The sequence below is a fragment of the Acipenser ruthenus genome, chromosome 4 (assembly GCF_902713425.1).
Source record: "Acipenser ruthenus chromosome 4, fAciRut3.2 maternal haplotype, whole genome shotgun sequence".
Lineage (NCBI taxonomy): Eukaryota > Metazoa > Chordata > Actinopteri > Acipenseriformes > Acipenseridae > Acipenser > Acipenser ruthenus.
This window is the reverse complement of record NC_081192.1, coordinates 5,175,185-5,319,363: the sequence shown is the minus strand read 5'-3', so window position 1 is coordinate 5,319,363 and position 144,179 is coordinate 5,175,185. Positions and strand designations below refer to the sequence as shown.

At 37.7% G+C, this 144,179-nt stretch overlaps 1 protein-coding gene across 2 annotated transcripts; it reads left to right on the top strand.

Moving 5' to 3' along the window:
* The first annotated feature begins 36,307 nt into the window (after positions 1 to 36,307).
* LOC117399756 (potassium voltage-gated channel subfamily H member 8-like) lies at positions 36,308 to 139,255 on the top strand. Of its 2 annotated transcripts, XM_033999124.3 has the most exons (16): positions 36,308 to 36,511; positions 60,260 to 60,493; positions 69,961 to 70,092; positions 73,259 to 73,389; positions 75,808 to 76,042; positions 80,145 to 80,302; positions 84,084 to 84,291; positions 85,698 to 85,895; positions 92,339 to 92,538; positions 94,439 to 94,688; positions 96,739 to 96,953; positions 109,717 to 109,755; positions 121,897 to 122,213; positions 124,726 to 124,829; positions 125,062 to 125,141; positions 137,352 to 139,255. In XM_033999124.3, the coding sequence occupies exons 1-16, from the start codon at positions 36,436 to 36,438 to the stop codon at positions 138,018 to 138,020; spliced, it is 3,246 nt and encodes a 1,081-aa protein (XP_033855015.2). In that variant the 5' UTR covers positions 36,308 to 36,435; the 3' UTR covers positions 138,021 to 139,255. The 2 variants fall into 2 exon arrangements, with proteins under 2 accessions (XP_033855015.2, XP_058877525.1); XM_059021542.1 differs by lacking the exon at positions 109,717 to 109,755.
* Positions 139,256 to 144,179: the final 4,924 nt, after the last annotated feature.

Genomic DNA, 144,179 nt, shown 5'->3' with positions numbered 1-144,179 from the left:
GGTATAGCTAGGGTGGGAGAACACACACACACAGGTGTATATAAATACAGAATACAAAAAGCTAAAACAAAACACTTTTCAAAAACAACTAACAAAACAAAAGCTGGCCAAACATGGTTCCACTGCAGGAACCTTCTTCCCACGCACATCAAAATAAACAGGTGGGATTAAAACCCCTAAATTAAACCCTATTCTAACGTTGAAGTTTTCCCAGTTTACACCCTGTGATAACCTGTAGCTCACCCTGGTTCCACACACAGGCATGAGGATTCTTGCCAGTCACCTCCAGGCTTGAAAAAGAAAGAGCAAAGGACTGGCTTTCTGGCCCCCTTTTAATAGCATTGATTCTAAATCAGCCAATTAACACCTGGCCACATCAAGTTTCAAAGTTAGGCAGGGAGGGAAGTCTAACCTCCCAGCCATGCCATATCTAGCACAAACGTAATGTTTCCAACACTTTCAGATGACGTGTTTTATTTACAAACAAAACATAAACAAATTATTTACAGGTGCAGGGCCTGAGCCCTGCCACATATACATACCGGTATATTTATTTACATGTAATTTGACAGATTGAAAATATTTATAAAATAAATGTTAGTCAAAGGGAGTCATTTAAAATACGAACAGTTTTTAATTGCTGTTTGTAGTGTTTTGTGGGTTGGGAGGTGTGAAAGGATGGCCTTGCGTGTGGGCGGTGAAGTCAGACCAGGAAATGAAACATAAAAACAGATTGTACGGGGCAAAACAGCGCTCCTGCGCTCGTATTTAATAAATAACAAAAATAAACAGTTTAAACAAAACCACACAAAGAAATGGTCACACTGGCCAAAACAAAACAAACAATAAACAGTGATGCACGTTTACTTTAGAACGAGTATCTTTTACTCTCTGGCCGGTAGCATTCGCTCTTGCTACGATTCTCCTACTCTCCAACCACCATGAGCGGGTCTGTTATATCTGTGGTTGGAGCCATCAATAAATTACCTCATTAAGACTCCAGCCACATTCCCACAGGTTTTATTGGGATGGGGAATTTACCCCCATCCATGCTCGCTACACTTTACGAGACCGGCTTTTAATAAATAATAATGTTGAACAGCTTTCGTCCATCCGCACATAAACACAATACACAATAATAACACTAATAATAATACAAATGAAAGCAATAATCATACATAAAGCATACACAAGGGGTGGGCACCCTGTCACAGGAGGGCTTAAAGTTGGTATACTTTCATATTGTGAGAAGAGGGTACCATAAGAACTCTAGAATTAAGAACAAAAGACAAGCGAGGAATTAAAATGTTAAAACAAGCTACTATAATAAACCAGTTTGATCTGTATGAATGACATTCTCCATCATGCACTAACTTCCACATACTGGAGTACTGTATTTAAAAAGGTTTAGAATGCCACTGAATGCAAAGTGAAGCAATACCAACATGGATATAAATACAGCCATTGGCTTTCTGACAGCATCTACAAAAACTGTCTTCAGGTTTATTAGCAATAGAGCAGAATCAAGTCTTCAAGGTTTATTATCGTGTACATTACTTATAATCAATGAAAATGGTAACTACATTTTAATACCGTTAACACAATTATTCAATTTTGCTGATGTAATTGCACATTTGGGGTTTGATAAGACCCAAGGTCAGAGACCGAGCACATGTGTAAGATAATTATTACGAAGCAGAGGTTATAATCAAATGCAATAGTATAGAAATGGTTTTGTGTTCACTTAGATTAACTATACAAGAAGAGCATGACAAAATAATTCCTCTCAAGTAAAGATGTACAACAGGAGAACACTGCAGATGGTTTTATCAAAGCACAGACAGATGATGTTCCGTTTTTGCTTGTTTTGTGTTTGCAGAGGACAAGTGAACGAGAGCTGCAGACACGGAGCCAGCACACATCCCTGAGCACAACCCTCACAGCACAGCACAGACAAGCACCACCATCCCAGGTTTTAGAGAGCACAGTTTCGTGCCCCGGGATTATAACGTGTGGTTTTTGAATGTTCTGTTTGGGACTGTAAACCCGTCTTGCACCTCCCGATATCATTGCAGGTAGAGGGGCGGCTTTGTTATTTGAAATTAAATAAACACTGACCTTTTTTTTGAATAACAAGTACTGTCTGGACATTTCATGTATGACCCACACCACTCACCACCTGACAAGCATGTATACCTAGCATGTACGCTAAAGACTATTCGTTAATCCAAAATGCTGTCAGGTTGACCATGCTAGTCAAAGCCTAACACCAACCACAGTTTTTATACGACCTACTGCACTGTTTGAAAACCTCTCCAGAAAAATGTGCCTGATAGGTGTCTCAGATTATATATATATATATATATACACTTTTACATTTATGTAATGATGGTGCTGCTAAACATTTGAAATATTTACTTCTACCACATTTTTACTTCAACCCATCTACTGATACAATTGCAAGACCTACTGTGCTTGACTCAAGCCAAATCTTTATAAATTTGGTTTAACAATGGGAAAAAACATATCCTTTGATCTAACTAAATTTAAACCTGCAATACGATAGTGGTTGAAGCACAATGACATTCTCGCTGTGAGTTCTAAATGTGCACTTTTATTGACCTTTTCCTTAATTACGCTTTCAGTTTAAACAAATACCACCAGCAAACACAAACAATGTCTGTGGCAGCATCCTGGCAGCAAAGACTTAATAACCCTGTGCAGAGAACACCATCCATGTTATCGTGTTCATGCACGTGTACCGAGTGAAGATTAAGCTGTTTTCAGCCACAGCTGCATTGAGATCTGCCTCAATCCATCAAGATATGGCACTGTTTCAGCAATAAAGCAGGAGGGAGGTTGAGATTCTAAAGCAAACTGGTTGCACACAAGCAAGTCAGAGTAATTTTACAAAAACCAAGATGAGACTTTATTAAGTTTCCCACGGGATAACCATGTGTAAATTCCACCCTGAATAATGGAATTATGGCCATATATACAAAAGGGACCAAAAGCAACCAAAAAAACCCCCCAAAAAACCTGATTCATTGAAAATGTGCAAGAAAAAAAAATCATTCAAATTATTCGTCCCATGCAGGCACCCCGACAGACCGGGAATTTGCATCTGTGTCCGCGTGGCAGGAATTAACAAACCCGGATGCCCCAATGTCTGGTTTTAAGTGAAATGCATAAGAGACACCAACCTTCCTTTAATATTTTCTTTGACATATCGTATAATGGGACATTTTGAAGTGGAATTTATTTTGGGTTTATTGGCGGTTTGGATTGGATCACCAGTAATACTTCCACCAATCACAGTGAGGCATACAGTGTGCAATCCCACCCTCTGACATCCTGGTGGTATGCAGCACAGGTTAAAGAAGCGCACGCTGGTCAAGGGGAAGAATGTCAAAGTAAATATGAGAATGGCAGTGAGGGGAGTATGTGCACCAAGTTTCAGATCTCTGCTGTAAACGGTTCCGGAGAAGAAGATTTTCCCAAAGGCTTCTACCACTCTACCAAGTTTCGTGAGTTTTCGTGCAATGGTTCTCATTTTATGCAACTTTTAAGTTTTCTTGGCGGAAGGAAAAAAAAAAAGAAAGTTGCAAGCAACTTTACGGCTTCCTAGTTTGTATCATGAAATTTACGCATATCGATTGGTCACCATACATGTGACCAATCATCTTCATTCAATTGTGGGTATTGCTTCACATAGGGTACTACTATACAGCAAGTTTCACAGGTTTTTGTGCAATGGTGTTATCTAAACTTTCTAAAGTTATAAGGTAGCTTTTCATTAGACCTTAAGGAGAGGTCACGGCCAACGACATTTTTTATAGAGCATATATGTGTTCCTATATGTGTTCCATAACAACCATTACCCTAGCTGCACTCTGTAAGGAGTTATAAGCTAGTTTTGCATTTGACCTTAAGGAGAGGTCAAAGGTCACACTGAATTCAATTTTTGAATAGAGCATATGTGGGTTCCTATATGTGTTCTATAGTAACCGTGACACTATCTGCACTCTGTAAGGAGTTCTAAACAAGCTTTGCATTTGACCTTAAGGAGAGGTCAAAGGTCACAGTCAAGGTATTTCTGAATAGAGCATATGTGGGTTCCTATATGTGTTCCATAGTAACCATTACCCTAGTTGCACTCTGTAAGGAGTTACAAGCTAGTTTTGCATTTGACCTTAAGGAGAGGTCAAAGATCATGGTCAAGGCAATTTTGGAATAGAGCATATATGGGTTCCTGTTTGTGTATCATAGTAACCATTACCTTATATGCACTCTGTAAGGAGATATAAGCTAGTTTTGCATTTGACCTCAAGGAGAGGTCAAAGGTCACGGTCAAGGCAATTTTTGAATAGAGCACATATGGGTTAATTTGTGTATTCTATAGTAATTATGACACTGTCTAAACTCTCAAAGGAGTTCTAAACAAGTTTTGCATTTGAGCTTTAGCAAGGTAACGTGTGCAAATACGTGCAATTTGACCATAGCTGAAATTTGATTGGCTCACGGCGGCCATGTTTTTTTATGTAGTGACTTGCTTTGCACAAACTTAGACAACCTTGCCAAGGCTATGTATGCAAAGTTTCGCGTCAATCGGCATAACGGTTTCAAAGAAAATGACGTTTTAATATTTTTGTCAAATCCAATAGGGCAGCTGAACCATGTGACCAATCGACTTCTCTTGAAAAACCGTAAATGTAGGGCATGAGGGTAGTCTATTGCACCAAGTTTCACATCTCTGTGATAAGCAGTGTCGGAGAAGAAGATTTTTTTAAATTGTCCAAAATTCTCAAAAAATCCAATATGGCCACCAAACCATGTGACCTACGTCCTTCATTTTTTATCTGACACAACTTCCCAAAGGCCTCTACCACCATACCAAGTTTTGTATTTTTTCGGTGTTGATTTTACAGACATACGAAATCCAATATGGTTGCCAAATCATGTGACCAATCAACTTCATTCTTTCATTGACATTAGTTTCCCATAGGCCTCTACTACTGTATGAAGTTTCATCACTCTACCGCATTATACCATAGAGAAACACTGCAATATATGCAAATTGACCATAGCTGAAATTTGATTAGCTCGCGGTGGCCATGTTTTTTTATTAGCGACTTGCTTTAAACAAACTTAATAGACAACCTTGCCAAGGCTATGTATGCAAAGTTTTGATTCAATCGGCATAACGCTTTCAGAGAAGGAGTCATTTGAATATTTTTGACAAATCCAATATGGCCGCCAAACAATGTGACCGATCGACTTCTCTTGAACAACCGTAAATCTAGGCCATGATGGGTGTACAGTAAATTTCAGAACTCGGCTGATTGCGATTTTGGAGAAGATCTTTGAAAATTGGCCAATTTTTGCGAAAAATCCATTCTCTGCCACACCATGTGACCTATGACCTTTGTTTGCACTCTGACACAAATTCTCATAGGCCACTTCTCATAGGCCTCTACCACCGTACCAAGTTTCGTGACTTTTTGTGCAACCATGTTGATTTTACAAAAATCTGTACAAAATTTCGGTGGAATAATAATAATAATAATAAAAACTAAAATAAATAAGTAAATAAATAAATAAATAATAATCCTAACAATTACAATAGGGATCCAGCAACTTCGTTGCTTGGACCCCTAATAATAATAATAATCCCAGCAATAACAAAAAAAAAACAGGTGGACGGATCTTTGCTTCAGAAATTGCATTGATTTGCCACACCGTTAATCACCACTGTAGTTACTTGTCTCGGGTAAGATTAGCCTCAAAGTACTATAGCTACTATTATTCTGGTTTGCAAGTTCGATTGCTAGAAATATCCAGAGCACAATACTGTGTATACTGCATGATTATTGATTTGTACTGAGATCTGGTGGTATTGTGTTAAACTGTATAACAGTATCTCCTAATATGGTAATCTACCAGAAATATACAAGTATGACCTTGTTTTAAAGCTCAGAATCTCCTCTTTCCAATGATGTATAGTGTGTCTGAGTAAATAAGGTTTAAAGGGCCAGGTCACTAGTGGCATATTTAACATTGTGCAGACCCTAAACAAACAATCTTTATATATAAAAAAAACACTGTACTGCTTTTTTAATTTATTTTATTTTTGCATTGGCTGCGGTCTGGTCTGGAACCACTGACCCTCGGCACTAAAGGCAGATACGCCACAGGTTCGCTAAAGGGGAATCCCCCCTAGCAGGGTTTGTAGTCATGTCTTTTATGCACACATACAATGTGCCTATTCGGCCAGTAGGGGTCATTCATTACAGCACTTAAGTAATTTCAAGTATTTGTTCATGACAAAAGTATTGGCACCCCTGCTTTAGTATTGCATGTGTCCTCCTTTTGCTTTTATTATGGCTTTCAGACATTTATGAGAGCCAGTATGTTACTGTACACAATGTTTACACAATGCTTACACAATGTTTGGCTACAGTATTTTTCAGATCAGTCCAAAGCATTTCTATTGGATTGGAGTTTTATTTTCGACTTATCCATCGGATCAGAGCATTTAGTTGAAGAATGCTCCAGATTCCTGTTTATATTTGTTGGCTTATTTAAGATGGCTGATTGTTATTACATTTTCTTTCAAATGGTTTGCAGAGAGGTTTACGTGTATACAACACTTCTGTGTTCTGTGTCCTTTGTAAGCATTTCACTTGAATTTGTTCTGTGGTATGTCTTTTTTTTCCATATTTCTTTGATATTGTTCTGTAGCTATGTCCTTTGTTGTAGTTTGCTATGAGTGCTTTTCTTACAGATACACACTTACATCACTAGCATGTTAATATCACAGAAAACAATACAGGTAAATCCAAAAGTGCATATTGAACAGAACTTGTGCATCTATAGAACTAGTGATTCACAAGAAGAAAATACTGGCCAACAAATACTATCTTGTTAACTCAAGTATATCAATATAGCCCTCATAATAACAACCAAATAAAGCTAATCCAGAAAAGGGGATGTTGGGGCTACAGAAACCCATGCTGTTAGCCACACATGGCCACTAAGAGAAAAAAATGTATTATGGAATGTATTTATTTATCAATGCCACATTAATGTATGTATTTATTACAATGTATGCATTTATGTATTTTACTACGTTCACTCAGCTATCACTCAACTCTACTTGAGAGTAATAGTCAGTGTTTAATGGAAAGAAGAGGATTTCACAGATAGGCAGTGTTTAACTGTCAAAAAGACAGCAAATTCAAGTCACATTTATATTTGTGATACAAATGCAGCACAGTAATAATTAGCACCTTTATGTATTCAAATAGATATCGAGTGAGCAAGGCCTCTATGGGATTCACAAAATAGGTAGGATGAGAAAATGTGTTAATAAATTAAAAATGCAATGTTTTTTTTCTGTAATAAATGAAACCATATGTTATTAAAACTTTTTTGTTTGAGCTAAAAAAAAAATGATATTAGGGAATCTTTAAGTTATAACACATGGTTATCCAGGCATGAACGAGGCAATAACCCATATGTATTGTCAAGGTGAGGCAGAGTCGTTTATTAGTGGTTTGTCTTGTTTTTGCCAAGGGCACGCTCCAGTAAATACAGATTAGTGCTATTATGCTGCAACGGTGATTCAAGAGTGTTTTCTCTGTGTCAATAATTTTTATTTTAAACAAATCACTGGTGCAGGATATTAGCTATAATTTATGTTTATCATCTCTTGTACCCCAAGTAGACTTTAACAAACCGTTTAACACTTAAACTTGGGCATATGGCCTCCTTAATAGCTATTCTGCTAGAAGCAGCGCTTTTCAAATTCAAATCATTTCATTGGGCAAACATTAATTAATTATGTCACTAGTGCTGCAATTCAAAAGCGCTTGCAAACCAATGCCAGGTATCAATGGAAATCAACTATGTGGGGAACTCTAGAGCATATTATGTATGCTTATTGATATCCTAAAGAGAAATGTGAGAAGCCACTGCACTGTATACTGTGGGTAAAGGTTTGCAAGATAGATTAACATTGCAGGTGTTTTTCAGAGACGTGAAATCTGATATGGTATATTTTAGAGTTATAGGATAGTGAACATCTGTGAATGAAGGAATATGGTATTAGTGACCAGACTAACACTAGGAGTGTCAATATAAACCATATACAGACATCCACTGTCCTATAACTCTATTATATATTGGTTATTGTTAATGTTTTCATTGAAAAGAGGGGGAAGGTTGGTGAAGAGGATAACATTAAGTGGCTGATACTGTATATACATGGTTAATTGTGATGTCACAGTTTTGAACTGGCTTTAGTACTGAAGAGAATTCCAAGAGGTGCAGGAATTTTTTAAGCAGGTGATATCAACTGTACCAATATTGAGGATACAGCATGGTAGAAACTCAATAAGGTCTGATTAATGTCAAGAACTGGGTTTGTTTGTAAAGTGCTGTGGCAAACAACTGGCACACTGATAGTTAGTTGTCTGTAATCTCAACCGGTAAAAGCTCAGCCGTGTAGTGTGCTGGGCGAGTCAGTGCAGGTTCACATCCTGGCTGTTCGTTGGGTATTAGCGGGGTATTCCGAAGGGAGCGTCGTATTGGCTAAGGGTGGGTTTGAATACTCGAGTACTCAAAATAATTATAATTACTCGAGCACTCATTTAGTACTCGAAATAATGTAAATAATATTTCTTCATGAATGTAAGTCCAATATATTGTAGCGACCGGTCAGTTCAGGTTGGTAGACTTTTGTTTCATGTGGTCCTGTGCATTCACGCTATCTGTATTGTTCCGTAGTGGGACCATACCACTAGAAAGATTTATTGTGTTTGTGGTGTGGTCCTGACCCAAACACGGATCCTGTTTAATTAATAAAGTAGTTTTGTTAGCGCCTGAATCCCGTCTCCGTCTCCTGCTCTGAGCCTCAAGACCAGCGGTCGTTACAATATTTTATTCACGTATACCACCTTAACACTAGTCACGGAAGTCATTTTGATGGTTTGCGTTTTCAAATTTAAATTACTCCACGTAAAAGTTATGTGGTTGTCTGTTTATGACTTTTCCTAAATAAATACCCCGACGGCGTCTAAGGCAGGATCACGAAAATAAGGAAGTTATAAGCACGTCCAACTAGCAACAAAGCCGTCAATTTTTATTTATTTATTTATTTATTTTTATTTTATTTTTTTTGCTGATGTTCTCCCCGATTTGAAATGCCCAATTATTTTTATTTCAACCCGGCCCACAGCTGCCACCCAAAACGTGCGCCGTCATGAGTGTTTTCATTCGGCTGGGCTGCCATGCAGCCACCTCAGAGCTACAGCGTCGGAGGACCACGCAGCTCTCCCCCACCTGGGCCGCGCTCGGCCAATTGTGCGCCGCCACCTGGGAGCTCCCGTCCAGAGGACATATACGTACATGTACAATCCTGTTGTCATCTCTGTACTGGACCTGGCAGCCATCAATTCATTCGTTTTGTACAAGGAATGCACCAGGGAAAATATGAGTCAGAGAGATTTCATCTTGAAGCTTGCCACAGCGCTTCAGCAGAAACATTTCACAAAACTGCAAAGCTGCAGCAGCTCAACCTGGATTCTGTGCTGCACCGAATGACACACGCAAGAGCTAACACGTTTTACCTTCGTGTTAAATTAAAAACTACTCTCGTTTTTACAGATTTGCATGTACATATATACCTGTTTACACACTAGTTATATATCTTTTTGAAGTAGTGCTTTATATGTGGTAAGTTAGAAAATAAACCTTTTTATGTTTAAGTGTTCATTTAAATACGGCGTTTCGGCTGTGCAGATGTTTGATATGATGTGCTTGAATAAAACTTTTGAGTTGTATCGGATAGTTGTCTTTCATTTTAATATTGATGTTGTTTAAAATGTACCGTCATAATGACTGCCGGCGACGGTTTTATTTTAGGTATGTGTATAACCGCGGCGGTTCTAGTGTTAACATGGTAATTTTTGAGGCGCATATGTAGAATAATACTGTGGCATTATGTCTGAGTACTCAAAATTTTTAACTCTCAAGTACTCGAACACTAAATTACTCGAAATTCCCGCTCCTAGTATTGGCTGTGGTGCTCCTGTGGGGTAGGGAGGCAAAACCGGTAGGGACTGTTTCTCCTCATTGAGCCACAGCCAATCCTGCTGGCCAGGCGCCCAGTGAGCTCAGAGTGGACACCTGCAGGCCTGGCCTTTGTCCTCCACACTTTTATAAACCACAGTAAATTTTAAAAAAAATAAAATAAAAAGTAAGGTTAGAGGTTTGTTTGTTTATGTGCAAGTTCTGCACAAATGAAGGCTGATTTAAACTAAAGCATCAGTTTTGTGAACAACAGAATATTTATTTTTTTACTTTTCATTTTAAAAAAGTGTTTGCCGCTACAAATTCAACGTTTTGTTTTTAACTGCTTAAAAAGAATGCGGTTGAGTTTTTAAATTGCTTTGTGAAATAAATTAGATGTCATCGTTCAATGGGGGATATTATAGGCTTACAGTCGTGCCACAAACAGCAAAGTTCAAATGAGCAGTACAGTAAAGAAAAAAAATGGAATTTTTTGAGTGATTTGAAACTAAATGAGTGTTAATTTTTTTATTGTTATGTTTATAAGTATAAACTGTTCCTCAAAAGTTCCTCATACAGATGGGAAAAGATGATAAAACGTCACTAGTATACCTACTGTTGTGTTAAGAACTAGTACTGTAGTTTTAAAAAAAAAGATTAATGTTTTATTAAATGGCCTGGAGATACTGTAATTGTATGACTGAAACATTAAAATGTTTGAATTTATTGCAAACATAGAAGGTTGTGTGTGTGTTTTTTTTTTGTTTTTTTTAACCCTCACTATAACGCCACCCTCGCTTTGCCCGTTTTTGCCCATGGCCCTCACCTGGCAGTATAAAGAGGGTTGACTGCATATATATATCATAATTTCCAATAATAAAGAGTTTAAACCGATCTCAAGAGGAAATATAAGTGCCTTTCTCATCCAATCAATTTAAAGCTATGTTGCAAGATGTAAGGTTGAAATTACTTGAAAGGCAACCAAGAGACCAATACAATAGTATTTTTCAGAACTCATACCAGGTAGACACATCTCTATCTGTGTCTTATTATAGTATTAAAGCAATCACAAAATTACCATAATTACCCTTTCAAACCTTGCTTTTGGCCAGCAAGGGGCTATGGGCAAGTTGGATACTCTAGGTCTTTCCATTGCTTGTAACATGTTTGCTGCAGTTCAGTTCTTCAGTCTATGTATTATGTATCAATGCATATGTGCTTTTCATTGTTCCAAAGGCTTTCTCAGTTGTCTCAGTGCCACTTTTTACAAGATTATTTCAAGCCTTATGGATATTATCCACATTAGTGTCCTACATTGAGCATAGGCCACACTGCATAGAGGGGGTGTTGAGGTTAATTCTAAAGTGGTTCCTTGTTGAAAGGCTATATTTAATCCTTTAATCCAGTGTGTTTATGGATTAGGTTTCAATCTTCTCTTTGTAAATGTGATACTATTGTGCAGCAGAACTCCTATCAGGTTTATGGGTCCATTGTTGACCAGCATGTTGAGGGGATGTGCTCAATTAGGCTCTTACCATTGTCGTGAGTCACAACATGTTGAGAGGATGTGCTCAATTAGGCTTTTACCATTGTCGTGAGTCACAACATGTTGAGAGGATGTGCTCAATTAGGCTCTTACCATTGTCGTGAGTCACAACATGTTGAGAGGATGTGCTCAGTTAGGCTCTTACCATTGTCGTGAGTCACATGTTGAGAGGATGTGCTCAATTAGGCTCTTACCATTATCGTGAGTCACAACATGTTGAGAGGATGTGCTCAGTTAGGCTCTTACCATTGTCGTGAGTCACAACATGTTGAGAGGATGTGCTCAGTTAGGCTCTTACCATTGTCGTGAGTCACAACATGTTGAGAGGATGTGCTCAGTTAGGCTCTTACCATTGTCGTGAGTCACAACATGTTGAGGATGTGCTCAGTTAGGCTCTTACCATTGTCGTGAGTCAGAACATGTTGAGAGGATGTGCTCAGTTAGGCTTTTACCATTGTCGTGAGTCACAACATGTTGAGAGGATGTGCTCAATTAGGCTCTTACCATTGTCGTGAGTCACAACATGTTGAGAGGATGTGCTCAGTTAGGCTTTTACCATTGTCGTGAGTCACAACATGTTGAGAGGATGTGCTCAATTAGGCTCTTACCATTGTCGTGAGTCACAACATGTTGAGAGGATGTGCTCAGTTAGGCTCTTACCATTGTCGTGAGTCACAACATGTTGAGAGGATGTGCTCAGTTAGGCTCTTACCATTGTCGTGAGTCACAACATGGTAGCAGCAAGTGGCAAAAACACATGAGTTTGTTACATGGCTGCCCTGTCAAATGTCTGTACTGATGCCTGTTGCCGTGAACGTTTGTGGCTTAAAACATCTGGCACTCATGATTGCCAACATTTTTTGCCAACAAAGGTCCTTGCAGTTTCCCTCTACCATTTCATTTTCTTCAAGTGACTCAAGGGCTGGTGACCAATGGAGTGATTAAGAATATTGTTGTGTGCATGTGTCTTTCTAGATCTGACTCACAGCGTGGGTGATTGAATCTTTGTAAGGGCTGCATGGCAGGCACCCTTCTCCTTGAGGAAGTCATTGACCTAATGGGGTCAGTCAAGCTTTAGAAAAGGTTGCAGCTGCAGCAACCAGATCCATATCTTCTGCTGAGTCACGGAAGGGAACAAGTATTAGCAGCGGCTGTCTTCATCATATTCATTGATTTAAGTTAAGTTTGCCATACTCTTGTTATAGGTTCCCTTGTTTTACAGTAACTCAAATATCCCTGTTCTCATTGATACACATAAGTCAAAGTCATTTGCTGAAGTGTATCACTGGCATTTACTGTCTACATTCGTATTTGTCTTCATCGCTGACTGCAGTATATCATGCAGAAATGTGTGAGAAACATTGAGTTAATCACTTACCAACCACAGTCTGTGTTGTAGGTTACATCACTTTGCTGTTGAAAAAAACACAAACAGAGGCCGATGTGAGAGAGAGAGAGAGAGAGAGAGAGAGAGAGAGAGAGAGAGAGAGAGAGAGAGAGATCTATAACTGACTTAAGTGGCACAGGATACATTGATAAATTACATGCAGTAAAACAACATAACTGTCAAAGCCAGCATTTTATCTGTTTGTATTTAGTTTCCCCTCAGAGTCCACGGGCCGCATTTTTAAACATGTGAGAAGGCAAAGGCAATTGTATTGGTATGAAAAACAAGAAACGACTTAGAGGAGTTGCAGGAAGGAGCTGTTAAATTATTTTTCAGAGTAGGATTTGGCTAGTTTTATACTATAAGTTAACAGATTGTGTGTAGGGTCTCTTATTGTATGAGACATGCCATTTCGTGCAGTTTGGGTGATAAATACTTCTTGAAGGCAATTCCGATTAACAAGTTTTTGCACACCCCTGATCTGTACACAAGATAAGATGCACTGGAATTGTTGGCAAATACCTCACTGTGATTGGTAGATCTCAGATGTGTGATTTATAATGTAAATATGATTTTGATTTGTATGACTTGATGACTTTGTACTTAATACCAAAACAGGGACAAAAATATAGTGAGCGAGAGAGGGCCACTGATAAAATGATTGCTTGTTCAGCCCAGCACAGGAAGTTTCATTAACTTTTTTCATTCACAGTTTCATTACCCCGTGCTGTACCTGTCTTCTCTTTAGAATGCCATTGGGAACCCGCCAAAGATCCAGCAAGTGGCAAAACTGTGAAACTGACAAATGTACAATAAAACCTTACTATTAAGCGTTGATGAGACCCAGAAAATATGGACACATTGGGTGGTGAAAGGTTTGTTTCCTTTAAAAACAAGTTCCTTCTTCAAAATGGAAGTCCTGACACAAAATGCTTTCAAACTTAAAAAAACGTTATTGTATATTCCAGGATCAACAAGGTCAGTTGGCAGGTTACTTTACTGGAGAGGACTGTTCCCTCTCCAGGACTTGAATGCTGGTTCTGAGTAACTGGGGCCACGGGGTAATATGATGACTGTACACTTTCATTATCATGCCAGTGCTATTCCTCGTAAGGAAGGTTGCGTGCGTAATCGTCATCACTGTCTATCAGACTCAGTATTACTACCAACATCGTCCTCCCCGTACTTGGGAGGTGCCCCTACTGCTGCAATATGTCCTTTATACATTGTGAGTTTCTCTTTTAACTGCCTAATCAAACTCTTATTTCCTGGTGAACCCGTTCTCTTGCCTGCCTTTACGTTTAAACATCTTGAGTCAAACAATCATACCTACCCTGTACGTACTCCATTCTCCGTTTCAAACCCTCATTGTCTTTTCGCAATCTATCTTTCTTACTCTCACCGTCCTTAAATATAATACATGGGGCTTAATATCAGCTTGCTACAAGACTTCTAGAACGAAAGTTACAAAAAATGCTTGGTTGGATTAGCATCCACTGAGGAATTTGTTAAACTCGTATACTGGATCCACAGTAACAAAAAATATAACAACATTCTACTGGCAAAAGCCTTGCACCATCACTGTGGAATTTGGATGCAGCATTTATTATTATTATTATTATTATTATTATTATTATTATTATTATTATTATTATTATTATTGGTAACACTTTATTGCTAGCAAAATGACATATAACACAATGGTATCACATAATGATACTTTGGAACACTGGGACAGGCAGTGTTTCATTTGCAAACACTACAGTGTAAACCACATTTATACAGTCAATTACACTCAAGTGCATGGCCTATTTACTTTATAATTTCATCAACTTGCCTGCAATTTAAATAAAACAGTTCCATTAAATTATCATATCATGTGGTATAGAAATATTGCTATGTATATTAAACCTTGCATGTTCTGTCAGAATTAATTAAATACTATTACATTTTCCTTATTAACACTTTGCTCCTAACCTGCCTACTTGCTCCTTAATATAAAACCTATTTATTTAACGTATAAACTTGTAGGGCAAAGTTTAAACAGTTCCCTTCAGGAGTTCCCTAGAATAATTGTTATATATTTAAAGAGGTAGTCTATACTACCACTTTCACACACACAAACACCACTACTGACCCGTCTCAGAGACATTAAAAACATTTTTTAAAATACCCATTCACACAGCACGGAATTGGTTTTACACTGCGCAATCTATGCCGCGGTGTAATACCATCAACCCTTTCACACATCCAAAGGGATCCTGTGAGTACAACTTTCAAACCTGTCAGTCAACAGATCGTTTTCATGGCAACGGAAACAAAACAAATACGTAAATACGCAGAATAACGTGGTTAAGCTACTTTAAAAAAGGCATGTTATATATCAATTTCTTATTTTTTAATGAATGGCGTGGAGAACTGTAGTGTACTGTAAACTTCCCTGTGCTCTTTTTGTCCTCTATTAATAATATATATGTATATATGTGGAAAACTGAAATAAAAATATTTAAGTGGGGACGCATTATTAATATTATTTTCCATTTTTAAAAGTCGCTCAACGCTCTCATGGAGCAGAGCGTGAAGTCATTTAAATCTGCTCTGTGTGCTTTCTGAGCGTCCTCACTCTGAGCGGCTCACTTACTTAATGCGCCCATTGCCTTTCACACCGCTGTTATGAGGCTTCAGTAACGGCTCTGTGACGGTAAAGGCAATTCACAGAACAAAATGCCGCATCAGTGCCGGTGTCGTAACCAATAGTGCCTTCCCGTATGATAGTGTCTTTTTGATAACTTTGAAGACATGCGCAGAGCGGAAGAACAGGGGAGGCAGTATTGTGGTGTTTCTCGGGAAAATTAATAGATCTGTGTTGATTTAGCATTTTTTAAAATGTACATTAAGTTGGAAGGTTTTTATTTCTTTAAAAAAAATACAAAAAGAAAAACAGACTACCTCTAATTTTCTCCGAGAGACCTTCTTCCTCTCCTTCGTGTCGAGTTCCACACACCTTACTTAGGGCTTCTGGTTTTCTGTGTTTTTGTCCGACTTTTCACCTCTCCTTTACAAATTAATTTCACAATTAACACATTTCTCAGTTTTAATTCAGAAACCAAAACACATTAAACAGTGCTCAGTCCTTTTAAAAGGAAAGTAGTTAAACATGACGAAAACACAGAAAACCAGACGCCCTTAATATGTATTATTCAGTGCTAACTAGCAGGTTGAAGCCTATTCGTTTGTCAGATTACATTTTGAAATGAAAACAGATTTTGAAGCGCTTTGATAGTTAAGACTAAATCAAAGTAGCTATTTTAGAGGTATAAAACTAGCTTAGCAACATATAGGCAGGTTTATGGTACACCTCTCGACTTACGGCAGCAGCACTATCATACAGAGAGGCACGATCAGATGGGTTTATTCTATTTTATAAAGCCTCCGGGAGGCACTATCATACAGGGAGGCCGTATCAGATGGGTTTATTCCATCTTATAATGCCTCCTGACCTGAGCCGTCTGTGTGAAACGGATATACAAAAGGAGCTAAAATCCATCACTTTTAGGTTAATGATATAAAAATGATTCAGTCTTGCCCACATTTCCCACTACAGTATATACTATTCTTATAATACTACTACTACGACTACTACTACTACTACTAATAATAATAATAATAATAATAATAATAATAATAATAATAATAATGTAACAAAATAATGGCTGCAAATTCTGGCTGAATATATATGTTAAATAAATAGGTTTTTATATTAAGGAGCAAGTAGGCAGGTTAGGAGCAAAGTGTTAATAAGGAAAATGTTATAATATTTAATTAATTCTGACTGAACATGCAAATTTTAATATACATAGCAATATTTCTATACCACATGATATGATCATTTAATGGAACTTTTTTTATTTAAATTGCAGGCAAGTTGATGAAATTATAAAGTAAATAGGCCATGCACTTGAGTGTAATTGACTGTATAAATGTGGTTTACACTGTAGTGTTTGCAAATGTTTCCAAAGTATCATTATGTGGTGCCATTGTGTTATACGTCATTTGGCTGGCAATCATATCAAGGATGCTGAATCACAAATGATTTTCTATTTGAAACTACCAAAATATAGGACAAAAGAGCAAAAATAAATAAACGTGTCCAAAAACGAAGATATTAATACATTTCTCTTTTGCTTTTTACATTTCGTTGTTGCAAAGACACACGTGTCAAACAAAGCCACAAAAGTCAAGAAATTCCTTACAAAAATAAGGGGCAATTAACTTCAATGGTGCATCCAGGTTAGGCTTTTAGCATAGATACTGAGATGTGATGGGCAGGGTAGCATTCAATGATAAGGGGAGCAGTGAAAATGGCAGAGGTAAGAAAATGCATTTTAATAAGGAAAGGTTCCTCTAAACAATGATAAGGGTAGCAGTGAAAATACATTTTAAATGACATTTTCACTGCTCTCCTGATCAGCTATTGAACATTCACACATGAGTTTGTTCTCTGTCAATAATTCAAGTGTAAACTTTATGATAGTTTTCTATTTCCAGCTGGAAGATCACTTCCAAGACAAAGACTTTGATTAAAACAGAGGCACTGATCGAACTATGCAGTACATTGTGAGTGAAAAAATGCAGTACATACATTTCCATACGATTCTGAGTTCATAATAAATGAACAGAAAGTGTTAACTAGGATTTATCTCATCAATGTGTGTTGAATTAAGAATTCTAATATGATTTTGATGCTAATAGATAAGAATCAAAGAGAGTCACGGCTCTGAACAGTGTTAAATAATAACAATTGCTGAAGTTTTTTAAATGGCTTTTTTTGCTGTTTGCCAATCTCTTAATAGATACACCTACTGGTGTATTAATCATTATTTGATTAACAAACTATTTCTAATGGAAGGCCTTGATTTCCTGTCTCCATATATTATCTATGTGAGGAGGTATCACAAATTGAACTCTGTAATCCCTGTAATCACTGAAAAGAATAATATGTTGGTATATGCAATGTATTTAACTGTAATCTAAAAATAACAGTATCATTACACTGTGCCCTTTTTTAAAGAGCATGTACAATGATGCTTGTGGCCTACATTTCTATGTCTCTATGTTCCTGAGATACAATCTTAAAATAAAGGGTGCAATGTCTTCATCCCGCACATTAAGCATGTGGTGTGAAGTATGATAAGGGTGCATAGTGTGCAATACCTGCTAAGCGGAGATGGTATATAAAGACATATATACTGCAGACCACATTGAACCTCAAACAGCGCGAGGATTCAAACCCATGTTTAACTCAAGTCTATAACCTGCGCACACCCACAGTTTGCACACACCTACGCACACTGTACAAGGCTTTAAACCTACTGTCTAGGTTTGGAACTGACAACATTGTGACGGAAGGTTTCTTGGACTTTTGCAACCACACTGCAACACAATACCTCAGAGTAATATTCTCTGGCTACCCATGGCTGACATATCAGTGGATCACATGTGCACAAACATTAAAGACTCACACAGACCACCTACACACACCTACACAACCAGCATTGACCTACATAACCTGCAACTGTGACATGCAGCTGGGATTGGAATATTGTTCAAGTGCTGTAGGGCTGAGGAAGTTATTTGCTAAAACAGTTAAGAAGCATGCATTAAGTTGTTTGTTACATTGAGTTTGATTTAAATTGACTTTGAAATATGTTATTATTATTATTATTATTATTATTATTATTATTATTATTATTATTGAGCTTTTATCCAAAGTTTACAGAAATTAAACAAAATATAACAATATACAAAGTACAGTCTTAAATTGAAAAACAAAATAGAAAAAGTAAAATAAAGATACGAGAGAAATGGCAGATGGAAAGATATAGCAGACATATGAATCAAATTAAGAATTATAAATATTTAAAAAACACAACAACACAGAAACATCCCAGAACTGCCCCAGAGCAGCCAGTGTCCTTTGCCGATGTCCCTCCACAACTGCCACACACGCGGATGCAGTGAATAAACAACAGCGATACCCTTTATTAAAAAATAAACAAAGATAAAACACATTACTTCTTACACAAACAGAAAACATACAGTGATGCCACTTGTATCGTGTAATATACAATGTTTTAGATTCACTTGACAGAGTGGATTGAACTTTTATGTCATACTTTTGTAACAAACTTTTAGATCAAGTCAATTTACTATTTCTTATAATTAGGGCTTCTGGTTTTCGGTTTTAACCGATAAAACCTGATAAACACCCCAGATACAAAAAAAATTAAATCGGTGGGTAGCCAATAAACACCGGAAAATACAGTAAAAACTGTGGAAATGGTTAATCTCTTCACGTTGACTTTACCCTTTTCACATTTAAAAAAAATAAAACCTACTACAAAAATAATAATAAATACATTTCCCTGTGCTGCTGGGCAATGTCCTGAGTTGTATCTATCATTGATTTGTTCTGAATACTTTAAACCCACCCCAACTACTGAGTGGCAGCACATTCCTACATTTCTATTGGAGACTCCGCTTTCGAGATTTAAAACGAGATTACCATCAGGATGGAGGCTTGTTCGCGGGATTTAAAGATGTATTACAATTAAAACACGGAGGATTTGAAACAGAATTGTGGCGAAATGTACAAAAATCATGCCTACACACAAAAACCCCAGAAGAATGTGCCCGTGACCATAGGGATTCCGTTGTGGAAGACAGCAAAGGAAAGAAGGTGCAACTTAAGTGTGCAAGTACTGTCGAGTTACTATACATATTTTGACACACACTCACACAAACAAAAACCGCTCAAGCATTTTGGAAAGTTTTTCCACAAAGGCCTTAAACTTAATAAACAATAAATTAAAAAATAACGTAGTTCAGACTTGCTGTTTGCAGAAAAGGCTAATATAGGTTTACTGTTTTCCTTTTTTCTCGCTGCTGTATCACTGATTTTTTGTTATTTTTAGAAAGCAATGCAGAATTTCTTGACACACACACATAATTGACTCGCTTTCAATATTAAGATCTACCTACTATATAGTACCCCTTTCAACTGAGGAAACTGGGTCAAGTTTTATTCTAATGCGCCGCCTATTAACTATTAACAACCAGCTAATAAACATGCTAATATACACCATTTATTTTTCTGTTAATTGTTTTATATATATATATATATATATATATATATATATATATATATATATATATATATATGTAATAGGCCAGCTAAGCCCTATGTATTATCAATTCAGTTGATCATATATTTGAAATCGGTTCAAATTGTTACTGTAATAATGTCTAGCAAATTAAATCAGGTTTTTATTAGCAGGCGTCTTAACCACAATGCAGAAGAGCCGACCTCATCTGCATTCATGGTTATAGAGCTTTTAAACTCATAGAACAGAATCCGTAATGACAATGCATAGCACAACACTGCCCATTACATTAGTGTAGAAAGATCTCAATGTAGAACCCTGAGCTCAAAATGAACAATGTTTGTTAACAGTTAATAAACTAAAAAAGTGGCCCTTAAAATAAAGTGTGATCGGAACCTGTATTTATTCCATATGTACATATAGATGCATTTTGGTGAAACTGTAGGTTTTAGTAAACACTTTTAGGTGTCCCCTAAGTGTTAATGCACCACATTATACATTTGCCTAGGATAACTAACATATACCACATCATTTGCACGTCTGCAACTACACTTGAGTAACTGTAATTACACGTGACACCAATTACTCTGTTACTTTGTATTAAATTATAATGGAAAATTCCACTAGAGAATTGGAGCCTAATTGTATCTTAATTTGCATAATTTTGCATATTAATTACATCTCGGATGAATAATAAATTTCAGCAGCTTTTTAATTTATGCATAGCTACAAAAACAAGTTGAAAAATAATTTGCAGAAAAAAAATCAGAAACTATTACTTCGAGCATTTGCACTAATTCTACTGATTATACTGGAACAAAGTTACAGCACACAGAGATGCATCTCTGTGCAGGGATCGGATAATCAAGCACTTAGTTAGTCTTGCGAGAAAATTAAATATACACTATTTATTTTTTAAATGATAAAAAAAAAACTTAGCTTAGCTTATTTATAGCTTAAATACCCATTTTATTGCTGAAGTCCTATCGATTCTCTGAGCTAGCAAGACATAAATATGAGGTGCCAGCTGGCTGTGAGATAAGCATGACCGTTTTAACAAAATTAATACAAAAAATAATACATTAAATACACATACACTGTTTGACTGGGTAACCACTCACACATGCAAGTGGAAATGTACTAGTCCCTGCTGGGATAAGACATGGCTGGATTTGTATTTTTAGGTTATCCCAGGATCCCCCCTAAATTAAGTGCTTGATGCAATCCAGGTCGATTCAATGGTACTGTAAATGCTGTAAAATGGGTCACAAATGAAAAGAATATAGCATTGCAGTTCAATTAGGTAAACAGAGAATTGTGAGGGTCTGGAACCAACTCCCCAGTAATGTTGTTGAATCTGTCACCCTGGGATCCTTCAAGAAGCTGCTTGATGAGATTCTGGGATCAATAAGCTACTAACAACCAAACGAGCAAGATGGGCTGAATGGCCTCCTCTCGTTTGTAAACTTTCTTATGTTCTTATGTTTTTATGTAAACTTGGGCAACTGCATTAATAACTATAACAGAAAACTACTGAATAGCGGCAGAAATTTGCTATTTAGAACATTGGTATTTGAAATAGACAGAGTGAATGGTTGTTTCTCATCCACTATATTTATATTCACTTGAAATAAACATTTGCCATATTTTAAAGTAACAAAATAAACATTTTGGAAACATTACATTTCTGTGCAAGATTTCAGTGTAACAATAGAAATACAGAAGAATTTTGGGAAAACCAGAATCCATTCTGGCATTGTTAAACCAATTTGAATAGCTCAGGTTGTTACTGCTGTTAGGGCTTCTCAAAACCAGTAAGAAGTCAAACTTCTTATTAAAGTCCCAAGTAAAATTAAAACACATAAGTAGCAGATCACTGCTCCAGTTTATTTAATGATTTAGATGCTGACCTTACTACACAAACAATCCACTGCCACTTCTAAAGAAACACATACCTGTGAAACCATGAGATGAACAGCTCAATTAACAGACACATTAGTGACTGCCCATCAAAACTACTGTTCTATTATTATTGTCATTTAGAAATAGTGTAGTGGTAGTTGTTGTATTAAATAATGATTCAGTCTGTAGGATTTTCTAAATTAAATCTACAGTACATTGTTTGTAATTGATTGGATTTCTAAAATAGCAATATGTTCGCTGATGATAATGGCAAACATGGCCTCAAAATCATAAAAAATGTGTACAAATAAAACTATAGTTACAAAATAGTGTTACTATAGACAGCCTAATCACAAACATAGTTTGTATATAAAGAACCACAAAGGTATATAGTACACATCCAATTGTTTGTTTGTATTAATATTTGTTTAAAATGTACTCAATATATTGAAAAAAGTAGCCTTTTAAGAACTTTATATAATTAATCCCTATTGTTCTATCAGTGTTGTTTTTTGTGTATATTCTACAATGAATATGATTATTACTGTATTTATTTTTCTCTTCCATTATTTCTCTGTAATTAATAGAATTTAACGTACCAGCTGACTCAGGAACCAAGCTTTTACTGCTCATTAAACAAATAGAGAGAGTGTCCACAAGTATCCATGCCTCTCCTGAGGCTGGGTATTCCATAATGCAGATAAAGGTGGTTTATAAACCTGAACTTTAAGAATTAAAGTTGGGTACACTATACTGTGGACAACAGCTTCGCTTAGTGTCCAAACCAGGAATTGACAGGAATGTTAAAAAATATATATAAAAAAGCAAATACTGCACTTTAAAATATACACGTTTAAAAATGAAAAGGAGAAAACATGTACATTTAGGATCCTTAAAAGTCTTTAGACACAGCTGTCACAGAAAGGTGTTTGTTAATTTGGAAATCTTTTTGTTGTTATAGAACGTGTTCCTCTAGTAGCTTATTAAACTGTATGACTACATAACGTTTACAATATTTTATATGCACAATCCATACAAATAATTGAATCCTATTCATTTTGTAATGTATCGCCTACAATATGTCAATGGATCCCAACTGGAATAAACTTAGTAACCTGGATCACACCCTATCACTAAGAAAGCAAACACACTCAAATAGAACTGTAATGCCTTTCATTTTTTATTTCAGTGTGTTAAATGTGGAAATGGGTTTTGATTCATATACTTGTATATCACTCAATATACCGTACTTAGATGTCTCTGTAGCTCTCATTACCCCCGCTGGGAATACAAGGATCTATCATTACAGACTAGCATTTTACTTTCACCTGCAATCCTTATGCAACTGTGATACAACTTCAGCTCAAGTTATTGAGGGCATCAGAACATGGGGAGATACCAAGTCCTTCTGTACCTTCAACTGCATCCCCCCGAATCATCAGATTTGATACCCCTAATTATGGTCCTAAAAAATCAGATGAAAATCCCATCAAATTTAGAAAGCATTATATTGAACCCTCATTTTTTCAGCACAATATATTAAAAGTTAAACAAAATAAGGATTCTGAAGGAACCAAATCATTCTGGTAGAATGCCCCATGAAAACACAAGCTAATACAAATAATACAGGTAGCTGAAAAAAGTGCCATCCATTAGGTATCCATACAATATGAATGGTTTGTATGTGAATAAAAACAAAAAGTATTTTAAAAATATTTCCTTTTCTTTTTATTATTGTTAAATAAGGCTGACAGAGATTGTATTTGTATTTTTTTTTGTTATATAGCTTGATAACCCAACCCAGTTGCCTTTTGCAAGTATTTATATGCTTAAAACAACTAAATGAATACTTCTCCAGGATCAGTACTGTAATAGAAATTATCTTTATGCTTCATGCATTCATTCATTCTCTGCAGATGTAAATGTGTTTAAAACTGACAGTAGTAATTACTATTATACATCTTAAAACGGTTTCCATATCTGAAAGCAATTTCAATAATCAAGTGCAGTGGTAGCAATTATTTATCAATAAAATGAGTTACTGAACAGAGTAGGAGGGGATTAGTGCAGGTGTTTCTGCTCATTGTTTGTTATGCATGCAAAGTATATCTCAAAATGGAATAAATTATCATTATTATTCCAAAAGATAATAAAAATAACATGCAAACAAAATGTTTTTGACCTGTAATCAGTGAAAACAGCGTGAGTGTAATAGTGTTTTGGTCTGCTGATCAAATGTATGCTTTAGAAATGATGCTTTTGCACCTGTGCTGCCAATTAAAAAAAAAAAAAAAAACTCTTTCGCACACAAAGCTGTTTGGAAAAACACTAAGTAACTACAATGGAATGATTGAATATCTATTTAGTTTTGTTTTTTTAAAAGTTTAGTCATGACTTTAATATGGTGTTTACTGACAAAAAGTTACTACATTCGATATGACTAAACTTTGTTTCTTTCTACTTCAGTTTTCTTGTGCAAATCAAATACATTTAAGAATAGAGGGACACTGGGTGTCCCCGAGTGGCTCCCCTGGTAAAAGCACAGCAGGGTGAGTCACAGTCAGGGAGCGCAGGTTTGTGTCCTGGCTGGTTGACGATCTTCGTGGGGATTCCGGAAGGAGTGTTGCGTTGTCTCTGGCGTTCCTGTGGGTTAGGGAGGCAAAACCTTCAGGGACTGTTTCTCATCTCGCTACAGCCTCCACAGGCTGGTAGCTCGCTGACATCTGCTCTCGAGTTCCTGGGTGTAGAAGAGGAAGCTGGCTCGGTCGTGGGATCGGAGGACGCCCGCTGTACCTTCAGTTTTCCTGAGCTGGGTGGGGAATCGCTGCAGTAACGTGAAAAAATAATTGAACATTCTAAATTGGGTAGAAAATCAGGGTAAGATGATTGGGCACACTAAAAATAAAAAATAAAATAAAATATGAATAGAGGGACATTGGTACAGTTCATTTAATACAATTGATTTATTTTTTATTTAAAACATTACAAGGAGTGCCAATTTACCAATGTAGTGACAATATCTTAAATAACCACATAAGTAAGTAATAATGAAAATGCTAACTGAAACACTGACATGAAGAGAATTCACTTCGACAAGGAACAGTTCATACAGAACTCTGCCTGCAGCAATCAAGCAAGAAAAACAATACGATGGATTTAACAGTTTACAGTTAAACAACTGGAATATGCATTTGTTTAAGAATTTCAATTTTGAATATGAATATTATTCTCTATGCATTTCATTATTTTAATAAAACTGATCACATGGAAGCAGCTGCAGACAGAATGGAATCTCCACCACATGGTATGTTTCTGTTTTTGGGACCTTTCTTATTTATGGAGCAGCCTATGAAATTATTATTTTTTAAATAAGAGATATTCCAAAGTAGTATCAAGAATGCCAAAGTATACTTAAGATCGTCACACCAGGAGACGGCACCAAATTGCACGTTCGGTCAGTTTGTGTCAGAGTAATATCATTTTTTAATTTTACAGAATTACTAACAAGTAAGTAAGGGAATTTATTTAATGGCTCAAAATTGTTTGTTATACACCAACTACCATGTCATCTGAAAACAAACATAAAGCAAATGTTTGTACAGTATATGTTTTACATGAGTCTTGCCATCTGTTGTACTTTGTTTCCCTCTTGTGGACCATCTTGGCCTTTATCTCTCCCAAGCATCTACTGTACATTGTTCAAATTTCATTTTTCAGATACCAAGTGTGGGTACTAGGTATTGAAGTTGCATAAGGTTGCCGAAAGTCCAGTTGTATCCTCCTTCTACCATGTTTAGGACATGGGCAAGTCAAATAAAGTAACTACTGAAACTGGGCAGCTTTTATATAATATGGCTTTTCAAATGTAACTAAACACATCCTGCGTATTTGTAATTCCAAAGCGCAAGTCATGTCATTGGAATATCAGCAGCTTCAAAAAAATACCCCATATCCTTGGCCGTGCCCCCTAATATGAAGCTGCTATAAGCATTGTGGTGAAGGACATGCAAATTGGATTTGCATTTTTACCAACACTTAAGGAAAGAAGTCCAAGCATCCTTCATTTAGGTCATATACGCAGATAGCTGGAAGGAATTCCGGATCTCGTTTTATGGACGAGGAATAAACTTGATATCTTACTCATCTGGGTTTATTCTGGCATAACATATCTGGAGTTTGACAATGGAGCAAAACAGGTACTCAAGTTTTGTTTTTTAATAAAAAAAAATTAAGAAAAATCTATAGTAGGTCAAATTTTTGGTCTGATCAAAAATGGAGCAAAAGCGCAATAAATCTATATATAGTGCACAGTGTTTATAGGAATAACCTCTATAGCCAAGTATCATTGGCTAGAGGGTCAGCATATTGTGGGGAGGGGACGCAAGGTGGGCCTACTGTTAGTTTGAATACAACAGACAAACGGACAGGAGCAATGAAACATGTAGGTGGAGGAACCAGACGATTATAAGACGTCCACTAAAGGTTAATGGGGGCTCTGTAGGCAAGTGTTCCTGCATTTATCTGGGCAGCAAACCTTCCACAGAGGGGTTGAACCCACAGAGGCTAGTAATGAGCTGGACGCTTACATCACTGGACCAAACAGATACAAGATGATTTACCATCAAACTAATTCTCGTGTCTTTTAATATAATGCATATCATCAGCTTATAAACCAGTTGTTATGGACTGACTGACAATTACAAATTCAATCTAAGCTCAAAAGGTCTGGCCACCCAACATGAACTCCTTAATATTTCTCTTTTGTTTACATTTGAGCACATTCTGTTAAGGTTCTCGTACTTATCAGAAGCAGATGTACCACAAGATCCAGAGGGAACAAAGATTTTTAAAATTGCCATCGACAGCGAAACAAGTTCACCCAAGCAAATTGTGACAGCTGTTTATGATTAAGTGATGATCAGATTAAGAAGCTGGTTGAAATGTCTCTTTCTGTCAATGTAAGCGGAAAAGTTAGTAAGCTTTGCTGAGCTTAAGTGTATGGTTTACTTATCTGCACAAGTTCCCCCAGGGTATGAAAACACTGTTAAGGTACAGTGTCCTGGTTAGTGTTGGACCTGGTTTTTTGGTGCTTTAGGGAGGGACATGGATGTCCTGTTTTATCCCACTTAGGCTGTTTGATTAATGCATATCTTTTTTTATCCCACTCAGGCTGTTTGATTAATACATATCTTGGTGTCCCTGAAAGATAACAGTTTCCTCTTTAAAAAATAGGCATGAGATTTTAAAAGGCAAGTCTCATTAATGCAATGATGTCCCTAAACATCTTGATGTAACTGAATAATATGAACACACCCTCTTCAACAATAGGTTATAGATTTTAATAACATGTTATCCATTTATATTGCCAAAGCAGAAGGACTTGGTGGGATGTTTGTTCACATTTTGGGGACCCTGTTTTTCTGGCTTACAGTCTCCTGTGAAGAGGGGCGATCACAGTATTCAGGGTTACTGAGATATTTAATAAACAAGGAGCTTTGTTAACTGGCCTTTCCTAGACTGTTGATAACATCTAGGGGTACCAGTGCTCTTGTATTGTAATACAGTTTGCTCATTAAAATCGTTGGCCAGTCATTTGTTTAAGATATAGAGCAATCAGTCTGAATGGGGTAAAGCAGTCAAATATCCCAACCCTACCCCAGCATGGGTGAGCCAACATTTTATCAATGCTGTATATTAATACAGTTAAATAGTATTATAATCATTTAGTAATGACTTCAGTAATTAACCCTTGATAATAGAATTCATTAGTGAACAGCCCACAAGTGCCTCACCGTATGTCTGTCACAGGTTTAAATGTAGAGGATGAATGTGACTTCCTAAATGGAGAAGGACTGTTCCAGCAGCTTAGGGGTTTAAATCCAATAAGAAACTGGAAAAGAGTACACTGCCGTCAGCTATGATCTGCCTTATTCTTCATTGTTGTCAGAAACTGAGGAAAACTCTGAAACGCTCAACCGAGTCGGATCACATTTTGGCCATTCTTTTGAAGCCAGCTGCATGAAAGAAAATTAGGAACTTTGAGCTCTACATGAAATCGCTGATTTGAATGTGTTTTCTTATCACAGAATTCCATATTTGAAATCACTGATTTGAATGTGTTTTCTTATCACAGAATTCCATATTTGTGTCCTACGAACTTGGAACCATTCTCAACATTTTTATGATACATGGCTACAGTGCTTGCATAGCCCCATTTATACATAGCATTTTCCATCTACTGCATGTAACCAGATTTTCCTTGACAATACATAGCATACCAAACATACAGGAATAGTATATAGATGTTTATTAGAAAAAGTACCATGTGTTTTTTTTTTTTTTTGTGTCATTGAGTCACACTCTGCCCTTCCAAAAACAAAACTGCTTGTTTGTTTTTTCACTGCTTAAAGGTTACATGTTTTACTAAAATACATCTTCTGGCCTCTCATTAATTATGCACAAATGTCACGGCTCCCCCTTAGCCATGTGCTTTTGGTCTGAATATAGGTTTCTTACTTTGAAGAGTCTCACATCCACAGAGCTAACTACAGTAGCTGTGATTCGCAGTGATAGCTCTCAGCACAAGGGAAGTGTTCCAGTGGTATAGCCTTGTACAGCTATGGCCAAATGTTTTGCCTCACACTATAGAATTAACACATTTTGCTTCATAAAGTCGAATGAAACCTGCTGAATAATGTTACTTTAACATATTGAATTAGATAACGTGTTGTAGTTTTCCATATACTTAACGAAAAACTGACAAGAATTGAAAAAATTGACATTTCAACATCTAACATGAAATACTGTACTACTATTATGACTTCTGGTAGACTTTTGTGATATCATTTTGTAGTTTGTTAAATAAAATATCTATGTTCATATCAGGCTTTTTTCTTTTTTTTTGTTATTTCAATCCTAAAATTCTAGGTGATGCAAATTTTTTGGCCATAGCTGTAGACTTTAAAATGCATACCTTAACATCATTGAAGTTCAACGTTTTAGACCTTTCAGCATCCTTAACCTCCACAAAAACTTGGCATGCAGATTTATTTGGCCTTTTTTAGGAACTGACCTGTTTTTTTTTGTTTTGTTTTGATTTTAAACTACAGTGTCAGACAGAAGTAGTAATATTAACATAGTTTATGTCAAAATTTGATTGATGATGACCTTTGACCTTTTTAGGGACCTTTTGACCTTGTTTGTGAATATATGACTCGATGAATATCTAATGCGGGGGCCGTGTTTTTTATTGTATTTTTATATGTATATAGAAATATAGACACTTATGAGTGCTGAATATAGATAGATATTTATGGTTTTTATAAGACATATATGCTCATTGCTTATTGAATGTATAATTCAATAAGCGTCTATGGATTATAAAAAACATAAATATCTATCTATATTTAATACTCATAAGTGTCTGTATTTCTCTCTCTCTCACTATATATATATATATATATATATATATATATATATATATATATACTGTATATACAATAAAAAACATGGCCCACCATTAGATATTCATCTAGTCATATATTCATATATTAATATATTCACAAAAAAAGGTAAAAAGGTCCCTAAAAAGGTCAAAGGTCATCATCAATCAAATTTTGACAAAAGCTTTGTTAATATTACTACTGACAGATTATCATGTGTACTGTGCTCTGTGTCATGATTGTGTTTTCTTCTCTGACTGAAGTGCCTGAGACAAGCTAGGTCTTCTATTTCGACTTGTCAGCCAGCTGTGATAAACGTTGTTTATCTTAAAAGCATGACTGTGTTTCAGGACCGAAATTAACTACACCAGTTTGAAGCTGAATTACATGCAGTATTTTAATAAAGATAAACATCATGGCTTTTTTAATGATTGAATTTCTATTTCAAGTTTCACAGACAATTGACCAAAGACGGGGACCCTGAAAGGATCAGATCAAATACTTACTGGCACTTGAAGATACTTAATCATATGTGAAACAAGGTTGCCACAATTTTGTATTTAATTTCATTAAGATTAAGAGGGTTAAGTTATGTACCATGAAAATGGGTTATAGTTTAGTTCTTGTCTATCCTTAACCTAATATTAAAAGTAATAGTTCTTAAGTTGTATCCAGTTAATCTCCCTGAATAAATAACGATAACTTTTTAAAAGCATATTTTAATTTCTTGTTATTCTTAAATGTAACGCAAATGGCTAGGAGCTACCCAGTTTAAATGTGCAGTCTAATCTGATTCAGTGTCGCTATTTGAGGAATCGTTTCATTTTAATCCTCATGGAAACCTGTTTGAGTTTTTTATTCATCATAACATGACTGAAGAATAAGAGGGCACAGCCAGTCACTGGTGGACATTTAGAACCAAGACCTACAATACGTCACCTATTGCTGTTAGGCCAAAACTATATAAAACCATTATAGCTGCTATTTAACCTGCATCTTCCTGTTTTTTAGTTACTGAAAAACCGGTTTCTTTTAAAATACTGATAGTTAACTGCACTGTATGATATTGACACCAGGTGGCAGCTGTGTTACACAGACATCTCAGAATGAGGCTGTATGGTCTCTAAAGACTGATAAAGACACAACAAGAAACTATTTCAGCTCAGTTGCTTCATGTTTGTAACTTTTATGGGTTTCTGTCTCACTAGCAAGAGTAAGACAGAAAGCAGGGTAGTTGTATATTTATATTAAATACAAATCTATAACCAAAGTCAATGAATGTATATTATGTGAATAAAATACATTGCATATATGTGGATCAGTTCTGTCATTTTAATACCCGGTAAGTGAGATTTTGAAATAATTACACTGATTATTCTCCCTGGTTGTTTCTGCATCAATCAGGCCATTGCCTTCTCTGTACAACACCTTGAAGATGACCCAGAGGTAGAGGTAGAGAATGGGGATGACCACTAGCATTCAGCTCTTATTATCCTCCACTAGATATGCATTTTCCCAGCGCCAGGGACGCACTGTACTTGACACATGTATGGATGTCATACTTCCCTATTTTACATATTGAGAATCGCTTATGAGATTGTGGTGTAACTCAGTTAGGGCATCCTTCAGTACAAATGATTGAGATTATCACAATCTGTGAACAACAAGAGATGCCTGCCCACAGTATATATATAAACATTTAAACATCAACATTTTCATTAAAAGTCTGTTCTTCTATATATATATATATAGTAAACAAGAGTCTGAGTGGAGATAATGGATAATTAATGCACCAACCCTAGTCATTCCTAGGCACACCCACATGGTAGACTTCAGATCTTTGAAAAAGGGAAATGAAAGGAAAGCAAAACATTAAAAGGGGAAATAAATATGTAAATTAGAGAGTTTCATATTTTGTAAGAGCAACACATAATAATCATGTGCCTCCTGTAGTAAACAAAGCGAACTTCACCCTTATTATCTGACATGTTTAACCATTTCAAGTTCAGACTTTAAAACTCAAAAGTTTAACCACTTTAAACAGCTACAGTACACTGAATTCCTGAAATTAAGATTTGAAAATAACTGTTTAGTAGTAATCTGGAATCTTCTACTACTACGACTACTACTACTACTACTAACAATACTACTACTACTACTACTACTACTACTACTACTACTACTACTACTACTAATAATAATAATAATAATAATAATAATAATAATAATAATAACAAAATATTAGAAAATATACAGTTAAAAAGTTCATTAGGTACACAGTCTGAATAGCCACACAGTTATACAATTGCAAATTGATGCACAGCCTTGAAAATGGAAATGAAAGCACTGTATTTAAGATTATGTTGCATAAAAAAAAACACAAAACAATAACAAACAAGCAAAAAAACAGCAAGCTTGCCCCATTCATTTCTACAGGGCTGTGATTAGGATGATAAGTGGGAGCCCTTCTAGGATCTGGTTGCCAAGAGTCCCATGGAGAATATCACTAGGGAATACAGAAGAAGTGTTCTATTGTTCAGGAAGAAGATAATTGCCTGTCTGTGGTGTTTCTGATTCCATTAGTCCTTGAGAAGGAAAGATGGAGGATAACGTATCTTTTATATACAAAACAAAGAGAACCCCTTTCTTCTGTGTAACCATAGCAAAGTACCAACATCGTTCCTCTTGTATGCTGACGAGCAAGGCCAGATTTCTGCAGCTAGGGAACATATCACAGTATCTTAAATGACATTGCTGTGGTGAAACACACTACTTACAGCCAGTATTGGGACAGTAGGGGTTCACAGAACTTTTGTCCAGAGCTGTATATCCAGGTTGATTGTCAGCAGTGTGAAGATTCACAGCTCTTGTTGTTCTATTCAAAGCTTGCTTGGGCATGAATAATGACACGTGATGGCTAAACTGCAAGTTATGAAACGCTACTAAAGGTTGTCTTACATGAAGTTTTTGTTTTATTTACATGTGTTTTGCAGATTATATTCAAATGAAATTCTAGGCTTTTTTTCATCTTTAAAGATGAAGTGACTCACATGCCACATTTGAATATTTACATTTTTTGTTCTTTCAGATCTCAAAACTACAACCTGCACTGCTTGAGAATACCATATGATCCCCTGGAAGGAGTCGGGCAGTCACATTACATTTCCACTGATTGACAAGTACTGGTTAAGGTTCTAGAAAATGTCCTTGGATTGGATTTGGTGCTTGTGAGGACTAGACACTAATAGCACAGGACAATGAAGCACTGTTAAAATCGAAATGACAGGAAGGGAGCATTCACATGCTTTAGAACAAGTTTAAGGCACATGCTGATTTAATATAAGGCCATTTAGCATTGCCTTTTAATTATGAGTCACCTGATGGTCTCTAGACTGCACATCTTAGGACTAAGGCCTGTTTTTTTTCCCACAGACACTAGACTTCACCACCAGCTTTTGTTTAAAGCTTTTCTGTGTGTTGTCAGCTATTGAGTTGCAACTGGACCTTAGGACAACCTATGTTGCCTCATCCGCCCCCGCCACTTGTTTTTCGGCTTTGTCAGGGGGAGGGCAGCTCTCCTGCCCCCCTGCCTATGGGTTTTCTACACAGCTCCACTATCAGCAAACTACATTATAGGCAGGGGTACCTTGAAGGGTGAGGCCAATGGCCAAATATGTAATGAAAATATGTCTAACATAGTATTGTCTTGTCTAAGCTTTAATACTTATAGTTCTTTCTATCACATGAGTTTTCCTGACTGAACTGTTGTGTTAATAATTTAGTCAACCCCCTAAGGCATTTGGAAAAGGCGATGTCAAACACATATGTCTGATTAAATAGAGTTTCCATTCATCCCTTTCTGCAGAAAGAACAACACAGCAAAACATCCAATCATTCCAGTGGATGGAAGCGACAAGCTTAAATTATTTACTTCTTTGTATTATGTTCAAACATCATGTGTGCTTTATAATTTGCTCTGATTATATTATATATGTACTGTTAAAATGCCTCGTCCGGCCTGTTGTATGTTTTTCATACTCATTATTTATCAAAAATCAGTAATGTGCTTTTTAAATTAAAAAGAGATTTATAACATAGTTATAATAGAATGATGATACTGTAGTTTGGTTTTCACAGCTGCTGTCATCTCTTTGTTGTATTTGTATTACACAGAAACAGAGTAAAAAGAAAACGAAACATGCTGTAAAAACATTGCATAAGAACAATATGTTTGTGTTAATCAACACTGCCACAAAATCTTCATTCACAGTGTTTACACACCATAATTAAACCTTAGCGTGCCCTGCTCCTCCTAGCAAGGCTTCCACTTAAAAATGAATTGATTATATCTCTAACTTTAAGCCTTGTGGATAAACATATTACTGCTTGTGGAACTGGTCAGGTAATGTTGATCTTGACCTCCTGTTCAATTAATGATTTTTTTTTTTTTAAATGTTAGGCTATCTGTCAGATGAAGGTGTACTGACTATCCGGTAAGCTACTGTGGACCAGGGGTAGTGTTTAAATATAACTCATTCAATGCATTTTGTGAAAGTAAAACCAAGGGTAATTATTCAATTTAACCATAATGAAAACTCTCCTGTGACTCCATCATTCGATCTTTTAATTGATAAATATTACAATTCACCAGAAAACTGTAGGTTTATGATACTGTATTTGAATTTTTTATTTTTTTACAAAAGTGTAACCAAATGATTACTTGCAAATCTCAATCAAAGAAGTTTATTGTAGGTTCAGTTACCAAAATCCTTTTTCACTTTGAGGCTCTAAGCAAAGGATTGTCAACATTGTAGGGCTTTGAGTTTTGTAAGTGAGTAAATACCTACTGCCTCAAATTACTCTCTTTTGTATGGAGACTGAATGTTTAAATACTGTAAGAAGATATTTCACAAAATTAAACAAGGTTAAAGCAGTCTTAAATCCCAAACTACTGCAGCTTGGTTTAATTTCTAAGGAGTTAGCTGAATTAGAGATATGTTAAGTGGAGCAAACTACCAATGCATGAATTCCCAGATGTTACTCAGACCCCCTGAGTGTGAGGGGCCTCAGTGGGGGAGGAGCTTTGCACCCTTTTAGTGTGGAGGTGTTCCTTAGTGAGTGTTAGTGCAAGCTTCATTCATTTCAGAGAGCTCACCCTTTACTCAAATTCAAACATGGCTGAATTCAGTGCTATATGTGCTGGACAATTTAGAAATCATGGATGAAAATGTAACCGAATATGATAATTTCATCTACAACAGATATGTCATGGAGCAATTGGGGGCCTTACACAAACTTAAAGGCAGGTTTTTGAGAAATGTTAGCAATTATTTTATCTGATTTGGTGCAGCCTAATAATCATGGTAACCCATCTATTGATCATTTAGACAAGCCTGAGTGGCATTTCTTAATTTTTTTAGGTTTGTATTTCACAACATCACATCAAAGATTTATTTAAGATCTTCTGCTGAACACATGGGATGACCGTTATCTCAACGGAGGCCAAAGTTTTAGTCAGGGTCAGTCTGGCATAGATGGTTAATCCACTATGCTCTAGTGTTCAACATCTATTTCATTCCACAAGGCTATGGTGTTTGAGATAATGGACTCCAATATTTGTAAACCACAGCTCTGCAACTTCATTTAAAACAGCCGACTGTCTGTTTGCCACAGAAGAAGACCCAATTGTCCTACAATGAATGGAAAAAAGCAAATTTGTTTTTAATGCCTTTAATCTACGTTTAAAATATTTCCTCTGCATGAAAGTGTATGGCTAAGAATGTTTAGTAAGACACCTGAAGGCACAACGTACTGTTTACATTTTAATGTAATATTAAATGAACAATAATTCAGCCCTCTCAAAATAAAAGCTTGTTATCATTTTATCAATACTATCCTCTATTTCTGTTTTTGAATCAGGATGGGAGAATGCAAGTTACATAGTATCTCTTCTTTGTAAAGCCTCTTCCATCTTCTAGCTCAATTCAGCATGGACAGCCCACGCAGCTAGAAGATTAAGGTACGCATTCCCAGTGTGACACACACCCTCCACAAAGTTGCTACTTGTAGGTTCAAATGCAGTTGCTAGGTATAGGTTCTAATGGGAACATGACTTATAATGGACAAAAGACTATAAAAAGGTAAAACTGTCAAGTAAACTAATATTTCAGTGTCTTACAAAGGTAATATTTTCTGTTTAGCCTTTTTCATTTTCTCAGTATCTTGTGTATTTTGGACAGTGTCTTTTGGTAGGTAGAACACTACAAAACAAATCTACTTTTTTACTATTTCATCAGTGATTTGCGAATTGTTGTGTTACAACTGATATGATTAACTAACTGTAATCTATACACTTTGGTCAAAACTTTAAAAACTTGCTAACCCTATCAATGTAAAGCTTAATTTTTCAGTGCTTATAGACAGTACATAAACTGTAAAGTATTTCAGACTACAAAGCCAAAGTATTATACCAAGCAGTTAAACTTCTGCATTTAAACCCGATTAAGTAAATTGTCTTTTGAATAGTGTACTTTGCGTGATTGTATGGGGTGGAAAAACAGCTGCCTAAGTGCTGTGCTATACAATTTGATACAAAGGCACCTCGAAAACAGCATGCACCCGTCCAGAAAGCTCTTTATCTCTATCTTCTTGTCTCGCCTTTACACGCGACGCCAGCAATGCTACCTGGCTTGCACCTGCGGGCGTCGTCCTTGTATAGTGTATTATTTCCAGTTTTTCAACCTATCACTGTAAGGAACCTGGGCGCGCGCATCAGTGCAGTTTCCCTGCAGAAGAGAGTGGAAAGAACAGAGATGCTGGACTATTGGATCTGGTAGCAGCACGGTTTATCAGAGAAGTAAGAACACGTTCTGCGTTTAAGCTGTGCCAGACATTTGATGGGGTATTCCACAACAAATTGGGAAAATGCCTGTTATGAAAGGATTATTAGCTCCTCAGAACACCTTTTTGGACACCATAGCGACGCGTTTTGACGGCACACGTAAGTGTTGGACTTGTCCTCGAATATGTAACTTTTGTATTGCTTATTGATGTATCTATATTATGATTTACCATGGCTTGTGAACATGTATCTGTAAAATACATTAGAAAAGTTACATTGCTTTTTGAAGATACATACATACTCAAAGTCAAATTAAAATGCAATTGTCCGTTTAATTTTTTTTTATCGATTTTTTTAAAAGAAAACTTTTAATAGAGAGGCAAAGAAGTAATTATTGTTCTGCAAAATGAATATACTACTAAAGCTTCGTCAGTCGGCGTGTCTACTGTTTTTGAAGCTTTGCGAGTTTATGGTCCTGAATGCATTTAATTTTGGATAAATTAAATCAAATATGTCAAATGGAGAAGCAAAATAATTATTGTACACATATTCTGCTGGCACGCTTGTTAAAGTAGACAGAAATAAACACATTTTAGTGTTATTATAAGTGTTTGACAATATAATTGAGACACACAACAACACAACCAAAATAAACATTACAATGTATAGTGTATGAATAATAAAATGTGTTTACAATATGTTGTATTCGATTTATGTTTATTTCTTATACACTTGATTTACAGTGCACATAACTGTAACCTTTAGTTACAGCACATCTGTGTCAAATGCCATACCAAAACGCAGTAATATAATAATGTATATGCCAGATTCATCAAAAACGTCTGTAGTGGTACCAATATTTAAATGTAGAATTGTTACGTCAAATATACCATTTGGATCTAATGTAAGCAGTTAGCTTGGGTAACGTGCTGTCTGATGTTCTAATGCTATTAATATTAAAATACATCAAAATGAACAACCTGTCACTTGATAGTCTTATATTTCATTAGTGGTACTGTACTCTGATTACCCACAACAATTAGAGCGCGACGAAGTTTTTCAGTCAGCACCATGGATAGGTACCGTAGTAGCAGCTGGCTGTTTCCGCAAGGGTTTTTTCCTCAATGGTCCTTTTCTTATCTATTAAAAGTCTGAAGAACAGACTTTTAATGAAAAAATTGATGTTTAAATGTAAAATATATATTTCTAACGAATAAATTAAATCTTCGCAGTTGTCCTGTTAGTAGTTTGTGGAAAGATAATCGACACTTCCTTTTTAAAAGACATAACTTATAATACATGATACTTTACTGTAAGCAATTGAAAGTAACTCCATATTTGTCTGCTTTTACGATCTGATTCAAAAGTTTCTAAGTTGTTTGAAACATCTGTGATATGCTAATTCAGCTTACTTCATTTAACCGGGGTAGGGTATACCGGGATTACTTGTCACACGGATTGGTTGTCACCGTGCCTATAATTTTGACACTATATGGCTAATACTAACACTAAGATATGTGTTTGGTTATGAGGAAGTCCACAGTCTTAAAGTTCCATCTCTATGCCGTCACGTATCAGTTAGCACGTGTTTTTCATTTTCTTCAAAATGTTGAGATGTTGTTATTCATGTTATATCGCTTCGTAGTATTGGGTTTTGTCTGAAGTGATTATCATGTTGAATAGAGCCACATATAAGCTATCTGTGGTGTAAGAGCAAAACCAGTGGGACAAGACATGAACTTAATTTAGATATTTTATTTAAAAAAGAAAAAATATGCAATCAAAGAATCTACAACATTATATCGCAAAAGTATACCGGAAGCCATAGTAGTACATTTGTAACATTTGTCACATTTTTTATTTTTTGTCAGTTTTTCATCAAGTATATGGAAAAATACAATGAGGTACGTAATTCAATATGTTAAAGTAACATTATTCAACAGGTTTCATTTGACTTTATGAAGTAAAATTATTTGATTCTATAGGGTTATGCAAAACTTTTGGCCATAGCTGTACATGCATACATATGGACCTATCATGTCACCAGATTTGAATGCTGATGTTTTTTCTTCATCCCGTTCTTTGGAGACTGTAATATAATTTTGTACCATGGGTTAAACTCAGTTTATTAAATATTAGTGTCTTTGTAGTCTAAAGACCCTTTCACACTGGCATGATCTACCCGGGTCAGAACCTGCCTGGGCAGGACCCGGTGTCATGAGGGTTGGGTACATGATTTCACACTGCTTTTGATAAACCATCCATCCAGGTTATGATGCCAAGTGAAGCGACCCTGGCACAGATCCACCTTACATCCTGTAAGAATGTGCTTCAGGGTAGCTGGTGATGAACAGAAAGGAGATGGTAGGGTTCTCTCCTACCCACACATTCAGGTTCTGCTGTGATGGAAGAACATCATATGTGGAACTGATTAGGAAGCTATTCCTCCCCTGTTCCACTGACCACAGGTCTCGCCAGCCAATCCTACACTGTCCCACATTCTCCCATCTCATCCATTCTCCCTGCTTAGCTAGGGACAGTGCCATGACACACATCATCCTCTCCTCCTGCTTTTGCACTTTAGTGACTACCAACTTTCCCCTTTCAGCTGGAGCTGCTTTAAATGAATAAATAAATAAATAAATAAATAAATAAATAAATACATTATTATTTTCAATTTTAGACTTCAGATTAATTAGTCACACTTAAGTATCAGTAAATTATGGCTCACGTAAAACATGATAAATTGATGATTTGATATTTATTTTGAAGCTTAAAGAGCTGATGATGCACTTTGAATGTTTGAAGCTTGGATTATTTAGGAGAGATGGGGATAGTTGTAACATGAGTATATTCACCAATCAGAATGCACACAGTAGATTGTGTGTTTTTGCTTCTCTGGGTACATGTTTTTTTCTGCTTTTAACTACCTAAGTATGTATTTTGCTTTTTACATAACTTGTTATAGTCTTTGTGGAAGGGTAGCTGTGCGGTCAAGGCTAGCTAGAGGCAGGAGTAGCAGACCGTTTCAAAAGTGCTTTTTCAGCACACTTGTATTGCAGCTTTCAAACAAAAATAAATCAAACAATTAAACCTAGAAAAGAAGCACCCAAGCTGCATAATGAATAATACAAATCTAACATCTGCGTGTTATTTATTCAATTTATTTGAGCCATGCAGTATTTGCTGTAAATATAATTGTAATAAAAATGCAGCTTACTTAAAAAAAAAAAACACAAAAAAACCATACTGCCCTTGTTTTAAAAGTACTTTTAAGTGAATAAAAACTATTATAATTGTTTATTCATTGGCATGATATACAGCAGTACATTTGCTGTTAAGTAATGAGACTGGGCTGCAGGTAAACAATATACTACAGAAATGCTCATACGTGACAGTTTTCGGTCTATCGCTCCATGTTTACAAGCTGTAAGGGTCTTTGAGATAAGTCCTCAGTGGTTCAGCTTTTGTGATATTTCCATGGCACGATTTACTGTGTCCAAGTCCATTACATGCCAACTGTGGAGCTTCCATAAAGCATTTGGGTCCCAGATCAGTTTGAAAAGGCAACAGAAATGTGCAACAAGAAAGCAAAATCATGTCATTTTTAAGAGAGTGCAGTGGGGTAATTCACTTGCCTTTGACCTCTCCAGGTCTAGGTCAGAAGCTGGCAATTATGTGAAATTAGGTTCACTGTAGTTAGAAGGCATGTCAGTCTCCAGTGTTGCAACTTTAATGAGCAAATCCCAATCAAGAAATATTGTTTTGTTTTTTTACTGACAAAATTAAAATATTTACAGCATTTTTTAAAGTTCATATTAGGCTTCCAGGCAAAGCTACAATAGCATAAGGCAACAATAGATGGAGTTTCACTTGGGGAACAGCTGGATACAATATTGTTAGTATATAATAGGATAGTTAATGATGCTGGGGGCAAGATGATTGATGTCTAAGGTTTCCAAGGGATGTTATGTGCTGGAAGATTCAATGCAGTTTCACTTGACAACATACTGGGGTTTGTGCCGGGTGGAGGTTATTAATTGTCAGGGGGCTACTTCCTCTCTCTTTGCAACTTCCTGCAACTTGCAGGAGCTCATTATTGAAAACAAGGCAGACCAAATCCAGACACTGCTGTATTAAGAGCTTATCAGCTTATTCTATAAGCACGATCACATTGGAGCCCAACTCTTTTATTTTATTTATTGCATTTGTATAGCACTTTCCATATGAAAGTATCGCAAAGCACTGTATAGTGCATTGCAAAAAGCATTTGCAATGCAACACATTTGTATAAAACTTCCCCAGGCATGTCACACACACACAACTGCTACATATTAAATAGCATATTTAAATAACAGTGTGTATATATATATATATATATATATATATATATATACAGTACTGTGCAAAAGTTTTAGGCAGGTGTGAAAAAATGCTGTAAAGTAAGAATGCTTTCAAAAATAGACATGTTAATAGATTATATTTATCAATTAACTAAATGCAAAGTGAGTGAACAGAAGAAAAATCTAAATCAAATCCATATTTGGTGTGACCACCTTTTGCCTTCAAAACAGCATCAATTCTTCTAGGTACACTTGCACAAAGTCAGGGATTTTGTAGGCATATAGTCAGGTGTATGATTAAACAATTATACCAAACAGGTGCTAATGATCATCAATTCAATATGTAGGTTGAAACACAATCATTAACTGAAACAGAAACAGCTGTGTAGGAGGAATAAAACTGGGTGAGGAACAGCCAAACTCAGCTAACAAGGTGAGGTTGCTGAAGACGGTTTACTGTCAAAAGTCATACACCATGGCAAGACTGAGCACAGCAACAAGACACAAGGTAGTTATACTGCATCAGCAAGGTCTCTCCCAGGCAGAAATTTCAAGGCAGACAGGGGTTTCCAGATGTGCTGTCCAAGCTCTTTTGAAGAAGCACAAAGAAACGGGCAACGTTGAGGACTGTAGACGCAGTGGTCGGCCAAGGAAACTTACTGCAGCAGATGAAAGACACATCATGCTTACTTCCCTTCGCAATCGGAAGATGTCCAGCAGTGCCATCAGCTCAGAATTGGCAGAAAACAGTGGGACCCTGGTACACCCATCAACTGTCCGGAGAAGTCTGGTCAGAAGTGGCCAAAAAGCCATACCTCCGACGTGGAAACAAGGCCAAGCGACTCAACTATGCATGAAAACACAGGAACTGGGGTGCAGAAAAATGGCAGCAGGTGCTCTGGACTGATGAGTCAAAATTTGACATATTTGGCTGTAGCAGAAGGCAGTTTGTTCGCCGAAGGGCTGGAGAGCGGTACACAAATGAGTGTCTGCAGGCAACAGTGAAGCATGGTGGAGGTTCCTTGCAAGTTTGGGGCTGCATTTCTGCAAATGGAGTTGGGGATTTGGTCAGAATTAATGGTCTCCTCAATGCTGAGAAGTACAGGCAGATACTTATCCATCATGCAATACCATCAGGGAGGCATCTGATTGGCCCCAAATTTATTCTGCAGCATGACAACGACCCCAAACATACAGCGAAAGTCATTAAGAAATATCTTCAGCATAAAGAAGAACAAGGAGTCCTGGAAGTGATGGTATGGCCCCCACAGAGCCCTGATCTCAAAACCATCGAGTCTGTCTGGGATTACATGAAGAGAGAGAAGCAACTGAGGCTGTCTAAAACCACAGAAGAACTGTGGTTAGTCCTCCAAGATGTTTGGGCCAACCTACCTGCCGAGTTCCTTCAAAAACTGTGTGCAAGTGTACCTAGAAGAATTGATGCTGTTTTGAAGGCAAAGGGTGGTCACACCAAATATTGATTTGATGTAGATTTTTCTTCTGCTCACTCATTTTGCATTTTGTTAATTGATAAATATAAACTATTAACATGTCTATTTTTGAAAGCATTCTTACTTTACAGCATTTTTTCACACCTGCCTAAAACTTTTGCACAGTACTGTATATATATATATATATATATATATATATATATATATATATATATATATATATATATATATATATACAGTGGCTCTCAAAAGTATTCACCCCCCTTGGACTTTTCCACATTTTATTGTGTTACAACATGGAATCAAAATGGATTTAATCAGGAGTTTTTGCCACTGATCAACACAAAAAAGTCCATAATGTCAAAGTGAAAAATAAAATCTACAAATTGTTCTAAATTAATTACAAATACAAAACAGAAAATAATTGATTGCATAAGTATTCACCACCTTGAGTCAATATTTGTTAGAGGCACCTTTGGCAGCAATTACAGCCATGAGTCTATTTGGATAAGTCTCTACCAGCTTTGCACATCTGGACACTGCAATTTTTGCCCATTCTTCTTTGCAAAATTGCTCAAGCTCCATCAAGTTGGATGGGGACCTTTGGTGAACAGCAATTTTCAACTCTTTCCACATTTTCTTAATTGAATTGAGGTCCGGGCTTTGACTGGGCTACTCCAGGACATTGACCTTTTTGTTTTTAAACCACTCCAGTGTGGCTTTTGCTGTATGTTTGAGGTCATTGTCCTGCTGGAAGATGAATCTTCTCCCAAAAAGCTCTATTTTGGTCTCATCAGACCATAGAATCTTCTTCCACTTGGTCTCAGAGTCTCTCACATGCCTTCTGGCAAACTCTAGACGAGATTTGATGTGAGTTTTTTTCAACAATGGCTTTCTTTTTGCCACTCTCCCATAAAGGCCAGTTTTGTGAAGCACCTGGGCAATTGTTGCCATGTGCACAGTGTCTCCCAGCTCAGCCGTGGAAGACTATAACTCCTTTAGAGTTGCCATAGGCCTCTTGGTGGCCTCCCTGACGTGCCCTTCTCACCCAGATACTCCGTTTTTGAGGACGGCCTGTTCTAGACAGATTCACAGTTGTGCCATATTCTCTCCATTTCTTAATAATGGACTTTACTGTGCTCTGGGGGATATTCAATGCCTTGGAAATGTTCTTATATCCTACCCCTGTTTGGTGCTTTTGAAGAACCTTATTCCGGATTTGCTTTGAATGTTCCTTCGTCTTCATGATGTAGTTTTTGTTAGGAAATGTACTAACCAACTGTGGGACCTCCCAGAGACGTTTTATAAAAGTATTTTTTCAGTCTTGACTTAAAAACTGTAACAGTCCCAGCTTCCCTAACAAAAGAAGGGAGGGCATTCCATAATTTAGGGCTCTGCATGAAAAAGCCCTACCTCCCGTGTTGCTTTTGTTGACCCTAGGAATAACCTGCAGCCCCGCCTCCTGTGATTTCAGAGTGCTGTTTGGAAGATACAGAGTCAGTAACTCCTGCAAATAACTAGGTGCTAATCCATTTAGAGGTTTATAGGTTAACAGCAAAATCTTAAAAGCAATTCTATACAGCACAGGGAGCCAGTGTAAGGAGACTAAAACAGGGGTAATATGTTCACTTTTCCTAGTTTTAGTCAGAATTCTAGTGGTGGTATTCTGAACGAGCTGTAAGCTAGACACCACACCTTTTGGGATACCAGAGACAAGTGCATTACAGGAATCAATTCTAGATGAAACAAAGGCATGCATTAGTCTCTCGGCATCAGATACAGAAATTAATGGTCTAAGTTTGGCAATATTTCTCAAATGGCAAAAAGATACTTTTGTAAATTCCCTAATATAATTCTCAAATGATAGATCAGGATAAAAGATTACCCCACAATTTTTTAAGTTTAAGATTTAATGACAGATTACTAGGGTAGAGCTCATGCAATCCCACATTTTTTAGTTGGTTCTGAGACCCCACTAGCATAACCTCTGTTTTATCTGAATTTAGCATTAAATAATTCTGAGACATCCAACACTTGATGTAACTTGATGTAACTCCCCAGTAGAAGTATTTCCTGGTTTTAGGGACAGTTATCATCTGCATAGCAATGGAAGTTCACTCCGTGTCTGCGGATAATATCACCTAACGGTAGCATATATAATGAAAATAACAAAGGACCTAGAATAGAGCCCTGTGGAACCACAGACAACTTCAGACCTTTCAGATTTTGAGACAGACTGAAAAAGCATTTGCATTTACACAACACAACACATTTGTATAGAATTTCCCCAGGCATGTCACACACACACAACTGCTACATATTAAATAGCATATATAACTCTGAGTATTAAGTTATTTCAATGCCCTATGGTATTAAATTATTTCAGAGCTGTATGGTATTAAGTTATTCCAGTGATGTATGGTTTTAAGTTATGTCAGTGATTGATGGTATTAAGTTATTCCAATTCTGTATGGTATTAAGTTATTCCAATGCTGGATGGTATTAAGTTATTTCAATGCTGTATGGTATTAAGTTATTTCAATGATGGATGGTATTAAGTTATTTCAATGATGGATGGTATTAAGTTATTTCAATGATGGATGGTATTACATTTTTTCAGTGCTGATTGAGTTCCTTCAAGTGATTAGATGAGATTTATTGTAATAATTTAGTTATCTCTATGTTCTTTAAGTAGGCCTCTCTCAGTTGTTCACAGTGGTAACTTTTCAATAATAAAGACGATAACATTCATGAATACTAACTCACACAGCATGCTACCCATGTAGTTTTTAATTTTAAATGACAACAGTGCAGGTTCAACACACATGCTTTTTTGTTGTTGTTTTTTTTTAATGATTTGCATCTGAACAGTAAAAATGAGGTTTTATTGTTTATTTAAATGCCCCAATTATGTGTATGCAAATGAGCTTCTAGGCATATGGTAATGTGTTACAGAGAGCAAAAATTAGTCAACCATGAATTTACTCCAAAATTCTATATGCAGTCAGTTACCCAAGAGCATGCTGCCGACCTTCTCAAGATGGCTGCTGCTGCTCCAGACACATCACAAACAGTATGAACCATATGAACATTAGCATCTCAGAATACATAACATAGTAAATAAAACCATGAATCCACATCACCCTCAAACACAAGTCCCCCTGCCCCCCCCCACCAGCATTTTGCTGTGCTATCATTGTGTGACTAGCAGATGGAGGGGTAACTAATGACAAAAACATTTCTCATCTCTCTTTAGCCTTTCAACATATTCTCAGGTCCCTTTATCATTTTACTGTTGATGTAAAATGTTCACATGTTTTAGATTTCACCTGGCAATGAAATGAGGAATCTTTGTTTGGATGGTTTGTTAATCATTCAAGTCTTTATTGGTTGAACACTGTAAATAACAAAATGTTTTAGTCATCACCTTGAACACAAAGAGCCTTACATTATTAATATTTCATCCACAAACAAGAGCTTATTTAAAGAACATTTGTATTTATTTGTTTTTGTTTTTTTAATGACCTAATTATTACCTAAGTATTGTATATATCCTAATACATTCTGTATATATCCACTGATTAACGAAAAGTAACATTGATTTATGAAATTGTGATATACCGCATCCTGTCTTCATAAGGATGTCTACAGGCTAGTAGAAAAATCATCATCAAAGTCTTATAATGACTGTGTCAAGTATTAGCAAATCTGTGGGCTATTAAATCAGATATACTGTACAGTACATGTTTCAATAGCAGTATTTTACCCTTTACCACTAGTACCTGGTTTAGTTGGGGAAACAAAAAGTAAGGGAAATGAAAGTAGGGGATAAAAGTTTCTCATAGTAAAAGCACAAAAGAGTGTAATAAAGCATAGAGCATGTTGAAGCATAGGCAAGCATTGTAAAGCCGAGAGAGGCATATAAAAAACAAACCAAACCCTAGAAAAGTTTCCCACAGCAAAAGCACAGAATAGTGTAACAATGCAAAGTGAAAGCCTGGTAAAGCATAGGGAAGAACAGACAGTAAAAATGGAATCGAAAAATAGGGTCTGCAGAGCTGCATGATGATACGCAAACGAAAAAGCAAGACAACAGAATCAGGGTGTGACTGGAGTTTATATAGGAAGATTGACAGCTCCTGTCTTGAATCACACAAAAGGTTACAATGAAAGTGTTACAGGAAACACATTACCTCTGCTGTATACAGTGCACTGTATCTACCTGTATCACAGCAATATTTCTGTTATATTATAACATTGATTGTTTTTTCCCAGGCATGAGAGGTGCTCACTTGCATGGTCACAGGTTCGTTCCCAGCTTCCACCCAGTTACGTGAGGCAGGATATTTTTAGTTCACCACTAAATAATTTTGTAAAACCTCACTTTTCTTTACAAGTCCTAACAAGTTGGAAGCATAAGGGAAATAATTGATTGCATTCATTTGCAAATGTGTCACTGAGTATGCCAAAAATAGCAAGCCGTTTTATTAGGATTAAAAAATAGACAGACGCATGATACTGATTCTCCGTATTCCAGAGACAGAACACTTTGCATAAGAGCTACTCAAAAGAAAACGCTATTGTGTGGTCCTGAAGGTTATGCTGTGCTTTCTAACTCATGTATAAGAAATCAACCAACCACAGATGCGGATTTGTCAAATTGGTCTTGCCCAGTGTACAGATGTTATCCTGGGGTCTCAACCCCTGGTCCTGGAGAGCTACAGGGTCTTCTGGTTTTTCGTTTCAATCAAACTCTCAATTACTAAACTCTGGTCCTGGAGAGCCCCTATCCTGGAGGTTTTCTAGGTGTCTTTACATCATCAATGGCTAAAGATCTTGAACCCTGTTAATCTTGACTAATTAAGATAAATAATTGCTTCAATTAAGTAACTGAGCGCTCGGTTGAAAAGAAAACCAAAAGCCCCAGTAGCTCTCCAGGACCAGGGTTGGAGACCCCTCCACTAAGGGATACCCAAGACATAACATAGTAACTAATACAACAGTGAAGCCAGTAAGCTCATCATGCTTCTGTTTGACCTACGTTGCTGCTGTAGTTTGATATGAAATGCAATGCTAACAAAAACAACTTAAGTTAAGTTAATAAGATGCAAAGCTCCCTAATGAAGGTGTTAGCTGAAATGTTTGTATACTTCTTAGGTTCTTATCAAAATAGTGGAGCACCTTATCCTGCTACATGTTGCCTGTAGCGCTGTACCTCAGCTATAGGGGCAGCAGTAGTGGAGTAGTGGTTAGGGCTCTGGACTCTTGACTGGAGGGTTGTGGGTTCAATCCCCGGTCAGGGACACTGCTGTTGTAGCCTTGAGCAAGGTACTTTACCTAGATTGCTCCAGTTAAAACCCAACTGTATAATTGGGTAATTGTATGTAAAAATAATGTGATATCTTGTAACAATTGTAAGTCGCCCTGGATAAGGGTGTCTGCTAAGAAATAAATAATAATAATAATAATAATAATAATAATAATAATAATATAGTGCTAAAGGCTACTTGCACTATACAGAAAACATGTTAAGAGAGAAATGGCTGAGAAGTGAACTGCCTCTCATGGAGACCTGCAGTAAACCTGAGGGCAGCAGCTGGGGTTGAAATCGCAGGGGCACTGCAAAGAGCCTCCAGGCTTTTCATGATCATGGAAAGCTGACACTAAAAATCGGTGAATTAAATGACAGTATTTTGTTTGCTGATCTAGGCAGAAAACAGAATCTTGCAAAGTGTAACACTGTAAAAACGATTTCATTATGCATGACAAACCTTAGTGACTCATCTGTGTGAGTGTTCATTCGCTAAACATACAGAATGTTCCAATCTGGGATTTTTATTTTGAGGTATTTTACAAAATAATTTCTATTTCTATCTCTCTTTACTTTATTTACATACAGTATATTCAGTCCAGGTTGACAATGTATTTTGTGTGTTTGTGTGGTACAGTACACCTTTTATTGATACAGTAGCAGTCTTTCACATTGATCAAAAGCTATGAAAACAAAATCCAGCTATAATGTTAAAAACAGACAAAACGCTGCTATTAACATATTAAATCTGTGTACGTAGATTCTTTTGTGGTTTAAACATTTAGAGAACTTTGTCATTGGCATTCTGAGTGCAGCATCTAGACGTTTAGCGACATTATAAATGTAGTTGCTGCTAATAGGCTCCACTGGGGATGTGACTTATATTTAGGGCTTCTGATTTTTCGGTTTTAACCGATAAAACCTGATAAAACACCCCCGATACAAAAAAAATGAAATCGGTGGATAGCCAATAAACACTGGAAAACACCAGAAAAACTGTGGAAATGGTTAATCATTTCACGCTGAGGTTACCCTTTTTCCATTAAAAAATAAAACCTACTACAAAAATAATAATAAATACATTTCCCAGTGCTGCTGGGCAATGTCCCGCCTTCCTGACTTGTATCCATCATTGATTCGTTCTGAATACTTTAAACCCGCCCCAACTACTGAGTGACAGCACATTCCTACATTTCGATTGGAGACTCCGCTTGTGAGATTTAAAACGAGATTACAATCAGGATGGAGGCTTGTTAGCGGGATTTAAAGATGTATTACAGTTAAGATACGGAGGATTTAAAACAGAATTGTGGCGAAATGTACATAAATGCCTACACACAAAAACCCCAGAAGTGCCCGTGACCATAGGGATTTCGTTGTGGAAGACAGCAGGTAAGAAGGTACAACTTAAGTGTGCAAGTATTGTCGAGTTACTACTATACATATTTTGAAAGAGAAAAAAAAAACGCTCAAGCATTTTGGAAAGTAACCAAAAACACAAATTTCATACAGTATATCAAAAACGAAATCCCCCAAAAAACAATTAATAAAACCCTTGTAACAGCTATGATTGATTAAAGCATTACTGACCTATTTTGCAACACCTGTCTGTCCAACGAACCAATGCTTGTGAAAGGGGGTAAAACTGCAACTGTAAACAACCTGCGACGGTTATGCCTTCTGAAATCAACCATAACACCTTAGGAATCCATGGTGGTAACATGTTCAATTGTCTGGGTGAATTTTAGTTATTTCTGGTAATACAGATTTATGTTTAAAAAGATTTGTAAATATTAAAACTCTTTCTGGAAAGTTATAGCTTTTCTTCAGTAAACAAAAAAAAAAGTATCATCAATTAAAAATTGTTCACCTACAGTATATCAGATTTTGTTCACAGCTGAGCTATGGTTTTAAATTATATTACTTGCAAAATTTTTTTATATCTCATTCCATGTATTATAAGTAGGGCTTCTATTTTTCGGAGATTTGAGGATCATACAAAATACATTGGATTAATATTACAATAAGGTGCAATTTGCTCCACTTTGCTCTATCTGTGGTATCAGTACAGGTATTAAAGAATCCGTGCCCTTTTGTCAACTGTCTTCTTGGTCATCCTTACAGTGTTAAGAGTTAAGGGAGGCTGATTTGACTAATGTTCTATAAAGGTTCTAGCCAAAAAAAAATGGCCTTATTAATATTTATCATGTAGACTAGTTGTGAAAAATAGTGAGGCTTTACATGTTTAGTGTTAATATATAGTCCACGATATGATGCATTTAATCAATCCAATTGTATTTCCAGTGTGCCACAGTAACATGCTCCACGTGATATGTGAGATTAATATATTTTAAAAAAAAAACACAGAATCAACACAGCTCTTGAGGCTCTATTGAACATTTTTTATATATTATATATGTTTATTGTTGCGACTTTCTGTTATGTGGAATGTAATAAACGAGAACCAAAACCATTGCTGTTTCTTTGCAGTAAACAGTGGCCATAGACGCGTTTTCATAAAGTAATAACGTGAAGTTGACTCAATGGAATAACCTTGTTTCTAAGTTGAAGTACTGATGAACATGTTTTAACTTGAAACGTTTAGCTATAAAAAGAAAAGACCTCACATGTGGACTCATTAAAAAGTTTCCTTACCTTATATATCTGTGGTGCAAATTTCCATGTATAATGTTGCTTTATTTAAAGACGTACATTTGCAGAATAAATATATGTGCTTCAGTTGGATCTGAATGGAGAGCATTTGTTTTCCAGGGATGTCTCAGATTAAAATGAATGGCACCAATGTGCATTAGCAGAGCATTTAATGCTATGTCTTAACCTTTCCCCCTCGCAAACTGTTGCAACTAAAAGAGGCTGTCCTTAAGAAACCCACAGCTGTTTACAAAGAGCAAAATGTAATCAGAACTGGCAGCTTCACAGCCGCACAGAAGTAAATCTCAATTTATTTGTCCATTATCAAAAATTGTATCATTATCGATTGCTACCTGGTGGCAGAACATAAACAATCTTATTAAAGAAACTCATGTGTTTCTTTGCTGGAGTTGATAGTGTGGATATTGACTTACCTAGAGTAGTGGTCATCCATACAAATACTACAAATGCCAATGGGATGGTAATCCTTGATAATGTTACATTGAATGGGAGCACTCCAGCACAAGGGAATTAAGCTTCAATATACTACCATTCACATGCAATGAAACCCCCTGTAGATGGGATTGCCAGCCATATATAAGAACATAAGAACATAAGAAAGTTTACAAACGAGAGGCGGCCATTCATCCCATCTTGCAGTGAAACACAGGCTGGATCCTCAAAACTGTTGATATGTTAGAAAGCTCCAGCGCCACGTAGTCAACACCTACTGTGGATCAAGTTTCCCTTTGTATTGCTCGTAATACAGAGCAGGTGTTCACTAGATGGCATTGGCAATTACCAATACACAGACTACATAGCTATACTTTTAAATTAATTAATGCTTCCACTGCCCATTCTACCTCGCTGTCCAAAAGCAGCCTCTTCTTCAGCATCCCCATCAGCCTCAAATTATTCTACCCCTGCTCTCGACAACGCTCTTTTTTTTTAGGAATCGTGCCGTCTGCCGTTTCTCCTATTCATTCTTCAGCTCTGCCTGCTTTTTCAACAAGCAAAGATTCTCATGGAAGAACCATCAAATATTCCGGTGGGAGACAGCAGTGCAATAATTTCAATTCCTCATTCTGCATTTCCAAAGGATGCTGTTTTTTACATCTGTGCAGTTTCCGTAGTTCCATCTGCCCTCTTTCATCCTAATGACAGTCATCATTACTAATCAACATCCCGGCTCGATCAGATGCTCTTCAATATCTCCCCGACTGTTTTTTTGTTCATTATCTAATTTCTGGCCTTACTAATGGTTTTTCTATTGGTTTAAAATGGTATCTGTTGGAAGGGCAATTTTGCTTCACTACTAAACTAACTTTCGGATGCCGCAGCAGCCCTAAGATCTTTGATTCACTCTCCGAAGCCCTCTGCTGGATTCTACTCAATATTAATCGCATCCCCTTTCTGCTGCACTTATTGGACAACTTGCTCCTTATATCCCCTCCATCAGCCCCTCCAGCTGAAGCACTCTTAGATCCCAGATCTCTCTTCTCAGCAGTTGGCGACCCCTCTCAGAGGAGAAAACCATCGGTCCAGACCACTCTCTTGAGTTCTTAGGAATAACTTTGGATTCTATTCGATCTGAAGCCTCCTGATAAATGAATGCATTCGCTCTCTCATTCAATCCTTGAGATTAACCATTCAATTTCTAAACTGAACCTTCTTTCACTCCTGGGACATTTCAATTTAGCAATTTGCATAATTCCTCAACATCATTTATTTCTTGTCTTCTTGCTCTCTCTAAACAACTAAAAATCTAAACTCTCACATTAATATTACAGCTGAAGCCCGGAAAGACATTACGATGTGGTCCTCTGTCCTACAGCACTGGAAAGGCCTTTCTCTGTTTTACTATGACTTAATTTCTTCCCCCCACTACATCCCACTCCATACAGATGCTTCTTCTAGTGGTTTTGGTGGCATTTTTCTTAATCAGTGGTTCTCAAATGTCTGGCCTCCAGAAATCAAAAATCTTCCTCCTCAGCTTAAATCCACAGCCTTACTTGAAGTATTCCCTATTGTTATTGCAGCCTATCTTTTGGGCCCATTTTGGTAGAAAAAAAATCTATCTTAATCTTTTGTGATAATCAATCTACTGTTCATATTATTAATAAAGGCCACTCCTCTTCCCCTCTATTATGCAACTTCTTCAAAGCTAATCTGGATTTCAGTTATCAATAAATTTATTTTGAAAGCCTTCCAGGTATCACTAGTAACACTGGTGACGCTCTTTCTAGTTTACAGATCACTCAATTCAGACGTCTGGCTCCCTCAGCTCAACCTTTCCCTCTACCCATTCCTCCATTCAGCAAACTGGTTTTCAATTAAATTCATACAATTGCAATCTACTGTCTTCAGCTGAAGATTATAGGGCGATGCCCTCGCTCCTTCTACCCGCTCCTCCTAATCAACCGGCTGGTCCACTTTCACAACCTTCTGCAAGTAACATCACATCTCCCCTTCTCCCTTCAACCAGGATTTCATTCTTTCTTTTCTCATTCATGCAAAAGACAAGCCGCATCTCTCCCTGGGAACTATCAAATCTTATCTAGCTGGAATTCAGTATCATTATCACCTATCGTGCATTTCGTGTCCTCCTCTCATATATCCCTGCTGAATGCCTTCTTCTACTCATCTTTCCTCACTCATTTCTAAATTGGGTCTTCTTCCACAATTGTATTCTCCCATTCATTCTGTGTAGGTGCAGCAACATCAGCAGCCAACCTTAAAATCAACCAGTCCTTAATTTAAAAAATGCTCTCTCCAGTGGAATCTTACATTCACTCTTCTCTCCTTGATATTATATTATGAAGCAAAGGCCAGGATTGCCATGAGTGTAAAAGAGAATTTGATCAACGTTGCTGGTGACTCTGTTTTGAGAGATCATTTCAAAGTCTCACCTCTTGATCAATTCTAGCTTGTTCCTTGAATTGTCTGAAACAGCTGTTGAAAATACTTGTTCATTTTGCCTCAATGTCTGTGCGAAACAGGGTTTTCTTAGTTTCCTAACATCAAAAACAAAGTCCCGCATAAAAGATTAATTCTCAAACTGAACGCAGTAGGGAGTCAAGGAAATGCATGCACATGGATTAGGGACAGGTTAACATGTAGAAAACAGAAAAGTACTGATTAGAGGAGAAACCTCAAAATGGAGCTCGGCAACCAGTGGTGTACCACAGAGATCAGTATTAGGTCCTCTGCTATTCCTAATCTACATTCATGATTTAGATTCAGGTATAGTAAGCAATCTAGACAGCATTCAGAACTGGGCAGACACATGGCAAATTACATTTAATAGAGAAAAGTGTAAAGCACTGCACGCAGGCAATAAAAATGTGCATTATAAATATCATATGAGAGATACTGAAATTGAAGAAGAAATCTATGAAAAAGACCTTGGAGTTTATGTTGACTCAGAAATGTCTTCATCTAGACAATGTGGTGAAGCTATAAAAAAAGGCCAACAAGATGCTTGGATATATTGTGAAAAGTGTTGAATTTAAATCAAGGGAAGTAATGTTAAAACTTTACAATGCATTAGTAAGACCTCATCTAGAATATTGTGCTCAGTTCTGGTCACCTTGTTACAAAAAGGATATTGCTGCTCTAGAAAGAGTGCAAAGAAGAGTGACCAGAATTATCTTTTAAAAGGCATGTCTTATGCAGACAGGCTAAAATAATTGAATCTATTCAGTCTTGAATAAAGAAGACTACACGGTGATCTGATTCAAGCATTCAAAATTCAAAAAGGTATTGACAATGTTGACCCAGGGGACTTTTTCGACCTGAAAAAAGAAACAAGGACCAGGGGTCACAAATGGAGATTAGATAAAGGTTCATTCAGAACAGAAAATAGGAGGCACTTTTTTACACAGAGAATTGTGAGGGTCTGGAACCAACTCCCCAGTAATGAAGCTGACACCCTGGGATCCATCAAGAAGCTGCCTGATGAGATTCTGGGATCAATAAGCTACTAACAACCAAACGAGCAAGATGGGCCGAATGGCCTCCTCTCGTTTGTAAACTTTCTTATGTTCTAATGTTCTTATAGAAGCCACTGGAATGTAGACTGATTTGCAGTTGAAACTCTCCAAAATCAAACGGAACTCCCACAAATTGTGTGCTAACAAACAGGCGAGTCCTTAAATATTCTTTTATGTTCAAGTGTATTCAGCAGTAGAGTAGTGATTCTGTGCTATTGATGTTGATTTCTATCTCAAGCAATATGTTACATTAGCCGAGACAATAAAATGCTCATGTTCTGTGCAGAAGTACTGTTTCTTAGAAAGAGGGGGGGCACGCATGGGACATGAATCTCCAAAGGGGGGCGCAAACAAGCCGTCATGCCAATATGAGCTGTATTATCAATTAATAATAAATATGAATAATAATAATAATGGTAAAATGGTGTGTCTAGTGCAATAAAGAGTGGTCCTCAGGCCTCTTACTGTTATCCTGGAAGGAAGATCAGGGCTATTTTTACACAAAACTAATTTAAACATTTCTTGCCTGTTTGTGCAGAAGTGCTTTGTCACATGATGATGTAATGAAGCAGAACGCACCTTCGTCACACCGACGTCTAACGCACCAGAAGGGGGGTAGGGGGGAATCCCGTAGTAAAAATCTGATTTAGAGAGATCACTGCAATACAAAAGACAACCTAATCGGAATCGCTTTTTTCCTCTCTCTCTCTCAATAGTTTTATATAGGCAAGTTATCAAAATTCCAGTTGGGGGGGGGGGGGGGGGGGATCCCCCATTTTAAAATTCGGCAGGGGTTGGGGCCCTCGAGCCCCCCTGAAGTCGGCATCTATGGTTCTGGTATTTGATTAAACTTTCAATTTGAATTACATCATTATAGAGGCCACTTAGCTTCTATGACTAAAGTAATCACAATGAGAAATATTACATTCTACCTTTTAAAAGGCATTTTTCAAGATAAGGAAACATACAATGGGTCATGTACTTTGTGTGTTGTGTATTGCACAGGATGTTATGTTAACTTCAGATTTGAAAGAGTACCTGTCACTCTTTTCGATTTGGAATTCAAGAGTTCTAATTGCATATGCTCATTGTTATCTATCTATCTATCTATCTATCTATCTATCTATCTATCTATCTATCTATCTATCTATCTATCTATCTATATATATATATATATATATATATATATATATATATGCGAAAAATCCCTCCCCTTTTATTTGTTTTGATCTGACTCTTGAGCGATTGATTGCCACTTGATTGAAACATTATGAAGCTGTAAACTGGGTAACACGTTTCAGAGGCTTTGCCATTTAATGTGATAACTTTTACTTTACTCCTGGCCAGCAGCATTAAACTGCCAGTGGGTAGAGGTAAATTCCGTAGGAGTACAAGTTGGATGTCAGTCTTATATTATTACAGTCACATGTTATGCAAGAAGGAACTAAAAAGCTCTCGTACAGAATTACACTGAAAGTTATCACATTGTGTGGTGAACGACTGTTTTTCTCCAGTACTGGGAAAACCAAATGTGTCCATTACCCAGGTGACCGGCACTTTCCCTCTACTACAGACATGCTTCCCAGTGCATGAGTAACCTGCACTCTCTCATACTAGAGAAACATATCCCATTACACTGGAAGTTAAACCACATTCTGGTTTGTTTTACTTTCAGTGTAACCTTTCTCTTTAAAACAAATTGCAAGAAAGTAATTCAGATTTCTGCCAGGCTCAGGCAACCAATAATGTGCTCATTTTTCAAGCATGTCCCTGTTGCCCTTCTTTATCTGATTGTTGCTCCCACTCTCCCTGTCTTCTTCCCTGAAGATATATTTTTCACTAGCAAATCTTTTTTTCAAACACTAGCCACAGCTGACTCTTTGTAAGCATCGCAGTAGCTATTGAATTGCTTGACTGAATTTGACCCAGCAATGGAAAAGCAATAAAATAATTGATATTACTGTTGGGATTTACCTCAGGGGAAACCCTCCAGTCCAAATGTTCATGTGTGGAGCTCTTTCTAATTGTTTTTTTTTTTTGTAAATGACAAGGGATGATATAACTGTTCAGTGTTAATGGAGTGTTTCTGTTTAAAGAACCAAGTCCCATTCTTAAGTAAAAATGACTTTTGTCCTTATGCTTTTCAAAGATTATAAAATTACATACAGCTAAAAATACATGGGGGTAAATCTAACCTAATATGAATTCACATTTTCTTATCTCAAAGCTGTACACATTATGGTAAACATTTAGCATTTAATTTGTTTATATATTTTGGTTTTAGTAGTACTTACTGAAAAAAACCCCAACACAATCATATACAGTATTAGTCATGTATTCCCCATAGGAGTCACATGATGCAGACATTGAATATTAAGAAAAGCAGAGATACTGAGAAGGACTGGCAAAGCACGGTGGAATGGCCCAAATGTATTTACTTTTTATCTGGGAAAATGTTTGTTTTGGAGAAAATATTCATTTTTGCAATAAATGTTCTAATGTGTGAATGGCAAATGCTAGACAGATTGGATTGCTTAAAAAAAACATTCCTTAAGCGATTGGTAGAGCTGGGCACCTGGCAGGTGATTAAAGAGCTGTTTACTTCATTAATGTATTGCCTTCCTTGACATCTTCCATGCTTCAAATACACAAACAACAAGTACTGTTGATTTTGCCTGGGCTTATAAAGGGTTCACTTTTGATGATCTAAATGGTGACATGTTAATTGAATAGACCTAAACAGCTTAAATCGTTGTTCATGTCTCAGTTATTTGTGATACAATATAATTAGGGCTTCTGATTTTCGGTTTTAACCAATAAAACCCAATAAAACACCCCCGATACAAAAGAAAATGAAATCGGTTGATAGCCAATAAACACCGGAAAACACCGCAACAACTGTGGAAATGGTTAATCAATTCACGTTGACTTTACCCTTTTTCCATTAAATAATAAAACCTACTACAAAAATAATAATAAATACATTTCCCAGTGCTGCTGGGCAATGTCCCGCCTTCCTGACTTGCCTCTATCATTGATTCATTCTGAATACTTTAAACCCGCCCCAACTACTGAGTGACAGCACATTCCTACATTTCTATTGGAGACTCCGCTCGTGAGATTTAAAACGAGATTACAATCAGGATGGAGGCTTGTTAGCAGGATTTAAAGCTGTATTACAGTTAAGATATAAAACAGAATTGTGGCGTAATGTACAAAAATTCCTACACACAAGAAGTATAGGGATTTCGTTGCGGAAGACCACAAAGGAAAGAAGGCACAACTTAAGTGTGCAAGTACTGTCGAGTTACTACTATACATATTTTGACAGAAAAAAAAATGCTCAATCATTTTGGAAAGTAACCAAAAACACTAATTTCATACAGTATATCAAAAACGAAAGCAATTTAGATTAAACACGAAAATAGCTAAAAATAAGCACCGAAAAAATACAATGAATAAAACCCGAAAAACAGAAGCCCTAAATATAATATGCTCCTGAGATTTTTTGTAAAAGATTGATGTGATATTTTTTGTTAAAGCCCACAGTTAGTGTTCATTTCATTGCTTAAGTTCTTTGGCTGTGTATAAAATATGCAGAATGTCCCCCAGGGGTCTGGAGAAGAGGCATTCCACAGACTCAACAGGGGATAACAAGCTTAGGAAGCATTTATGAATTATTTTGAGAGCTGTATTTCAGCTGTGGATTTTGTCGCTGTTGTTATAAAATGGTAGATTGAATTATTTTTATATAATAAAGGTGAAAAAAATCACTGGAGAGCAATTTAAAGCTGTTATTTTTTCAAGGAAGGTCAAATTCGAAAATAGTGTGTTGTATGGCACAAGAAGAAGCACTTATTAAATGGCACCCCTAAACTTTCCCTGCTGGTGAATTAGCTGTCAAGTACTGTGTGTAAAGAGGATACTGTAGGTAGGAAATAAAACTGCTTCCACATAATGTTGCATAATTTTTCAAAACAACATAGTTGTCAGTTGCATCATAAGGTTTTATCCATTTGTAAGACAAGGAAACTTATAATGTTTTACTTACTGACAGATCCCTGCCTAACAAGAGCAACGATGACTTTTCACAACGTAGGAATTAGCCTCCCTGGTCACTATGGTATATAATTTAATAAAACAGCTCTGTGAAAAAGATTTGACACAGAGGGCAAAGCCAGAGGCCTCAAGAGCACAGAAGAAATGTTATTCAGCTAGAAACTATGCAAGCAATACTTTGTCATGATACCAAATGACATGCAAAGCTTGCTGAAGTTAAGGAGATTGATGTTGAATTGTATTGGATGGCAAAGTCAATTTAACAACTGTCACATCAAAATGTTTTTGCTCTCTGCTACTGTACATCAACTCGCCTCTAACAAACTGCAACTTCGTGTCTTTCTTCTTCTGCTTACACTTCAAATAAAATAGCATTTTCAAACTTTAATCTCACAGTAGTTTCTGGATTTCAGCACTTTCATCACCTGCATCTGTAACATAGCATTTGTAGTTTTATTAACTACAGTGTTGACTTGAAATCCTATTAACGTTGAGCAGTGATGAACCTACTGAACGATAATAAGGCTGCAGTTTTAAATTGTAATAAATGATTTTATTAATATTGTGAACCTCTTTAATAAAATCTTTAGAAATCTGACCCTATTGTTTTTTTTTTGTTTGTTTGTTTTTTTAAGAGGCTGCTCAGCTATCCGTGAAACTTTGACTAGTTGAGTAGAATTTTGTTTTTTCAAACTGTGCACTTCTAATGTGTCACAGCAAACAGACATCAGAAGTCATTCGCCTGGTTGAGGCTTTGAAGACCTATCAGAAATTGCAATCACAATTTACTTGAAGGTTATCCACATCCATAACGGTGGTGTTGTTCCATGTGACAGCTGTCAATGTGGGGAAAAAACTACAACATAGCAAATGCTTAGGCTTTGTTTTAAGCAGAATACAAAATGGAACAAAAAAAAAAGCGTTTAATGAGGTTTCATTATTGTTAAACACTTTTAAATTAGAGCCATTTAATTAGACATAGCAGTGAAGTACCTTGAAGAATGCTGACCGAAAATGTGTATTACTATTTAACACAGATCAAATATAATGAATAAATGGTGTTACAGCTGACCAATCCTTGCTAAAAGTTGTCTAAAAAAATTAGAATCTGCATTTTTAAAATACATTAAAAAAAAAACACATAAAAATGCTTTCAAGGTGAAGGGTTAAATTGTATGTTTTGAAATAAGGGTTATGAAGGTTCACAATAACAATCCACTGGTCTGGCTAAAACTGGTCTTATCAAGATTGAATACATGGAAGAGTGAACAGAACAGAGGGTTGAAGTGCACAGGGTGATTGAGAGGACTTGGCATAATATCTGTTATCTGTAGCATATAAATACATGGAACGTAGATACATTAATTGGGCTGTTCAGGAGATTCATGATGACTCCCTTCACTCCTGTTAATGAAAGAATACCTCCAGTTCATGTAGATATCGCACACCGGTGCGGTAACGCTATTTAAACTAGATGACCATTATATCACGCCTAGATGTATAATTGCAATAACTGTATTTCTGTACTGCTAATAATCCTTGAATGCTAATCTTTGAATAATGTACACTTTAATAAATGCGTTTGATTGAATTTCCTCACTGTTGTCAAGTATCATTAATAACATGGATTAATTAAAAGTAAAATGATTATAGTTGCTTCCACAATCCTTACAAAGGTGAACATTGAGATTTGTTGTTTTGTCCTTGAGGCAATTCTGAAGTACATTTTACTGCCACATCCTGAACTCAAGAACAGTGTACAAAAATAAGAAAAGAAAAGAGATTAAAAATAAACAGTGTGAAGTATTTTTTGACATTTTGTGATGTCTCTGTCAGTAATATCACGGTGAAAGGAAATGTCTGCTTGTTTAGAACAGACGCTGATAGTTCTGAGACTGCAGCCCTTGCCAAAAAACATCTACAGTAGAATTTTAAGTGCCATTTGTAACCCCCCTCTCTCAACCCCTAGTGAAGTTTCAACCATTATTTCATGCTCCTGGGATAAATAAATAAATAACCGATGCACTTTTTTGTCTTGAGTCTGTTTCTCAAAAGCAGTTCTTATGCACTAATGATTTTCTGCCCTTCTTCCTTTTCAGACAGTAACTTCATTCTCGCGAACGCTCAGGTGTCAAAGGGATTCCCAATAGTTTACTGTTCAGATGGATTCTGTGAGCTGGCTGGGTTTGCGAGGACGGAAGTCATGCAGAAGAACTGCAGCTGTAAGTTTTTGTATGGCACCGAGACAAATGAGCAGATAATGCTTCACATTGACAAGACCTTGGAGGATAAGAAGGAATTCAAGGGGGAAGTCAAGTTTTATAAGAAGAATGGTGAGTGTAATTCCTTTAAGGAGGCGGGTCTCATTTTCAGGCAGAGCTTATATTTTCTGATGGCTAACAAATGGATTATTACTTTTAAAAAAGTGCACAGCTATCTTTAAGATCCCTGCACTGGCAACTGTTAATGGATTTTTTTTTTATCTCAAACAAACAAACAAACAAGTACTGTAACCACTGTAAGTATGGGACTGCAACTGCATGCTATTATCTTCAAGAAGAATATGAATGTATACTGACGGTGTCATTAAAAAAAATAACTGTGGTTGTTTATGTAAATTAAATTGACAATAGCCAGGTGCTACAGATGTAAGCGGGCTACGGTTTAATTAAACTGTTACATCATTAATGATTAACAAAAAATGACTGTGCTGTTGGGCCTGGAAACAACATATTACACCAGGGGTGTCCAATCCCGGTCCTGGAGGGCAATTCCACTCCAGGTTTAACAGGTAACATGATATCATTAACTACTTCATGGTCTAAATTGAGGTTTGGTTCAATTTAACAATTTAGAACAGGGTTGGAACAAAGACCAGGACTGGAAAGACCACTTCGGCCACCCCTGTATTACATCAATAAAGTACAATAATTCAGTGTTGAGCGTTCTATACTCCCTAAACCTCTGAGCTAAAAGAAATATTTGGAAGACAGGTTTGGGTTTATTGTGACTGCTTAGGTGTTTGCATTTACAGTACCTATTATTCCCTATTCTATAAATATGTAACAGGTTTTCATAAAATTTGAGTTATACCACGTCTCCCCAACTAAACACAAGTGAATGACATTACAAAAAAAAAATGGAAATGCCAGATGACAAGGCTGCGCTCTATGCTGGCTGTTTGAAACACATACGGATAATGAGGAGAGAGTGTAATTACTGGCTGTGCTTCAGCATCCCTCAGTTACCTTTAATTTAGGACCATGCTGTAAATCACAGTGTAAGTGATGTCAGACCAGGTCAGGAAACTAAAGTTGCATCTTACTCTGGGGATGCCAGGCTCTATCTAATGAATATAAAAAAGAAGGTGTGACTATAAATATGTTCGCAATCCTACCTCTCTCTCAGAGACACAAAACAAAAAAGTTTCAGCCTTACCTTGTTTGCATACAGTACTCTAACAGCATGTATTTAATAGAGCTGCATGGGCTTTTTAGGGTTGAACCCATGAACAGGCTCGAGTCTGGACCCGCAAAACCTTGATACCGTTCGCAAACAGGCTCTTTATGAGCTCAATGATCAAATCTAACTAATTGTCAGATTTTGTGTGTATCTGTAAATCATAGTTCATCTAATAAACAATATCATATCCATTACCAAGATTACCTTGATTAACATAGCAAACATGGTTTATGTCAGGAAGGCAACTGTGTCTTGTTTCAAACCTAAAAAAAACATGTATCAAGGAGGCTTCCATCTCTATTCAGTACAATAGCAAGGAAGAGTTATTGCTAATGATTCCCACTACCTACTACCTATGTAGATCCAACCTGCTTTTTCCATCTACTTTGGACAACCAGTGGACGAAGACCTTTGCCGATGAATAAATAACTTTTCATATGCTGTATAGTTTTATTTTTTACAAATAGCCACAGATCCGCCCTTCTCTATAATACAATTTGTTGATTATACAGTTTTCAAGAAGAATTGACAGATTTCTCTCACAAGACCTCTGAATATTGTTGGAGACAAAGTCACTGTAGCTCAAACAATGAACAGGAAGAGAGACCAAATTGATACAAGCGAGCCTGGATACTTGCTTCCAAAATCATCCACCAACAATGATGGTCACCCCTTCAGCTCCCCATGGTAATGGCTGTCTGTGGCAATGCGCCCCGCCCCTGTGTGCATTTGTGTGTTATATGTTGTATGTATGGTGCGTATGTTAATGTTGGTGTATAGATTGGTACACGGGATATAAACGGGTCTGTGTTTCACGTGTGTTTAAAGTGTATAATTATATTTATTATTATTATTATTATTATTATCATTATTATTTATTTCTTAGCAGACGCCCTTATCCAGGGCGACTTACAATCGCAAGCAAATACAAATACATTCAAGTGTTACAATATAAGTCATACAATAAGAACAAGAAATACAATAATTCTCAAGTGTGACAAACCACAATTCAATAATACAGCAGATAATAGTGAAAGTTACATCAGGATATGATTAAATAGTGATAGTTACATCAGGATATGATTAAGTACAAAATACTACAGATTAAACACTTGGCAGATTACAATATTCTGAGGTACAGGATTAAATGTAGTAAAATAGGGGGCACGAGGATGGCACATCACTTCACGTGCAGATAAAATATGTATAATGTGTGGCACGGGGTTGCACAGAATTAATTCACGTGCTGGGATTCAAGTGAATAATTCATTAGTAATTGAATCCCAGCACAATAGTATATATAGACGCACATTTCATTCAGTCAGGGTTGGGTGTTCGGAAGAGGAGAACGGGTGAGAGAGAGAGAGGAGAGTTAAAATAAGTAAAAACGTGCAAGAGAAGTGTTTTGTTTGTACTCACCGTGTTTGTTTGTCTCCGTGCACCGTTTGTTTAGTGTTAGTCCGTTTTGTCTGTCTCTTTATTTTGGCTATAGTGCCGTGTCCCGTGTTTTTGTCTGTTCAAACCTTTTATTTTCTGTTCTGTTTATTAAATGGTGAGCGCGATCACGCGCTCATCTTAACCAAAACCCCAAATCTCTGTGTGTTACTTCCTGATTCTGGTCTGACGCCACCCACTCCGGCCGTCTTTGTGACACGTGGTGTCTTCGTGGGATAGCCGCGCCTCCAAGCGTCAGACCAGGAGGGGTCTGGATTAAAAAAAAAAAAAAAAAAAAAAAAAAAAAAAAAGTCAATGGCAGAAGACGCCATCAAACTGTGGGGCTGGTTCCTGGAGAATGCTGGGCTGGAGGCCCAGTCTCTGCCCATAGTCGTCCGGGCCCTGTGGATGATGGACAGTGAGAGATGGGAGGCATATCAGGAGGAACACACCCCAAACACCTTGGAGGAAGGTGTGGAGTTTGTCCTCAGCTACCTGGAGGCAACCATAAACGGAACAGCAGCCCAGGTAGCAGGACCACCAGCAGAGGAGTACCTGCTGTCCCCATCTCCACCAGCAGAGGGTGAGTACCTGCTGTCCCCATCTCCACCAGCAGAGGGTGAATGCCTGCTGGTTTTGCCTCCACAGCCCAAATGGGAGGAGCCTGAGCGTCCACAGCCCGAGCGGGAGGAGCCTGAGCGTCCACAGCCCAAGCGGGAGGAGCCTGAGCGTCCACAGCCCAAACGGGAGGAGCCTGAGCGTCCACAGCCCAAGCGGGAGGAGCCCGAGTGTCCTACGCCCAAGTGGGAGGAGCCTGAGCGTCCACAGCCCAAGCGGGAGGAGCCCGAACGTCCTACGCCTGAGTGGGAGGAGCCCGAACGTCCTACGCCTGAGTGGGAGGAGCCCGAACGTCCTACGCCTGAGTGGGGGGAGCCCGAACGTCCACAGCCCAAAAGGGAGGAGTCGGTGCGTCCACAGCCCAAAAGGGAGGAGTCGGTGCGTCCACAGCCCAAAAGGGAGGAGTCGGTGCGTCCACAGCCCAAAAGGGAGGAGTCGGTGCGTCCACAGCCCAAAAGGGAGGAGTCGGTGCGTCCACAGCCCAAAAGGGAGGAGTCGGTGCGTCCACAGCCCAAAAGGGAGGAGTCAGTGCGTCCACAGCCCAAAAAGAGGGAAGTCGGGGCTTCCACAGCCGTAGGACCCAAGCTGCCAGCAGAGGGAGAATGCCTGCTGGTCCCACCTCCACCAGCAGAGGGTGAATACCTGCTGGTGCCGTCCCAAGAGCCAGAAGGGGAGGAGTTACAGGCTCAACCCCCTGAAAATTTTTTGGGGGGAGAAGGGCAGGATGCTGGTGTCCCCCAGCAGCCTCTAGCTATGCTGCTGAAGGCAGCACGGCGCACACATGCCCAGCCGCCACAGCAGAGGGAGCCCCTCACTGCCACAGCCTCCCTCTGAGTGGCCAGCATCAGCCCCATCGCCTCTACCTCCGCCACCTCCACCAGCAGAGGGTGAATACCTGCTGGTTCCACCTCCACTGCAGTGGGAGGACTGCTTGCCCCTCCCACCTCCACCAGCAGAGGGTGAATACCTGCTGGTCCCACCTCCACCAGCAGAGGGTGAATGCCTGCTGGTTCCACCTCCACCGCAGTGGGAGGACTGCTTGCCCCTCCCACCTCCACCAGCAGAGGGTGAATACCTGCTGGTCCCACCTCCACCAGCAGAGGGTGAATGCCTGCTGGTTCCACCTCCACCGCAGTGGGAGGACTGCTGGCCCCTCCCACCTCCACCAGCAGAGGGTGAATACCTGCTGGTTCCACCACCGCCAGGAGCAGAGGAGCTGGAGCTGCCTCTGCCTCCACCACCGCCAGGAGCAGAGGAGCTGGAGCTGCCTCTGCCTCCGCCACCGCCCGGAGCAGAGGAGCAGGAGCTGCCTCTGCTGCCCGTACCTCCGCAGGGAGTACGGTGGCCGGAGCCCCAGAAAGGGGAGCTGCCAGCCACGAAGAAGGGGGAGGAGGTCTGGAGACCACTTTCCCCAGCAGCAGTTTCGCTGCAGGAGTTCTTGTGGCCGGAGCCCCACAGGAGGGAGCTGCCGGCTACGAAGAAGGGGGAGGTCGGGGGACCACCTGCCCCCGCAGCTTTTTCGCTGCAGGACGGGACCGGCATGCTGTCAGCCGTGCCACTACCGGCAGGGGAGCTGACAGCATTTCCAGCCATGGGCCCACTGAAGCCTCCCTTCCCAGCCCGAGACTTTGTCCTGGACTGCTGGGTTTTTAAGGGGGGAGGTGGCCGTTGAGGCCATGTGTGCTGCACACAAGGGGGGGTATATGTGGCAATGCGCCCCGCCCCTGTGTGCATTTGTGTGTTATATGTTGTATGTATGGTGCGTATGTTAATGTTGGTGTATAGATTGGTACACGGGATATAAACGGGTCTGTGTTTCACGTGTGTTTAAAGTGTATAATTATATTTAGGCACGAGGATGGCACATCACTTCACGTGCAGATAAAATATGTATAATGTGTGGCACGGGGTTGCACAGAATTAATTCACGTGCTGGGATTCAAGTGAATAATTAATTAGTAATTGAATCCCAGCACAATAGTATATATAGACGCACATTTCATTCAGTCAGGGTTGGGTGTTCGGAAGAGGAGAACGGGTGAGAGAGAGAGGAGAGTTAAAATAAGTAAAAACGTGCAAGAGAAGTGTTTTGTTTGTACTCACCGTGTTTGTTTGTCTCCGTGCACCGTTTGTTAAGTGTTAGTCCGTTTTGTCTGTCTCTTTATTTTGGCTATAGTGCCGTGTCCCGTGTTTTTGTCTGTTCAAACCTTTTATTTTCTGTTCTGTTTATTAAATGGTGAGCGCGATCACGCGCTCAGCTTAACCAAAACCCCAAATCTCTGTGTGTTACTTCCTGATTCTGGTCTGACGCCACCCACTCCGGCCGTCTTTGTGACACTGTCAAATATAATTACAAAAAGAAACTAGTCTCTCACTTGGTGAAACCTTATCTCCCAAACACAGTAGTAGTAGCTTTACATGGAAATACTGCAAATCACGGTATTACTCCTACTCTAATGATATTCTCCTCCTATAAATATAATTAGGATTAGTGGTTAATTATGATCAATTACAAAGTAATTTCTCTAAATTTGGATTAAGTATTAATATATTTAAGGTGGTGTACTCAACACATCACTGTAAAGGATTATGAATCTCAGTTATAGGCAACTGTTATATTTGTATTGTCTTGAGTATGGGGTGTTGTGGCAAAATAGTTTGCAGTGCGCAGGTGTAGGGGTGATGCAGTGCTAAAGACAAGGACAAACAACAAAGTGCTGGTGAAATGATGGTTTATTTATTTGTAATCCACAGTCTGATGACAATAGTAAACAATAATGACAACAGGCACTACAGAGCGTGGTGTATTGCTTTGTTTAATCCACGGGTTCAGTCCCAAAATAATAGTCCCGATATATAATCACCAACAATAAACACAAACACGATCACAAGTCCATAGTGAGTGCTGTAGTGCTTGTGGTGCAAATACAATTAATCAGGACTCAAGTGCAGTGTTGTCCAGGTTTTGTGCTGGTCTGTATTGACAGCTCCGGATCGTGTTAGCCGTCTAATAATAACAAACAAGTATTTTAGACACGACAAAACAAACAAAACACTCAAGATAACAATACGGTTCTCCTTCCAGTTCAACATTAACCATAACAAAGGAACAGATCACCTCGCTACGTCCCCTTATATACCGTCAATCACGCCCCCTTGGTTAACGATTGTAACCGCTCCTCCAATCCGCGGCTGCCACATCGTTTCCCTTCCGGGTCGATGATTTTGTGTACCATAGCCCCGCCCTCTTTCTAGATGGCCAACTTCCACCTAACCCTGGGAATAAATTGTCTGGCCATCCAGTCCAGGGCACTCTGTTCCCGTTACACAGCGCCCTTACAGGTCGGGAGGGAGATTTATCAAGAATCATTCTGTCTCTGTCACAGGTGTTTATATTATTTTAAATGTTCTTCTGCGGTTATAAATGACAGCTCAAAAAATAAAGCCAGGGCATAAATATCATATCAGACATTTGAAGCAAAACTAACAGCAGCTGAATGCTACAGTGCATATTTTGAGACAATATCTTCCTTGACAAATGTTACATTAATAAAGGCATGAAAATTAAATTGCTTCTCCTTGCATGCATCAAAAAGTGTTACTAAACATAGATGCCTCATAATTGCGTGATTATTTCTTTCTCTCATTCAGAGATGACATCACCATGAGCTTTGCAGGCTCTGTGTTGCAAGGATAAAGAGATAGAAGCACTGCATATGGCAAGCAAGGGGATCACAATTAATGATGCTGTCCTTGCTGAAGATGTTATTAAATCTCCTGCTAGCTTCACTTACGTACAATTTTCAGGAACAGCAGTTATGAAATAGGTTGCTGAAGGGTGCATACAATTTAATAGTGTTCATATTCAAGCTTTGTGGCTTAAATTATAAAGTTTACCATGTTCCATGCAGTTAAATTGGAATGACTAACAAAGGGGGGTGGAATTCATTGTTTTGAAAGACATTTCCCATGTTGTAGAATGTGCATTCATTATTTCGAAAGGAGTCCCATGAAAATGAAAGAAATTTTTCAAATAGGGAAAAGACAATGCTGCTGTCAGAATAGTGATTGAAAGAGGAGTAAAAACAGAGAGGATACTCAGAGGAGAGACTGCACTGAAATACTGGGTCACCGAACAAAGACCAGGTTTACACGAAGAGGGAGAATTTCATATAGGAGACCAAACCTACAGTATTTCCGTTTAACAGAATTTTTTGAAAATCATAAATCACGTATCAGAAATCAACCAATCACAGTGAAGTATTTGCCAAAATTCTAGTACACCTTATCCTGTGTACAGATGTCATTACGTGCATAGAACAACCACACCTAATTCCAATATTAAAAAAATAGAAACAAAAAAAGACACCTACCTGGTACCTTTTGTAAAATGGATCATCCTATTATCTTCACTCTTTCTTTAAATTTTGAAACTTTTACATTTTGAAATTTTGAAAAAAAGTGTAACTTTGTATTGATATAAAATTGTATCCAAATATGAGCAATGGTCCTACTCTTATCTATTCAGTTCTACTTGTTAACTGTAGGGATATGTAACACAAGTATTCTTAAGCTAAAAACGCATAAAAGATTAATCCTCAAACTGAACACAGTAGGGATTCAAGGAAATGCATGCAAATCGATTATGGAGTGGTTAACATGTAGAAAACAGAAAGTACTGATTAGAGGAGAAACCTCAAAATGGAGCGAGGTAACCAGTGGTGTACCACAGGGATCAGTATTAGGTCCTCTGCTATTCCTAATCTAAATTAATGATTTAGATTCTGGTATAGTAAGCAAACTTGTTAAATTTGCAGACTACACAAAAATAGGAGGAGTGGCAAACACTGTTGAAGCAGCAAAGGTCATTCAAAATGATCTAGACAGCAATCAGAACTGGGCAGACTGAACAGAAAATAGGAGGCACTTTTTTACACAGAGAATTGTGAGGGTCTGGAACCAACTCCGCAGTAATGTTGTTGAAGCTGACAACCTGGGATCCTTCAAGAAGCTGCTTGACGAGATTCTGGGATCAATGAGCTACTAACAACCAAACAAGCAAGATGGGCCGAATGGCCTCCTCTCGTTTGTAAACTTATGTTCTTATGTACGATGCTTACACAATACTGGTACACAACCAATATAATAACTAATATGTAACTTTATTTTAAAGAAGTGTGTTGCTGAATCACTATCTATGATCAGGCCAGCTGTTATTCAATGTTGTCTGTTTCTCAAAGTGGGGAAATGGACAACAGCCATTGTCACATAACAAGTCCACATCTTTGCTTTCTAGGAACAAACATTGAATGTGAAGGAACATATTGCATTAAAGGTTGTTTAGGCTATTAGATGAATGAGCGCTTATGACTTTATTTAATTGACTAGGTCTAATAAACAACTGTGCAACTTTATATACCGTCTGGCCCCTGGAACCAATATAATATGTAAGGTTCAAGCAAGACATGGGTGCATTAAAGCGCATTGTGATGGTGGTCCACTATGAAAGGCGCTATATAAAATAAAGATTGCTTGATTCAGGAGATGAAACACAATATTTTCATTGACAGTAGTCAGAGCAATTTTACTTAACGTAGTCCTGAATATTTGGATATGTGGTTACCTGATAAACTGCCATTATAAGTAAATATGCATTACTTAGCTGGAAAGTGTCTGATGTCAAAACTCAGTTATCTTTTTCTGACATTAATATTACCTAATTCAACAGAGATGTGACTAAACATTATTAAATTACTTCGCATTAATACTAGTATCTCAACAGATGCAATTAATTGCTCTCTCTACTACATACTATGTGTTTTTGAAATATACAGAATTAAAAGTTTAAAAGTTAAACAGTTAACATTGTTAAAAAAAAAAGTGTTTACAGCTATTTTTTATCACTGATCCCATTTTCATTAAGTAGATTTTAAGTCGAAGATATTTTGGTTCTTTGCATGACTACAGTATATCCCCCAATGGTGGTGTAGAGTTAAAGCTATCTTGCGTGTCAGTCTTTCAGCCAGATTTTTTTTTAATGAAACAAGAGGTGATAGGGGAGGTGGAAGTTGTATTTTCATTAAAGTCATTCTCAAATGAAAGCCTTGATTCCAGAAGGAAGCAGCATATACACACCCTTGAGTGATGATGTGGGGAGATTTGTTTGAGCTGAACATCTGTGATTTACTGACCCCTGACATCTGGAAGCTTTAGTCTTAATGTTGTTGTTACTTAAACTGAAACTCTAACCCTGCATTAACTAACACTGGTTTTCTAATCCTGGCAGGGGCTTTGTTTTGGTGCCTTCTGGACATAGTTCCTATTAAAAATGAAAAAGGGGATGTTGTTCTTTTCTTGGCCTCCTTCAAAGACATCACAGACACCAAAGTGAAGATTGCTCAGGAAGACAGAAGGGAAGGTGGGTAACAGAAGGCACTAATTGAATGTGGAAGAGTTCTTTGAAACACTAACAGTTTAAGGATTTCTGTGAGGTTGACGCATCTGATTTATAGAATTTGGGAAGAGGATTTAAATAAGCGCAAGCGTATGTGGAAATACGTTTTCCTGGCAGAACAGCTTGTTAACATTTTTTTTTTTTTTACAACTTACACTTTAAAAGGGCCTGACATGTTGGGCTGACAAAGCATGTCTTAAAACAAAAACGATTTTATTGTATCAGTGATACCAAAAAAGTAGTAATAGAGCTAGAGTAGTATTGTCAAATATATAGCATCACAGCATCTTTATGAGCATAATAATATATTTTTATGTAAACTAGACCTACATCTCTCCATTCTACTTTTTTCTCTATTTTCAAAACAGAATTACAAAACACATAGTGGATAAAAGAATATGAACAGTATGTATGTCACACTAGAATATGAACAGTATGTATGTCACACTAGAATATGAACAGTATGTATGTCACACTAGAATATGAACAGTATGTATGTCACACTAGAATATGAACAGTATGTATGTCACACTAGAATATGAACAGTATGTATGTCACACTAGAATATGAACAGTATGTATGTCACACTAGAATATGAACAGTATGTATGTCACACTAGAATATGAACAGTATGTATGTCACACTAGAATATGAACAGTATGTATGTCACACTAGAATATGAACAGTATGTATGTCACACTAGAATATGAACAGTATGTATGTCACACTAGAATATGAACAGTATGTATGTCACACTAGAATATGAACAGTATGTATGTCACACTAGTTGCATATATCTATACAACTGCTTGTGCTTTTGTAGTAAAATGTACTACTTATCACAAGTCAGTCTGACTGTCTGTATGTCTCTGTATTGTGGGTATCCACTGACAGATAGGAGAGAGACAGGAGAGATATCGAGTTGAAAATCAATACAAAAATGGAAAAAAACAAAACACAAATGGGAAAAACACAACATACCAAACAAAAATTAGCAAAAACAAGTGACTGAGCGCTGCTCCCATCATGTGGACTGTCACTTGCTGGTTCATAGGCCTTGAGGGTGTGTCAGAGAATCCTCCTCCCAGACCTGCACACCGACAGGAATCTGCCGTCAGCCAATCTCCGACTGCCATGCATCCCGGTAAACACCCAGTAGCGTGTCTCAAATGGAGTGTCTCTCATTCTTTTACACTTTTTAAACTATTTACAAAAACTAAAAGAAAAACAAGCAAAACACAAAACACACTATTTCTATGCGCAGGGCCACAGCCCTGCCACAACCACACTCACATGTTCACATGCATCTAGGTAACTGCTTGTGCAAGTGTGATGAAACTTGCTTCAAGCCATTGAATCTGCAGGTATATGGAGGCATCTGTGCGTCAGTCTAGCCATATATATCTGTATGCAGCGGTCCAGATAAACTGCGTACCTGCTGTTTTTATGCATTAAATATGCACTAAATTTAAATTTAATATGTGAAAATATGCATAGCAATTTTTCTGCACAGCTTGTCTGCCTCCCCTCCCGCCTCCCCTAAAACTTCCACTAACAACTACATCTCCAAGAATACAATGTCTTCAGTTACAAGGAAACTGTACAGAAGAAAAAGCAACCCAACAAACATTATCCAATCTCTGGCTAGCCCTGTTGTCTTTGCAGCCAATCACAGTAGAATAAGAAAAATTCAAAGCTACACAGGTTGAAGTGTAAACACCTCAGTCAAACTGTTTTATAACGTATTAATGCATTTCCTTATTTAATTTATCTGTATAGCTTTATATTTAAGTTTTAACATGTTCACTGAGTTTAAGAATGTAATGTTAAAATATAAGTAACATAATTAATTTGCAGTCAGTGTGATACATCGAAAAAATGCATAGAACACATACGTGTTTGTACAGTAGTTCAAAGTAACATTGCAGTTACAATGGAAGGCTCTTTTTTAATGCCTACCCCATTACCATTAAAGATTGTACAGTATTGATCAAGATTACCCATGACTTCAAGGTAATGTTGCATTTTACCCCCTGAAAATACATTTTACTCTTTCTGTGTTCAAATTAGAGGTTAAATTACTCCCAGGCCCCAAACCTTATCTGGAGCGCTGTCTGTATATCACATATTTACATCTAGAGAACCACTTATCTGGTAGGATGAAAAGAACATCCTTTAGCACACATTATTACAGTATTAGTATCAGAATATGTCTGTCTGTCTGTTTTTATATTTAATTAAAGAAGCTTTTATTCAGTTGTGATAAAACATGATCTTAATGTACTATGTCTGTCTATCTGTATATAAATCGCTTGATAAATATGTTCCTGGGTGTGTTTCTTATTTTTTTTTCTGCTAAGAAATACTTTGAAAAGGGTGGGGGGGAATCTACATTTTACTGTTCTCAAATATAGCATATTGCAACTATAATACATTTCATATGAATATGACATCCCAAGAAAACTGCCACAGCGAAATACTGTAATTGCAAAGCTTCCTAATAAGAAGAAACAATCTTAGCCACTAGGACTGACCTCACAGGATATAAGGTGAAGGGAAATTCATTATGTTCCAAAAATAAACTGCATGCTTCTTTTATATTGCAGTCATAGCTAAGTATTACAGATGATTTCAGTGGGCGAACTGGCCCAGTTTCTGAGCATTAATATTGCATGGTATGCTGGCCACTGGGCATAGATCTGAAAACTAACACAAACAGTTTTGTAGTGAAAGCTTTTTGAATGAAAATTGTATTCATTAAAAATGGTTACAATAAACACTGATAAACAATAGAACATGTACATGACATGACAAACTGCTCAACAGTACATATGCAGTACAGTGATGGTGAGTAGATGTACCTGCCAAGTTAAAAGGCAATTTTGTCACATGATTTGATTGGATGGAATTAGGAAGGGCCAGGCACTTAGAATTTTCAAGACAAGCTCACAGACTGGTAAAGAGAAAAAGTATAATAACTCATTATAATTGTAAGGGAAATGGAAAGAAACCAAAAAAGAAGATACATAGTCTTAGAAAAACAACAGGGAAATACTGTTTTGTTTAGTTTTATTAGTCAAGGAAAAAGTAGTTTTATGTTTTTTTTTCTGATTTCCTTATATCTTAATAGAAAAGCACAAGGGGAGAGTGAGCACCAGATCCAATTTCAGCTCAGAACGGATACGAAGTCGCACTGTGCTTTATCACATCTCTGGACATCTTCAAAGAAGAGACAATAAGAATAAAATTAAAATCAACAAAGTAGGTGTATGCTGTTTTTATTATATTCATTGTGTAATCTTCTACTATTAATGTATATGTTGTGTGCTTAAAGGATCTTTGCATGCTGCATCAGGTTTTCTATTATGTATCTGTGATATAATACAATAGTGATATTTCTAGGCAGTACTGTAGCTGGTAAATTGTTTTTAGTAACCTTTGCTCAGAGCTGGAGCAAAAATATGCCCAAACTCTGTTTAGCACAAGGCTACAGCGTTAAACCCTCATGAAATGTCATGACTTGAAATATACAGTTACAGTGTGTTCTGTTACGTATTAGCATAAACATGTAATGGAAAAACACAGCTGCTCATTGCTGTTGTTATAATACTAACACCACTGCTGTATCACTTCATCAACAACAAATGTATTTTATGGGGTCGTTTAGAACTGAAATGATTATATATACAATCGCATACAAAAGCATTTGGGCAAAAAAATGAGAAAAACCACAAAGAAAGTGACTTCTATAATTTATTATTATTTATTTCTTAGCAGATGCCCTTATCCAGGGCGATTTACAATTGTTACAAGATATCACATTATTTTTACATACAATTACATTATTTTTTAGACATTATTTTTTATATACAATTACCCATTTATACAGTTGGGTTTTTTTACTGGAGCAATCTAGGTAAAGTACCTTGCTCAAGGGTACAGCAGCAGTGTCCCCCACCTGGGATTGAACCCATGCCCCTCCGGTCAAGAGTCCAGAGCACTAACCACTACTCCACCACTGCTGTATCACTTCATCAACAACAAATGTATTTTAAGGTGTTGTTTAGAACTGAAATGATTATACAGTCGCATACAAAAGTATTTGGGCAAAAAAATGAGAAAAACCACAAAGAAAGTGATTTCTATAATTTATTATTATTATTATTATTATTATTATTATTATTATTATTATTATTATTATTATTATTTCTTTCTTAGCAGACACCCTTACTAATTTCTAATTGTTCTAGCGAAAGATTTAAATTAAAGTAGAGATTCAGCTTTATAATAAAATGAAAAATAACATGCAAAAACTAATTTCATACTTTGACAGAAGTATTTGGGCACCCTTACATTAGTATTGTGTGTGCCCACCCTTTGCTTCCTTTACAGCTTGCAGTCTTTTTTTGTATTTTGAAACCAGTTCCTGGCATCTTTCCGGAGATATTTTTGCCCATTCTTCAACACATACAGTTTTCAGTTCTGCAATCAACTTTGGTTTCCTTTTTGCAACAACAAGTCAATCCACAACATCTCGATGGGAGTCCGGGGACTGAGATGGCCAATCCATAACTGTAATCTTCCTTCTTTCAGAAATTCCTTTGTAGACTTCGTAGAATGCTTAGGGTCATTATCCTGCTGGAATACAAACTTCCATCCAATAAGCCTTCTAGCACTGGGTAACAAATGAGAGTGCAAAATGTATTGATATTTTGCAGCATTCATTGATCCTTCTACAATACAAAGGTCACCAGTGCCTGAGGAAGAAAAACAAGCCCATACCATCACACAACCTCCACCATGTTTAACACTGGGCATGATGAACTTTTCTTTAAATTCTTCTCCTCTCTTCCTCCAAACATATTGTTGCTTTTTTGGTGAAAAAAAGTTATATTTTGGATTCATCTGATCATAAAATTTGGTTGAAGAAATCATCAGGCTTCTTCAAGTATTTGCATCTTGGTTTTCGCCCATGGACATTCATCTTGTTAAGGTATTGTTGAGTTGTTCGCTTGTGAATTTCTTGACAATTTTTTAACAATTCTTGTGTCAAATCTTTTGCAGTAATCCGAGGATTTTGCCGGGCTGCTTGAATGATTCTTCTTTCAGATTTTGCAGAAATCTTTCTTGGTCTTCCACACCTGGAGCTAGTTGCAGTAGTTCCTGTTCTCCTGTGTTTGTCAATAATAGCTCTCACAGTGCTTTTGGTAAACATAGTCTTTCAGCTATTTGTCTGGTAGTTTCTCCTTTTTTGTTTAGTTGTATCACTGCCAACGAGATCATTGCTGTACCATTTTTGTTGCTTTTTTTAATCACAAATTTCCAATTTATTTTTCAGCACTTGATTATATAGTTATTCTATAATTATCATCAGGTGTTGGTTTTCAGTTGTCAATATATAACAATGAATGGGTTTCATACAAAATTGATTTCCCAAATACTTTTGTCAAAGTATGAAATTAGTTGTTGCATGTAATAATTTGTTGTTTTATTATTTTATTAATTTATATATTTTAATAGAACAATTAGAAATTACAGAAATCACTTTCTTTGTGATTTTTCTCGTTTTTTTAAAACTGCCCAATACTTTTGTCTGTATATATATATATAGATAGATAGATAGATAGAATTATTTCTGTTTACTAATACTTTTTATTTTATTTTAATTTTCTTTGACAGAATGTGTTTGGAGATCCACCAGCTCTCCCAGAGTACAAAGTTGCAGATGCAAAAAAATCCAAATTTATCCTGTTACATTACAGCACCTTTAAAGCTGGCTGGGACTGGCTTATTTTACTGGCAACATTTTATGTTGCTGTGACTGTACCATACAATGTGTGTTTCATTGGGAACGATGAAGTAACACGAAGCACAACTGTCAGTGACATTGCAGTAGAAATACTTTTCATTATAGGTAAGATCCATGTAGATGTCTAATTTCAAACTTTACTCCAAAGTATAAATCACTTCCTTTTTTTGTTAAAAGGACAAAATAATTCTGGGGTGAACGGTCAACATATACGGCAGCCCAGGAAATCCAAAGCACAGGTATTGAGGCAGCATACAGAAGTGGGAGAGATCTGGACAATTGATGTTAATAAATGTACAGGCTGGACAAAAGGGAGGATTCAAATACCAAATGGGTGGTATTGAATCAGTTAAGCTTCTTCCGAGAAAGACAACAACCAGATAGTCTGCAGAACCAATTAAAAAAAGGTTATATAGTCAAAGGTGTAGAATATAAATCAAAAGGAGGTTATGATTAAGTTGTATATGCACTGGTGAGATAATGATGATGTGTTTCCTTCTCCCAATCCTTACCACGTTCTAGCACAGTCTACATGCTGTGTGCCAAGAAATTGTTATTATACAATTTGTGTGCTATGCATTGAACGTCCAGGGACACAAAAACTATGAAAATGTTACTTCCTGTGGGCCTTTTGTGTTGACACTGTGTTTTCAGTTCCTTTAAAACTCAGTGGATTCTTTGAACTTCTTTCTTACTGCCATTATCAGTTCTATTTTTTTGTTTTTTTTATATCATCTTTAATGGGAGCACTTTCAATCAGTATAATTGCAAACTGCTAAACTTAGTGCAAAGTGACTTAGTTGAAACACTAATTGTACTATAAACTGACCAACTGAAACTTTGAAACAACTAAAGACGTCTGTTATCTGACTGAATGTCCCTGGCAGTAGAAACACGACATGTGTATGCAGATTGCTCGCCCTTGTCTGCAACTGCTCACAAATAATGCCCACACCTTCAACGTTAGTATGCTAGAAAATAACAAGAGCTTCTAGATATGAACTTGGCTGTGTAAAATTTTACAGGAATATTCACTTCAAACCTGATCTATGAGTGAAAACCCACATGACCGAATGAGTGGCCATGGGTCCTGAAAATGGATCTTGTGCACTGCATTCAGAATCAGTGCACATGGAGATTAAGGGCATCAAACTTCTCCCCAGCTCTACCCAAACATCCTGATATCCACCTGGGGCCGTAGCTCCAGGAAGAGGCTATCTGGCTGCCCCAGACCATGTCATGCTATTGAGATGTATATTTCCAGTCCGTCTTCAGAACTCTATTTTATATAGCTTCTGGAAATCTAACATTTTAAATATTAAAGAAACTATGATGCATTGTACTTTCTCTTTTTTTACCAACTCTGCTAATCAGGCAGAATTAACATAATATATTAACGTGTCAGCTGACATTGTTGTGTTTTTTTTTTAAGTCATTTGTTTTAGAATACAAATATGTCACATAATAAATCAAGGCATTTTTGTTATTGGTTGTTTATTATTTTAAAAAGAATCAGCGCAACTGTTTGTGGTAAAGTGGTTAACAGTGTGCAGGTGCAGGAATGCAGCAGTGATCAATGAACAGACAGACAATGATAATCCAGGTGCAATGATATTGTATTTGTAAATCCAAAGTCTGATGACAAAATAGCAGTAAACAATAACAATGAGAACAGCCACTACAGCGGCGTGTATTGCTCTGTTGTTAATCCCCGGGTTGGTCCGTAATAATAATAACAGTCCCGTTCCTAAACACCCACACTTAACACAAAACACAAACACAAGTCCACAGTGGGTGTTAAAGTGCTCGTGGTGTAAATACAGTTATTTGTGAAACAATGTGCAGTATGGGTAAGAGCTGGCCTTTGGCGACAGCTCTGGGTCATGTTCAGCCGTCTAATAATAACAAACAGTAATTTAGACACAACAAAAACAAACAAAACACTCACGATAACAACACAGGTTCTCCTTCCGGTTCAGCATGACCATACAAAGGTACAGATCATTTCGCTAAGCCCCCTTTTGTACCGTCAATCATGACCCCTTGGTTAACTAGTGCAACCGCTCCTCCAATCCGCGGCTGCCACGTCATTTCCCTTCTGAGTCAAAGATTTAGTGTATCGTAGCTCCACCCACTTTCTAGATAACCAACTTTCTTCTAACCCTGGGAATGAATTGTCTGGCCATCCAGTCCAGGGCACTCTGTTTACACAGATTTACACAGCACCCTCACAGGTTGGGAGAGAGATTTATCACCAAGACTCATTCTGTCTCTGTCACACTGTTATAAAGAGAAATTCATATTTTCAGATTAACTTTTTTTGTGCATGTTTGAAAACAAAAGAAACACAGTCTACATTGAAAGCACATCGGTCATAAGAAAAGAAGAGATTAGTTAGTGGTAAGGAGAGCCCAAGTACAAGACATCTGTGACTGAGAATTATTCTAAAAGGAAATAAATGACAGAATGGTTGTTTTTGTCTTTAGAAATGCGTATTTAAAAAATATGCTCCAGAAGAGACAACATTTTTTTTTTGATTTTTCAATGTCAATGTCAATGTCAAAATAAAGGCCAATTAAGTAAGATTACTGCAATAATTGTATTAGTTCTATGTACTTTAAGAATTTCCATTATTTGAGAAGGAGGTAAATGAGGATTAAAAGAAAAAATAAACACATACTTTGTACAGCACATGCACTGGCTAAGCCGTGACTACAAAAGGACATAGTTAATTTCTATACCAGACTTAAATTCATTAGACTGTAGTAAATATAATCTTCCATGCTGTGGTACTAAAACACTGCATTAAAAAAAAATATATACAGTATATAGACATAAGATATTACCTCCTCCAGTCTCTTAATGTAACATCAATTTGAAGTCACAAATTACTTTTGTTGAATGTTCAACGACCTTGCAAAACCTTGTTATGTATATCACTTACCAGACTAGACCAATGATGTATTCATTAAACGCCAGTGATAAAAGCCGTTCAGCCCTGCTGGGAACATTCAAAGAGAAACTGAAAGTAATGTTACTCTTACAAGTATAACATGCATAATTGAAAGAATGGTTTTGTGTCCCTGTTTTACTCTTTCACTTGTGTATGACTGGGCCTGCTCCACCACTCACTGATGCTGCATTAGACAGTGTTGTGGATTCTGACCCCTGCCATTGAGATGAAGTTAAAAGCTTTCTAACTGCTCGTACTAAATCAAAAATCAATAAGAGCAAAACAAATGACTAGTGCCTTCAGAACTGTTAGGCAATCTTGTAATTTATAATTGAATGTTTGAAGTTGTGGATGCTACTGTATATAAATACTTTAAAGTCTGTAATCATAAACCTCTTGGTCATCCAATCAAATTCAGAGCATTCATTATCCCACTTTTAAATGGCTGCTAAGCTTACAATTTTAAATTCAGTGTAGTGGTGGCGCAGTTTCAAATACTTGAGTGCAGTGCCCCCATCTGGATCATAATGTCTTTATGCAAATTTTCTTGGTTTAGAAAAAAAAACCTAAAACAATTAGTGTTATGAGAATTTGAAACAAAGTGCACAAGTTTGATTCCCACCCTCCACTGCTTTTCAATAGACTAATCAAAAACAAAATATGAAAAACACATTCAATAAACTGGACGCGCACAATCAGTAGTAATTTCACTTTCCACATTTGTTTGCAAGCATGACTCGGGTCTGCATCTGAACTGCCTTCTCAGGGAGCTGTTCATTCAATGCAGATCCAATTTGTTCATTGCCTATCCAATCATTTGCTTACGAAGGTGCCCTGTGGTGATTGTGCCACACTGTAGGGTATTTCTGTGATGTGGACATCTGTCCATTTTGGGTTGTTATTATTGCACAGGTCTTAGGTCCAGCTTATATCACTTTTGATATACACTTTTCTAGACTGGCAGAGTATCATAATACCATAACTTTGTCCCCAAATATACACCATTTATTTAACATTGATCAAAATGTTATGTTTTATTTTATGTTATCCATTGACACGGGCACATATAGATTTCATATAAGGTCTACACATATATTTTTTGTATTGCCTTAAATAACTGTTAGACACAGCCATGAAACCATTTTTTTTTTTTTTTTTTAGAAATAAATAAAATCAATAATAAAGTCTACGGATGAGAAGCACAAAGTTAACAAGTGGCATTTGTAGTTAATTCTATTTCTTTCTGTTCTATAGATATTATTTTAAATTTCCGAACGACGTATGTCAGCAAGTCTGGGCAGGTTATATTTGAAGCAAGATTAATTTGTATCCACTACGTAACAACATGGTTAATCATCGATCTGATTGCTGCCCTGCCCTTTGATCTCCTGTATGCTTTTAATGTATCAGTGGTGAGTATCGTCACATCTTTTTAATACGTCTTCACAAGTATTTGCTGCACATTACCATTAAAACCCAGAGGGAGGAATATTCTTTGTGTGCTAAAACTCTAATATATTTGATTACAAACAACACCATTAAAAAAGACTTTCCCACAGCATTACATTATTTAAATAGTCATGATGGAGGCTATTCATTATGCATAATCATCCTGGGAGCCAAGTCACGAAAGCACCTACTGTAGGTTGTGTGTATTTTGAACTTTTCCATTCATTTGCAGTATCATTTACTATTTCCTAATCATCTGTAAAATTAAAATTGTTTTCTTAAGAGTAAGTAAACATAGTTTATTAATTCGAGGGCATATTTATACAACGAGTGTTGAAAGAGCTAGTGTTGCATAACTCTTTCATATTCAGCAGAGTGAATATTTTGTATGGAATCGACCTTGCATTCATTCAAGTCTTTTAACAGAATGACTAGTTGAAAAGCACTGTTCCAGATTATATGGCCTTGCCATGCAGATGCCAAGATTGATTTAAGGAAAGTAACCCCCCACCCCTCCGAATTCAGCAGTTTAAAAATACTTTCCTTTCCAAATATTGTATTTGTTACAGAAACAAAATCCTCCATTAACGTGCCTGGAGTGTTGTGTTTATTTTACTCATGAAGATGGCCCCCTTAGCTCAGTTATTACTTGGTTTCTAGGCCACTTTTGGGTTTGTGGGACATTCACTTTCTCAGTGTGTGTTTTCTTTGGTGTCAGAAAAAAACTTGACCGTTGTCAAATGTGTCCTTTAGGTCCCATGGGTACTTCACATCAAATAAGTTCTGCACAATACAAAAATGTATTAGTGAATTTGAGTGCACATTTAAAAATGTTGTGATCTACCCGCTGTGGACAGCATTTGTCATTGAATGTAGAATCTGGATGTGTGAGATAGTCGATTTCTGCAGAGACAGTGCTTATAGATTGTAACATTATGATAGGGTAGCTCATGGTCAAGGCTGGCTAGTGGCAGGAACAGCAGAGGCTGAAGTTCAGCACTTAGATTGCACACTTTTATTGCAAAGTTTAAGAGATGTTGCCAAACACAGGATTAAATCTTAGACAAGACAATACTATGTTAGACATATTTTCATTACATCTTTGGCCTTTGGCCTTTGGCCTCACCTTTCGAGGTACCCCTGCCCACAATTTAGTTTGCTGATAGTGGAGAAGCTGATTGTAAGGAAGCCATGGGCAGGTGAGCAGTAGAGCTGCCCTGTTCCTTAGACAAGGCCAAAAAACAGGTGGAGGAACTCTGACACACAACAGGGACGCATGGATCGAGGTAAGATATAAAGCCCTTCCTATCTGATCATTGGACGTGTTGTTTATTGAATGACAAATGAGATATGAGCCAATTTGACTGACAGATGTCTGGTAATATAGACACCTAATATGCTTGATGATTGCTATTTTAATCTAGCTTAAAAGTGAGTTCCCTGCCACTGCTTTGTTGAATGAGGTAAGCAGAGCTGTCTCCCATGGGTCATCATCGGTACACTTTGAAATATGTGGGTCTTTTTTAGGATGCTGCATTTTCTAGGCTAGAATGAAGACCATTATTTATTTAACAACTCATTCTTTAAAAAAAAATAAACAAATACCCTGGAAGCTATTCAACCTTTCCCAATTATAGACTCTCCCTGGTCCCTTGTTGTTAACACACATGTGCGGTAGCCTACCTTGGGAGAATCTGACATTTCAGCAATAGGGACAGAATAAACTGCCTGTCATTTGCAGCACACTCATGTGTTGCAGTGCTGGAAGGTACAGGAATGTGACTAAACTGTTTCATAATAATTTCAACTGTACAATACTTAACTCAAATTCTTCTTATTCAAGTTTATTACTGTTCTTTGAATACAGATTATTCAGAACATTAAATCTGTGTACTGCTGAGATCACACAGTACAATATGTACCATAACATTGGAACAATGAGATGATTGTGCACATTTAACTTCTTTTTATGTGTTTATTATTTTGTATTTCTTTAGTTTATGTTAGTTTATTACAGACATTGTTTATTAAATAGTGTGTTCTCTTAGTAAACATTCCTTTGACAAAAAACACAATTTTAAATTACAATTTTTAATTACTGATCAGAAGGACCATTTTCTTAAACAAAACAGGATTTAAGCAACAGAAGTAATAATGTCAGGGTTTCCCCGTGACTTGACGTGACAAGTTAGAGGTTATGTTTTAAGCTTGATCATACCGTATGTTACCTTAAATCCTGCATGTTGTAATAAATAATATCCACCTAATTTTCCACTTACTTATTTTGTCTTCAGAAATAAAGAAAAAAGCTCTTCCTTGTACAGGCTGAAGTCTAATGAAGGTTGTAATGGCTGTACATTTGATAATATGGTTCACTCATTACAAATCACTGATTGCTTTTCATCTTATAAAACAGCTTCTGAATGTCTGTTTCAATTTCATCAGTCTTGTTGTGTATGGAGGAATCTCTGCTTGTCTTCATGTTAGCTCGATTAAATCTGCCACTGTACAGGTACCAGGGTGGATGGTTTATTATTGAATATATGAGGTCCACTGTTCACATCTGTGCTCCAGTCAGTGTCTGCCATATGTGTTAGTGCTACACACCAGAAATAAGTACATGTGACAAGCAGAATGGTTGTGTTTCGATGGTAATAACACCTTTTTGTTAATGAATTTTATATAGCTTTTTCTTTTCATTTTTTATCACTGTCATTGTATTTTTTAATTTTGTTTTTATTCTAACTGTTAGCTGCAGAATGTTACGACTGTTATTTATACAGTATGTCTGGAATGATCACTGCTATAAAATACTGACTTATTTTAAAATAGTTTTGCCTTTTCAATGTTCATAGCTTATTGGGCTTGCATAATGATGTTATTATTATGACTGCATAATAAACGCCCCCCCTCTTTGTAACTTTTGGAAACCGTCCATGTTAACTATGCAGCCTTTTCAGTGATACAGTCCTAGTATATCTTCAATCACCAGTGCAAGGCATATTCACCAGCAGCTACAGAACCCTTGATGTTGATTATTATTTTTAAAAAAAGAGATGCTGACTTCCTCAATGGCATATCATTAAGGATACTGTAAGCTCTACATAAAAATGAATGGGGTTTTCTGTGTATATAACATCTTTATTGTCTGATCAAACCAAACCTTAACAGCTGAATTTGAAGAATGTCTTTCCTTAGATCAACTCTTGCATCAACGCAGCATAATCTCGAACAGTGCGTTACTCCCAGTCATTTTATCGAAGGATTTGATTAAATTACAACTAGATTCCAAAATTATTCTAAAAAATCCCTCTGGAACATTGAATACACAAAGTTATTCAAAGATAGAACTCTCAATACATAACATCAGGTATTTTGTAGTGCTGTATATTTATTATTCAAAGTGTAAAATATGTGAAAGTTTAATAACTTTATAACCCTAAGATCTAAGGCAACAGTAAAAAAAAAAAAAAAAATTCAGTTTCCCTGAAACTCGTATCCATTTTACCAAGGTTTTTTTTTTTCCTAGCCATTTGGGAGTTAAAAAAAATAAAGATTTCCCAAGACAGTCTACTAATGGAAGAGAGATTGGGATTTTACACTTTTAAAAATCAATTTCAATTTTTAACATCTCTTGTAGCGCACTTTTACAAGTTCTGAACACAAGACTTATTACAGCTTCAGCCTCTCCAATTATCTCCCATAATCCTGAACCATGACTTTGAATGGTTTGTTTCCACTCAGGTATCACTCGTTCACCTTCTGAAAACCATCCGTCTGTTACGGCTCTTGCGTCTGCTGCAGAAGCTGGATCGATACTCCCAGCACAGCACAGTGGTCCTCACCCTGCTCATGAGCATGTTCGCCTTGCTGGCTCACTGGATGGCATGCATCTGGTATGTCATTGGCAGGATGGAGATAGAGGCTAATGATTCTTTCTCTTGGGATATAGGTAAGCCTTTTTTAATGGTGAATGCTGTGTCTTTCCTTCATTACCATACTTCAAACTCTCTGCTACTGATAGCGATCTATTACTTCTGACAAACATTCAAAATCTGTGTAAGTGACTTAAGTCAACCGCTGTATCACTGCATCGCATAGAGGAGCTGAATGAACGAGACAGGTATACCTGCCACTGAACTCTCAATTGGCCGCAGGGACACGATGGAAACCAGGGTGACAGTGGTTTAATGTGGAGTCTGCAAGGTGTTTAAATTGCTCTGGTGAAATACGATTCCTTCAATGAAGTTGGGGATGGAAATCACGACAAAGTCTGTTACTCAGCATAGCCCATAGTGATCCCTTTTGCAACTGTACCTGTGTAGTTCGTAACCATTTATGCAGTCTTACATACAGAAGCACCGGCCACCCCAAAGTGCTTAAATGAGTCTTTCCCAATGTTGTGTAACTTGTATAACTGTAGCTTGAATAACTGACTTGTCTTGGGGCAGCCAATTTACACGAAAGTGTGACAACTTATTGCAGGTGTTTTATTGATTTTTTTGTACAATCCCTTGAATTTAGATAACATTTTAGGATACCACAACACTTGTCAGAATTACTGATTAAACACATGACACATCTTGGTAGAAGGATCTGTTCAACGATAGCAAGGGAGTTAGTTAACAAGAGGTCAACAATGGGTAACACATGGCCATCCCCAATTGTTCTACATTTATTCATCTTTTCGATAACTTGATACTTACTCTAACTTGTTATCAGGGCTCTGTTGGAGGTAGATCAATTAAGTTACTGTACAAATGGAAATTATACAGAAATGTGATACTTTACAGTACAGGCGGTGTTTGACCTTTGTGTAGCATCCAGTTGCTGGATTTTAAACTGTAGATGAAATCAATGGCAGCCCCAGTTTCACACTGGCACAAGATGACATGGAGTTTTACAGGTTGGTTTCATGGCTTGTAGAGACTGGTTTTACATTGAAGCAAAACAAACCTATAGGATTCTCTGTATCATCATAGGGGTATATTCAAATTGTTATAGCAGTGGATTGAAATAATGCCACTGTTTAAAAAATGATGCAATCCCAAGGTCTGAAATCAGATATCCAGAATTATCTTTCATTGTTACTTTCTGTAAAAATGTGAAAAAAAAACTGTTGAAGATTAATATTTTTGTTATTTAAGTGAATTAATAAACACCAATTTTTCTTTATTTTTAAAAGTTTTATTGAAAATATATTATAACAATGAATCTAATATGAATTTGATGTCTCTCATAGATACTTTAAGACAGATTAAATTATTACCCACAAAACTCACAAGGCGAATTGAAAAACAAGTCCAGGACAAAGCAGCTGCCAACGTATTTTAACACCCATCTTTTCATTTGTTAAAGGTTGGCTTCATGAACTGGGGAAGCGTTTGGAATCTCCATACCATAATAATAACAGTCTTGGCGGTCCCTCAATTCGAAGTTCCTATATTGCTTCTCTCTACTTTACACTGAGCAGCCTTACCAGTGTTGGCTTTGGAAACGTCTCAGCCAACACCGATGCAGAGAAGATCTTCTCAATCTGTACTATGCTGATAGGGGGTATGTCAATGTTTTTTCCCAAAATATTGCTAAGTAATAGCATGTATCCCAACATGAGACATCACTTACTGTACCTCCACAAATGGAGAATAATGAAAGCTGTTCTTATTCATGACTTCCACAGTGTGCAATAAATAACAATTTACACATGTTCATCCTTAGAATTAAATGTCCATTGCAAATTAAAAGTAGGTTAAAATGGATTCATTGTAAATCCTTCACTAGAACTGTTTTGGTTTCAAATTCCATTGTGACTTTCAATATATTAAATAACATATTGAATAAAACTCACTTTTCAAATTCACTCCTTACTAAATATACCTACAGTAATCTTATCTAAATCTAATCACTTGTGTACTTTGGATGAATCCTAAATATGTAATAGCTTATACAGGGGAATGTTATGGATAAAATATACATTAGTGTTTTTTTTGTGCAAAATACTTCTCTTTCTAACACACCATCACAAATAGAAGTTTAAGGCAGTCATCATCCAAATAAGACTGTAAGAAGAACAGCAGAAATAATCTTAGTGTAACCTACAGTATTTAAGTACACGTCATCAAGTATTGAACTGGGCTTGCATGTAACCCTTCCTAGAGGCACAAACTCACTGAGTAGAAACCTTCCAGTATTTAACTTTAAATCTTTTTTAAACGTCTCCCTACCATCGTGGAATCTCCTTTGTGTATTTAGTTTTTTTTTAAAAAAACATCCTTAAACGTACAATTCCACTGCCATGAATGAAAGGAACGACCGAAGTTCCAGAACCCCAAACAGAGACCACCAGCCGGAAGTGAATATCAGCTCAGACCGCAGGGTATAGCGTTCTATTGACAAGTATTGGATGGCCACCTAGTTGCAGCGATTAGAGGTTTAAAAATCAGTGTGGGTGTTGAACAGGCTGAATTCCTGAGAAGGGGATTGTAAGAGATTAAACAAAGTACTTTGATTTCTGTCCAAGCGTCCCTCGGGTTTTAATGAACTTTTTTTTTTTTTTAAGAAAAAGCTCTGCACTGGATTCCCTTCATACCACTTCCCAATGTTAACAGAATTCCATATCGATTACTTTGTCCAAAGTGACTTATCAAGGGAGTAACATGCAAAATGTATTCGCTATAAGAATCTGTACCTGTTCCTAACGTGGAGACCTTTTAAACACACTGTATATGAAAATACACAACATTTAAGATCCATTTTACTAGTACACCATATACTGTACACCAAGATACTGCATAAAATAGTTTCCCAGAAGACCCAGTGCTTTTAATATATTTAATTATTACAATTCAAGGCAGCAGTAATTACTGCTTGATAACTGTCCGCTGTGACAATTAGCTGTTCTAAGCCTTAATAATAAAGTGTAAAATTAGATTCCCTATGTTGTGTGGTCCAGTGGTTAAAGAAAAGGACTTGTAATCAGGAGGTCCCCAGTTCAAATCCTGGCTCACTCACTGACTCATTGTGTGACCCTGAGCAAGTCTCTTGCACTCCGTCTTTCTGGTGAGATGTTGTTATAAGTCACTCTGCAGCTGATGCATAGTCACACACCCTAGTCTCTGTAAGTCACCTTGGATAAAGGCGTCTGCTAAATAAACAAATATTAATAATGCCAAATCAAACTGGAATCTTTGCCTACTGTGAAGGGAGCTGGGGGGTTTGTTGTGGAGAAATTTTTTTTTTTTTTTTGGTACAGTGTTGGTGGATTTGTCCATCTTGAGTGTACATAAGCACCTTGGCTTTGAGAAATACTGTATATCTTTAATTAGGTTCAGCATTCTGCTATTGAGATAGTTGCGTTCCTCAAAGCCCCATTCGTAACTCTTACACTGTGCAGGAAGTGAAGTGTCGGTGCAGAAGAGTCCAAACTTTAGGCATTGTTTCCCTTTACTAATTGTTTCTACATATTTAAAATAGTTTTGTAATTTATTATACTGCATGTTACATTATGTATAAATCCCATTGAAAGACTACACTTCTTTAAAGAGCAATAACACACACAAGATGAAACGCATACAGCGCTAGCTCCTGCTGCAAGTTGGGGGACTGGTAAACTAAGGTCCCTACACAAAGAAGTAATGAAGTAAAATAGGATTCATTTCCCAATTTTTTATATACTCCAAGAGCAATTATATGCTGCTAAATCTAAGGTTTGTAAATTACATTCTTGTGCATAAATACTCATTGTTTAATGTAAAAGTGAATTATTCAATGTAGGTATAGTTTTATAAATCCTTACATTATTCTGTATTTAAAAGGTTAAATCTAATTCATTGAAAATAAATACTGTCATTAAGGATTTGAGTATGCAGCAGAATTGTTATTCATATGAAAAACATATTATGTGATATTAAATTACATAAGAACTATTTTGTGACCTAGACCAGTTTCATCGTCAATGGATAACATCCTGTATAATATAAACAACATTTAGTGTTTTTTATTTAACAACTGCAGGTTTCAATACTATAATACATATATTGTGTGCTTTCATTTGTTGACAAATGCAAAAAAAAAAAAAAACATGGTTGTCAACAATGTGTCTACAAATGGTTTGCAAGAACAAAGAAACAATGACTCTATTTAAAAACAACGCAGATGGAAAAGAGAACATGTATAGTACAAAGACAGCAGCATGTGTCAGGTCTTTCAACAACAAATTGAACACAGGGATCTCCATTGTGAAGATCTAGTGGACACACCTGTCTGCAGAGCATGTTTTAATGATGACAAAATAAAGCCTTTGCCAACTGTCAGAATATTAATGGAATAGAAGCAGTAAAGCATGACACAGAATGTTACTGGCATATGTAACAGGGCAGAGGCTGGGCACAAACCGGCAACCCCGCGCACCACAAGTGAGTGTCTAAACCACAATGCAAAAGAGCCAGGATCCGTAATGGCAGTGTATCACACAACACTGCCCTTTACACATATAAGCAATAAAGCATGACCCATTAGGCCTTCCCATTGTACTTTGATGCGTTACGCTCATCTATTTAATGCAGGCTTTTATTCAAATTGTTCTGGTAAACGAGTATATCCAGTTTACCGGCTGTATAATCTATCTTGTCTGGTACTTTTAGTAAAATAGATTTTTTTCAGACATTTTTATACTAAATTCACTTTTTGTAGAAAGAAACTCTTTTATCTGTTTTGAAAGTAATAAACATTAACATTGACAGAGCTACAATACCAACAGCAAAAGTGTTTTATGGACAGTATGTTGAACAAAAAAGCCACACACCTTAACACTGCTCACACCACAGACACCACTCACACCACTCACCACTCACTCCTCACTCACACCACCACTCACACCACCACACACCACTCCCTCACACCACACACACCACTGACACCACACACACACCACTGACACCACTCACTCACACCACACACACCGCTCACACCATACACACCACTCACAACACACACACCGCTCACATCACACACACCACACACACCACTCACATCACACACACCACACAAACCACACACACCACTCACACCACACATACCACTCACTCACACCACCACACACACCACTCACACCACACACACCACTTACTCACACAGACCACACACACCACTCACACCACACACACCACTCACACCACACACACCACACACACTGCTCACACCTTAACACTGCTCACACCACACACACCACTCACACCACACACTCCACTCACTCACACCACCACACACACCACACACACAACTCACACCACACACACCGCTCACACCACACACACCGCTCACATCACACACACCACTCACATCACACACACCGCTCACACTGCTCACACCACTCACACCACACACACCACACACACCACTCACACAACTCACACCACACACACCACTCACACCACACACACCACATACACCACACTCACACCACCACTCACACCACTGACACCACTCACTCACACCACACACACCACACACACACCACTGACACCACTCACTTACACCACCACACACACCACTCACTCACACCACCACACACACCACTCACACCACACACCACTCACTCACACCACACACACCGCTCACACCTTAACACTGCTCACACCACTCACACCACACACACCACTCACTCACACCACTCACACCACACACTCCACTCACTCACACCACCAAACACACCGCTCACACCACACACACCGCTCACATCACTCACACCACACACACCGCTCACACCACACACACCGCTCACATCACACACACCGCTCACATCACACACACCACACACACCACACACACCACTCACTCACACCACTCGCACCACACACACCACTCACTCATGCCACACACACCACTCACTCACACCACCACACACACCACACACACCACTCACTCACACACACTACACACACCACTCACTCCACTCACACCACACACACCACACACACCACACACACCACTCACTCACACCACCACACACACCACACACACCACTCACACCGCTCACATCACACACACCACTCACACCACTCACACCACACAGACCACACACACCACACACACCACTCACTCACACCACCACACACACCACACACACCACATACACCACACTCACACCACCACTCACACCACACACACCGCTCACACCTTAACACTGCTCACACCACTCACACCACACAGACCACACACACCACACACACCACTCACTCACACCACCACACACACCACACACACCACATACACCACACTCACACCACCACTCACACCACACACACCGCTCACACCTTAACACTGCTCACACCACACACACCACTCACACCACACACCACTCACACCACCGCTCACACCACACACACCACTCACACCACTCACACCACCACTCACACCACACACACCACTCACGCCACCACACACACCACACACACCACTCACACCACACACACACCACTGACACCACTCACTCACACCACACACACCGCTCACACCATACACACCACTCACACCACACACACCGCTCACATCACTCACACCACACACACCACTCACTCACACCACCACACACACCACTCACACCACACACACCACTCACTCACACCACCACACACACCACTCACACCACACACCACTCACTCACACCACTCACTCACACCACTCACACCACACACACCGCTTACACCTTAACACTGCTCACACCACACATACCACTCACACCACCACACACACCACTCACACCACACACACAACTCACACCACACACACAACTCACACCTCACACACCGCTCACATCACACACACCACTCACACCACACACACTGCTCACATCACACACACCACTCACATCACACACACCGCTCACACCACACACACCGCTCACACCACACACACCACTCACTCACACCACACACACCACTCACTCACACCACACACGACTCACTCACACCACTCACACCACACACACCACTCACACCGCACACACCACTCACTCACACACACCACACACACCACTCACTCCACTCACACCACACACACCACTCATTCACACCACCACACACACCACTCACACCACACACACCACTCACACCCCCACACACACCACACACACCACTCACTCACACACCACACACACCATTCACTCACACAACACACACCACACACATCACTCACACCACAAACACCACACACACCACTCACTCACACCACTCACACACACCACACACATCACTTACACCACACACACCACTCACAACACTCACTTACCATTAAAACAACTGGAGTTTCTCAGTGTAAAAAGCAGAGGAGCTAGGCATTTTGGAAGATGTGTCAATATTAAATCTTTTCCAACTGTGTCTTTGAATATTATTATTATTATTATTATTATTATTATTATTATTATTATTATTGTGTATGTATTTATTTATTAGCAGACACCCTTATCCAGGGCGACTTACAGTTGTTGCAAAGTATCACATTACAGATAATAGCGTTATAAAATACAATAAAATCAGTAGTAAGAGGAAATTCAAATGAGAAAAGATAAAAAAAATATGGTAAATAATAAGCAAGTAGTAAATACAATAAATGGATAAGAGCGATTTGAAATAAGAGCAGTTACAAAAAAATGTGAATACAGATAGCTTTAAGAGTAAAATCAAGTACAAGATACAGAAAGCATAATTATGATTGAGAGCAGTAGTAGAATACAGCAAAGTGTGGAGCAGTTCAGTGCAAGTACAAGATGATGGAAGTACTGATACAGGTGGGTGCCATATAGTCCAGTTCAGTCGAGAGTTGTTTTAAGTAAAGTTCAAGTATATTATACTTGAATGTCCATTGGGTAACATTTATTATAGTGGGGATGGCCTGAATAAAACACAGATAAGGCAATTTTGTGTATGCTGTGAATACATGTAAACATAAGAAAGAAGCTTGGGTTTGGTGATTTACTCTTTTTATTCTTCCCCTGTCCCCAGCATTGATGCACGCACTGGTGTTTGGCAATGTGACTGCTATCATACAGCGCATGTACTCCAGATGGTCCCTCTATCACACCAGAACAAAGGATCTGAAAGACTTCATTCGGGTCCATCACCTGCCACAGCAGCTGAAACAAAGAATGCTGGAATATTTCCAAACAACCTGGTCTGTCAATAATGGAATAGATGCTAATGAGGTATCTCCAAACAGTTCCCTTCATTTGGCATTAAAAAATCTACCACTATATCCTGTAACCCTACGTTAGAGTACCCTTTAAGCAAAGGCAGGTATGTTTCAGATACTGCTAACATTACTGTGTGATAGCTGTCAATTTATTTTAAAAAAAGTTAAAAAACAATACGAATTTCAGAGCTTATTACTCCAAAGTGTTGGCCACAACTGCTGTTTAGTATAATATAGTATAGACCAGTACAATAGTCAAATTTGAAATAACACTTAAAACTCAGAACTTAGCATACCTATGAGACATTCAACACAGCCCTATAACAACATTTATTGAAAATGAACAGGCATATACATTAAAAACTCATGTGACACATAGGCGTAGATGTACTAAGATGGGCCAGTCGCAGTGCAAACATACCGCAATTTGCATTTTTGTTACAACAATTCGCAAAGTGCACATTTTGTTGTATGTACTAAGAAAAAATATGTTAATGAAGAGAGCCGCAGTATACTCATTTAAGTATTATTTGCGTCATCTTAGCGAGATCTCTACATTTTTTTCAAATAAAATAGCGTCAGTTGAGTTGTGGTTTGTTGCAGCAGACAAAGGATAACGTCTATACATGCAAGGGTGCAAGAATCAAAATACCATTGTTTTTGTTAAATGTAAACGTCACCTGTACAATGCATTCTGATCCGTCTTCATTTTACCTATTTTAATACTGTTTTATATATAATGAAAGGCAGTTTAATCCCATCAGATTCTATAGTGGGGTCCCCACCTTCACCACCAAAAAGCTTTTCATAATCATACAGTAGCCCCTCGCTAAACCGGACATGTTTGTCTGTCATAAGGAGGTGTCGGGTTTAAATACAATACAATAAAATCACACACACATACATTTACAGTTCCTGATGTATTTTAAATATAAATCTGTACAGTAGGCCTATACAGTATACAGTACAGTAGTAAAATCAAATGAATACCTAGCGCACTTTCATTTTACTTTAGCCTACTGGCAACACAAAATAAATCATGCTGCTGCATCCTACGCATTGGTGTACAATGCGAATAAAAGATTATTTTAAATTGAAACTAAATGATTTTAGTTTTTTTTTTAAATGTTATTTTAATTATTCTTATTTTAACTTGGTCTACTTAGTAGCCTAGACAATTAACACACAATAGATCATGGTCCTATACAGATGCTCAGAATGAGCTGGAGGGGTTAGTGGCACATGTGTGCAGTCTATTACTCCCAACATGCTGGAAAAACCAGAAATGTCATAGAAATGTGATTTCAAGGCTTGTAAGTACACCCTGACTTTAATGAAAATTAGGGACTTGGGTGTTCTTCTAAAAAATACATTGAGCACAACTGGTAACACACGAGAAAAAGCGGACTGGGAAATGCCAGCAACAATTGCGACTGTTTAAAACATGCTTTCAGAAGTTCTTAACAAATTGATGCAATTGTGTCGCAATTGCCCACAGCTTTAGTACATCTCATTACAATACTTTTGATCCCTCATTTGCACTATCGCCACCCTGTTTTTGCAAATTTCTGCAGGAACGCCCAGAATTACATATTCATTTAAGACTAAAGCGCAAATAAGAACTGCGGCTGCAAAGCATTAGTTAAAATGATGCCAACAGCGTTGCATTTGTTTAGTACATTTTACCTACACTTCTGACTGGTTTGCATGTGGTTTGCAACGATTGCGACAGGCGCAACACTTTAGTACATGTACCCCAGAGAGTAAGTTACTCAATGGCCCAAAACCTTATCTGGAATGCTGTTGGTAGTAGGTTTTGAAAGTAGGTACTAATCCACTTATCTTTTGAATAATGTTTCATGAAAACAATTCCAGTGTATTATGTGTCGTCTTCTTCTTTTGTTTGCTCGAAGCTGTTAAAGGATTTCCCAGATGAATTGCACTCAGACATTACTATGCACTTGAATAAGGAGATTCTGCAGCTGTCCCTGTTTGAGTCTGCGAGCCGCGGCTGCCTCCGGTCCTTGTCATTGCACATCAAAACCTCTTTCTGTGCTCCTGGGGAGTACCTCCTGCGGCAGGGAGATGCTCTGCAGGCTGTCTTCTTTGTCTGCTCAGGTTCCATGGAGGTGCTCAAAGATGACATGGTCCTGGCAATTCTTGGTAGGTGAGCCCTAAATATCTTGCGGAAATATTATCTTGCATTGTCCTGTTAGTTTTTTTAGATCCAGTCCATAGCTTTATAAACTGCAATCAAATCATCTTGAGATAAAACTATAGAAAGTGTGGATTGGGTGGGTATGAGGTGGAAGCTTGAATTAACACTGCCATATATCCGACAAATAATGTGTGTCATGAAGCAAACATTTACACAAAATGTATTTTTCAATGTCTGAACACACCCTTACATGTGAAACGCCTCAATAATGGAACAACAAAAATAGCACTGCTGAGAGGTGACACTCATTAATGAAGCCTATTCTGAAACCATTGAGAGGTGACACTCATAAATGAAGCCTATTCTGAAACCATTGAGAGGTGACACTCATTAATGACGCCTATTCTGAAACCATTGAGAGGTGACACTAATTAATGAAGCCTATTCTGAAACTATTAAGAGGCGACTCTAATTAATGAAGCCTATTCTGAAACCATTGAGAGGTGACACTCATTAATGACGCCTATTCTGAAACCATTGAGGTGACACTCATTAATGAAGCCTATTCTGAAACCATTGAGAGGTGACACCCATTAATGAAGCCTATTCTTAAACCATTGAGAGGTGACACTCATTAATGAAGCCTATTATGAAACCATTGAGAGGTGACACTCATTAATGAAGCCTATTATGAAACCATTGAGAGGTGACACTCATTAATGAAGCCTATTCTGAAACCACCATTTACTCTTTCAGTGGGATGCAATGGTTATTTCAAACAAACAAAGGTAAATAAATAAGTAAAATTGAAAAAGCTGTAGTGACAATGGCTTTGCTGTGATATGTTCCTCAGTAATAGTGGAAGCCCTTATTCAGATAATTCACTCCCGAGTTTCATTATTACCTAGTAACACTCCACAGCAAAGCGATTATCCCTTACTTAAACCTTAAACATAAATGTTATGATGCATTTGATTCAACCCATTAAATCTAACATCTTAGTAACATAAACATTAATGTCAATGTCTTGGAAAGATTAGACATTTTTTGATGTTTTTCTGCAAATTCTGCTGATGCTCTTGACATGATGAAGGATTATTGAAATTGTGCCAGTACTTGAATCGTGCTAGTTTCTAAGGAAAAGTGAAGTGTCATTGGGGACTTCTCTATTTGTAATACTGCACCTTGTTCTTATAATTGAACTACACTGTAGCTCTCCAGCCTAACTTCCTACAGTATTGGATACCTGTGTGTAAATTAATTTGTTCAATTTTGAATTCGATATCAAGAATCACAGCTTTCTTATTTTATTTACAGATTGTGTTTATTCATTACGTTTAATAGCAACATATTAAAATAATGTGTTTTTAAAGTATTGTTTTATTTATGAATACAACCAACTGGAAGCTCTCCTAGACTGTTGTTAAATAAAGAACAGCTTCATGAAGTAGCTCTGAATGTCATTTTCACAATGCTTTTTCACGTCGTTTTTATGCTGTTTGCAACCATTCTGTGTTTCTGCGTGGTTTTTGGTTTCGTTGCTCAAATGTTGAGTAATTCTCTTTTTAGACAGATATGTTTTATATACAGATATCAATTTCTGATGACATTTTATTCATACATGTGAATATCTGCCCCTTTTTTATATACAGAAATACATATTTGATATAAAGGTGACAATTATTAACATCAGTAAAAAAAGAGAGCTAATTAAGAGAAAAATCTTATATTTTATACAGATCAAATCAGCCCAAGTTATACAAAGTTTCTAAAAAAAGAATCAATAGCTGCTACACTGAGGGCCATCAGATAAATGCTTGTCATAAATGTCCCTTTCCATTCTGTGACTTGAAGCATTAGTATATATCTGTGTAGAATCACCTACAGCTTTTGACTCCAAAGTCACTGAATTGCTGCAAATTGACCTTAGTAAATGGAAGGGGAATGAAGTTGAAGTATTGCATGTAATTTCCTGACAGAAACTCCTGGCTCACTGATTTGTATTGTACTGCAAAGTATAAAACACTGATATGATTTCTTTAAATCATTTCAAAGGAAAAGGAGACCTAATTGGAGCCAACCTTTCGATTAATGACCGAGTGATAAAAACCAATGCAGACGTCAAAGCTTTGACTTACTGTGACCTGCAGTGCATTAACCTGAAAGGACTTTATGAGGTGCTGGACCTGTACCCTGAGTATGCACACAAGTTTGTGGAGGACATTCAGCAGGACCTCACCTACAACCTACGAGAAGGACATGAAACTGATGTGAGTGCCTGCCTTCTTTTTTAACATTAAAAGCAAAGGTTTCCATGAGGTTTCCATGAGCTTTTGCTCATAGGGATCCTATTTATTTGAGGTACAATCATTCCCAACAGCTTACAGCATAAACTGCATCAGTTATTTCAAAGTATTCACCAGTTGGGAAAGCGCAGTTTATTTGTGTTTATAGAACACGTGTTAAAAGATTTAGCGTTGAATTACTTACAGAGTGAATCACTTTTTTTTGGTATCACTCATTTTGGTATTTACTGTATCTTGGATTAATTTGAATCTAAAGACAGAATGACTAGACACACTACAGAATGACTAGACACACTGCAGAATGACTAGACACACTACAGAATGACTAGACACACTGCAGAATGACTAGACACACTGCAGAATGACTAGACACACTGCAGAATGACTAGACACACTGCAGAATGACTAGACACACTGCAGAATAGACACACTGCAGAATGACTAGACACATTGCATTGTTGTGCTGTGTTTTTAATTCACTAATGAGGGGGCTCGTCATTTATTCGACCGTCAGTACCCCAGTACCGTCACTACGCTACGTTATTAATTGTAGCTAAGGATGGTTCATTTACACCTTCACTTATTTCAATTTAGGGGCAAGTTTGAAATCCCGTTCTGTCTCACAGCATCTGGTTAATCTGGAGCCACATGGTAACCCTACGTTACACTACGCTACGTTATGTTATGATATGCTATGTTACACTATGCTACATTACGTTACAGTACGCTATGTTACACTACGCTACATTATGTTACTCTACTCTGTTATGCTACGCTACGTTACACTACGCCAGTGGTTTTCAAACTGGGGTACGCAAGCTCTCGTGAAGGGGTACGCGAGAAAAATCCTGTAATGGCGGACAACGCATTTTTTTACCATGTTGTACTACTTTGAAATCAAATCAACAATGTTGAATCTCCTTTCAAATAAAACCACAGCTGTACTGGTGTATGTTTCCTTTCTGTTGGGCACGGTTATCTCTATGAATACAGCTGGCTGTTGACAGTGAGTGAGCGTTGAGCGCACACATGGCTAACTTACATATTTAAATAGCAAGGCGGTGGTGACTGCAGTTTGTTGGCTAAAAAAAAAAATCAAAAAAAGAAACTCAAATATTGTCATTGTATGATGTTGCTTCTTTTAAAAATGTGTAGTATTTACTAGGTATGTTTACTTTCTGGAGTTTAAATGTTCAGTGTTAGAAGTTTAACCAGTTCAGCCTTTTACCTACCTTTACGTTTTTAAATAACCATATTATTGAGTTGAGCAGGCAGCTGGGCCGCCCTACTTCAGACAGTGAAGTCACTCGCTTGTTCTGCACTGGAGCTGGAGCGACACGACTGTTATCTTTACTTGCAATGCTTTTATGCAGTGTTAGACTGGGGGCTGGACTCACGTGGACGCGGTCCACTTACTTTTTTGGAAGGGAGGACTCAGTCCACCCACTGTTTTTGGTGAAACAGCATTTTTCACACTCGCCATTGTTATATATCTTGAATAGTAGCCTGTTTTATTTCTCCCCAATACTTCATCATTTAATGTTCCCGACGCAGCTTTTCCTTGTATTCCGTGTGCGTCTGCTCTCTGGAGCACACGCAGTCACTGGAGTCTTTGTACTGAAATTGACAGACGGCACCGTGAACTGAAATTGACATGACAACTGTTTGGGGCAAAACAATTTTTTATTTTTTTTTGTAAAGAATGTTATCACATGATAATAACGTGCTGAGTCAGTTAAGACATTTCTAAAGTAAACTAAAAAATTCGCATAACAGCTAACCTTGCTTTTATTTTCTTCCAAAACTGCCTCCATCATCGATCCTGCGTTCCTAGCAAGATCTCTCAATTTGCTGAAAGTAATCATGAAAGGTTATAATATAGTGAAAGTTATTTAATATCATATCAGTGTTTAATAAGACAATGCACACCTGTTTGTACTAGGCTATAATATAAAGCCTTCTGTTCTTTATTATATTGCATACATTGTGTCATGTTATTTTTTTATTTCTAATCTGCTATTTTGTCCGATTTGTAATATATATTTTTTAATTATGCATTCTGTTTGCTTGTTTCTTATTTCAGTGATCTGTGATGTCTGTATGTGATATGTAGTACTATATTGCATGTAAAAAGGGCACAGGTGTTTGGCTGTTGCTACTTTTTATTTGTGATCTGCAGTTGCATGGTCTTTTTTTTACGGCTTTTTCTTTGTAAGAGCTTTAAGATCCTTAAAAAAAAGAAACAAGGACCAGGGGTCACAAATGGAGATTAGATAAAGGGGCATTCAGAACAGAAGATAGGAGGCACGTTTTTAAACAGAGAATTGTGAGGGTCTGGAACCAACTCCCCAGTAATGTTGTTGAAGCTGACACCCTGGGATCCTTCAAGAAGCTGCTTGATGAGATTCTGGGATCAATAAGCTACTAACAACCAAACGAGCAAGATGGGCTGAATGGCCTCCTATCTGACATAAAGGTTATGGAGCAATCTAGGTACTTTACCTAGATTGCTCCAGTAAAAACCCAACTGTATAAATGTGTAATTGTATGTGTAAAATAATGTGAATTCTTGTAACAACTGTAAGTCGCCCTGGATAAGGGCGTCTGCTAAGATATAAATAATAATAATAATAATGATGACAGTTGTTGTTATTATTATTATTATTATTATCAGGAAGGATGTTCTTCCTTACAGTGAATTTGTGACGTCAAGGCCTTGTTATTTGCCTCTCTCGATAATATATCGTTGCTCTCCGGTTTTATTATTATTAGTTTATTTAGCAGACGCCTTTATCCAAGGCGACTTACAGAGACTAGGGTGTGTGAACTATGCATCAGCTGCAGAGTCACTTACAACAACGTCTCACCCGAAAGACAGAGCACAAGGAGGTTAAGTGACTTGCTCAGGGTCACACAATGAGTCAGTGGCTGAGGTGGGATTTGAACCGGGGACCTCCTGGTTACAAGCCCTTTTCTTTAACCACTGGACCACACAGCCTCCTTTTAAATAATCATTGTGTAATCCTAACATTTTTTAAAACATTGTCAGACATGTTATTGTAAATGTTTAAACACTTTTCTTTGGGACCAGTTAGGAGATGTGAATAGTCAGATTGTTTTCCAAATGATTTCATGATGTGGGCATAACAGGCTTTAACATTTTTGAAAGTCCAGTGTTGGACCGAATATAGCCTGCAGCTGAAAAAATATTTCTCAAGAACAGGCAAGGATAGGCCTCCTGGTTTAGAGAGGGAGTGTCTCCTTTTCTTTATTCTGGGCTGGGAACCCTCCATAGACAATCTACCCAGCAGTGAGATTGGCAGCATTTTCCAGTTTAGCAGGTGCTACCATTAGTTCTAATTATTATACGACTTACTGGTAGCCTAAAACAGTTCCAATCTTCACATAATATAATTCTTTACATGCCCATTTACACTTTCCCATCCAAATAACAGTGTGATTTTTCATGGAACCCGGCTCCCCAGTTATGAATATTGTCATCTTTTTAGGTGTAAAATTGACTGCACTGACACTGGAAATGCCCCTGGACCCCTGGGGGCCTATAGGTCCCAGACCCCTTGCACAAAGGAAAACGAGCACCGTTGGTCCACATGGCGTAACCAGACAGAGTCCACTCACTATTTTCTGTAGGAGTCTAACCCTGCTTTTATGTGTTTTTTTTATTATTATTTAATTCGTTGAAGAACTCCTTTGTCATGTGAGTGCATTACCCTATGCCTCCACACTGGCAATTATTAATAAAAGCAAAAGCACGATATTATTATTATTATTATTATTATTATTATTATTATTATTATTATTATAAAAATGAATACTGGGATTTAGAAAAAAAATAAATCCCAAAATCCAAGGATTGGGAAAAGTGTCTGGAATTGGATTCCCTACTCCAGACCTATTGAGTGTGTTCATCTCATACAGCGAGTGCCCATCAACAAGCTTTACTGGTCTCACAGCTGATTAACACAAACAGACGACTGCACTAAACACTTTAACACGTAAGCATTTTGCTAAAAGTCATTTCGGACTGCCTGATATAAATATCTCCTTTCTACTTTCAATAAATTAGCTCTTGGACATATTCACTTCAAACCAATGTGCTTATTATGGCTAGAATCGATACCGCACAAGACACACACAGCCTTTTACAGTGTCCCTGCAAAGTGTTCAACGATAAAATCCGAGTTCAATTAAAAAAAAAAAAAATCAGTTTTCTCTCTACACGTTTGCATTTGTTTGAAGAAATGCATGACTTGTTTACAATTGCTTTTTAAAATTTTGTTTGGAACCTTAGTTTTGTTTTTCAAAAGCATAACCTGTTTTTGGACATAGCATTTTTAGTTGGTGCATTTGCACTGTTGATAACTAATAACATTTTATTTTGTTAGTATTTAACAGCAGTTTTCCATTTACAGCACTTAATCTAACAATTAGAAAAGACCATTATGTTTTCCTGTTTTCATAGGTATATTATGACTGCGGGTCTACTTAAATCGCTGATAATTTACATGTTTTTTCCCAGGTAGGTTATGGAATAAAATTAGGATTTCGTTGACCTGTTTAAACATTAAATAAACTTAAGTAGATAATATTTTAGAGCACTATAAAACCCTAAAAATAGTGGTACTTGCTTCCTTACTAAACGGAGTGCTGTCATTTGTTGAAGGCAAGCATGCTGTTGCTGTCGACATTCTCTGTCTGTGGTGTGAAAACTTGCCCATACATTCATGCATGTCAAGTCTCAAGGTTTACCCATGAAACACACGGTTTTTCACAATGTTGAGAGTCTCACGGCCGTGCAATGGATTCTCAAGTTTGTGCATAAGTTTGTTATTGTTTGCGAAGCTGCAAAACCCTTTATACATGATACAGCGGTAAATCCCATACAACTGTCCAAGCGTATTATTTCATTTTGGGGGAGTGGGAGGGGGACGGGGGACGGGGCGGGCTCACCATGAAGAGGTGTACATTACCATTCTATATTCCAGTAGCTGCTACGCAAACTCCCCCCCTTACTCCAATGATAGAATTGCCTTGTTGTCTCAAACTGACGGGTTGTCTGTGCGAGTCTTCTATGTTTCTGTACACAACACGTCATTACTCGGAGAGAGTCGGAGAGGCTGTCAGAATGTCCCTGTGTCGTTCACGCAGAAATTACCACAGAAATAAGAGAAATGGACATCAATGAAAATGTCATTATTAAAGTCGAAAAATATAATGTTATTTATGATGCCAGTGTCAGTGGTTATAAAGACAATAAAAAGAAATAGGCCATATGGTAAGAAATAACAGAACAATTGGAAATTGATGGTATGTCTCTCTCTCTCTCTCTTTATTTCACCTTAATTTTAGTCGAAGTGACAGGAAGTGCCACACACTGGTTTCGTATTTCTGTAAAATGAGGCTTCTTTGTTTTAATAATGTTGACCAATAATAATAATCACATTCACACACTACTAACTGAAGATTTTGATAAAACTGAAAATCAATAAAAAATATATTAAACTAATTCTCAGTATTTACAAAGAAATGTGTAGATGTATTGTTTTTTAATGTTTTACATGGTAAACCAGATCACATAAAACATTCACTGTTAAATGTCATTTTTTAGTGTGTGGTGTACCAAGTATTACTTTGTTTTATTTATTTTATTTCATCTCCACAAAAGGAGCAAAAGCAGACAGTATTTTCTGTTCATGACTAGCTACAGTTGTGTTTTTTTTATGTACTCGTGCTGTATTTGTGTCATTTGCTTCGCTCACAGTGTGCGTAGTCCATAAGTCTAGGTCAGTGGCATAGCTGTCAGCCATATGCAAAAATCTTGATCCGTCACCAGCACTACCCCCACAGACAAAATCTAGGTTTTTCATCAGTCTCAAGATTTTTCAGCAGGGGTCTCACTGGTATGAACACTTAGGGGTTGACATGTCATTGTACATGTCATTGAAAGAGAACATGCCTATTTGGGTCTAAAATTCTAACTTCGTTAAAAAAGTAAGCAGCAGGCTGTCTGAAGCGAGGTGGCTGTGCTCGATCGTACCCGCAGTACTGATTTAACTTGGCTACAACCGACAGAAATACTTTTTGTCTGCTCTGACATTCAAGTTTGTTTCCTGAAAGCTATTGTTTGTTTTACGTTCTGTTTAGCAGCCTCTCGTTTGATGTGTGATTCTGAAGCTAAATAGCGATCGATCGTATTTTCTCCAAAGTCACATTACAGGATGTGCAAAACAATTTACCTCCATCTGCATGTAAAGTTTCTTCGGGAAATGTCTTGACATGGTCCTCAGCTAAAATATATTTTGCTTTTTTTTTCTTTGTCGTCCATTTTTGGTATTTTACCTACAACGCTGAAAACTAGATTTTAGCAACCTAAATCAAAATAACAATGCAACACTGACCTTGTCCCACCTCTTACTGTACAGCACAGGTCACAGAAAAGCCAGTACAGACACACTGATAGATTAAAACATTGTTGTCAGAAAACAAGAAAGTGAACCACTTTTTTAAATGTTATTTGTCTAAGGATGGTTCATTGCATACTAGTCCGGTATGCACTGACCCCTAAAAGACGTGAATTTCGTGGTGATCCCTCAATTTCCTGATTTCCACGAAATCCTGAATTAGGTAGACCCCTAATTATGACCCTAAATCAGATGGGGTACGCGGTAGACTACATTATTTGGAAGGGGGTACGGGGCCTAAAAAGTTTGAAAACCACTGCACTACGCTACTCTGTGTTACGCTACTATTAACTAATTTTGCTGCACAAAGTCGAATAATACCTGCTGAATACGTTAGCATATTGAATTACATATCGCTTTGTAGTTTTCCATATCCTTTACCAAAAACGCTACACTACACTACGTTATGTTACGCTACTCTACGTTACACTACGCTACATTACGCTACTCTATGTTACGCTACTATATGTTACGCTACTCTATGTTACGCTACGTTACACTATGCTACGCTACATTACGCTACTCTATGTTACACTACTCTATGTTACGCTACTCTGTTACGCTACGTTACACTATGCTACGCTACGTTACGCTACTCTGTTACACTATGTTAAACTACACTACATTACTCTACATTACACTACTCTATGTTACACTTCTCTACGTTACACTACGCTAAATTACGCTACGCTACGTTACACTTCGCTATGTTGCTATGTTACACTACGCTACATTACGTTACACTACGCTACTCTGTTACGCTTCTCTACGTTACACTATGTTACATTGCGCTACGCTACGTTACACTACGATAATTCATTCTACGTTACACTACACTATATTGCACTACGCTATGCTATGTTACGCTACTCTATGTTACACTACGCTACGCTATGTTACACTACTCAATGTTACACTATGCTACTCTATGTTACGCTACTCTATGTTACACTACGCTACTCTATGTTACGCTACTCTATGTTACACTACACTACTCTATGTTACGCTATGCTACGTTATACTATGTAACGTTATGCTATATAACGTTATGCTATGCTAAATTATGCTAAGTTACTTTACATAAATTGCACATTTAGTTTTGGATTTGTTTTTTTTTGTTTTTTTTTAAAAAGCTATTACCTCTATTTTTCAGTACAGATTATCTTGGAAAGTGAAATCTCAGTGGTGTTTGTGTCTTCCATGAGTGATTGAAAAATAAACAAATACATAAAAGAGATAATAGATTAAACTATGTTGATTGAAAAAGTAATCAATCAATTAAAATATCTGTTAATTGATTTATTAGTTAATCAATTTCAGTAGGTATGGTGTAATTGAGGAAAGAAAATAAACAAGGGAGAGCGATCTCTCTGCAAACTAGGTGCTTGCATCTCAGTACACTAGTCCTGAACAAACAACTAATAAATAACTAAATAATACTGTGGATAACACCATTCACTTTGTACCCCTAAGAAATCTAGGACACTTCATGTCAATTGTGTGTGTGTGTGTGTGTGTGTGTGTGTGTGTGTGTGTGTGTGTGTGAATGCAAGATTGGCAGGGATTGGGGATCTGTCCCTACCAGCAACCACAGGTATGGCCATTCCCCAATTAGGTAATTTAGTGCTATTTGGAGAGTGGCCACATGTATTTAAGGGAGGAGAAATTGTGTGTGTGTGTGTGTGTGTCTGTCTGTCTGTCTGTCTGTCTGTCTGTCTGTCTGTCTGTCTGTCTGTCTCTCTCTCTCTCTCTCTCTCTCTCTCTCTCTCTCTCTCTCTCTCTCTCTCTCTCTCTCTCTCTCTCTCTCTCTCTGTGTCTTTGCCCATCTCAGTCTCTGTGTGTGTCTCTGTGAGTGAGTGAAGGAAGGAAGGCAAATGCACAGCCTGACATTAGTGTTTGTGGTCAATTTTATTTTGGCCCTGTTTGTTTGTTTCAGATGCATTTGTGTTCCTTTAATAAATGTGTGCAACAGCGTTTTAAACTGTATCCGAGTCTCATTCCTGATGCTATCCTGCCACACAGCTGATGTCAGTTTGCAAAGAAAAAGCAGAGTTGTAATTGTAGCTTGCTTTATAGAATGGATTCTTGTAATAGCAGATTGTACATTGCAAATTGGACCATTATTGTACAATGCCAGTGGCACATGCTTCACCATGATGGAAGTCTGTGGATAGGTGTGAAGTCATTGTTGTTGTCCTCTCTTTGTTATTTGCCCACATAGGAGTTGCACAAAGCAAATAATCACTTTATAATTCAGTTTTACATGAAATTGCTATTCGTTAATTGTAAAATATTTAATTATTTGTGAGGTTTACTGTAGAATGAAAGCTCCTGTCATGCTGCAGTACTGCATTTTAAATTTAAATAGGTTCCCCCTTCAGTGTTATAGCTCTCAGGATGCTTTGTTAGTGAAGCAGATGCTATTTAAATGCGGCTGTGGTTTTGATACATTGGGTTATTAGGCTAATGTGGTCACACTCAGCTCTGAATATGTGAGGATTTGAGATCTTAGCATGTGAATGTAGAAGAAGAAAAGGGTTGTTTCCGCAGGTCATTATCTATGATAATAAGGTCCCTAGAGCTGTATTTTAATCATCATCTTAAGACTGAGAGAACCCATTAATAAAACAAGTCTAATTTCATCAGGCCATTTACAGTATCGTGTAGCAGTAACAGTCTTTACAGGATGCATTTACCCTCCCCCTCATAAAAGTACTTACTGAAATCATTAAAACTACAAGCACTGCAAAGATCTGTGAACACGCCGAATTAGGCAATTAAGCAGTGTTTGTGTTTGACTTGCATTTGAAGGACAACGCTCCTATTCCATACTGTTATAAGGAATGTTTTGTTTAATTAATTTTGAATAATTAAATCAAGTTAGCAATTTGTGAAAACTCTTTCAGCAATTTTATTTTATACTGGTTTTCTATTTCAATTTTCTTTTTCCTAACAATAAATGTTAGCATTTGTGCGAGATTCAGGGGGCGGGCATAGGGGGTGCTTAATTAATGTCTATCATTATTAACTCTCTATTTAAAGCACAGTCTTATGCACTTCCCCTGTCTAGCGTTTTCGTTTTGTCCTCCTCCTTCTTCTACATGCCTTTGCATCGGTCTCCTCTGGGGGGCAAATGAGTCTCACTTTCCCGACCTCAGGTCTGCTTCAGTGACCTCGTCCTCGCTCTGGGGGGTTCTCGCCGCTGTGAGTCAGAGGGGACGCCCGACCACACTATCCTGTCGCAGCTCATGCGCTAATCTTACCTTATCACCCAAGGCTCTGTTCTATTTCCCTCGGGACGTGGCCCGCTTTACACTCTCAGTGCCGAGTCCCAGACTAACCCATCTCTCTTTGTTCCAGGTTCCCTGCGGGATGCCTCTCTGTTCCCGGCTTTGGAGGCCTGTGCCTCACCTCGTCCGAGGGGAGCACCAGATCAGTCAGGGAACCCTTTTCTATCTCTCCTTTCAGGTCCTGATTCATCAGACTTTCCTTTGCCCCGAGAAGTGCCTCTGCCGAGTTAGAGCCCTTTTATGTGTTTTCAGATACTCGAGGCTTCAGCCTTCGACCAAGTCCGGTCCTACATAAAGGCGGCTCATCGGTCGGGGATCTCTTCCTATCCTAACTTCAAGTCCGGGCCCCTCTAAACCCGCCTCTAAGTCCGGGCCATCGGTTCGCCTTCTATCCTAAGTCCGGGCTCTCTTTGTCTGCCTCTGTCCCACTAACAAGCTTGTTTCTGCTTCCTCTATTCTATCCTTACAGCCTCAAAAAACGCCCCGTGAATTAATGATACTGGAGATTATTATGTATGTTCTTGAGGATGCTATGGACATTTATTACAAGAACGTACTTTCATCTGATGGATGAAGGTTTTATCAGGGTACATGCTTGTTTGATTTACAAACATGAAACTAGGATTTTTTTAAAAAAATTTGAAAGCTTTAATGGACATAGAAACATACATGTTTATTATACTGTAAACAACCAGGGTTTCTCGAGAGTTCAGTGGAATGGTACTGTAGGTATTTCAGTCCAGGATAGACCCCAGATGGAACCTCTTGTTTGCAAGGGTGTCCCAGAGGACTACAGGCAGGTTACAATTCGCATTTGTTCATGTGTGCAATAAACATGTGCTAAAATCATGCTGAATAAAGTTAAAAACACTGACAGGATATTTTTAAAGTGTTGCAATAACAGATCATTAAAAACAAGGAGAGTATGTAAGATCTGGTATTTTTGACAATTTTAGTATTTGTAATGTATTTTTAATAATCATTTAATTGACTAACTGTTTCTTGCTGATAACTGAATTAGTTCAATACATGTAAAGGTTGCTAGGAATGGGTAAAAGTGCTATGCATTAGGGGTCTTATTTCTATGCTTGTGTGTGTTTGTCTGGGGTTCTCGCTCTCTCTCTCGCTCTCTCTCTCTCTCTCTTTCTCTCTCTCTCTCTCTCTCTCTCTCTTTCTCTCTCTTTCTCTCTCTCTCTCTCTCTCTCTGCCTATTTCTCCATCTCTTCCCCTGATCCGAGAGCTGTTGGGCAGGTGGCATATGTTCTTTGTTAGGTGAGAAGTTGCTGATGGGCTGTGGGTGGAGGTTGGAGTCTTTATGTAATGTTACAATGTTAAAATCAGCACAGTTGGAAAAACAGCAGAGAGGCTGACACGTGCTAACTGCCCAGAGCTAATGTAATGATATCAGTAGCTTGGTAGACTACTGTAGCTTTAAGAACGCTAAGGCGTGACTCCTCCCAAGCTGTGTGTAAGCTAACGTGAGTTCAGTTATTAAAGAGTTATATTAAGAAGCAGCATGGTTGTGTGCATAGTGAGTTATTACAAAGAATAACATAAAATAAAACAGCTAATAGCTAAGTATTTGACTTTATTTGTTACTCTGCATCAGGGTTAATTCAGAAACTCTAGAAGGAGTGAATTTCTCTGTATAATTTTACCTGTATGTTGGTAATAAAACCAGATTACTGTGATTTGAAATTGTTAGTTGTGTCTAGTAATTTTCACTCTCATGTTTCAATAAATATTAAGAAAATATTAGGCCTTGTTTTCTTTACAAGTAGCGCTTGCCCTTACTTGATGGAGCAAAATTAGCAAAGGAACACTTTCCAATAGGCAGACGGGATGTAGGAGCGAAGGACAGCTATTGAATTTAATGAATAATTATTAGAACAATGTTTTAACAGACTTGTCAGATAGCCTGGCATTTGACTTTGCATGCACTTAAAAGATCATGTGGCACCATTGAAAGTTTCTATGTAAATCTGGACTAATGCTCCAGTTTATTTTTTTTGTAAATCTGTTGCTTCCACTGCTTCTCATAAACCATTTGAGATGCAACTGCATATTTTCAATGTTATGGAAACTCTTTGGGCAAAATATTTCACTTTGACCTGTGACCTAATTTGGCTGCCATATTGTGGTCATGTGACTATTTATTATATGATTTCCAAGGTCAAGTGTGTAGCGTACATGGAAAATTAACATTTTTTATTACATGATTTCCAAGGTCAAGTGGGTAGTGTACATGGAAAATTAACCCTTGTGACAATATTGTACATTTGAGATATTCGCTTCATATCTGGTACACGGCTGAACTGTTGAACAAAAAGGGATTGTTCTGCTTAATCGAATACATACTCTAAAATAACTGCAATATACTATAGTACGGCAATTACTAAACATTTTGTATATGTTTATACTCATTCCTCCATTCTAGACAGCAATGTTGTCTGTGGTGTTCTATACCATAGATACTGTACAAGCCCTTAATTCCTTTTTCCAAGCATTATTATTATTATTATTATTATTATTTATTTCTTAGCAGACGCCCTTATCCAGGGCGACTTACAATCATAAGCAAATACATTTCAAGTGTTACAATACAAGTAATACAATAAGAGCAAGCATAAGCATAGGGGACTGAAGCAAAGACTGGAAATTAGCCATTTGTTCTGCTTTGTACAGTACAAACAGGGTTGTTTGTTTTCTATGTTTTTGAGGAGTCCACTAAATACCAAAATAAATCACCCACTTTCTTACGGAACAGCAAACACACTGTGAACCCTTCTTCTATGTAGGACCAGCTGTGTCTAATAAATGGAATGAAATACAGAGGAATTATTGGCACCAGATACTGTTCATCAGTATGACAGCCGTAACATTCACAGACATGCTTCAAAGGCATATTTAGACTTTATCTAGCCATGGTTTGTAATTTAGTGTTTTCTTTTTCAGGGAATATCAAGATTGTCAAAAAAAACGTCACTATCTCAGGTATGTTTTTAACTTTGATGTGTGGACATATCAGTAAGCCAGATGTTCTAGAAAGTAACCTGTGTCGCCATTTTAATATGTACAATATGGGTATATTTGTGTGTGTTTGTGATTTGTATTGCAGTTGTTTTACATTGTGGTTACGGTTGCATGAGTGTGTTTTTCATTGGTATTTTTTTATCACAATGAATGACAGCACCATTAAAGCAGTGATTGTGGTCCTTTGTGATTCCCATAAATGATTAAGCTCAAGTTATTTTTTATTATGTCTTAATTATGCCCATTAGGACCCCAGCAGCAGAAGAACCTTATTATTGTATTCTGACTGATAATACGTTTCATATAATAATAATAATAATAATAATAATAATAATAATAATAATAATAATAATATTTATTTGGCAGGTGACTTGCAGGTGTTACAGGGCAGTACTGTACAGGGTTACAATGCAAGATTAATATTTAAATACAGTATTTAAATATTAAAAACAAAACCAACAACTAGATTTGTTCCCAGAGAAAGGAAGTGGTATCATAATATGAAACTTTGAAAATGTATCTGACTTTACTTTGAAAATATCTCACAATGCAACAAGCCCCTATTCGTGAACCAATCCCCCCCGCCCCCCCCCCATTTTACACAATACCCGTATTGGAAAGGGGGAGCTGTATAGATAGTATTTACCGTCCTAGAATTCAAAAATAATTAACTAAAATATTAGGCATCACTATGAAAGTCTTCTAGGCAGTCCTCGCTGCTAGAAACGCTGTAAATGTGGCTTGTGAATTTCTGGAGTATATGTGTGGTTGGCTGAAAGCTCCTGCAATCTTGTCCCCTCCACTTCAAACCATATTTAATATCCAAGAGGCTTCCTAGTGTTTTAACAAAAGCGATTTCTCAGCTTTGTCTTCATGTTACTGACACTAGTGCTGAATGTTCTTTCTACTGTTGCATTAGATATGGGTAGTGTCAGCATAGCCAATGCAAGTAAAGACACATGAGAGAATCTTCCGTCTCCTGCAGCATCTCTGTCCTCATACACCTCAAACCAGAAGGATTCATCCATTGCTTGTCTCCAGGTTTTGTTAGTTAAATTGCACAACTCTCTTTCACTTTGTATTATGTCTCCACATATAGATTGGAACTCCTGCGCTAGACTTGTAAATGGTTTTTCTAATGTACACATTTTGGCTGGCAATCGGATCCTCTGTTTGTGGGCCATCTTCACCAGCATAGCCTTACACTTTTCCTTCACCAGCTCAATGGCAGTTTTTGTGGGACGGGCATGATATTCAATGCAGTGGAGTGTGCATGTGTGGATGGTGGAGGAGTCGAGGCGGGACTTATCGTAAAAGGCATGCACTATTGGCTATTGCATTAGGCCATCACTGTCAGAAGGCAGGGTTCATATTTTTAAAAGATCATGAGAACACCATGGAAAGGAGCTCACTACAGAAGACATAAAATCCTACATTTTTAGCTGAAGCCCCCTATTTAAAAAATATTTCCCCCCATGCAACATTTCCCCCCATGGCCTTGATCTCCCCCCCCCCAAAAAAAAAAAAATCTGGCAACCCTGACGACCATACGGGCACACAGTGTCTTCTGCGAATAGTAGTTTGTCTGGTACACACTGAAAGGTGTTTCCAATCAGTGGAAATGCAAAGAAAAATTACAACTCGCGTAATCCACACATGTCAACAATGATGGCTTCGATTAACTTTGGTTTAATGGGGACTAGTCATAGGATTTTCCACACTATCGAGCAGTGACACAGTTTATTTTTTGTCTACCGTCCAAACTGAAATTTAATTATTTTTATTATTCTTTCTTCTGGTCAAAATCTCTTTCTACCACATAAGCAGCCCTACATTGCATCCTAGGATACAGCAGGTACTTTTATACGTCAGAGGATCAAATGACGTTCAAACATCGCACACTGGTTCTCTGTTCACAAGCTTGATCAAAAACTAAATTGAAATACTTACATGAAAATACAATATTTTTAGTGGATGAGGAATGGAGAGAAAACGTAAATTAGTTCATGAATATTCAAAAGAAAACAAGTGTTTAGAAGTATACAAAAAGTCAAATAGCAGAAGTGGCTCAGATGAGGCAGAGGACACATAGCACTGCACATACTGCTGCATTGAGGTACATGTTCACGCTGACAGAATAAAAACATACTGAAAGTAAGCAGCATATTAAACTAACACGAGAAAGTGAACTGAGGGACCAGCAATCCATTTCTGCGGCTTTTACACACGCTTTAATAGAGAGCACAGAATGACTGTGTTAATGAGTTAGTCAGAGTGCTTTTTGCTTGACAGCCACTGTTTATGCAGAGGTATTGTGACAAGGTGGTGAATGGCGAATATCAAATAATACACAGAATACACTATAATACTCCCAAAACAGTCTGTGTTTATATAAACGATTGATTTATTTACAAAAGAAAACAAGTCACCCCTATACCAGCAATGGTATAGTGGAATCCAAAAACACAGCAGGTTTACAGTCCCAAACAAAAACAAAACACTCCAGTAACCACAATCCTCCGTGCACGAAACTGTGCGCTGTGATGGGGAAATGATCCGAGTACCTGTGACAGTTGCTGTGCTATGTAGTGAAACAGTGAATCGTAATTGTGAGCTGGATCCTTGGCTGCAGCTCCCGATGTCCGTGCTACACTTCTGCAGAAACAAAAGCAACAAAATACAGGCACCGGCTGGATGATTAGTTTCAACGTAAGGGGAAGTACTCACCTAGCAGCGTCCCTTTTGTACTACCCAAAGCAGAAAATGTCATCTTTGTGCTTAAATTAAACATTTACAATATTAAATGCTTAGTATTGCAAATAGGCCCAAACGAGTGGATGATTAACACAAGTTCAAGAGATTTTACCATGTGTGTGCCCTGTAACAAAGCCCCTATCCAAGGTAGGTTTGCACCCTTCAATTAGCGACCCACACACAGAAACTGCAACTTTAGAGCTTTCCTGCACACTTTTATTATTCACAAAATAAACTAAAACAGCCGTTTACCGGTCACACAAACTCCTTGTTATACAAACAGGTTCACTCAGTACCTTTAAATGTTCCCTCTGACCACACAGGTCTCTTCTCGTGCTTCTCACAGACAACCCCTCCTTCTCCTTCTCCTTCTCCTTCTCCTCCTCCTCCTCCTCCTCCTCCTCCTCCTCCTCCTCTTCTTCTTCCTCTTCCTCCTTCTCCTTCTCCTTCTCCTTCTCCTTCTCCTTCTCCTCCTCCTCCTCCTCCTCCTCTTCTTCTTCCTCCTCCTCCTCCTTCTCCTCCTCCTCCTCCTCCACCTTCTCCTCATACTAAGAGCAAAGACCTACTTTTATGCTACGTGACTGAGGCTTGATTGATAGGCAATTACCCACTTATGCCTCAGCCACATACCAGGCAAGGATCCCTTTTACCCTGCCAACCACCACTCACACCCGTGCACACACACACTTTTCTCTCCATTCCCCTACCTTGCCACAGCCCGCACTGAAAGCATTTTCTGTGGCTTCTTTTCTAGGTTTAATGTTTATTATTATTATTATTATTATTATTATTATTATTATTATTATTATTATTATTATTATTATTATTATTAAAGCTCAAAAAACGGGGGGAAGGAAGGTGCCACAAAAATAGAAATTAACAAGAACAATTGGAAGTGTACATAGTTCTTTTTTTACCTTTAACAATTAAAAGGGAGTGACTTTCTGATGTAAACAAGGTGCATTTGAGATCCAAAAGAACAAGAACATTAAAAGAAAAGACATGCTGTACAGCGTTTATTTCAGCCCTTGTGCACAGGTAAGAAAAAATAGATTTCACTTGAAACTAAATATATATTTTACCTCAACTTTATTGCATCAAGTTTCACAGACCCTATTTTACCGTTCTGACTTGTCTAAAAAAAATAATAAATAAAAACCAACAACAACATTCACCTAATTTTGCTTGACAGATGCTGTGTTGTTCGTATTGGCATCTCTAGGTTTGTGAAGCCAGCAGTTAAAGTTCACTTATTATTTGGTATACATTCTAATTTCAGGTGTAATCTGAATCTTAACTTCATTCAATTTGGGCTCCTGAGCAAACAATCCAGCATGGCAGCGGATCCCAGATCCCTGCCACTTTTCAGCTTTTTATTTTTTACTTCTCCTCACTTTCATCTCTGTGTAAAGTGTATCACATTTCAGAATGTCACATTACACATAAGAGCGTTTGTAAAGTACAATACAATCAGTTGCAAAAGATCAGATTCAAATAAGACAAAAAATAGAGAATAGAGTAAATAATTACATGTAAGAGCGGGTTCGACTAAGAACAGTTAACTTATAGTAAAAATAATTGTTTATACGAGTAAAGTCCAGTATCAGCATGTAGTAAGTACAATGAATGGATGAGAACGATTTCAAATAACAGCAATTACAAGAAAACGTTAATACGGATACCTATAAGAGTAAAGTCAAATACAAGATACAGGAAGTAAGGAGCAGTTGGGGTTAACTCAGTTTCAACAGCCGAATACGACGAAAGGTTTGAACCTCCTCATCAATGTCCTCCAGTCTTATGAAGGTCAAAATATACCTTTTCATCTTTTACCATGACAGATAAGAGTGGAAAGATTAAAACAAGAGAAAAGGAATGAAATAGAAACTACACTGCACATTGTACATTCAATTCTCTTATAAATTAGCATGATATTCAATAAATTATTCAAAGGTGTGTAATGGAGAACGTGTCATGTTAAAATGTATTGTACCAGATTTTATCTGAAATAGCTTATCACTATTAATAATTTTTGTGTGGAGGACTTCTAAATTTACTGGGCTGATAGAAAACGTCAGTAGCTGACCTCATTTCATTGAATAAAACATGATTTACTGTGAAAAAGAAATATGGCTATGAAGGACTGTTTAGATTGCAGCTTTTTCAGAGAGATATGCCAAAATATTTTAATAAAAAAAATCATGTAAAATCTCAAGACCTTTTGTCCTGCATCTCTGCTGTACCATTGCAATGGATATTTTGGGATCAGTTACAGTACCAGGTACTGCAGTTATTTGAAAAGGCAGAGGGGAAAATAACTTTCAATAAAGTTATTTGGAAGAAATATAGGAAACTTTTATACAGAGTGATATCAGAGTGAAATCAAGAGGTGTATTGTCATTAATCTCGTGTGCTGTAATGGTTGTCATTGAGAAATGAATTGAATCTATTAATGGGGTGGAGCTGATAAAAGTGGTCTAGCTCTTAGACATCTGTGTGGATAGGAATATGAGGCATATAGAGGTTGATTAATTGCTAATAGTGGCACTGTATGTATGTAGATATATGGAGTATGTTTACAATATGTAAACACATGCTGCTTTTGTTTGTATTGAGGAAACATGGTAAAACACAAACGTAAGTACAAAGTGCTTTACTTTTGCACAGGCGCAATTCTGTTAGCGCTGGCCAGTGAAGAAAGAGCGATGCCCCATCCTTTTCTGTCTGCTGTTAATGCCAGTGGTCGGCAAAACATTCAGGGTGTGGCCTCATTTGCATGTTAGCTTTGAGCGATTTTGATGACTGCCCAGACAGGTTGGGGAGACTGTGTTTCAAACTAACCAGGTAATGGGAGGTTTATTTGAAATGCAGGCGCTGTCAATCCCATTACGAAAAGGGAACAGCAAGTGTTGAAAGAGAAAGGGAGTAAGTGACACTATATATTTCTTATATTGTAAAATAAATAATAACTGTAGCCCTGTCTGTGTCGTCGTCAAAATCACTCAAAGCTAACATGCAAAAGAGGGCGAAGCAAAGTATGTCACCAGAATCGCATAGCAGGGCAAGGACAGTTTGCTCCCTTTTGCAGCATGATTTTGTTTTATCAAAATCAGGGGCAAACATGTTTTGCCCTTGCATTAGAGGTTTACCCCATCATCAAAACCAGACCCATAATGTGAATATTAAAAGTGTACTCTGTGTGGGAGTACAGTGGGGCTAGACATCTAGACTGACAAACATAAAGCCAATCAAGCTGTTTGTTTGACAAGATGATTAATTTCTCTGTTTTTTTTTCTCAAAATGATCCAGATTGGCAAAAGCAATTGGAAGGTCTGCCCTATTTTTAAGGATGGATGTTACCCAAGATAGTTCTGTGAAAGACAAAAGTCCTTGAATTTAGCAGCAATGTGTACTGTAATGATAGATTATGTAGTCTTAAACACAGGTACCACAGGTCCACACAAGCAGGGTCGGCCTTAGGCTGTACAGGGCCCTAGGCGGTGATGATTAAGTGCGAGGTCCAGAACATCAAATGCATGCTACAATAGCACCTGTATCTTAAAGTTAACATATAAGTATTTATATATTTAAGTATAACATATTTGTACTGATACAGCAGTGTGGACTCTGGACTCTTGACCAGAGGGTCGTGGGGTCAATCCCAGGTGGAGAACATTGCTGCTGTACCCTTGAGCAAGGTACTTTACCTAGATTGCTCCAGTAAAAACCCAACTGTATAAATGGGTAATTGTATGTAAAAATAATGTGTAAAAAAATAATGTGTTGTCTTGTAACAATTGTAAGTCACCCTGGATAAGGGTGTCTGCTAAGAAATAAATAATAATAATAATAATAATACAGTTCTTAATTTGTTAAGAAAAAAAAATATATATATATATATTATTTCTCCCTATTTTACAATTAAACAAGAACCCCGGTCAAATATATATGAGTGTCAATCATCTGTAAGAATCCCCATATTAACAAGTCCTGAGGAAAGAAGTAGGCGGGTTCACCATTTTCTTCAGCCGGATTTGCTGAATGCATTTGTGTGATTTGTCATTTTATTGGATGCTGAGCTCCAGAACAAAGTCATGCCGCAGGGGGAGGGCGTGGTATAGTATGCAGGGCATTGTGGTGATTGAAGTCCTGCACTGATGATGACCTCACAATCAAAAGGAATAGAAAAAAAAAAAAAACATGCATGCTAAAAATAGCCAAAAAATAGCCAAACCGCCAAAGACAATATTTACCTACTAGAAGCTTTCAAAACAAGCCAAATTTGAAACTCATCTATAAAAGTAATCATTTCTGCTATTATTTTTTATTTAAAGTTCATATGTCACCTATTTCACATTACAATCTGATTATATATATATATATATATATATATATATATATATATATATATATATATATATATATATATATATATATATACTGTATATATATATATATATATATATATATATATATATATATATACACAGTATATATATAGTGTATAGTGTGTGTATATATATATATATATATATATATATATATATATATATATATATATATATATATATTGTAAGATAGCAGGGAGGGGGGTTAAAATCCTCCCTGTGTAGCATATGTGCGCAGGCACCTTTTTGTTAGTTTGATTTAATTGTTTTATTGTTTGTTAATTTTTTTTATTAGTAATGATCTCCTGCACCTGGCTATTATTGTAAATTAGAGCCAGGTGCAGGGTATTTAAGAGGAGCAGTCAGTCTGCTCAGGGCTGTAGAGGAGAAGGAGGCAGAAAGAGGTGCTCTGCTTCCTGGCAGCCATGAGGAAAAAACAAAGGGTGCTGTATTAAGACTGTGGTTTTTGTTGATTGTTTGGTGGGGAAACAGCCTAGCTGTCCCACTTGTAGTCAGGGTGTTCCTGTGTGTTAGTTACTGCTCGTAAAGAGCTAGGTGTTTATTTTGTGTTTTGTTTGTTTTATTAAAAGTGCGCTTCGGCGCTTTTGAAACCTCCATTTCTGTGTTGGGTCAGTTTTTAAAGGGGCAACGAACCCGAGTGAGTTGCAGCTCGTTCACTATATATATATATATCATGTATACTTTTCCGCTGTAACTGTAAGAAATTTACAATCTAAAGCTTGTTCTGAGCTTCCGCCAAAAAGCCCTGATTTCAAATCTTGACATTGTGACGTCACTATACTTAAACACGATTAAATTAAAGCCTTATACTCGTATACTTGTATATCAAAAATACATTTTTAAATAGCTGCATCTATAAGACACTTCATACAGATATAAAATGATTACCATAGATTTTTTTTCTTACCCAGTGCGCTAGTGCTCAATACTAGGCTATCCACTGCGCATAATCAGTTCTCTGCAAGTGTTGCATTTGTTTTTTTGGGCGTCAGATATTATTATTATTATCATAATTATTATTCTACAATATACCGTTATCAAATGAACTCCGTGGCCAAAAATGACCCAAAGAAAATAAACATGAGCACGGCTTTCATATTGCTGACTTAATAAAAACAATAACGTCAGAGTACTATAAACCAGTACAAACACATTGCGTGCTCAAGATTTCTGATGCACAAATCAAAAGAATGAATCCACTCATCCAGCTTTTTTAGGTAAGCTTTCGATTTTCAATTGTATCTTTAAGGTAATGTTCATGTGCACATTACTGGGTAAGGGCATCTGCCAAGAAATAATAATAATTACGTGTAGTTCACAAGGAGGTTAGGCCTATTTAATTTCACTATATCGGGGAAAGCATAAGTGTTTATTTCATGAATTAAGTTGGAGAGCTATACGTGACCGTGTGTATCTTGGCCCTATAATATTCAGTGCTTTATTTTTTAAGTGGATGGAAAATGGTAAACAGGCTGTGTGGTCCAGTGGTTAAAGAAAAGGGCTAATAACCAGGAGGCCCCCAGTTCAAATCCTACCTCAGCCACTGACTCATTGTGTGACCCTAAGCAAGTCACTTAACCTCCTTGTGCTCTGTCTTTCGGGTGAGACGTAATTGTAAGTGACTCTGCAGCTGATGCATAGTTCACACACCCTAGTCTCTGTAAGTCACCTTGCAAACACTATTTGCAAGACATAAATGGTAAAACAAACCAAATATAGAAATACACTTCTTTTATTGCCATAAATGAACTGCTAGCCGTGGTTAACTGTATACAAGAACAACATTCAGAATTGCAGACCTGCAGACAAGGGGGCATGTTGCTCGCGTTCCTCATGCCAGCGTGGTTATTTTCTCTGCTGGAGGTTCAAAACAGTTCGGAATTGGGCCTCAAACCACTTATTCTTCCTCCCCACAATGTCTTTCATTACACATCATGCTCCTGCTGTCCTTATTGTAATACAGACTACTCAAAACGTTGGAGAAATTCGTAATGATGGCTTTCACAGTCTGAAGCCATGTATATCTCTCCTCTGTTCCTGTGTGTGTTCCCCTAGTGACGTCACGCCAACTTCGTGCATCTCCGGTGCGCTGTCGGTATTTTCCGGAATTATTGATAGATTTACAGGTAGTGAACAAAAAAATGGAAACACCTGGGTAAATGAGGGACACCAAGTATATTGAAAGTAAGGGCTTCCACACAGGTGTGGCCCATGTGTCAATTAAGCAAATAACATCCCAGCATGCTTAGGGTCATGTTTAAAAATGCTGGACAGGCCCGGTTGCCTATAATTATGGCTAGCATGGCTGCAAGAGGAGACCTCGGTGACTTTAAAAGAGGGATGATTGTTGGGGCGCATTTAAATCAGACTTGAGACTTGACCATTGTGACCTGAGACTTGACTTGAGACTTGACCGTTGTGACTTGAGACTTGACTTGAGATTTGACCATTGTGAATTGAGACATGACTTGAGACTTGACCGTTGTGAATTGAGACTTGACCATTGTGAATTGAGACTTGACTTGAGATTTGACCGTTGTGAATTGAGACTTGACCATTGTGAATTGAGACTTGACTTGAGACTTGACCATTTTTACTTGAGACTTGACTGTTGTGAATTGAGACTTGACCGTTGTGACTTGAGACTTGACTTGAGATTTGACCGTTGTGAATTGAGACATGACTTGAGACTTGACCGTTGTGAATTGAGACTTGACATGAGATTTGACCGTTGTGAATTGAGACTTGACCATTGTGAATTGAGACTTGACTTGAGACTTGACCATTGTGACTTGAGATTTGACTTAAGACTTGACCATTTTTACTTGAGACTTGACTGTTGTGAATTGAGACTTGACTTGAGATTTGACCGTTGTGAATTGAGACATGACTTGAGACTTGACCGTTGTGAATTGAGACTTGACTTGAGATTTGACCATTGTGAATTGAGACTTGAGCATTGTGAATTGAGACTTGACTTGAGATTTGACCGTTGTGACTTGAGATTTGACTTAAGACTTGACCATTTTTACTTGAGACTTGACCGTTGTGACCTGAGACTTGACTTGAGACTTGAGCGTTGTGAATTGACACTTGACTTGAGACTTGACTGTTGTGAATTGAGTCTTGACTTGAGATTTGTCATTGTGAATTGAGACTTGACTTGAGACCTGACCATTGTGAATCGAGACTTGACTGTTGTGAATTGAGACTTGACTTGAGACTTGACCATTGTGAATTGAGACTTGACCGTTGTGAATTGAGACTTGACTTGGACTTGAATGTTGTGAATTGACACTTGACTTAAGACTTGACCGTTGTGAATTGAGACTTGACTTGAGACTTGACCGTTATGACTTGAGACTTGGCTGTTTGGTCTTGGGACTTGACTTGAGATTTGACCGTTGTGACTTGGGACTTGTCAAAAATGACTTGGTTACAACTCTGACATATACTAACGTTAAGATACAGTAAATACTATTAATGATATTAAAATGTTAATGAATACTTGTTTCAGTTTGTTTGTTTGTTAGATCATTTTATATAATTCACAGCTTCAGAGCACAAAGAATAACCAGGCAAAAATAAATACATACAAAATAATAATAATAATAATAATAATAAAAAATCTCTTTAACAAAATGTACCCCATATCTAATCACACCCATGTTTGTAATATTTTGTAAAAAGGAAAATCTGCCACATCATCCATGGCAAGACTGTTTACATGTTTTTATTTTAAGAAAAATAATTTGTAAACAAACATGTACTTAATAAAAATAGGGTATTTTAGATGTGGATAGCTGTAGTTTAATTGTCATTAATATTATTATTATTATTATTATTATTATTATTGAGTATTTTACTGGGTAAAAAAACAATCATGTAATTAACAAAATGATGAATGGTATTAGAAACAATCGTGCTGTATATTTATATACGGTATATATCATCTCTTAACACCAAAATTGCTATATTAAGAAACCTAAAATGGCTGACCTGAGTAGCCGAAACGTTAACGAAACAACAGCTCATGAATTATTTAAGCATGACTATTTTTTAATCAACAAAATGTGTTTATAAACTTGCAAAGCTTAACCTGCATGGTAAAATGAAGAGGCTTGTGAACACGAAACATTATTTTACAATGTATTGTTACCTGTTAAGTCTACTATTGCCCACATACCTTTCTGACTTGCTGAACAAAGATTTAATTGAAACTGTGTAAAAGTGCGCTGCGACATGTTTGCTACCACTTTCCCACACGACACAAACCTCTTCTGTGTATGTGGATGAGTGTGGGTGGGTCATGTGAGTAGTCCAGACCCAATGAGAAACTATCGTCACCTATGGTTGCTAAGGAATAAAAAAACAATCAAAAAAATTAAACATGTCTACTGGCTCCAGAATGTAATGTTGCTGGTGCTATATAAGGTACCCTAGCGCTAGAATCTAGCACCATAGCTCCACATTTGCACCCCTGAGCACATTCGATCTCACGGCTGTCCGGCTGAGTGCGGGGCCCCCTAAAGGGTGGGGGTCCTAGGTGGCCGCCTTGCTCTCCTTGCCTTGAGGCCGGCCCTGTACACAAGTATCCAACCTGTGGTAGAACACTGGATCGATACCTGCTCAACAAAACATTCTGTATTGTGGTCAATTTGAATAAAGGTTCCCCGATGGAATATGTTCTTGGTTTTAAGTCACTAAGTAGAATAACATACTAATGTTTTCTAACTGTTCTCATCTAAGAATATAATGAGTCACAATTGTTGGTGGAGACTTTAACTGTATCCTGGACCTTCCAGTAAAGAAATAACCACCATAATTCTCTGCACCTGTGAAGGATTTAACTTTGTCTCAAAAACATTGTATAGCAACCTCTCTATCCATTGCATTTTATTTATTTTTTTTCTCTCCTTCTCTAAAAACTTGTTTTTAGTCAGAGGGTAAAGGATATGGATGCCTAAACCAGCAGCGTCACTCGATTGTAGAAGATGAGGAAGATGAAGAAGAGGAGGGTGAAAGTACACCTCTTTCTCCTGCTTCACTCGACTGCAGAGCACCCCACAGGACCAGCAGCACTTTCTCTTCAAGGAAAGTACAAGACACATCTCCTGCCAGGATCTGCAGTCCACATTCAGATACAAGAGCCAGACATGAAACAGAGTCATCCAGCAATACCAGGAACCAGGGGAAAAACCTAAAATTACATCTGTCAACAGTGAACAGCATCGGTTCTCCTGATCTCAGTCCAAGGTTATTATTATTATATTATTATATAAATATAAATAAATAAATAATATATATATATATATATATATGTAAGTTTCTCAATTCTCAGTTTTCGTGATTGATATTTTTGTTTATTTAGTTTGAATACAGCAGTATATTTATTTATTTATTTATTTATTGCATTTATATACCGCTTTTTATACAAAAGTATCGCAAAGTACTGTACAGTACATAGCAGAAAAAAGAACACACCACCATACAATAACAAGCCACAATACATGTGTATAGCATGTCACACATACAACTGCCACAGTCAGACCATTTAAATAACAGTATACACATAATAATACAAAAGCAGCAATTTTAAAGTTACATTAAAACCCAGTAAGACGTTTTTAGTCTTGACTTGAAAACTGTAACGGTCCGAGCTTCCCTGACAAACGAAGGCAGAGCATTCCATAATTTAGGAGCTCTACAAGAAAACCTCCCGTATTGCTTTTGTTGACCCTAGGAATAACCAGCAGCCCCACACCCTGTGATCTCAGAGTGCGGTTTGGAAGATACGGGGTCAGTAACTCCCGCAAATAACTAGGTGCTAATCCATTCAGAGCCTTGTAAGTTAACAGCAAGATCTTAAAATCAATTCTATACTGCACAGGGAGCCAGTGTAAAGAGGCCAAAACAGGGATAATATGTTCACTTTTCCTGGTTTTAATCGGCGGTATTCTGAACAAGCTGCAAGCAGGATACCACACGTTTTGGGACACCAGAAAAAAGTGCATTACAATAATCAATTCTAGATGAAACAAAGGCATGCATTAGTCTCTAGGCATCAGATACAGAAATAACTTTAGTAACTTCCCTAATATGAGTCTCAAATGATAGATCAGGATCAAAGATGACCCCCAAACTCTTAATTTCTTAAGTTTTGATGAGAGACTGCGAGGGTTGAGCTCATGTAATCCCACATTTCATTTTAGTTAGTTCTGTGATCCCGCTAGCACAACCTCTGTTTTATCTGAGTTCAACATTAGAAAATTCTGTGACCTCTAACGCTTGATGTCTGTAAGGCAAGTAGCTAATAACACCCAGGCAGAAGAAATTCCTGGCTTTAGGGACAGATATAGCTGGGTATCATCAGCATAGCAATGGAAGTTCACTCTGTGTCTGTGGATAATGTCACCTAACGGTAGCATATATAATGGAAACAGCAAGGGACCTAGAATGGAGCCCTGTGGAACACCACAGACAACTTCCGATAATGCCGATTTTACCTCCCCGATTGAGATGAACTGAAAGATAAGATTTGATGTGCAGCTCGAAAACCAGACTGAAACTTCTCAAATATACCATTACAATTGAATTGCAACAACTCTCTCTAGAACCTTATCTAAGAGTGGTAGGTTGTGTTTCTTAAGCATAGGCTACCTTAAGTGCTGAGGGAACTATACCTTACATTCCCACACACACTATTTACTGCAGCAGGGCTTGAGCCCTGCCGCAATTGTAATGAATCAGACAATTCTACTTTGATCAATTATTCAAATTACACAGTTTATTGATTAATAAAAGATTATTCTTAACAAATAATGATATCCATTATATTATATTCATTGGTTACTCAATGTGAAGTAATATCACAATTATTGCAACACATTTTTCTAGGTGAGAAATGGTAGTCACCTTGCTCAAGGTTTCCTAATCCTGGTCGTGCGGGACTCCTGTGTCTGCTGGTTTTCATTCCAACTGAGTTCTCAATTACTTAATTGAACCCTTAATTGAACTATTCGTTAGATTAATAAGACCCTTTTAACTTCAAATCAGCAACTTTTCAGGAGCTGAGAACAATTAAAAAGGTTTAATTAAGCACATTATTAGTTCAATTAAGGGTTTGATTAAGTAATTGAGAACTCAGTTGGAATGAAAACCAGTCAACACAGGGGTCCCCCAGGACCAGGATTGGGAAACCCTGGCCTAGCTTACAGTGAAAAGAGTAACTAGCCATATTACCTTTCTTACTGGGTGTGGTCTCTCAGGTTATGGAGGAGATGTTTCTCCAAGTCAAGACCCGAGTAACTCATTTTCTCAGTTACCCTTATATAGAACCTCAGAACCTCAATCCCTACAGAGTCTATATTCTGTCCCAAATTATGCTGAAACAGCAGTTTCACATATAGAATGGACTTTTACAATATGCATGCCCTTTCTCCACTTAACAGTGGACCCCTGTTAGACCCTTGAGTCTTTACAATTCAATTTCTTTACGCACAGAGACAATATCAAATGTTAATTTTAACGCTACAGTGTGACCAAGCAGGGGTTGCTTTGACCTTGGTGATGTTCTGGACAGCGTTGCAAATGTGCTAATTACTGCTTGCTTGATATCATCAGTAAGAATGACATAGACTAAACATTTTTTATCCTTTGATACTGCGTTCAAAGTACCAAATTATATGAAATAAATGCCAAATGAGGGTCACCCAGAAAACATGTGTAAAGGATAATATATAAAAGTCATTAACTTGGTTTAAAACAGGTTTGTTGATGGCACTGAAGATGGTGATGGCACAGAAGGTAATCAAACCTTTGAGTTCTGCCCAAGACAAATGCAAGATTCACGTGGTGGAACTACAGTAAGAGGTATTTCAAACCCCCCTTATAATAGCTGCAATAGTGTAAAATCACATTTACTGTTAAAGGTCTACAGTAGTTTCATTTAACACTTTACTACATTATCACTCAAAAATGTTTATCATAAGTAATAGTGTCTTGATTTACAGTTTTGTTTTTTTTGCAGAAGAGTCCCACATTCCCAAAACCATTTTTTCTAGTATGGCTTTAAGTACGTTTTAACAAATCTACCTTTTTTCAGATTCAAATCAAATCAGTGCTACAGCGCTTGCTGCTAAGGCAGAAGAAACAAAACAGCAGATCAGCCGACTACACCAGGAGGTGAGAAAACATTAATACTTTTAAAGAAAGTCACTTTTTTGTCTGTATTAATCACTTAAAATCAGGTGTCGCAGCAATTGTATCAGCCATATAAAATGGTGTGTTCTCGTTGCTGGAAATCAAGTCCGCCAGTAATAGGTTAATAAATTAGAGTAAGACATACAAGCAGCGCTCCAGATTAGCTGTGTACTGGGGGTTTTACGCATTGAAAAAATATGAATTACGTATGATATTTTAATTGAATGTGTGAAATACGCATAGCAATTATGCTGCACAGCTTGAGTTTGCATGTTACCAAGCTTCTTGTATCTCCCTGGTTCCCAGCGTCTTAATGGTCAATTGTGAATATACTGCATGAGGTAGCTACAGAATGGATCACAGAAATGCTGGGACAGCTAATTGTAGCCTGCCTGGGAATTACCAGAAACACATGACCAATAAGTCTGGGTTTGCAATAAAATAAAAAAATAAAAAAATGTATGTTGTATCCACTCACTTGCAATGCCTGTTTGTGACTGCTAAATAAGTGACTGGATTCTCTGCACTGTCTTAGTCCCAATCAACTTAACCTGCCAATTTACCTATCTGTCAACCACATTTTTGGAAGGTAAATTGCAGACTTGATTGCTTGCACCATGCGGCAGGATGCTCAGATTCTGAACCGCGCTGCAGGGTGCTCAGATTCTGAACCGTGCTGCAGGGTGCTCAGATTCTGAACCGTGCTGCAGGGTGCTCAGATTCTGAACCGTGCGGCAGGGTGCTCAGATTCTGAACCGCGCGGCAGGGTGCTCAGATTCTGAACTGCGCTGCAGGGTGCTCAGATTCTGAACCGCACGGCAGGGTGCTCCGATTCTGAACCGTGCTGCAGGGTGCTCCGATTCTGAACCGTGCGGCAGGGTTCTCAGATTCTGAACCGTGCGGCAGGGTGCTCAGATTCTGAACCGTGCGGCAGGGTGCTCAGATTCTGAACCGTGCGGCAGGGTGCTCAGATTCTGAACCGTGCGGCAGGGTGCTCAGATTCTGAACCGTGCGGCAGGGTGCTCAGATTCTGAACCATGCGGCAGGGTGCTCAGATTCTGAACCGTGCGGCAGGGTGCTCAGATTCTGAACCGTGCGGCAGGGTGCTCAGATTCTGAACCGTGCGGCAGGGTGCTCAGATTCTGAACCATGCGGCAGGGTGCTCAGATTCTGAACCGTGCGGCAGGGTGCTCAGATTCTGAACCGTGCGGCAGGGTGCTCTGATTCTGAACCGTGCTGCAGGGTGCTCAGATTCTGAACCGCGCGGCAGGGTGCTCAGATTCTGAACCGCGCTGCAGGGTGCTCAGATTCTGAACCGCGCTGCAGGGTGCTCAGATTCTGAACCGCACGGCAGGGTGCTCCGATTCTGAACCGTGCTGCAGGGTGCTCCGATTCTGAACCGTGCGGCAGGGTTCTCAGATTCTGAACCGTGCGGCAGGGTGCTCAGATTCTGAACCGTGCGGCAGGGTGCTCAGATTCTGAACCGTGCGGCAGGGTGCTCAGATTCTGAACCGTGCGGCAGGGTGCTCAGATTCTGAACCATGCGGCAGGGTGCTCTGATTCTGAACCGTGCGGCAGGGTGCTCAGATTCTGAACCGTGCGGCAGGGTGCTCAGATTCTGAACCGTGCGGCAGGGTGCTCAAATTCTGAACCGTGCTGCAGGGTGCTCAGATTCTGAACCGTGCGGCAGGGTGCTCAGATTCTGAATCGTGCTCTGTTGTCAAGACTGCCTTCTTTTTCCGATAGCAATTTCATCTAGTGCTACATTATATAGGTGTCTGCATTACCACGTGTACGTGTCTGAGTTACCATGTTTCATTACTATATTTATTATGCTAAATATATTGCATTATGCATCAAATTTATCATACTGCTTGTAATGGGGGGAGGTTTGTGCTGACTGTCTTCCGTGTGTGTCAGTGAATTGCCCCACCCTTCCACACTGCTATTCGCAATTCAGTTACTGTGGGGCAATATACTGCTAAAGACTACCGCTTACTACTAATACTGTACTCGTATTACTATTACGCATGTAGTGCATGGAAAAAGGCAAAGGATGTATATTTTTAGATGCTTTTAAATGCTTCTACCTTTAATTTTAGTCTCTAAATACATATTTCAAAATTACACAAGTCGTCTGAGGCTAGATATAGCACATATTTCAACACATATATCAACGAAAAAAGTAAGTAATTCCCCCACACCCACCCCCAGCACCTGCGCCTTATGCTTCTTAAAGATTGGCAGGTGTGACCAGAAATGGGGCTTGGCTAGGGTTCCGCTTGTTTTGGTCTTTATTTGAAGAACGAGGTCGCTATTTTTCTGTCAGAAATCTGGCAACCCTGCAATGAGCTGTAATCGACAATGGAGGATATTGAAGCACTTCCAATTCTCTGACTGGGGCACGAGAGGGAAGGGAGGAGGAAAAAATGACCCTACCAAAACCCAGAATAGCTCGTCCCCGTCAGACATTTCTAGATCTAACTCCAATACAAGTTATACGTAGATGCAGATTGGACATAAGCACTATAAGAGAGCTGTGTGATCTGCTTAAGTCTGATTTAGAATCACAAACAGCCCGCAGTTACACCATACCTGTACCTGTAAAGGCTACAGCAGCTCTTCATTTTCATGCAACGGGTGCCATCCAGACAACAGCTGGGGACAGATCAGGCATCCGTCAGTCTTCTATGTCAAAGACACTGATTGATGTCACAGTATATAATATTTCCAATTGGGGATGTGGAACAAAACACATTTTGCAATATCCCCAGATTCAAGGAATGAAATTGCTTTCCAAAACAGAAAACATCATAATTCTTTAACTGTGCAAGTTTAATGTGATGCTCAATGTATTATCACGGATGTAGTTGCCAAGACCCTGGCTTTTGCTCATGCCAAGACTCATTTATCATGAAGAACATCTGTATTATGATTTTTCACAAACATACAGATATTGCATGTAAAGAATATGAATATTGATATTATTATTATTTATTTCTTAGCAGACGCCCTTATCCAGGGCGACTTACAATTGTTACAAGATATCACATTATACAGATAACACAATATTTTTACATACAATTCCCCACATTACATACAGTTGGGTTTTTACTGGAGCAATCTAGGTAAAGTACCTTGCTCAAGGGTACAGCAGCAGTGTCCCCCACTGGGGATTGAACCCCTAACCTGCCGGTCAAGAGTCCAGAGCCCTAACCACTACTCCACACTGCTGCTGATATTGCATCAGATGATACATTGTTATATTGAAATAAATGAAGGATTGTTTTTTTTTTCTATAGGCACGTTATTATTATTATTATTATTATTATTATTATTATTATTATTATTATTATTATTATTATTATTTAGTCATTTAGAAGACGCTTTTATCCAAAGTGACTTACAGAGACTAGGGGGTGAACTATGCATCACAACTGCTGTTCTGCGTTTAGGTCCCAGAATCTTTTTTGGACTTCTTTATTTGACCTTTTTATGGAAGAGGTTGCATTTATTTTTTCGGTTATACCCTTCTGTAGCTAAAATTTAGCAGTGGCTCCGGACCTTTTGCCGAAAAGAACAGTTTGATGTGCTAAAATCTTATCGAGCAAAAGCTCAACTTGAGTGGCTAAAAATGTCTTTTTCCTTTCTTTTTTTAGCATTCTTGCAATGACATGTGTGCTTCCTTGTGGTTTTCCAGTTAAAAGGAAGTCCAGACTATTGAATGTGACTAATTGGCTTGTTCAGGAACCCGAAAATCAATTGCCGCTTCAATTGAATCAGTCATGACAAGAAGTCACCAAAAGGCTTTGCGAGCAGGAGAAATGAACCTGCCCCTGTTGAAAATAAAGAAGTATAATTCGGTGTCAAAAAAACCTTGCAGTGCAAATGCATTGCGACCTTTATTTTCTCTCTAAAAATGCGCCTTCTGAAAATCAGGCCCATAGTGTCTACATTTGGAGAGTACATTACTCAGTGACCTAAAACCTGATCTGGAGAGCTGCATAAAGGAATACATTATTAAGAATAAAGTAATATTGTAAGGAGGCTCATAGTTATATATGAGTAGAACACCTTATCCTTGAGAAGTGTTCCATGACGCAGGCCAGGGGACCGTGGCAGATGCACTGCAGCTGAACCTCATTGGCTAGACAAGCTGCTTCTCAGCAAGTTGTCATGGCAGCATCAGTGAACATACAGAACCCAGCCAGCATTGTCAGAAGACAAGCTTGCAGGAGATTCCAAAATGAGATTCCACTTTAGAAAAAAGGCAAAAAGAAAGACACTGCTGCAGGGGTGTTTATTAAATATTCACGAATAGTGCAGAAACATGTACACTTACAGTGAGACATGAAGTATAAATGTTACTTATAGCTGTCTAATACATGTACATGTCTAGTACATGTGTCTTACCAAAAAAAAAAACACAATTGTGTGGCGGAGCCTAACTAGTTAGCACTGGAGAGAAATGCGTATTTAAAACCAATATTGATGTTCCAGTTTAAACAAAAAGCTGAACTGCTAGGGTTACTCAGAATTGAGGGGGACGACTAAAAAGGTACCAAATAACAAAAAGCATGAAAACACTGAAATTACTTTTTGTTAACACGTAAAGTACCCCCCACCATCAGTTGTAGTCGTCACATCTGTTTTTGTTTTGTTATTTGGTACTTTAAGAGCTGCTTTAAGGGTGACTCGTCACCATTTAGATCAATTGAAAACTGTTGTCAAGCTCTGAAGTAATTCAATCATTTGCTTTGAAAAATATTTTGCATAATTTAAGTTTGAAATTTCTCTTGTGTAAAACATGCATCTTAACCCATTGTACTCTATAGCAATGGAAATAGTAGTTTGGTAGGGTTACCTTAATCATTTTCAGAAATGGTGTGAAGACAGTTAGTTACTATCAGCCTTGGGTAAAATACTTAGTAAATGTATTTCATTACAAAATACTCAGGAAAAATGTATCTAAATGTATCTACTTTGGATCCGCTTTATTTTCAATACAAAATTCAATTATATTTTTTAAAGTACAATTTCAAATTACAAAATACCTTTTAATAAAACAGCCAAGATTTGTGTTAAGCAAACATAGTGGGTCCTTGTTTCCACCAGGGGACCCAATATCTAATAGAGTGTAGGTCTACATTTGGCCAACACATTTTGATAGATATCTGGTGGAGTATTATGCAAGGGTTGATGATTCTGGCCCTAAGATGGCATTCAAAACAATACACCTGAGTGGACTCAACTTCCTGCCAAATAAAGACTGTGTTGTCAGATCAGAGGTTTCCCCTCCAGATTTAGAGGTTTTACATTTCTTCTCAGGGCAATCTGGAGAGATTTTTTTTTTTTTTAAAGGTACATTTTTAATTTTAGAGGATTCTCTAGAGATTTTTTTTTCTGTCTGAAATCTGTTTACTCATAATGTGCAAGTCCTTCCTTTATTAAGATAGCGGATGCGCTGTAACATCATGCCTGCTGGCTGCTGCAATGCTGATTTCTATAGCATTTCTCCTGACTGCTGTGATGCTGATTTCTATAGCATTTCTCCTGACTGCTGTGATGCTGATTTCTATAGCATTTCTCCTGACTGCTGTGATGCTGATTTCTATAGCATTTCTCCTGACTGCTGTGATGCTGATTTCTATAGCATTTCTCCTGACTGCTGTGATGCTGATTTCTATAGCATTTCTCCTGACTGCTGCGATGCTGATTTTTATAGCATTTCTCCAGACTGTTGTGATGCTGATTTCTATAGCATTTCTCCTGACTGCTGCAATGCTGATTTCTATAGCATTTCTCCTGACTGCTGCGATGCTGATTTCTATAGCATTTCCCCTGACTGCTGTGATGCTGATTTCTATAGCATTTCTCCTGGCTGCTGCGATGCTGATTTCTATAGCATTTCTCCTGGCTGCTGCGATGCTGATTTCTATAGCATTTCTCCTGACTGCTGTGATGCTGATTTCTATAGCATTTCTCCTGACTGCTGCGACGCTGATTTCTATAGCATTTCTCCTGACTGCTGCGACGCTGATTTCTATAGCATTTCTCCTGACTGCTGCGATGCTGATTTCTATAGCATTTCTCCTGACTGCTGCGATGCTGATTTCTATAGCATTTCTCCTGACTGCTGTGATGCTGATTTCTATAGCATTTCTCCTGACTGCTGTGATGCTGATTTCTATAGCATTTCTCCAGACTGCTGCGATGCTGATTTCTATAGCATTTCTCCTGACTGCTGTGATGCTGATTTCTATAGCATTTCTCCTGGCTGCTGCGATGCTGATTTCTATAGCATTTCTCCTGACTGCTGCGATGCTGATTTCTATAGCATTTCCCCTGACTGCTGTGATGCTGATTTCTATAGCATTTCTCCTGACTGCTGTGATGCTGATTTCTATAGCATTTCTCCAGACTGTTGTGATGCTGATTTCTATAGCATTTCTCCTGACTGCTGCAATGCTGATTTCTATAGCATTTCTCCTGACTGCTGCGATGCTGATTTCTATAGCATTTCCCCTGACTGCTGTGATGCTGATTTCTATAGCATTTCTCCTGGCTGCTGCGATGCTGATTTCTATAGCATTTCTCCTGGCTGCTGCGATGCTGATTTCTATAGCATTTCTCCTGACTGCTGTGATGCTGATTTCTATAGCATTTCTCCTGACTGCTGCGACGCTGATTTCTATAGCATTTCTCCTGACTGCTGCGACGCTGATTTCTATAGCATTTCTCCTGACTGCTGCGATGCTGATTTCTATAGCATTTCTCCTGACTGCTGCGATGCTGATTTCTATAGCATTTCTCCTGACTGCTGTGATGCTGATTTCTATAGCATTTCTCCTGACTGCTGTGATGCTGATTTCTATAGCATTTCTCCAGACTGCTGCGATGCTGATTTCTATAGCATTTCTCCTGACTGCTGTGATGCTGATTTCTATAGCATTTCTCCTGGCTGCTGCGATGCTGATTTCTATAGCATTTCTCCTGACTGCTGCGATGCTGATTTCTATAGCATTTCCCCTGACTGCTGTGATGCTGATTTCTATAGCATTTCTCCTGACTGCTGTGATGCTGATTTCTATAGCATTTCTCCTGGCTGCTGCGATGCTGATTTCTATAGCATTTCTCCTGACTGCTGCGACGCTGATTTCTATAGCATTTCTCCAGAATGACTTTGACTGCCACAACATTATAAGATCACTTCATGTGCAGCAGGTATTAAGGCTCCTGAACCCACGTAGAGTCTGTGCTGCATATAATTTAAGGGAGGGGCTCAGGTGGCAGTGTTTAAGTGTTGTGTCAGTCAGTGAATATTATTCTGAAAAAAACATTTACAATTTGAAAGATTTTGCTGATGAGAGGTAACTTGCCAATATTGTTTTCCAGCATTTTGTTTTGTTTTGTTTTGTTTTTTTGCCAATAATTTTACAATTTAACCATGCTGTGCCAATATAATTGTAGGTTAATTTAGAGCTTTGATGACCAAACAAGTACAGTGTATTCCAATTAATTGGAAACAGAGTAAACAGATCGCAGCATTTGCTCCACTTAATCTGTAATGCATATGACTCTATCAGACGTTGCTACAGATTTCCAATTTCCCAATAATCATTTCGGAGCAGTCTATAGTGGCCCTGCACATCCTATTGACAGTGTTATTGCACTGTCCATTCCGTGTATGCCTCCGTCCCTGGATTTTATACATATTTCTTGTTACCTTACCGGGTTTCTATAGAAACACAGTGAGACTGACTACAGAGACACAATGCAAATTCAAAAGAAAAGGCATCATATTAGAAGGCTTTTTAGAATAGAGGTTGAAGGACAAGTGCTGTATTCTAAGCAAAAACAAACACCAAATAGAAATCTGAAGGTAATATTTTCAACTTCAATGTGGTGATTTAAGGTATTTGTGCAGTATGAAAAAAAAAAAAAAAACCTGGAGAATCAAAAGCAATAAATGTTGAGATTTTTTTTTTTTCTTTTGGTATCTGTATAGAACAGTGTGCATTGTGGGAGTACAAAATCATAGTTTTGGATTAACTGGAGGGTCAAAAGAGCAAAAGAGTGGTTTTAATATCTTGTTTATTATTATAAAGCCTGATAAACAAATATATATATATATATATATATATATATATATATATATATATATATATATATATATATATATATATATATATATATATATATATATATATATATATACATATATATATATGTGTGTGTTAAATAGTTTTTCTTTGGTTTGGAAGCATATACAGCTAAGGCCAAACATTTTGCATCACCTGGAATTTTAGGATTGAGACATAATTAAAAAAAAAAAAAAACTACATGAACTTAATTTAAATCTTTTATTTAACATCATGTAATCGAAGAAACTACAAAATTATATCGCAAATGTCTACCAGAAGCCATAACAGTAGTACAGTATTTCATGTTAGATTTCAAAATGTCACATTTTTTAATTTTTGTCACTTGTTTGTTATATGGAAAACTACAAAGCGGGATGTAATTAAATATGTTAATAACATATTAAATAACAGTATTCAGCAGTTCATTTGATGTTTATGGAGCAAATTTAGTTAATTGTGTAGGGTGATGGTAAACTTTTGGCCATAGCTGTAGTTAGAAAATGTTTTTTACTCTTATAAATACCCTGTCAGGCTCTCCCCTATAGTCCTCTCAAGCATATTGAGGCAGAGTAACACATATTGCTGAACTGACTGTTGCAATCCATCTTCCCTGTTTATAAAGAACTGGCTGTTATAAGTGGTATAAACCACTTCGGGCCGTACGGTGCTATTTTTTAAGACTTTATAAACCAAATGAGTCAATGAAAGATAAAGATATTACTCCCCCCATCCCCCAGGGCACAGAGGGAGGTACCTATTTGCCCAGTTATTGGGTACTCCCAAGTCCTTTGAGATCGAGTTCCCTTTGGTATGATTTTAACAGGGATCTAGTGCTATTTTCAGAACGCTTTCACAGATTGACATTTCAGAGTCAAGAGGTGTACAACGCCAAAAGTCAAAATGCTTTCAGAAAGTGTCAATGTTTTTCCAGGCTACTAAAGCCTGAAGTATTATATTTATATATACAGCTAACAGTCCCCTGGTTGCAAGCAAAAAACAAACCTGTGTTTTTTGAGAAGAACAGTCATAAATACATACAAGCATGAAATCAGTATTTTCCTGTTATTAAATATGTATGTGTATAGAAACAATACAGGTTACATGTGACCAGATTTTTAGTATTTAGTAAATACAACTAGTAAAGTGTTCGTTTTAATGTCCATATTTCTATATAGCAATTGAGTGTTTTATAATTGGAGATGTACTATTTATTTACACGTAGTTACAAAATGAAAGTTAATAAGCTGGTGATACTTTTATATAGTCCTGAAGATAATTTTAGAACAATGGCCAACAAAAATTAATATTAATATTTTTTTAAGTGTAATCATACATTCCAATAATATCTGATGAAGCAAGCATCAGCTCATGTTAAAATCATCACGAAAAGCATTTTTAAAATGTCCAGATTACTATTTAGATAGCTGAATTGATAAATACAAACAAGGAAGTCTAGGGCAGCAGTGTGGAGTAGTGGTTAGGGCTCTGGACTCTGGACCGGAGGGTCGTGGGTTCAATCCCAGGTGGGGGACACTGCTGCTGTATCCTTGAGCAAGGTACTTTACCTGGATTGCTCCAGTAAAAAAAACAAACAAAAAAAACTGTATAAATGGGTAATTGTATGTAAAAAAAAATGGTGATATCTTGTAACAATTGTAAGTCGCCCTGGATAAGGGTGTCGGCTAAGAAATAAAAGACTAGTAGTTTAAACTTTAAATACTTAGGATCTTCTTTGAAATAAAGCGATGCTGGTTCCATTTTATTCCTATATGAAAACGAATATAAATGTTGCATTGATACCCATGTTTACAGTTTGTTTGTTCTCACTTATCTTCGGCTAGTTTTATTATTCTCATCTGAGTTACCTTTGTTCATGTGTTTCAATTCATTTTCAGTTAATTTGATTTATCCATATAATTTATACACTAGGCTGCTAAAAGTACTTACCTACTGCTGCACCAAACTGTACTGTTCGGTTTCAAGTGAGAAACTAGTTTCAAAACATTTAATTGCATAGCAATAATGACATTATATTCCGAATAAAGTCTCATTCAAAAAAACGGAACTCTGTCTAGATTTCATCCACTCCTTGTTTGGTCAATGCACCCTGCAGTTTTCGATGAAATATGTAAACTTAGGGTGTTGTGTTGCATGTTGGGGTTTGTAAGCAACAGTTTTTAATTCCTTCACATGCTTTTAAATATGGTATGCCTGTGCTTGTCAGAATACTGAAAGCTCTTTTTCATGCTCAGTTGAAATTTTCATTCACTCATTCAAGACATCATTTATGGTCATACCAGTGCTGGGAGATGCACAGTGTAATTATGATTGTACATGTGCGTCTGTGCCAGGTGGATTTATCCTACTGGATAGAACTGACACTTCAGTCATGTCTGAGATGAATCACTTCCACTCATGTAATTTTGATGAACTGGACTGCTTTTCCTCCAGCAGAGTCTTGACATTAATGTAGAGCTAAAAAAATGGATTCAGGTACCACATAGAGCAGTGATGTGTGTACGCAACTACTGCAGTACCTAAACAGCTAACTTACAAGAGCTCATGATAATGGATACAACTAATTCAATATGTCAATAAAACCAATAAATGGTGTAATGAATTAGTGAAGAAGGAGCAAACTGCGGCAGGAGGAATCTTCCAAACATTGCGACAATGTACTACAGTCTGCGCATCCTCCCCCTAGCTCCTGCCAGATGCGCTCAACGATCCCCTGAATCCCCAGCCATGCTTCCCGTACTCGGTAGGGTTCATTACTGGTGCAGAGTTGCATGCACAGTCCCAAACAGTAAAACATAAGGCTGCAGACAAAAACACAGACGCACATAACAAAGTCCCAGCGTCAGCCCTTTGTTACAATATGCTGTAGACTATCAATGACATAAAACTTTCAAAAGCAAAGGGAGGTGGGTAGTAGTACACACAGTAAAGGGAAAACAATGTGTGTGTGTGTGTGTGTGTGTGTGTGTACAGAATAAAAGACAACTAAAAAGGAGGGAAGATAAACACACAGTGGAAAAAAAGAAACTTTATATGAGTCCTTTATATATGTATCTTATGCTAAATAACAGATATACATATACTGTTATATATAATAGCAACTGGAATTTTTGCTAAACTAACAAAACCACTGACCCATTAACCCCAGTGAATGTCATATTATGCACTTGCTAATGCTAGGTAGCCCCCAAAATATGGCTTTGTATAGGTCCCCAACGCAGGGCCGGATTAACCAATATGCCAATAACACCATTCCTATGTAAGGGGCCCCAAAATTATGATTTAGCGTAGAGCTCTCACGTCCTTTAATCTGGCCCAGCTTCTTCCCCTTGCTTCTTTCTGTGAGTCCATCTTCTCCCCTTGCGCCCTGCCTCCTTGTGATCCCTATTGGCTCCTGCTCTCCTCAGTTCATCTTAGTGCCGAAAGCCATATTGGTATTGACTAGTCCTGCCATATGAAAATGTCTGTCACCAGAAACTGTGGAGATGCTCTCCGACCTCCCTGGCACTGCTTCCCATGGGCTATGATGTCACTGGGCTCTGCAGCTTGTCTACCTCTGTTTACATCGCCCACCTCGCTACCTCCCCTGGGCTACAGTATTGTATTTATTATTTTATGACAACAATGATGTAAGAAGGCGCACAAAATGTGTAAAATGACAAAAGGCCAACTGATGGATTATAATCAGTAGAGAGTCAGCTATCTCATACCAAGATCCTTCACACAGTACCTTCAAGTTACAAAATACATGTTTACGATGATGGAAGAATTACTGTTTTATTGAACAAGTGCCAGGTGGAAACAAGGCAAACGAACACATCCAAACTAAAATCATGCCAAATCTGTGATTGCCCTTCTACCATGATCTTGCATGGATTAACCCAAATGTCTGGTTTTATCATTTTTTTGATAAGTACAACCCCTATTTAATGGGAACATTGTCAAATAACAATAATCATATTTACTGTTTAAAACAGTAACATAAGTATGCAATATACTGTAGTAATCCCATTTATGTTTCTCTTCACAGGTTCGCACTCTGAGTCAAGAAGTAGCACAATTAAGTAAAGACATGAGAAATGTTGTGTTTCTTCTTGAAGAATTATTATCTTCAAAGAAAACTCCAGTATTTTGCCATACTCATAGTACTTCTGTGGAGAGTTTTCAAACTAAAATGACTTGGACAACACAACAGTCTTTCATGCATTCCCAAGCAGGGCAAAATACTTGTCCAACAGCCCAACTTTCTCAAGGCAACCCAGTATCAAGAGTTTTTGAAACTGACTCTTTACATACCAGTAATAGTCCACAGAGGGATGGGACAAATCCTCAGAGACCTATGGAGAGTGACCACTATTATCCACCCTTCCACATTCAATTACTGCCCCAAGGGGATACTTTACAATACGTCAAATGCACTTCCCCGCAGTCAGACTCAACATTAACTCCTCTTCAGTCTATTTCATCCACCCTGTCTTCTTCTGTGTGTTCTTCTCCTGAAACATCACCACAGTTTGTGACCGGCAAATCAAAGGACAGTGCAGGGTCTTCCCATGCTGCTACCAGATCATCTAGTCTTGAAAATGTACCCATGTTCTGGGACCATCAGGAGAAAACCACTGTTTCTTTGCAAAATCTACCATTAGAAATCATGAAGGCTTCGAATGAGTTCAAGGATGACAAAAGCATATATGTATAATGGTGCAATGATAAGCAGAACTCAAAGAATGCCCCACAGCTGCCTGAACTAAAAGGTGTTAGTACTGCATGACTGCTTGCTCTGAGGTCTTTCACTAAAATCTAGGGGTTGAAACAGTTGGAAACCACTTAAAGTGAAGCTGTCAAAGAGATACAAATATATATATATATATATATATATATATATATATAACCAGTTTATTCTGCAAAAGGTTTTAGAAGCATGCTATAAGGGTTTGACTGTAGTTTTACATTCTTAGACAATTTCAATTAGCATATTGCTTGGGTTGACTTCATTCATGTAGTTGCTGAATGGCCATGCAGGTCACCGCAGCAGGAAGATGAAGACAAAGCAACGTAAGCTCACTATTTTTATTGGGGGTTATGATCGTGTGCTCTGTAGAGATTGCCCCTGAAGAATATCTGAAGCTCAGGCAGGGCTCCTGCTGTTCTGTCTGTCAGTTTTGCCACGGTGAGGGAACAGTTAGCACTGCATGCCATCTCCTAAACAATCAACCCTATAGAACCAGTAGAGGAGCACAATATTAGAAATGGCATGCTGCTCTTCTGTAAATCAAACTCATCATTTATTTATTAAATAAAATTACTATTTTTGTAAACCTGGTATAGAAACTGTGTTTAAGCTATGAGAAATATTTCTAAAGTGTAACGCTTTTTTTAGTAAAAGCTTGCCCTTCCAACAGAAATATATGCAGTTATGATAATGTAGGTAAGAAACTGTAGAAACTGTAGTTTAATTCTGAGTCAGTTTGCTGCACGTTACAAGGAATGCATCAGTGATTATAAAAATGAAAAACAAGGCAATATTTTATTGAAAATGTAATTAATGTATGTAATATGTATAAATTACTTGCCTCTTAAATCTGGTAGGCTTTATGAGGGTAGCCTTATTGTCAAGTAAAACTGATCTGGCCATAATAGCCGATGGGTTTTATCATCCAGAAATGCAATATTAAGTCTCATATTAAGTAATATATTATATGTTTACATGTGTTGAGTTCAGTGCATTACATGCAAGATGTCCGAAAACCACATTGTCTTCATCTCAAAAAAAAAATGTTATGCACAAAATGTATTCATTGTGTGAAATTATTTACAGATAACCTGTTATATGATAATAAAAAATGTTATTGCTGCCCGTTTTTTTTAATCTCTTGTTCACTGAATTGCAGATTAGCCTGTTCTCTGTTATTAAACGTTATGGGGAATATGTACTAAGAGGGGCCAGTTGCAGCGCAAACATACCACAATTTGTATTTTCATTACGACAATTCGCAAAGTGCACATTTTGTCGTATGTACTAAGACAAAACATGTTAATGAAGAGAGCCACAATATACTAATTTAAATATTATTTGCGTCATCTTAGCGAGATCTCTAGTGAGAGTTGGTTTGCTGCAGCAGAGAGTGAACATAAGAAAGTTTACAAACGAGAGGAGGCCATTTGGCCCATCTTGCTGTTGTTAGTAGCTTATTGATCCCAGAATCTCATCAAGCAGCTTCTTGAAGGATCACAAGGTGTCAGCTTCAACAACATTATTGGGGAGTTGGTTCCAGACCCTCAAAATTCTCTGTGTAAACAAGTTCCTCCTATTTTCTGCTCTGAATGCCCCTTTATCTAATCTCCATTTGTGATCCCTGGTCCTTGTTTCTTTTTTCAGGTCGAAAAAGTCCCCTGGGTCGACATTGTCTATACCTTTTAGGATTTTGAATGCTTGAATCAGATCACCGCGTAGTCTTCTTTGTTCAAGACTGAATAGATTCAATTCTTTTAGCCTATCTGCATAAGACATGCCTTTTAAACCTGGGATCATTCTGGTCGCTCTTCTTTGCACTCTTTCTAGAGCAGCAATATCCTTTTTGTAACGAGGTGACCAGAACTGAACACAATATTCTAGATGAGGTCTTACTAATGCATTGTAAAGTTTTAACATTACTTCCCTTGATTTAAATGCAACACTTTTCACAATATATGCGAGCATCTTGTTGGCCTTTTTTATAGCTTCCCCACATTTCTGAGTCAATGAAAGGTAGTTTATTAATAATAATAATAATAATAATAATAATAATAATAATAATACATTTTATTTATAAAGCACTTTTCCTAATCCCAAAGCACTTAACATAGTTGATGGAAGACAAGATAACAAATGACAGGGTAAAATAAAATACAGTAATAAAAAACAATACAATAAAATCGCACACACATATGTTTACAGTTCTCGATGTATTTTAATTATAAATCTGTACAGTAGGCCTATACAGTATACAGTACAGTAGTAAAATCAAATGAACACCTAGCGCACTTTCATTTTACTTTAGTCTACTGACAACACAAAATAAATCATGCTGCTGCATTGTACACATTGGTGTACAATACGAATAAAAGATTATTTTAAATTGAAACTAAATGATTTTAGGGTTTTTTTTTTATTTTATTTTAATTATTATTATTATTAACTTGGTCTACCTAGTAGCCTAGACAATTAACACACAATAGATCATGGTCCTATACAGATGCTCAGAATGAGCTGGAGGGGTTAGTGGCACATGTGGGCCGTCTATTGCTCCCAACATGCTGGGAAAACCAGAAATGTCATAGAAATGTGTTTTCAAGGCTTGTAAGTACACCCTGACTTTAATGAAAATTAGGTACTTGGGTGTTCTTCTAAAAAATACATCGAGTACAACTGGCAACGCACGAGAAAAAGCGAACTGGGAAATGCCAGCAACAATTGCGACTGTTTAAAACATGCTTTCAAAAGTTCTTAATAAATTGCCCGCAGCTTTAGTACATCTCCTTACAGTATTTTTGATCCATCATTTGCACTATCGCCACCCTGTTTTTGTGAATTTCTGCAGGAACGCCCAGAATTACATATTCATTTAAGACTAAAGCGCAAATAAGAACTGCGGCTGCAAAGCATTAGTTAAAATGATGCCAACAGCGTTGCGTTTGTTTAGTACATTTTACCTACACTTCTGACTGGTTTGCAACAATTGAGACAGATGCAACACTTTAGTACATCTACCCCTATAACTTTGAAAACTGGTGTAAAATGTCAAAACTGCTTTCATAAATACCTGTGACTCTACAAATAAGGGGAATTACAAATCTGAGCATATTAATTGTGTATATCAATGTTTAAAAATTAACAGTTAAAAAAATATATATTTTCATTTAAATTGTAAGACATTTGAAAGGAGAGAAGAAGAGACAGAGAATGGATTGACATAGAAGACAAATATTAGGATATACGAAAAATATAACATTAATGAACAATATTCCAAATGCCAAACATCCTATAAAAAAAAAAGAAACACACAGCCAGGCAGTAGGGTTGTGTATTTTAAAGGATTCAGCTCATTCAGCTAAACAGTTCCCTTTAGTAAAAAGATTGTACATGACCGCATTAACACAGCTGGGGCATGCTTTTCAAGCAGTGAAATCTGATTATAACAGACCTGGATACATCACGTACATGGCCCATTCCCTTCTAAACGGACCTCATTTCTGGATTATCCATTCCTTACCATCTTTGATTCATAAAGTCAACTAGTGATAGTTTAAATGTAATTCCTAAATATTATCACCTACTGTAGCTCAAATCATCTTTCAGTCTGTGGTCCTTAGGATACATAACAAGTACTGGTGTTGTTTTTGCATGACCAATGATGTGCAATAGTGTGACTTCCGCACACCCTCACAAAGGATTACCAAAGTACTGAGATAGAGCATGTGATTGTTATCAGCCCATCAAATGAAAGATTATCAAGGATTATTGTCCTGGCGGCACAGTATGGGCCAGTTGGTACCTACTAATCTACTTGTATATGCAGTATGTAAGCGTTTTAAAACCCCAACTCAACTGTAACCCACCCCTCATACCTCCAGCTCGCTTTAGTACTCCAATGTAAAGCAAACAATACACAAAGAACTCTGTTCTGTTTGAAGCTGGGCAGTTCTGGGATCAGAACATGTTTAACATGTTGTGTAGCCCGAGAGTTTCACTTGAACATTTCACTTGATCACCGCTCGCTTCCAGTTCAAGACTCTTGTACTAGCCTACAGATGCCTTGACCAGACTGCACCCAGCTACCTCCAAACCCTCATCTCTCCCTACACCCCCACTCGACCTCTCCGCTCCTCCTGCACTAGAAGACTGGCTCTACCTACTTTACACTCCCCTGCCTCCCGAGCCCGCTCTTTCTCCACCCTCGCCCCGCAGTGGTGGAATGAACTTCCCACAGATGTCAGGACTGCCCAGTCCCTGACCACCTTCCGGTGCCTCCTCAAGACTCACCTCTTCAGACAGCACTTGTAGAACTCCTCTTTATTTTCCACTGGACACTTATCACTCTTCCTTAAATGTGCTTTACTTGCTCTTATCTGCCCCCTATTTTACTGCATTTAATCCTGTACTTTAGAGTACTGTAATCTGTCAAGTGTTATTTAATCTGTAGTATTTTGTATTTAATTATATCCAGATGTAACTATCACTGACACTGTTATCTGCTCCGTTATTGAATCGTATTTTGTCATACTTGTACTTGCTAGAACCAAAGTCATTGTATTTATCTTGCTCTTAATTGTATTATTACTTGTACTGTGATTCTTGAAATGTATTTTTGTTTACAACTGTAAGTCGCCCTGGATAAGGGCTTCTGCTAATAAATAATAATAATAATAATAATAATAATAATAATAATAATAATAATAATAATAATAATAATAATAATAATAATAATAATAACATTGCTTGTGGCTTCTGTTTCTTGTTGTTTTGGGACTCCATTATCTGGCTCTGTTTAGGATGAAGCACCCGAAGGACAAAGAGAAAAGGAAACCAGAAAAACAAGAATTTAGGTACATTTTTGTGTTAAAATACTTTTGTGTTGCTGAAGCAAGATCAGGTTAGTAATACAGCTGCTAAATATACATTGTTTTTGCCAATATTTTTTTTCAAACAAGTAAAAAAAGTACATTATTAAAACATATAATGACCACACTGTAAACATGGTATAACACATTTATTTGTAACTTCAGGGGTTCACTTCCACATATGCTTCAAGTTTTCATCTGTTTGTGGGTTCCGTGCTTTATTGGTGGTGTTGGTTGTTGCATGCTAGCCTTTGCCTAGCTGTGTTTTAACATAATCTTCAGGTCTGAACAATACCAGTGCTAATGAACAGGATCGACGACACTGTTGTTGTTAAGAACACTCGTTTTTTTAGCTTTGTTTTTGGCTGTGGTAATAAAAATAGTAATAATAACAGTATGTTGCATCTTAAAATCGTCACAGTTCACTTCATTGTCATTCAATTCATGGAACAGGAAAGTGCTCTTTTTTTATTATTGTACATGTTATGTACATAGAGACAAAAAGATACCGGATCTTGGATCGGGTGTGATGAGGCACAGTTAACTCCTGTGTAAATTTAAAATGGCTACCTGACCATTGTACGCACTACCTTGTTTTATCAGCGTCTTGCACCAGCTATTATTTAGCTTTACACAGTGGTGTTTCATAACAAATGATGATTTCAATGCTATTGTGTGATACCACAGTATTACCCCTTCAGAAAAGTAATTTGGTTGTTAATAATACATTGTTTGCCACTCACTTATCAAGCAGACCACAGTTTGCTTGAATTGAAATGATATGTCATCATCTGCTCATAATATAAGCTGGGTTCTTCTGGCTTCAAGCATACATTATTGAGTACAGCACTGAGAAAATTACAAAGAATAACAGCTATACTGATGTATTTTGACAGCTGCATTAGAGCAAGCACACCTGCACATTTGTGTTGAGAACCTTTCTTCTTTATTTACATTGCCAATAGAAATGTGAGACATTATATATATATATATATATATATATATATATATATATATATATATATATATTAAAGTTACTCTAATGAATGCATATTTTTAGGTTATTAAAAAAAAACAAAAAAACAATTGGAACCATGCCAGTTGTATCTGCTATAGACATTTTAATTAAGATTTTGTGTACAAGCCCCCTGCTCTTCAATTAGTTTTTAGTGTTTTGTGGATCAGTGTGGGTGGGTCATGTGCAGGAACGCCCCCAGAAATATTTCACATGGTACGCAAAACTGAACCACACTGACAT

Coding starts and splice junctions, on each gene's coding strand:
- LOC117399756 (XM_033999124.3), top strand. CDS start 36,436: ATGCCTGTTATGAAAGGATTATTAGCTCCTCAGAACACCTTTTTGGAC. Junction 73,390..75,807: donor ATAAAATTAAAATCAACAAA/GTAGGTGTATGC, acceptor TTTCTTTGACAG/AATGTGTTTGGAGATCCACC. Junction 109,756..121,896: donor AAAAAACGTCACTATCTCAG/GTATGTTTTTAA, acceptor ACTTGTTTTTAG/TCAGAGGGTAAAGGATATGG.